This window comes from Centruroides vittatus, unplaced genomic scaffold (assembly GCF_030686945.1).
Source record: "Centruroides vittatus isolate TY-2023 unplaced genomic scaffold, ASM3068694v2 contig_549, whole genome shotgun sequence".
NCBI lineage: Eukaryota > Metazoa > Arthropoda > Arachnida > Scorpiones > Buthidae > Centruroides > Centruroides vittatus.
The window spans coordinates 7,428,725-7,545,151 of NW_027122325.1; the positions used below are offsets into that span (position 1 = coordinate 7,428,725).

Genomic DNA, 116,427 nt, shown 5'->3' on the forward strand with positions numbered 1-116,427 from the left:
ACCACAGTTTTCGCTCTAATGATTGTGCGTCGAAATTAATTCAATCATGTTTTGATCCCAAATTTACATGCGCGCGTACGAAATCAGAAGCTATTGTAGTAAACGTTTTGACGCCTACAGCAATGAAAGAATTAAAAGATGATCTTGATAAGTCCAATTGTATTACAATCAGTGGCGTAGCGTAGTGGGGGCGGCAGGGGCGGCCCGCCCCGGGCGGCACTTTTAGGGGGCGGCAAGATTTTACAATAAATAATAATAATATCTTGTAAAAATTTGAACCATTTCATTTCATACTTTTGTCGCACCTACGATTCGGACCGATTGAAATGAGCACGGAATTTTCTATTACTTATTCTGTCACGAAACTGGGGAATCCCCTTTCTTTAAATTAATCTATAATAATGACATCTTGCTCATTGTAGCGACTGGCAACACGTCTGTACCGACTTGTAGGGATTCATGTATTTTATTTTGTGCTTGGATTGTTTAAGACTAATATTCAGCGAGAATGACTTCTATCATATAAAGAATAGTGTTCAATATTGTATAGCCTAATAACACCTGCAAATTAGATTACAGTGTGGATAAGTGGCATACGTGTAAACATTTTTATAATAAATGTGATTATTATATTGTAAAACATATATACATGACTTTTTTATTTGTAACCTGTACAATACACAATAATGATGATTGTTCTTGCCGAAAAGTTCCTTAGAATTACTGAATATTTTAGTCTTTTAAATTGAGATACCTAAATAAGGGGGCGGCGAAATTTTCCTCCGCCCCGGGCGGCTGACACTGGCGCTACGCCACTGATTACAATACTAAACGACGCTTCAAACCACGGCAACAAGAAAATATACCCTATTCTACTGCGCTTTTTTCAACCTTACGTAGGTGTGCAAGTAAAAATTTTAGATCTCCAAGACCAACCAGGTGAGACTTCTGACATCATTGTCGATTATTTAAACCAAGTGTTGACAGATAATAATTTGACAGCAAAAGTCGTGGCATTTTGCGGAGACAATGCCAACGTCAATTTCGAAGGTGCGGCTAGCTAGGCGAGGAACTAACAATGTGTTAACGAAATTGCAATCATCACTGAAAAAGCCATTGATAGGTATTGGATGTGGAGCCCATGTAATTCACAATGCAATAAAATCTGCTGCAGACAGGCTACCCTTAGATTACGAAAGCATTATTGTGAAGATATATTCATTTTTTTATATTTACACGATTCGAGTTGAAGCTCTAAAGGAGTTTTGCGCCGAAACTGAAACGGAATATCAACAAATGCTCGACTATAGCAAAACTAGATGGCTTGCTCTTATGCCTGCCTTGGAAAGGGTTTTAAAAATGTATCAGCCATTAAAAAACTACTTTTTGAGTATTGAAAAATGTCCCCTGTTACTAAAAAACTTTTTTGAAGATCCCACATCCGAATTGTGGCTTTATTTTTTACACGCTCTGTCAGCAAGTTTTCATCAAGCTGTATTGAAACTGGAAGGTCAGACTGTATCGGCAATTGAAGCTGCAAAAGAAATCAATCAACTAAAAGACAATTTGACTCAGAAACAGACCAATCAGTTTCTTCCATTTATGGTCCGTCAATTAATAGTGAAATCGAAAGATAATGTTACTGACATAGATGAAGAGTTTGTGAAAAGGGCGGCTACAGAGTTTTATCAAACAAGCCGTGAATATCTGGAGCAGTGGACTTGCTTTCTTACCAAAGAAATAGAGATATTTTATTGGGCAGATTTAAAAAAGGTCCCCGCATGGGAAGACGTTCAAAAATCTCTGGATGTATTAATTAAAAAGGAATATATTGGCCGGATGGCCGAGCGGTAAAGGTGGCAGCCTACCGCTCTGGGGGACCCGGGATCGAGTCCGAACGGGTTGAATAATCCCCAGGAATTTTTCGGGGGGTGGTCCGTTCAGATATGTCGGGCCCCGTCCCTCACCACCCGGTCGCCCCATTGTGGGCCTGGCCGAACCCATAATGGGCCTACTAAAAGAGGCCCTCTTAGTGCCCACAGGGCGGAAAGAGTTAAAAAAAAAGAAAAAAAAAAAGGCCTGGTTTAAATACTAGCCTCCCTTTCGTGGTCGAGCCAGTGCTGCCAGCTAAAAAATGCAAAAATTTAACAAAAATAATATTAAAGTAGCCAAGACATAACCAAATATTGTAGCGCCATATCACTAGCGGACATTTGAATTTGCCGACTAGAACGCGATCGGTTAATCGGGGGTCGGATAATCGATGCTCTACTGTATTTCATAACGAAGCGTTTATCATGTTAGTTGCGAAATGGGTTCTCTTTTGAACATATTATAGTTACAAACATACAAATAACTAGAATTTTGTGTTGTCTTGATAATTGTAAAATTTATTGTGATTTTATATTGTTAAGTGCATATTTCAATTTATAATTAAACGTGTATTAATTTTTATAAATTTCGTTTAATTGAATGCATTTATTTGTTTTACATAACAAAAATCAATTGAAATGTGAATTTAATTTGTAAAATTTTCTTATCGTTCATTACTTAAGTTAACATTCTTGAATTGATTAAAATGAATGTGGAGCACTTTAATACTAATCAACTTTGCTTCTCACAAATTAACATTGTTCAAAACGGTTGCTAATTATTCTTTGTGAATCGCAACATTTTCCCTCGCCTGAGTCGCAAAGGTCTCTCAGAATCCTGTTCTTATTATAAAATTATTCAATTTTATCAATCGCATAAAAAAACTACAATTTCTACGTTAAATTCTGCGCTTTGTTTTCTATCTAGTAGTATAAAGTACTTATGTATTGACAAAATTCCCTTTATAATATTTATTTTTACGTAATTTGATGGAAAAAATGCAATTAATAAACGTAGCATATTTCAACTCGGCTGTAAATTATCTCACGTTTCACTGATCGTCATCTGGTTTGTTCGTAAATAGGGAAGAAACATGACTTATTCACGTGAAGTTAGTAGAAATTTAATGCTACTGCAAAAAGATTTGTTAATAGACCTCTCGTTACCCCTACTGCGAGAGACAATAAACGTTAATTGTTTTATGACTCTATTGATAAGTGCTTTTTTCTGGGTTATAACTCGACTAATTAACAAACGTTTCATTTCGTTTTACTTATAAGAATGTTGTCTTAAAGATTTAACAGTTGGCTTTGTTAGATTTTTAAACATAAATTTTATTTTTAATTTTTTTATGTGATTCAGTCGTGTGGTAGGCAGAATTCGATCACCTGATATTAAAAATTAACATCGCTCAAAATATTATAGAAACCATCAAAATTCTTTGTTGATAGTTTAGACATAAATATTTTCTTTGTATGAAATGAAGCAATAAAAAAAAATAATGGGTTGACCATAAAAATTTGGCAATTTACGAAGTGTTGTCGATTCTGTAATTTGTTTTCTTAACTTTTCCATATTTTTTATTTTTAGATATATAGTGCATTCATTATATACGATATTCAACATAATGCTGGAAATTCGAGAAATTTGGAGTGGATCAACGTCCACGTGAATTCAATTACACTTGTCAATACTACTGGTTACTGTTAAAACATGAATATCTACGTTACCCGAGCAGAATACATATTCACATAAATTCATACATAATCACATAAATTCATATATGAATACATATTCAACATAAATTATCACACGAGCAGAATACATATTCATGCGTCACTATTCATTTAATTTCATTAGATTAAGAAGTACTTCAACGCAACGTTTATTCGTATAAATTTCTGCTGTGAAGTTTGACATCAGCATTCCGAGCAGCCTTAGTTACTCACCACTTAATGGAAAATGTTTACTTAATCATACCACCATGATCTTTCTCAAATTAATACAATACATTTTATGTTTCTGTTTTTACCTAAATAAAGCAATAGATTCAACACATTCATTGCTTTGTGTTTTAGTGTAATTGACAAAAAAACTGTTTGAAAAAATTGTACTTAAAAACACTTCAAATTTCTGTCGGGTGTTCTTAGTCTGTGGTAAAAATTTTCTTTAGAACTTCGAGAAAATTTTCACACGTTAAGCCACAAAGCCACGTCAAGGCGACACCCATTTTGTGGTAGTTTTTTGATTTCCAGAAACTGACCCCGATTGCTCGACAGAATAACAATCGAGGAATAAAACTGGACATTCGTTGCTATTCAATTCATTCGGTAAACTAAAATACACTACGAAAATTTAATTTTTATGCCATTTTCCTCAAACTTTCCTATTGAAGGACATGAAGTTTAAATACAGATTTTTCATTTACAAATAAATATAGCAACGAATAAAAAATTATGTTCAAAATATAAATAACCACAAATTATAAAAATTGCATATAAAACATATACTAAAAACTTATTATATTGTAACAAAGACGCTGTTGCTTAAGCCTTTTGCAACCAATTTTTGTGTAGTGAAACTGTTTTTATACAGAAAAATAAATTAGAACGAAAAATATTACGATATTTATTAGGTATCGATTGAATAAAAAAAATATATTTTTAAAAGAGAAATAAGCTTGTGTATCGGTCAAATGTCTCATGTAATCATAGCGCCAAATATTTAAGATACATGTTATCTACCAATTATGAGAATATTTTAAAAAGAGAAATAAGCTTGTGTATCGGTCAAATGTCTCATGTAATCATAGCGCCAAATATTTAAGATACATGTTATCTACCAATTATGAGAATATTTTAAAAAGAGAAATAAGCTTGTGTATCGGTCAAATGTCTCATGTAATCATAGCGCCAAATATTTAAGATACATGTTATCTACCAATTATGAGAATATTTTAAAAAGAGAAATAAGCTTGTGTATCGGTCAAATGTCTCATGTAATCATAGCGCCAAATATTTAAGATACATGTTATCTACCAATTATGAGAATATTTTTAAAAGAGAAATAAGCTTGTGTATCGGTCAAATGTCTCATGTAATCATAGCGCCAAATATTTAAGATACATGTTATCTACCAATTATGAGAATATTTTTAAAAGAGAAATAAGCTTGTGTATCGGTCAAATGTCTCATGTAATCATAGCGCCAAATATTTAAGATACATGTTATCTACCAATTATGAGAATATTTTTAAAAGAGAAATAAGCTTGTGTATCGGTCAAATGTCTCATGTAATCATAGCGCCAAATATTTAAGATACATGTTATCTACCAATTATGAGAATATTTTTAAAAGAGAAATAAGCTTGTGTATCGGTCAAATGTCTCATGTAATCATAGCGCCAAATATTTAAGATACATGTTATCTACCAATTATGAGAATATTTTTAAAAGAGAAATAAGCTTGTGTATCGGTCAAATGTCTCATGTAATCATAGCGCCAAATATTTAAGATACATGTTATCTACCAATTATGAGAATATTTTTAAAAGAGAAATAAGCTTGTGTATCGGTCAAATGTCTCATGTAATCATAGCGCCAAATATTTAAGATACATGTTATCTACCAATTATGAGAATATTTTTAAAAGAGAAATAAGCTTGTGTATCGGTCAAATGTCTCATGTAATCATAGCGCCAAATATTTAAGATACATGTTATCTACCAATTATGAGAATATTTTAAAAAGAGAAATAAGCTTGTGTATCGGTCAAATGTCTCATGTAATCATAGCGCCAAATATTTAAGATACATGTTATCTACCAATTATGAGAATATTTTTAAAAGAGAAATAAGCTTGTGTATCGGTCAAATGTCTCATGTAATCATAGCGCCAAATATTTAAGATACATGTTATCTACCAATTATGAGAATATTTTTAAAAGAGAAATAAGCTTGTGTATCGGTCAAATGTCTCATGTAATCATAGCGCCAAATATTTAAGATACATGTTATCTACCAATTATGAGAATATTTTTAAAAGAGAAATAAGCTTGTGTATCGGTCAAATGTCTCATGTAATCATAGCGCCAAATATTTAAGATACATGTTATCTACCAATTATGAGAATATTTTAAAAAGAGAAATAAGCTTGTGTATCGGTCAAATGTCTCATGTAATCATAGCGCCAAATATTTAAGATACATGTTATCTACCAATTATGAGAATATTTTTAAAAGAGAAATAAGCTTGTGTATCGGTCAAATGTCTCATGTAATCATAGCGCCAAATATTTAAGATACATGTTATCTACCAATTATGAGAATATTTTAAAAAGAGAAATAAGCTTGTGTATCGGTCAAATGTCTCATGTAATCATAGCGCCAAATATTTAAGATACATGTTATCTACCAATTATGAGAATATTTTTAAAAGAGAAATAAGCTTGTGTATCGGTCAAATGTCTCATGTAATCATAGCGCCAAATATTTAAGATACATGTTATCTACCAATTATGAGAATATTTTAAAAAGAGAAATAAGCTTGTGTATCGGTCAAATGTCTCATGTAATCATAGCGCCAAATATTTAAGATACATGTTATCTACCAATTATGAGAATATTTTAAAAAGAGAAATAAGCTTGTGTATCGGTCAAATGTCTCATGTAATCATAGCGCCAAATATTTAAGATACATGTTATCTACCAATTATGAGAATATTTTTAAAAGAGAAATAAGCTTGTGTATCGGTCAAATGTCTCATGTAATCATAGCGCCAAATATTTAAGATACATGTTATCTACCAATTATGAGAATATTTTTAAAAAGAGAAATAAGCTTGTGTATCGGTCAAATGTCTCATGTAATCATAGCGCCAAATATTTAAGATACATGTTATCTACCAATTATGAGAATATTTTAAAAAGAGAAATAAGCTTGTGTATCGGTCAAATGTCTCATGTAATCATAGCGCCAAATATTTAAGATACATGTTATCTACCAATTATGAGAATATTTTAAAAAGAGAAATAAGCTTGTGTATCGGTCAAATGTCTCATGTAATCATAGCGCCAAATATTTAAGATACATGTTATCTACCAATTATGAGAATATTTTAAAAAGAGAAATAAGCTTGTGTATCGGTCAAATGTCTCATGTAATCATAGCGCCAAATATTTAAGATACATGTTATCTACCAATTATGAGAATATTTTAAAAAGAGAAATAAGCTTGTGTATCGGTCAAATGTCTCATGTAATCATAGCGCCAAATATTTAAGATACATGTTATCTACCAATTATGAGAATATTTTAAAAAGAGAAATAAGCTTGTGTATCGGTCAAATGTCTCATGTAATCATAGCGCCAAATATTTAAGATACATGTTATCTACCAATTATGAGAATATTTTAAAAAGAGAAATAAGCTTGTGTATCGGTCAAATGTCTCATGTAATCATAGCGCCAAATATTTAAGATACATGTTATCTACCAATTATGAGAATATTTTAAAAAGAGAAATAAGCTTGTGTATCGGTCAAATGTCTCATGTAATCATAGCGCCAAATATTTAAGATACATGTTATCTACCAATTATGAGAATATTTTAAAAAGAGAAATAAGCTTGTGTATCGGTCAAATGTCTCATGTAATCATAGCGCCAAATATTTAAGATACATGTTATCTACCAATTATGAGAATATTTTAAAAAGAGAAATAAGCTTGTGTATCGGTCAAATGTCTCATGTAATCATAGCGCCAAATATTTAAGATACATGTTATCTACCAATTATGAGAATATTTTTAAAAGAGAAATAAGCTTGTGTATCGGTCAAATGTCTCATGTAATCATAGCGCCAAATATTTAAGATACATGTTATCTACCAATTATGAGAATATTTTAAAAAGAGAAATAAGCTTGTGTATCGGTCAAATGTCTCATGTAATCATAGCGCCAAATATTTAAGATACATGTTATCTACCAATTATGAGAATATTTTTAAAAGAGAAATAAGCTTGTGTATCGGTCAAATGTCTCATGTAATCATAGCGCCAAATATTTAAGATACATGTTATCTACCAATTATGAGAATATTTTTAAAAGAGAAATAAGCTTGTGTATCGGTCAAATGTCTCATGTAATCATAGCGCCAAATATTTAAGATACATGTTATCTACCAATTATGAGAATATTTTAAAAAGAGAAATAAGCTTGTGTATCGGTCAAATGTCTCATGTAATCATAGCGCCAAATATTTAAGATACATGTTATCTACCAATTATGAGAATATTTTAAAAAGAGAAATAAGCTTGTGTATCGGTCAAATGTCTCATGTAATCATAGCGCCAAATATTTAAGATATATGTTATGTATTAATATAGTTGTTAAAAAGTATATCGAGTGAATGTTATATGAAATTAGAATATTAAAGATTACTAAAATTCCAGCTTATATATCAATTAGAATTAGAAAGAACCCGGTTATTACTTATTGAAATCATTAAATTAAATATTATGATATTAAATTAAAAGAAGGTGTAAAAATCATGCTACTTATCGTGATTTTACTGTCTGGTGTCGGGAAGAAAATTGTTCAAGTTAAATTTTAATTTGAAAGTCGATACCTGAAAGTAATATTTTTGTAAAAATTTGAAAAAAAGTTTAATAAGAGGAAAGATGAGAACTTACCTAATTGATTCTGCTTATATTATAAATCATTTGATGACACTGACCCTGGCGATAGTGTTGTTTAACTGTTTTATTCGATTTCGGCACTGAAATTAGATTTAACTGAATAAAACATTGCTTATTCATTGTTACAGAAGACGCTTTCTTTTGTTTTTTGTACTTCGTATTGTTAATCAAACACGAAATATAGCTTAGAAATCTTGGAATTAAAGTACTTTGCGTAGAAAATTATAATGTACATAAAATATATTAAAAGAACTAAGATTATTTATTGAACTGATTCCTGTTCAAACTATTGCACATTTACCGCATTTTCATTTTAATAATTTGAGAGTTATTATCAGAATTTGAACGAAAATAAGCTCGAATATAACAAAAATCTGTATATAAATCAATCTCGCTAATTCAGCAATAATTTGTATAATTATCTAAACTTGACAAACATCGAAATATGTTTCGGGTCGATGTTCTATTAGAATTTATACTCAATATTAATTATATAAACAAAAACAAAGGATTACTTACTTCCGTGAGACCTTCCGAAACGGAATTCAGCTGAAAAGTCTCTGAAAAGAAACAATAATAGAAATCATCTAAAAACAATATGAAAAAGAACAATTGTAAAGTATTGTTCGTTGAGTATTACGTCGCATCACGCGCGTCACTTATTACCTCGAAATTTCTACGATAAACCATTTAAGTCATTACCACAAATATTTAATAAGCTTTTAATTTCGTATAATTCAGATACCAGGGATTATCTGCGCGTGACATTTCAATCATGTTTACAGTTCGTAACGTCGTAAGGAATAGCGTAACGATAATTTTACGTCTTTTCTGTTAAAAATTTGTAGGAAATGCACCGGTCAAAGGCAAAAGCGTAATTTTGTTTCAGAATGTTACCGAAAACGAAAAAAAATTGTCGTCGTCGGACTGTTCGGAGTTCGAAAGTTTTCGGAAAATACGTCACACCGTGATTAAGGTTTGGAAATAGTAGTGTGATCGAATGTCGTTCTGCAACACACGTCGTGGTACACATATTGTCCGATAGAAAGCATAAAGAGATTGTAATTGGAAGATAGTAATAAATTTGCGAGAAAATGTCAGTGTGAGTGGTGAATTCGTGGAAAATCGTGTGCATTATAGAAAATTACAAAAATATCTATGAAATTTTGTTTCAAATATAAGTTACGTAGTTATATTATTGATCAAAATTGTAAAAAGCAAGGCCGTAACAATTTTTCCCCTCAATCCAGGGGCCAGGCAGTTTTTGAGACCCACAATCGGAAGACATTTTTATGTTCGTTGCACTTGAATAACTTATGTTTATTAGAAGAAATTGCGTAGGTTACATAAAAATTAACGAACCGACTTCACTACATTGATTCAGAGCAGCAGTTCCCATACTTTCTTTATATGCATGCCCCGTGGCAGCCATTCCCTTAAGTATTTTTCCATTTCGCATTTTTCTAGTTGTATTTCGTATTATCGACAAACGGGAGTGCCTTAGTCAATTATGTAGCAGTGTACAATTAAATGTAAAAAACATTTTTGTTAAAGCGAAAATTTTTGCAGGAAAAACATAGATAAATGTGATAAAATTATAATTACATTTTATTTAAGACTGAGCACCCAATGACATAGCGTGGTCAATGTAGCACCGGAATACAATACATTAGCTACTATTTATTTATTTTTTTTTTCGCGTACTCTTAAACCATTCAATGCGTACCCCTAACTCTCACTTCCCTTCTCAACAGACGATCAATTGGCAGAAAAATAGAAATATTTTCTGATAATTTCGAATTGCCAGTTAACAGGAAACCTATTTATTGAGTATGGATGTTTGAATTTTAATTGCGTTTTATTAACTTTTTTAAGTTTACTTGATCGGCAGTTTCATGCGCAATGGCCAAAATGCCCAAATTATTATGATGATTTTGCGTGGTAGTGGAACGTAAAAAGTTTTTAATTAAATTTTTATTTATAGAACTCTTTTCCCCCACTAGCTAGTTATTGGTATAATCGGCAATATTCTTAAGGTGACACTAAGGTTTGGGACAAAATTTAACATTGTTGCTTATCTTTCCTTTTTGCCCAAAAGCCCTCTTTTATGGTTGTTTTCTTCGGAATTAAGGAATGCAAATATTTTCTTAGCTTTCAGGCAAAAATAATAAATACGAAATGTAATTGTAGCCATAGAAAAAATGTAGCCATAGAAAATTGTATGGTAATTGTATCCATAGAAAAAAATCGACAAATATAAATTTCGATTAACTAAGTATTTAACTTATAAATATTTTGTCACATTCACGACCAAAATGTCGCCTTTAGATCTGCCGCCCAAAACAAATGTCGGGGTTGTCCGCGCCTAGAGCGGGCCCTGTATATATATTTTAAAATTATATTATTTTTTTGTAAGAATTAATTTTTAAAATTTTTTGCCAATAGATGATGCTACGTGTATAGCCAGCAATTAAATGTAGACAGAAATTAATTGATATATATGTCGCAGGGATATGATAAAAGTGGGGATTTGATCAAATCCTAAGGGATTTGTCAATTCACTGAAGATGTTAAAATGACAATTCTATAGTGTCATTTCCCTAAAAAAATAAGTGATTTGATCAAATCTCTTAACTGGTTTCGTGAAATGACAAAAAACGAATCAACAAATTAAGAAGTACTTATAAGAAAAGATAGAGATTTATTTACGCCAAGTTTATTTATTTTTATTGAAACACGTTGTAGATTTGTGGCACCTGGAGTTACAGAGGACGTTATTTTTTTACAGGCACATCTATTTGTTTTGCAGTGTATCTTGGATTTTTCACAGGAACATTTCTTAAACCCTTGATCTCCGAATAAAGATAATTTTCCAGCAATTTCTCGCAAACTTAGCTTTATCGGTGTGACGGTTTCGGTAAATGTGGTTGTAGCTATTTGAAGAGCGTTTCTAGGGAGCCAATTTTTTATAATGCCAGCTGAAGTATCAATTTGGTATAAACCATTTTTTATCTAATACTATCCCCGTAATATTATTTCCATCTAATGGACCTCTATCTACCTTAGGTACAGTACATAGACGTTTAGTACAGAATACAAAGTAATATAGTTAATTTAACCATATGTTCTACTTTTGGATTGATTATAACTTCAAACAATAAAGTTTACATATTTTTAGGTTGATATTTTTCGTAAAAAGATCAAATGAGGAGGTCCGGAACAAAACGCTACATTTCCATTTTGGGACAAACTTAATTTTTGATTGGATCGTATTAAATTTGGATATGGTACACGAAACAATGACGGCTGTCAAATTCTTGACTTAGCATAAGCTAAGTCAAGAATTTGACGGTTGTTTGCAACACTTGTTGTCTGCAACACTTTTTTCAAAAAACGGACGAGTCATTTGGTTACCTACACCAGTGGAAACAGCTGCAGCCAGATCGACTACATGCTGGCACGGAGACGTGACTTCAACGATAGTGTCACCGATGTAAAGGTTATTCCATCCGATTGTCTGGCCCCGCAGCATAAGTTGCTAATCATTGACATGAAGATCACCATACAACGTCAGGGCGGCCGCATGAGAGGGCCGATGACGATTAATTGGTGGAAATTGCAGAAACATGAAGCTGCCATGATCAACAGCATTATCTTCCCCGAAGCCAACGGATCGTCAATTGACGCCATGTGGAATGCGCTCCACGACTCCATCACCACAGCTGCAAAGACGACCCTTGGCGTCAAAAATTTAGGTAGTCGGCACATCGATAAGCAGACATAGCTCTGGACAGAGGAAGTACAACAAATGCTGCGGGAAAAAAATAGCCTTTAGAGCTTGGTTCGTCAACAAGATCTACGAAAACTGGCAGCGGTACATTGCAGGAAGCCAAGAGAGCGGTGGCTGCAGCGTGGGCCGAACCCATCGAGATCTTTACGAGCAACTTGACACACGAGAAGGTGAGAAGTACATCTATCGACTGGTGAAAGCGCGAACGAGGGCTGCGTGATACATCGAGTATACATGTGCATGAAGGATAAGAATGGACGGCGTCTGCGGGATAAGAAGAAAGTCTTGAGTCGTTGGAGCAAACATTTTGATGAGATCTCAAACATCGAATTCCCACATTCACCGATTCCTGAAGGTCTGCCTTGCTCTGGGCCGGTCCTTCAGATCACGGCTGGGGAGGTGTTTGTGGCGATTAGAAGTATGAAGAACTAGAAGGCACCAGGACCAGATGACCTGCCAGCCGACGTCTGGAAGCTTAAGGATCTGCACACCGAGGCTACAACTTGGCTAACTGCGTTTTTCAATGCTGTGGTCGCCACCGGCAGACCTCCGACGATCTGGTCCACAAGTACCACTGTACTGGTCTTCAAGAACAAGGGCGACCCAGCAGAATGCTCCAACTATCGGCCAACACGCCTACTCTCTCACACCATGAAAATCTTTGAGCGCATTATTGACCGACATCCGCGTGACATCGTTCGGATCAGTGTCGGCCAGTGTGCTTTGTGAGGGGCTGTGGAACTACTGACACAATATTCGCAGCCTGCAGGTTGATGGAGAAACACCGGGAGAAAAACCACTACACATTGCCTTCCTTGACTTGGAAAAGATCTTTGACGGTGTACCCTACCAGCTCATTTGGAATGCACTCCGCGACCACGGAGTGTCTGAGGACCTCGTCAACTGGGTCAGAATACTGTACACAAATACCAGCAGCCGAGTGAGGTGCCCGGTTGTACATCTGACAACTTCCCAGTGAACATAGGTGTTCATCAGGGCTCTGCACTGTCGCCACTGCTATTCATTCTCATCATAGACACTATGAAGGTCCTAGAATATCAAGGTTCTAGTATATTCTAGGACCTTGGACTAGAACGCGGTCGGTTAACCGATGTGAAGGTTAATCGGGGTCGGGTAATCGATACTCTACTGCAAGGTTGCCAGATTGGCGTTTTTGATGCGAAATTTGCGAAATTTGGCTTTTTTTTCAGTCTGATTGGCGTCAAAAATTTTTTGGTTTTGGCTTTTTTTGGCTTTTTTCGAATAACATCATGATAATTTTATTTTTTAACAAATCTGATTTTATTTTTTCCAGTAGGCATTCTAAGTTGTATATTATAAATTCTAAGTTGTATATTATTAAAAGAAATGATCTTGGATCAGACTAATTATCTCTATTTCCATTTTGCAACTCCAATAGTTCAAGAATTTGGAAGGTTAAATGGTCTTTTTCAACAAAATAAAGCAGAGCCTTATCAGTTGCATGAAAGTTTATTTTGCACTACAAAACTTTAAAAAGTAGACTTTATGATGGTAATTATAAGAAAAGTATTTCTAAAGTTGATTTTGGAATGAATTTTTTGAATGAATGAGATAAATACCTGCAAGTAAATAATAATGATGAAAAAGTCAAGCAACAATTTCTAACTATCAAAGAAAGGTGTTTTCACACGTTAGAAGAGGCTTTAAATCAAGTTCAACAACGGCTTCCATCGGCAATGAATTTATTTCAAGATCTAGCGCAATTAAGCCCAAATATAATTTTAAACCAAGCTTTACGACCAAAGTTTTCTGAATTGCCATTTTTGAATTTAGCACAAGACAATCTTAATATGATTGAAGAGCAATACAGGAAATTACCTTTTGTCAAGTGGATAGATGAAGATCAATTTACAGAAATGTGGAATACCCAATGAAAGTGAGCTTTTTTAGCAAAAAATATTACAAAATCCCCAATTCAAAGAACTTGCGACTTTTGCCCTCAATTGCCTAATACAGGTATACCTCGAGTTACGTCGTTCTCGATAATACGTCTTTTGTCAAAAAAGTATATGGAAAAATAAAAATCAACTTTAAGTCATTTTATTCGACTTTACATCCGTCCGCCACAAATATTGAAGTCGTAATATTACTAAAAAAGCGTTAAAAGCACATAAAATCATATTAAAATATGTACATTTACAGTAAATGTTAATATAATCATCATAAATCTTAGAGAACAAAACACGAAAACATCTGTGTTTCTGTGTTGTCGTGTTATTTAGAGGTCTTTAAGTGCTCATTATTGGCGTTTACCACTGTAGTTACGTAACTACACAAGTAAATTCGACTTACGTCGCCTCTCGTGGAACCAATTACCGACGTAAGTCGAGGTATACCTGTAACACCCATTAGCAATTCTACAGTAGAGAAGGTGTTTTCACTTTTAACTCATTTTAAGAACAAGGCAAGGAATAGAATGCAACTTTCTCTTCTAGATGCAATTATTAGGATTAGGTCACAACTTTTGTCCTCAAATATATGTTGCAAAGAATTTGTCCCTTCACATAAAATGTTAGAGTATTTTACTTCTGAGAAACTGTATTCCTCTGATTAAAGTTCTTCCCTTAATCATGAAGATATGCTTTTTGGAAAAGAAGCGTTAACGCAGTGGCGTAACGTAGTGGGGCGGCAGGGGTGGCCAGCCCCGGGCGGCACTTTTAGGGGGCGGCAAAATTTCACAATAAATAGTAATATCTTGTAAAAATTTGAACCATTTCATTTCATATTTTTGTCGGACATACGATTCGGACCGATTGAAATGAGCATGGAATTTTTCATTACTTATACCTAAATAAAGTGGTGGCGAAATTTTCCTCCGCCCCGGGCGGCTGATACCCACGCTACGCCACTGCGTTAACATAATAAAATAGCATTCAAGTATAATTAAAGTATAATGTATATAAAATATATAATAAATTTTGGCTTTTTTTAAATCTTAGTTGGCTCTTTATAAAAATTTAATCTGGCTACCCTGCTCTACTGCAGGGATGGCGAACCTTTTTGAGTCCGCGTGCCATATTGGGTGCGTTCTTTAATAGCAGTCGCTCTGAGTCTCCGCTACTACGGAAGTGCGCTGCTGTTTGTAGGCATTTAGGAACGACAGTGAAAGAAAGAAAGATGTCGGCGCCCGCACTATCGATAGTATGGTGATGGAGGAATCTATAATTCTAAAATATGAGCTTTTAAAGGCAAAAGAAGGGTCCCGATTGTAAAATTTAACCATAAAATGGATTATTTGTTGAAAGAGCATTCAAAATAGCCACGAAAAAAATTCGTAAAGACACTTACATCACCGCGTGCGCTAACTCGCACTTTCACAATTTCTCAATTTTCATTCATAAAATCACATAATGGACCCGGAAACGAAGCTATCTGAGCCATGGAGGGCGCCATGTTGCTTTCCACCGTAAACTACTGCTGCTACAAGCGGCCGTTTTTGCCGTTCGACGGCGCGCACTCCGACCGGAATTTAGGAACGCGTTCCGCAGGAATTTTTAAACGGATGTAGCTCGCGCGGAGTTACGCGGAGGAATAAAAGAACGCACCCATTCCAGGAAGAAATAGGATCAATGATAACACAGGTCTTAAAATGGATGAAAATTGGTTACCATGTTTTGTTAAATTTCTTTTTAAAAAAATTTAAAATGTCTTGAAATGTTATGGATTGATAATTAAAAACAAACTTGATTTTTATTAATTTCATAAGTATGTTATACTACCAGTTTTTAATGACTTATTTATTTCAACCTTTTCATAAAAATTATTCCACAATCTTAAATGTTTTGATTCTGAAAACTACAGAATAAAAATTTATAGATGAAATGACATTCAAATTCAATGTTTAAATTTTCAATTTTATGAAGTTACACATTACAATTTATAATTAGGTATGTAGTAGTTAAAAATTATCATTTTTATGAAAATTTTTTTATTGTATCTGTCCGACAAAGTATTTAATAAACTAAAATTTAAAAATATCATTAATAAGCTTTTATTTATTTAAATGAAATTCTAGCACAAAAGGATCAAAATACAGATTACACTACATTTTTAATCTATGGCTAAATTTATTAGAAAAACCTATTATTTACTGTAAAAGAAAATTTTCATATACAGTATCATGATTTCATAGTTTATCCAATATTTATAGCAAAAATTAAAATCAATAAAATAAAATACTAACTTAGGAAAACATTAAAGAATTAATACAGAAATGCTGATCTTTAACATTTTTAAAATAATTTAAAAAAAGTTAATGTTCTACTCATAACTTTTAGAGAAAATATTGATCTATTAGAGAACAGATATTACTAGAGCTAGGACATCTGGGAAATAAAAATCATACATGTTATCTTATGTTCTAGATGCCCTATTATTGTACACTTTTAACATTATAAACTATTTTTAAAACCATTTTAAATATCAAAATAGTAATTCCAATTTATTATTTTTAATAAACAGAAAATCAGCATAATTAAAATCATTGGGACATCCAAACACAATCTAAAAAACAAATTAATATAAATAACTGATAATGGTTGAAAAGATGTATAAAAAAAATCTAGTGAAGCCCAAACTATGTTCCCCGAGTCAGTGGCGTAGCGTAGTGGGGGCGGCAGGGACGGCCCGCCCCGGGCGGCACTTTTAGGGGGCGGCAAAATTTCTAAATAAATAATAATATCTTGTAAAAATTTGAACCTGTAGAATACACAATAATGATGATTGTTCTTGCTGAAAGGTTCTTTAGAATTACTGTATATTTTAGTCTTTTAAATTGAGATCCCTAAATAAGGGGGCGGCGAAATTTTCTTCCGCCCCGGGCGGCTGACAGCCACGCTACGCCACTGCCCCGAGTCTAATCTGGCCCAGGGAGTCATATGTCCATGGATCAGATTTGGCCCATGAACATATTTGACACATCACTTATAAATGATAGAAATAGGCCTACACTTTGTATACATGGAATATACAAACTGTGCCTTGACTAAATTTATGAGTAATTTGGTCTACTAATTGAAAAGTTTGGGCATCACTGATATACTTTGCTGAAATTTTTCATGAAAGAAAAATAATTTTTGTTTTTGTAATTACAATTATTTAAACAAAATCATTAAATAAAACTTTAACTTTCAACATTTCATAATTATATTATAAAATTAATGAATATAATAAATTAATTTTAAACCAGATTAAGAAAAACAATAAACAAAATAACTTATATTACATGTTGAAATAATATATTTGTAACCATAAAGTAATATTTATATAAAAAATTAACAAGCCCAGGATTTTATATAAAAAACTTTTTAGATTCATCAACTTTTATGATGAACTCAATTTTGATGAGAAGTCTATAATGTGACTAAGCAGTAAAATAACAAAATATAGTACATATGTAGATAAATAATCAAACTAATTTTTAATGATTGACAAGAAAAATTGCAACATTCAAATTTTTAAAATTATAAATATTAACATAGATTGAACACACTCCTATTGTATCTCATGCAACAACTTTGTTTTTCCTTTTCTTTAATCTGAAAGTAGAGAAAGAAAAATTCAGGTTTAAATACTTGATCTGAAACTAAATTAAAAAATACATTATATTTTTAAGTACTTGCATAAAGATATTTGAAATGTTTAATGTCATATAAGTATAAAATTTTCAATTGTCTCACCAAAAAAAAAAAAAATTAATTAGTGATATAACTTAAGAACACTAACAAAATTCTTGAATCATTATTCCCTATTTCAATATTAGTAAAATAAAATCAGCAAATTTTATTTTGTCATTAATATAGAAAGAATCAAATGAATGTTTTTTAGTAGTCAGTGGCATGGATTCATGAACATGTCCTTACTAAATTGAGCAATTATTTATTATGACATTAAAAATTGCAGTGAAGCATTGTGACAATCATATTTTTCTCATAACAGAGAGCATTCCAAGCTTAGCAGAAATGCTGAAATTGGTATTTCAATGCAGCAGGGTGCTATTTTGAAGGTGATGACTATCAAAGTTAAATAAAGTATGTTATTTTCTTTTTTATATACCCAGTATTGGAACTTTTTGATTGCACTTCAAAGATTATACTCAAAAAATTAAACTATTACTACATTATATAATCTCACAAAAATTTTAATTTAAAAATAAAAAAATTGATATATCAATATAATAAATTTGGCATGCTGCAATTCTTTAAAATATTTGAAAATAAGACAGTATAAAATTACAATTCTGATCTCAAAGTACAATATAAATAATAGCGAGGTTGAGGCCGAAGTTTTAAACGCGAAAACTTGTACATCGGACGTTCAGCGCCACTTTCCTGTAAGCCTAGAAGTTTGACAATGGCATTTGGAATGTCAAGCATGATTCCACTGACTTTCCAAACACCATTGTCAAACTTTTAGGCTTATAGGAAAGCAGCACTGAACGTCTGACGTACATGTTTTCGCATTTAAAACTTCAGTCTCAACCTCGCTATTAAATGACATTAAATACATTAAAGACAGACATTAGAAGATATTAAAATGTATTCTATTGCAATAAAATCTTTTTCCTGTAATACATTTATTATTAGTTACATTATAAACTATACAGCATGCATATCATTCACTCTGTGCAGATGTTTGTTCAGTACAGAATATCCAAATTACAGCAGTTCACTATTTATGACTTCTCATTCTCAGTCAAAATTCTAACATGAGATGCTACATAACACTCTTCAATAAAGTTTACATCTTAAACAATCAGTTAGGTCTTATTAGAAGTTTATTATTTTAAATAAATACATTTGAATCAAAAATAAGCTTTAAAATAAATTTATGTCTTAAAATTTGGATATAATAAACAAGAAGCTATGTTAATGAAAACATTACTAATAACATTACATTATTTTACATTACAATTACATTTACATTATTTTGTTAATTGTAAATTAGATATAAGCTCTACTTGTAAGCTGACATGAAAATCAAATTAAAAATTTACCTAATTATGCTCATCCAATAATTTCTCTTGAAACTCTAATATAGAATTAACAATTTTTTTTAGTTTGTTGATAGGTGATGCAAGTGATATCCTGAAAAATACCATAAGTATTAAAAACCTTTTAGTTTTTTCTTCTTATTCTAAAATCAGAATCATACCTGAAATGATATGTATTTGGTTTTTGTCCAAAAATGCAACCTGGCATTACACACACTCCTGTTGTTTCCAGAAGTTGTAATGCATAATAATAATCTGGTGACATTCCTTTAGCCTTTTGAAATACACAATTTTTTAATTATTACAATTTTTAAATAATTATAAACAGTAATAATTGTTTTTAACTATTTTATACCTGAGCTTTCTCTATAAATTTCTGGGGTAAAATTAACCTTGGAAAAGCATATATTGCACCTAACACTTTGGTGCATATAATATTAAATTTATTTAACTCATTGAATAAGTATTCTGCATTCTGTTTTAATGAAAATAACACTTCATTTTTTTCCTATAAAAAAAAAAACTAAAAATTAATTCTGTACCAGCTACAGTTGATCAATTTTATTATACAGCAAATACAGATTAATTACTTAAATTAAAAAATTAAAATGAGTCATAAGCTTCTAAAACTTTGTATAAAAAAAGACTATGATCATGTGAAACTGTAATTTCATATTAAGTGTTCAGTATGATTCAAAAACAGAGTCAAAGATAGAAAATATAAAACCAAAAGCCTAAAGAAAAACACAGTAAGTATAGTTTCTTTATCAACATTTTATTTAATTCTTATTTTAATAATAATAATATCATTTTATAATAAAAATGAAGAAAAAAATAAAATGCAGAAATTTAATAAAAATTACCAGCATTTTAATATAAATTGACATTTTACTCCAAAAATTAAAAACTTTATATATTATTATCTGCTTACAAGTTATTTATACAGTATATACAAAATAATCAAGATTAAACTGCATATGAATCACCAAATATCAGATTATCCAATGATGAACCAAATATCTAGAGATTTATTAATTTCTAAATTATCAAAAAACAACAGTAGAAAAAATTATTATTATTATTTCTATTTCTTATAGCACAGAAAAAATCAATCCTTTCATAATGAGAAAAAATTCAATGACATATTTATATAATAAATACAATCAACCCAATAATTCAAATATCAAACAAATAGCCAGATTCCTTTATTGAGCTGCTAAGGCTATATAATTACATAGTGTCTTGTAGTTTGAGGCACTACTACTCTTAAATCAAAGTAAATGTACTCAACCAGAACATGTAAGAATAACATATATGGGTAATTAAAATCAAGCATATGATGACACACTATACACTGAAATTGTAAGCACACTGAAAGGTTTAACATTAGCTTTCAGTTTATTACATTGTGAAATTAACACAATGTTATTTAACACTTTTACTTATCATTGTTTTTCATTGTATATATATTCCATACACTTCAAGATTTCAATAGTTCAAGGTTGTCTCTTTCCTGATCAATTCAAACTATCAAGACTTCTGTACTAAGAAATTTGGCAGGAGGAAGGTGGTTAGGCCATCATCTCTTGTTAAATTTAATAATTATAACTAAATAAATAAAGTTTATTTTAGAATAATCTGAAAGAAAAGACTGCCCCAGAGTGGGACTCAAACCCACAACTCCTATGCATTGCCAGTTACACTATCTGGGCCATGTTCAATAATGCAGAACACCTAAGTTAGAATTCTGAGTGGCTTAGTGGGTGGAGCTAAGAATGTTCTGAGCATCATTGAACAATTATTCTTAGTTAGACAACTGGGCAAAATGGTGGGCAAAGTTAAAATTATGATTGCAAACAAACTGGTCGAAAAGGATGAAGTAACCAATACGATTATTTAAATGGAAGCTACGTCAGATTGTGATGAAATTAATGAAGCAATTATTAATTGTAATCAATGAAATGGACCATTATCTTCCGTTAAAATGTATTCAGAATCTGTTATAACAACGTATGATAATTTTACATTTCAAAGTCATTTTAGAATGAGAAAATAACTTTGTGATTGTTTATAAAAAATATGTTTAGTCTAACATGAGCAGCCATCTTGCAAATCGTATGAAGAGACAAAAACGATGACGTCATTAGTAGAAGTTAGCATAGATAAAAGAAGCTGACTGAACTAGCCAGCAAGTGGGAGGGAGTCAAGCAGTAGTTAGAAATGAGTTCAGCATTGCAGCATAACTAGACTTAGCAAGAATTCTGTGTTACTGAACATGGCTCAGGACTAGGGTTTGGGTCCCTGGACGTCTTGTGTCTCAAAGTCCCGGGACTTTTTCTAAATTTAATTGTCTTGGGTCCTGGGACTTTCGGGTCAAGCCTTGAGACACGCTTGTCGAAATTGTATTGTAATAATTTTATTTTTAAAAGGTCATAATAAAGTTTATTAGCTTCCCACACTGTCATTGAGAGCGCCATCTGTTAGCTTAACGAGTAATTACTTGATACTCCTACGTAACTTACTGAATGAGTACACAATAAATATGTTCACCGCCATATTGTTATTTTGTGACAATTGTTTATGAGATCGTGACATTTGTGACTGTCTGTGTCAGCACTATCAGCTGTCAGTCAGTCAGTCGTCAAATTCACTTTACGAGGTGAAGTGCTGTGCGCGGTTGTGTTGTGTCAGTCGTGAAATATGGATTTTTTTACTTCAAATTTGAATAAAACTGCACTTATTGCTTTTGTGGAAGATCTGTATTGCAGACATTTTTGAAAATATCCCTTCCCTCGTATCCAAACGCCAGTTTTGGAAATAATGGACGCTGAACCCAATACCAGTAGCTCCACAGTACACAACAAACCCTATGAGTCGTTTCAAAGTCAAATGGAACAGGCAATCAAAAATTCAAAGAACATGTACCCGAAATTCTTGCAAAAAGATCAAGAGCAACATTAAAAAAGGAGTTTCAGTTATTTGAAGCAACCGGAAAACGTACTGAAAGTTTGGAACTAATTTATAAAGCTTTAAAAACAATAAAACTGACATCTGTTGAAAACGAGTGTGTTCTCCTTGTCTGGAAGCATTATTATGATACAAAAATCAGAAACAGATTGTCAGACAAAGCTGTAAATGGTCTGATTTTTTTAAATGCCTATTTTATTAAATCAGAAAAGAAGTCTAATTGATAGTTTATTATATTATTTATATGACTAATGAATAGAGACTAGGTGATGATTATTAATGATTAGTATGATTACTAAGTTGGTTTTATAATTATGAGATTTTACTGTCAAAAAATGAATCTATGATTATAAGAATTAAACATACGAATTGTTTAGACTTTAATTAACGTTACAGATGTTGGGATTTGCTTTTACGTTCGATAAATGTTGATTTTTACTAAAATTGCTTTTTTATTGATACATCTCACCAAAAATGAACTTGATTCTAATTTTATTCTGAGAAGTTTCGAAGTCCCGGGACGTCCCAGGATTTTGATCGTGGGTTGTCTCATGTCCCGGGACTTTGAGAATGTCGAGACTTCCCAAACCCTACTCAGGACTAATTAACTAATTAATTTTGATATAGCCATATCAGTCATTTATAATATGACTGACTGATATTGTTATATCTAAATTAGTTATAAACATCTTCCAAAATTTGATTCATTACTATAAAGCCATACCAACTGCCAGATAATGTTGGGCTATATTATTAACGCTGTAATATAGCCAAATATTTAAAATTTATTTCGTATACTAGTACTTTTTTATATATTAACAGGACTTATTATACTGGAAAATATGGATGCAGATATTTAGTCTTACAGATCAGAAATAATGTTTTTTATTTAGTTCACAGGTGAACTAAATAAAATGTGAAATGTGAATAAATGTGATCTGTAAGACTAAATATCTGCATCCATATTTTTCAGTATAATAAGTTCTGTTAATATATTAAAAAGTACTAGTATACAAAATAAATTTTAAATTACGATAGAAAGGACACAAAGGCCAATTAAATAGCCAAATATTATTTGGCAGTTGATATGTCTAAATTAGTTAATTAATTAGTCTGGAAGCAGAGATCAGATGGAGATCAGGGTAGTATAATTGACTAAATTTGTTTGTAAACATATGCAATTATTTTATCAGAAGAGTTATGTCACAGAAAAGCAAAATGTCTTTCTTAATTACATCCCTGATATTGTAAAGTTTCTTAATAATACCTTCCATATTCCCTGGATCTGCCCCTATTAAAATATATAGGTAAACCTTATCAAGCAATAAGTCTTCCAAAATTTTAGAACTGGAGTCATTTCCTAAAGTTAAAAAACTTTCTCTTGCAAACATATTAATTTTAATTTAAAAATTATTTGATCAGCATGTACGATTATTCTCAATTACTTCATCAATTTATTTAATAATAAAGAAGAAAAAATTTACACATTAGTCAAACATTTTCATTATAACACCACCACTATCATTTATATTTTAGTCAGAGCATGGCAATGAGAGATAATCTTAAATTAATACCTTTTAAATGTCTTAATTTTTGTTTTATTTATTTTCCTATTAATATATCTAAACTTGAAAAATTAATAATCTTATAAATCATAAAATATTTTTATATATAATTTTTCTAAAAATATCAAATGATATCTTACTTTATTAAATACATCAAAAGATGGTTCACCAGGTTGAGGTGCATTTACAACACAATCAATAGCAGCCTGAAATAAATGAGATTAAATAAATTCTTTTTACTGTTTCAGTTAAAGTATAATATAATAGTAATATTAATATGCACATTATTTATTAGAGATTTCCAATCTTTTTTAATTGTTTATCCTTCTCAAAATTAAATAATCTAATACAAAATAAGAATAAATTACAAATAAGATGAAAAAAATCAAATAAGTATTAATAATGATGTTTTATTAAACATACATACATCAGAATTCAAAATGATTTCTAATAAACAAGGTAATTTGAGAAAATACTGTTAAAACTTTTTTACTAAGAAAATTATGTGAGTTTTATGTTGTCATCAATCTAGACTTAATTTTATTATTTTAAGATAAATCTAATGAATATTTATTAAATGATTTGATAAAATGGCCAAGACAGTAAGTATAAACTTATAGAATTTATTAAAAAATTTTCAAATGAGACAACACATTAGAAATGACTTCACCTTATCCTTTCTACATACCTCAGTAAATAACAATCTCACAGCAGAGGTGACCTTCCTTTAGAGGCTTCTCATCCATTTTATAAAACATATTTTTTTTAATTACACTGTTGTCAAGGGAAGATTTTAATGTTTTACATATTGAGATGGATGAGAAGCCTGTTAAAAAAATTGACACTGCCATGAGACTTATTTCTGGAGGTGTGTAGACAGGACAAGATGAAGACATTTTTAATGTATTGTTTCATTTGAAAATTTTTAAATAAATTTTAAGTTTGTGATTATTCAAGGATTGAGAATTATTAAACGGTTTATTAAATGTAAAAATACTTATTGAGTTTCATCTAAATTATTAAAGCTTATTTTTTATTTTTCAAATAGAACTGACAAACAAAGAAGCAATGTATATAATCTTGTTGTATAATATTTTAACTAGGTATTTTCATACATAATTTTTGATTTAAATTTTCCAAAAATATTTTTTGCTTCTTGAAAACTGTACATTTTATAATTATAAAAACATTAATATTAAAGAAATAAATAAATTAATGTTCTCTTATACCAATCTTAAATTGCTTTAAAACACAAAATTAAAACTAGAAGATTGAACAAATGCAGTTTGCTTTTTCAATTATTATTATTCTTACACTATTAGTATAAATGTAACTACATTAGCAAAAATTCAGATAATTGTTCCAAATCATATATGATTCATAGAAAATAATTGTCTAAAAAATATAATTAATAAAATAACCTTTTACAAATTTTGCTGATAACTGAATATATAATATGCACTTCACAATTAACTTACTTAATCTGGCAGATAGCCAAGGCAGATAGAGAGAAAACTGGATAGCATGAAGATTGAAGACAAGGCCTTTCCTGTATAGTCAAGCATGACAATGCATCTCACATACAGTTTATTTTTTAGCTGTGATTTTACAGTATGTGATAATGTTTTAATTCATAATTATCAGCAAAACTAAGCTAGTAAGATGCCATGATGTATTATTCACAGAATAATAGTATGTTTTATGAAAATGTTTGCAATCACATTTTTTATCCATTATTATTTAATATTGTATGTAATAAAAAGTAAAAAATAATTATAAAAGTATAATAATTTTGTACTTTTTGTTTATATAAAATAAATTTTATGACATGGATGATCAAGTCAGATAATCTACTATACTAATAATAATAAATATTCCTTATACATTAAAGTCATAATAAATTTCAAAAGTAAAATATATTTTATTTTCTACAAGTATGTATAAAAATTTGAATATTAAGATAGTTTTTTCTCAAACATAATTTTAATATACATTTTATAAAAATAAAATTTTATGTAATATAAAAGAAATTTTTATTAAATAAATATAACATCAGAATAAAAAAATTTGAATTATTATTTGTTAATACAACTCATTATTTTTATTCAATTTATCTACATATATATGTATCAACAAAATAAAATAAAACTTACCTGACCCATAACACTTGGACAAAGTTTTGCTGATATTGATTTAACCAAAACTTCCATTACTGTAGGTAAAACATTGACAATTTCACAATAACCACCTCTTAAGCCACATCTAAAACATTTTAAATAATCATCAAACCAAGTTTAATTCACAAACATCATGACTTAAATCAGTGATTCTCAAAGTGGGGGTCATGAAATATATTTGGGGGGTCGCTGAAAAATTGATGCCAGATCAATTTTTTCAAATATTTTATAAATTTACTATAGATTCATGTTTAGAAATAATAGAAATAAAAAATATATAAAATAATTTTTACTTAAATAAATTGCACATATAAATAATAAAAACAATATAAATATTTAAATACGAGCCTAACCCCCTCCCTCTGGGATGTTTTTCGACACATACTCATTCTTCGGGGGTCCTTTGGAATTTTTAAGTGCAGAAGGGGGGGTTGCGATCCAAAAAGTTTGAGAAACACTGACTTAAATAAATAAGTTTACTTATAAATATTGATATATGTACTTACTCTCCCATATAACCTTTTGATGCAGACATAAATGACACCAATTCAATTTTATTGTAAGGATGGTTCATTTCTGATATTACTTTTTTAAAAGATAGAAATTTTGAATCTTCAAAATATGTGCTGTCTTGATATACCTACAATTTACATATAATATACTTCATTTTAACAATTTTCATATATTCATTATTTATCTGTTCAAATTTTTAGACAATATTTATTTAAAAATTAATTTAATTAAACACTTTTTTTTCGTTTCAGTGAGTATGGCATGACTATATCCAAGGTATATCCAAACAATTTGCTAGATTATCTATCAGGCTAATAACTAATTAAAAATGTATAAAGTATAATTATAATACACATCAAAATAATCTTAAAATATTACTACATTTCCAATTTGTACATATCTGTATTATACAGCATCCATATTACATAGATCATTTCCAATATAAATTTAATCACATATAATTTCATACAAAAAATCTATATTACTATAGTATTATATTCAATCTCAAAAAAAGTCTACATCTAACTTTAGTTTGAAATTTTAAGTTAGTAAAAGAAGAAATATGCATTGAATTAAAAATTTTTAAATCTAAATTATATGCAATTTAGTTTTTATGTTATTAAAAATATGATAAATTTACTTTTAATCTTACCTCATCAGCCATAATAAATAACTTTTCATCATATGCAAATTTAATAATTTCTTTCATAGTATTTTCTGAGAAAACAGATCCTGAAAGATATTATAAAATTAGTAAGCATGTTTGCATACAGTACAATTTAAAATAAACAAAGTACTGTTATTTTCTTGTCATACTTTTATGAATTAAAGCTATTACACAGTTATAAACTACAATTAAATATAATATATATTTTTATTATATTTAAAACAATTTATTGCTTTATGCTTTGGAAACAAAATATTTTAATCAAAACAAGAGTAAGTGGTTAGAAAAGGAACCCATTTAGTAGTATTTTACAATAATTTTTTTATATAAAAGTTAACCAGTTGTTTGCAGAGTACTGCTATTGGAGTAACTGGTTTTCGTTAAACTGTTGCGGAGTACTCCAGTTGGAGTAACTGTCAATTTTCTTTTGTAATTAACTAGTTGGTGGCGATTTAAGCACTGATTGGCTTTTATCTACATAGACTAAGTCTGTTTCAACAAATAAGATATTTGTTACCACCCCGTATTTTTAAATTTAGGCACAAAACTCCTCCATTCCATGTTAAGTCTATGGGAGACCTTTCTTTTGTTCATTTGACAATAAAATCCTAGTTAGCATGCCCGTTAAGTTCTAATTGGTATATTATAGCTAAATGACTATCCTTTGACCAATAAGCATTGACTTGGGTTTGTGGAGTGGGAACTTTCTTGGAAAAAGTTATACCAACTTCGAGCTACATTGTCAGCTACAAACATAAACAAACAATTATAAATCGTTATTCTTATCTATTTTTAGCATGAATTTAATAAATTTTTATGTATATTTATGCTATTTAACAAATAAGCTTGTTTTTTAAGCCATTCAGCCATAAATCTTTCAAAAAACAAAGTACTTCTGGTTATGGTGGTACTTCCGTAATACATAAGATATACATGTATAGTTGTTAATATAATAAAGTAATAATCGCTTATTATAGTTTACTATTAGTACAATAAATTAAATAACGTATAAATAGAATCAAATACACATCATCAGTAATAAAAGTGTATTGACCTAGATTTAGAAAGGCCACCCCCCCACGCCGATCGGCGTTATAATCTATAGGCCGTATTATTTCTCTACGTTGATTTAGAAAGCTGCAGTTTTTTTTATTTGACAGAAAATATACATGTCTAAGTAACGTATGTAACAAATTAATGGAAAATTTATAAAAAAAACGATTTTTTTAAATATTTTAAAATCTTAAATTTTATTAATTTTTTTAAACGTACATAATATTTTGAAGTTAACAATCGTAAAGTGTAATATGTACGTGATAGAAAACTGAAAACAGATTATATCTACTACAATTTTTAAGCGAGATATCGCAAATTGAAAAACCACTTTAAAAACCACAAAACCTGTACGCAACAGCGGTGTTGTTTCGGATTATCGAGTGCGCAGCTGACAGGTTAATGAAAATTTTAGATTTATAGAGCTATTCAAAGATGAGTATTTTTATGTAAAAAATATTACTATATTATGAATTTGTAGTTAATAGTTTTCATGAGGCTTTCCTACAAGTAAATGATCATCGTATAATTATAGTTTAAATTAAATATGTAGAGCCTGATCAGAAATGTCAAAATGTTTTAATTCAAAAACTGCAATAAACAAAAACATATGAAGAGTACAGATCAAACTCTACATCTTTCTTTAAAAATTGAATAAAATTTTCCACATAAACATTTGGTTATCTGAGACTGGTATTAGAAAACTGTGCATTTAATTGATTCATTGACAGCGTACAGGTAGTATTACTTACTTCTAATTAGTTAAAGAATATAATAGAGGCCAAATCAATCACAAAATAATTCTGGTATATAGAAATTATAGCTAAAAAACAATATGGTGGAATCTGAGCATGCTCTAAAATATACATACTGATACTGTACAGATCAATGATAAATATTTATTATGTGTCTGTTGTTTAACATATAAAGAAATCTTATTTATTTCATATAAAAGTTTTCAAAGTTCTCAGAATGTAAATTTGAAATTTTATTGATGGTTTATTATACATACATATTGATATTGTCAATAATTAAGGTTCAATGGTAACTATTATGCAAAAAGTATATCATACTGTATTAAGAAAGATGGTTGAAAAAAGAAATTCGACTGTCAATACAACATAAAACATTGTTTAAAGAATCACTGGGGTGCAAAAAAGTATCACTTCAGCAAAAAGAAATTATTATTATTACTCTACCAAGATTTTCATGGACTCGGACAATATTACAGACTTTTTCCAAACTATACTATGAATATCATCAATTTTTAGATTGTATTCAGTAATCCCTTAAATACATAATTTTATCCTTTTATGTGATGATAAAACATTGATTATCCAGTCTTGACTTCATCTGCAATGAATCACCTCTTTGGCCTGTGAAGTAGTTGTATATAGATGCTAATTCATTAATATTTCTAATATAATTATAATTACAATCAATAACATTTTATAATAGTGGAATTCAAAACTGGTGATGTTAGGATTATAGACTAAAATTTAATTGAGTGGAGCTCTGCATAAGTCAGAAAGTGTTTTGTCTGCAATTTAAATTTAAAGCAACTACACAATCATTAAATATGATATTTTGCAAATATGTAGCACTCATCAAGGTCAATGTTGGAATGAAATTGAAATTTTGAAATTCAATCTATTGACTGAGATGTTCAAGACCAAATTTCACCATGTAAAGTCTATGAGCTGATTGCAAGCTTGTCACATGCTACATCTCAATCAAGTTTCCAATTGCTGTCAATTTACATTGATCCCTAAAACACTTTTATTTTAATCTTTACAATGGGCATTTAATATGCACATTATCATGATAAAATTAATTTTTCTAGAACATGCATGTGTGTGCCTTGTGGCCACACATGTACTGTACATGTTTTAATCGGTTGCTGAAGTTGGTAGGCTGCTGGCTGAACATGTAGGTTTTTAAATGTTTCTTGATGTTTTGACAGTTATGACAATAGACATGTATATCCTCCCTAAACCTGCAGATTTTACAGGACCTTAGAAGCATGTCACTACTTCTATTTTCATGTCAAGCCAAAACAGAAAAACCTATATCACAAAGCCCAGTTTCATTTTCCTAGAAAATACCAAGTAGTTTTTGTTATGATAAGTACATTACTGTATTATAAAACAGATTCTGCATTATAAAGTATTTTTAAATTATCTATTTAATGATATATAATATATGCATTACCTGTTGGATTTCCTGGATTTATAATTACTATTGCTCTTGGATGACAACATTTTCGTGCTTCATCAAGTAAACTTTTTATTTCCATTATATTAATACCCCATCCATTTTCTTCATCTAAAAAATATTTGATCTATGTAAAAAAAAAAAGCATTTATAATTCTTTATAAATTTTAAATATCAGATTTACTATTGAAAGTTGTTTCAGTATGTGTTTAATTAAAATTTAATAATTAATAAAAATAATTGTTGAAAAGTTTTTAAACTAGCTCCTAATTAAATTTGATAAGATTCAAGTACAAAAAACAATCTTTTAAAGCTGTGGTTCTCAAAGTATGGTCACAGACCAGTATATCAAATAACTTGCAGACTGACCTAGTCATTTTTCTAAAATGCAATTCTATGCTTTTTAGCTAGAGGAAAAACTTTTTTATGCATCAATTATCTCTTAAGTAACTTAAATAGACAAAATATTTTGATTAAATAACTTAAATTTGTAACCTGGGTACTTCAGCATTTTAAGTGTTCCAATTCTTATATTCAAACAGGTGAAGACCCAAACACAGCAATTAAACGAGATGTTTTTATTTACAATTCAAGTTTCATGTTGAGTACAAAATGTTTAAGCATTTTGGGATCACTATTGTTATAACTACTTTATCAGAGTGTTCTATTAAACAGAAGACAATTTTAATAATTACCAAAAGCTTTTTATAAAATAAAAATAATATGATATATTTTTTAGACTTATTGTGAATTTTTGCATGTTTAAAGTAAGAGAGTAATAAAAAAATTACTAAGATAAAAATAAAATACTACATGACATCTGCTCTAGAACCAACTGAGAAACTGCAAACTCTGTTTAGTTAGGTCACTACATTTATCATAATCATGTCATTATCATGCCATCTTTTACAGAATGACATCATACCAACATTTTGAAATCTGCATTCCCTCATTCAAATTGATATTATCCTTACATTTTTTAATTTCATCATGTTCTTTAAATCTTCTTTTATATACATCTTTTTCTGTATGGAGAACCTAAACATTATTGGCAAGCGCCAAATCCGACAGAGAGCGCTCAAGATGGCTGCCAAAACAGGTAAGGAACCGACCATGTGTTTGTTCAATGCCTGAGCCTATTCAGTTTCCATTGGTGACGACTACTGCGATGACCAAATGGAGAACAAATCATTGAATTTATAAAGTAAATAATTAATAAAAAGTACATGGCCGGTGTTATTTACATTTAATAAATATATAAAAATATAAATACGACTATACAAAGATAAAACTTGCTTCTGAAAGACAGAAGCAAAGTTTTATCTTTGTATAGTCGTATTTATATTTTTATATATTTATTAAATACATTGAATTTATGTCAAATTCTAGACTGTATCGGCGACAGGAAACGTCTTGTAGAAGGTGAAGCCGCTTTGGACGCTGGACACATCGTATTTTGTGGATTAAACTCTAACAACAACACTGAAAGGTCATGTTGTTGCTTTAGTGTTGCAATCTCAGATATTGTCGTTTTAATACATCTCAATTACGGGGAGAATGCACATGGAAAGCGGGGCTGTCTGGTTTTCGTAAACATGTGATAGCTGAGCATAATACTAAAATGAAAACAAAAAATGTAAATTAACTTATATTTTCAATTAAGAATATTTTTAAAAATTTGACTGGAAAGTTATCTCAACATATGTATATGAAGATAGAAAATTTACCTATTTTCTTTCCAATCTGCGTACAAAAACAATTTTTCGACAGGCATGTCCATTTACAAAAAAAAATTAGACATGTTTTTCTTTTTATGTGGATGGCTTCAGATTTTCAAAAGAATAATTTTCAAACTTGAGTAGGAATATTACCGCTACGTCATGACTACATAAGAATTATTATTTAAAAATAAAATAAAAGACTATAGTGTGTAGAATTAAAACACTTCTCACCTGTTAACGTGTAACAGGTGAGAAGTGTTTAAATATTTTAAGCAGTATACACCATGTTCTAATATAAAAACATAACTATTATAATAAATAAAACTATGTTCAGCATTGTTGTTAGAGTTTAATCCACAAAATATGATGTGTCCAGCATCCAAAACAGTTTCACCTTCTACAAGACAACGTTTCCTGTCGGCTTCTTACCTGTTTCGGCAGCCATTTTGAGCGCCCTCTGTCGAATTTGGCGCTTGCCAATTGATGTCAATGTTACAATTTTTTTAGCAGCAATTCACTACAGTTTAAACAAGTCTCAGAAAAAACTGTTATTTCATTTTTGTTTTATAAAAAGGTTTTGGTAGTTTTTGTATAGACTGGAAGTTTGTATACAGCTAAGTTTTCTGTATCTGGGCTCAATTTCCATCTAGCTCTATTCTTAAGATTAACAAAGGACGGACAGACAGACAAAAACCACAGTGGAAATGTACAGGTCTGCAATTTGAAAACTGCAGCACAATAAACTCCTGTGGTTCTTAAAATCAAAATTAGATTGTGACTGTCCAGTTTTTCACAGATGATAATATTAATTTTTGATTGTTTTAATTAATCAAAGAATTTTACAAATTAAAAAAAAATTATTCTATAATGTAGTTTATTTGAGAATACTTTTATTTCATCAAACTTTTATTTAAAAACTTTTCATACTTTAATTATAACAATTAAAAACTTATAAAACATTTATATACTACAGTCAAACCTTGGTTTTTGAACATAATTTGTCCTTAAAAGTTGGTTGAAAACTAATTTGTTTCTTATGAAAACAAATTGTTTCTATAAGAAACAAAATAAAATGGATTAATCCATTCCTGACTCCCTGAAACAAAAGCTTTCTTTTTTTACCTTTTAGTTGTAATTCATACATAAAAATGTTTACAAATGCAATATAATATTATATTAATAAATTTTTGTTATTTAATTTAACTTAAACATATTTAAAGAAGAAATCTTGGATGTCATTTATATTACACAAATGTGAATTAATACAGTTTTTATTAATTAATTTGATTTAAATTCAGTTGCAATGCATACTGAAAAATGGAAACAGTATCTTACCCATATGCACATTGAAATCTAATTTGAATATCATCATCATTGATGATTCATGTCATGACATCTAATGATGCAAGGCAATCTCGGCACCACTAATTTCTGAATTTTTAGCCCTGTTGTTTCTTTAATGTAGAAAGTATAGAGAGTTGAGCATCTTTGTCTCTCTAATATGTGGTTGACTCTTGCCAATTAGCTTGTTTGGCAATCGAGTTATCTTACAACAATTGGTGCAACTGTGAGTTTGAAATTCTGTTCATGAACCGAATTGTTCAAAAAGTGAGGTGTTTGAAAACCGAGGTTTGACTGTATTAGCAACTAAAGATAAAACATTTTCTAACTTTTATTATGCTAATTACATTAATTTAACAATCTGTAAACTTATAAATCATAGATAGACATGCTTTATCTGCTAAAAACTTTAAAGTCTCTAATAAATGATTAAAATAAATTTACAACTTAATAATTAACATTTTAATTATATTATATATTAATAAATAATTATACAATTTACCAACCTCATACATTCCATATTCTTGTAAAGTAGATGAATATAATGGATATTGTGGGACAGGAATTAAAATACCAGATGGTTTGCCATTTTTTGGATAATTGAGAACATTTAGAACAGCCTTAAAAGTTAAACAAGTTTCTTTTATTCAATATTTTATAAGCAAAAATTATAAAATGAAAATTCAGTTAGCTGAAAGTTAGCAAATGATCTATAATCTGGTTTATAGAAATTTAATAAAATGTATTCTGTAAATTAAAAGAAAGAAAAAACTTCAAAAAAATTATAAATTGAAAATAGGAAAGATTTTTACAAGTTTGATACTTAATGCTTACTTTTTAAAAATATTTTATTTTTATAAATTTACTTATAATCATATGATGATATTGTATATTAAAATTTAGTAAAAAATATTTTGTTTTTTAATTTTAAAATTTGTAAAAGATTATTGTAATCAAATAGCTCTATATTAAATTTACTGTAATTTCTTACACGTATGGCTTCACTAGCACCAGAAAATAAAATAACATTTTCATAATCCGAGAAAACACCATCTCTCCTCTGAATATATTCTGCAACATGCTTTCGAATTACTTCTACACCTACACTGTAACTGTAAGATCCTTAAAAATATTTAAAAAATTATATATATATATATATATATATATATATATATATATATTTTTATTAGTTTTATTCATATGTTATTTTTTCTTATTAATTAAAAATAATAAATTTACCTATACTATAACCTCCACAGTCTTTAAGAATGGTATCAGCTCTTTGCTTTGTATCAGAAGGAAATTCATCACTTGACATCAATGATGGATATGCACAGAGAGTCAAAACCTGGATGGAGTCATTTGAAGATAGACTGTAACAAACAGATTTAAAGTCTATAGAATTAGTTTTGTAATCGTAATTAACTACTGTTAATTTTCTGAGATTAAATATTGTATGACATTTTAGTATTAAGTTAATTTAGATTAAAATATTAAGTCTGCTATATTAATGAAATTAGATACATGCAACAAACAGAATTAATGAAGCTGTGATTTATACAATATTATTTTGGACAAATTTGAAATAAAACACTTATAATTTAAGTATGTGTTTACTTAAATATTACATAAATATTACTTAAGATTTTTTAAATACATTAACTGCCGAGAGGTACTACTTGTGTGACTCATTAAAAATTTCCCTGTTGCTTTGGATGCCTCAATGACTGCTTACATAATATGCTCCATGAACTACCAGTAGTACCTCATAGAACATTTCTGAAAATGTAGTTTAATTAAAAAATAATGTAAAACAAACTTGCCCAAACTTGTGACTCACAGCATCTACTGTACATGTATTTGTCTAAGCCTTGAGGCATATATATATTGTACCTCAAACAAAACTTTCAAAATTAGCATAAACATTAAAAAAATTAATTCAAAGAACAAATTTGGATTTTCTGATATGAAAAGAACATAAATCTATTAAAAAATGAGAATAGTCCTATAGACATAAAAATTTTTTTCAATAGTGGCAGTTAACATGTTAAATTAAAATATTGTATTATATATTCATACAAATAAAAACAGTTTAAAAATTGACTGATAATTCAAACTCAAGAAGTCAAAAATTCCAATCAAAACACACTGAATTTATTTTCTGTTTTATACAATAGTATTTAGATTATTTTCAGCTAAATTTTATTTTAAAAAATTTCATATAATAAAAAATATAAATTTTTATTTAATTTATACGAAAAAACTGGTTTGATACAAATATAGGCTTCCTTTTTATTTTTATTTAATCTTAAATTTTTGATCTTGAAAAGATCAACATGCTAGACACTGATTAAAAGCAAATAGCATGTGAGACAGATTAAATTACATTTCAATTCAAAAATACCTCCATTCAATTTAGCAATAAATGCAAAAGAAACATTTATCATGAATGGAGGATTTGATGGAAAGAAAAGATTTTTACTCCAGAATAGTTTGTTGATCTTTTCAAAATCAAGAATTTTAATTCTTGATTTTGAAATTAATTGATTTTTAAAATCTTTAATTAATTAAAAATTTTAAAAACTGCTTAATTGAAATAACAGATGGCTACTATCTAATGAGCATTTATTCTGGACTGGGCTACAATTTTTAATCACATTTTTATCTAAATAATTGTTAAAATTTTTTATTCTTAATTTATTTTAGTTTCACTAGTTTTACATTATCACTTGATTCATTTTAAATCTACACCATTTATCCAGAAGTCACAAGTACATATTATTTCAGGTAGCCTTAATTTTTTCTCTATGTTTTGAACATGTGTAAAATAAATAAATGTTATATTATATGTAAATTTACTTGCCTTACTGTCCTTAACTCGTATTTTATTCTAAAATAGCCAACATGGACTTATCAGATTAATAGGACTATTACACTGGTGTATTGGTTATCAACACAAAGAGGAGTTATTAATCAGAAAATCAAAAAATCTTTATTTTTTCATCTGTAGTAGTTTTTCCTTGACTATTTTAGAATAAAAAACGTTAAGTTTAATGTAACTTATTACACAATATATGCATTGATTTTAATAGTGTCTTGCCCCTGTACATCATACTTGTCCTGTTAATATGTCATGCCAGTCCTTTATCCAACACTCTTCTCAAGATTAAGGAAGGACAGACAATAGACACAAGACAGTGGAAATTTACAGGTCTACAATTTTTTTAAATTGCAGCCCAATAACTTCATATACTGATATCAAGTATTCAACAAGCTAATCAAGTATTCAACAAAATTTAACTATATAGTGTCATCACAGATAACAGGAATAAAGTGAAAGTAACAACTTTATTTTAATTATAAAAACCTTTAATTTATCTGCATAAATAAGTAATAATCAACATAACATTTTTCAATTTACATATTGATAAAATACATCTTCTGAATTTTAATGTATATTTCTACAGAAAACTTCTTTTAATTTATGCAAATACTCTTGGAATACAATACACGTACTCCAAAACTACAAATGATATATACATATATAATTCAATGTATGTATTATACACATATGCATTATATTTTTTATAAAAATAATTTAAGCATTTTATATAGTATTAAAAATGAAAGATAATAGAATTTCACAGTAAAAAAAAAACAGTCACAAAAATCCAAAGAAATGATAAATATTTCTTATAATGGAATTTTAAATAACATTTAATATAAATTGAATTTCATTGCCAAAAAAACAAACTGCCAGATTATGACACTATTAATGTCAATTTAACTAATTAAAATAAAAATTTGGATGAAACTGATTATTTTGTACAAATACTAGTAATTAGTAATTAATTTTGAATTTAACTTAACAATTTATAAAATTCAGGAAAAAAACAAGATCAAATCCAGAATGCAATTTGAAACCACAATTTCTGTAAAGTAAATAAACAGACATGTTATCATTTATACTGTGAGGACCACCATTTCCCCCCTCCAAAAATACCTCGATGTTAACATTTTGTGAACTACTGTTTACAACATTTGTAATATAATAATATTTACTTAATCACATATTTTTACCTTTTTTTGATAATTATGTATTCGCGTGAACTTTAATTGTATTTTAAACAACAACTGAAGTCGTAAGAGGAAATTTGCTTATTTTACCAATCTAGGGACCCCCCTCTTATAAATTTTAATATTAATTTAAAACTAATAGAATAAAACAGTTTATTATCCAAATCTCACAACATGCCAAGGGAAAAATGACAAAGCAATCAATGAGTAATGATGAGAACTGCCCCAAAAACAAGATGAGTCACATCGACTCAATGATGACTCTACAAAAGCTAGAGGTCATTGCCAAATAAAAACAACAGAGAACAATCATCTCAGCTGTGATGACGACACCGCAAATAAATCGTCACCCGATGATGACACCCCAAATGGATCATCACCAGATGACGAACCTTTTCATGCTGGAAGTATTTAAAAGGAGAACTCCAGCTCGACAAAAATCAGTATAATTCCCATACTCAACACAGCAGTATCATTCTCATACTCAGAGAGACAGAGATTCTCACCAGTATAATTATCATACTCAAGACAGGCAGTAAGTGAGAGCAGACTCAGGACAACAAACAAGAGAGAATAGACCAGAGGCGGTCAAACAGATACAGGACTTAAGCAGCCAGAAGGTGCAGTCCAGTCCAGACAGTACCAGAGCAGTACAAGTAAGAAAGAGCGAGAGGAAACAGGATCAAGAGATTGACCAACTGTCAAAATAGACAAAAGGAGACATCTTGTTTAAATGGTATGTTGTGAGTCGCGTAGTTCGAATACCCCCCGTTAGGTACCCCCTCGTTGTATAGATAAAGATAGGCGAATTTCCAAAAATCGGATTTGATAACTCTGTTCTGAACTTTCAGTTTTTTTTTTTTGCTGATAAATTCTTCTTAATTGTTTATATCTGACTCTGTATTCTTCCTCCTGAGAGGCTCATTCCTGGACTTCAGAGTGACTCTTACCCTCGCGCCTTAGTCATTTACTTCATCCCAACCGGTGGTGTGTCCGGTAAAACACACCTGGTGGCAGGATCCTATCAAAAACGTACGTAAGAAAACATCTTGACGGCCCGAACTCCACAATACTATTTAAACCTCTAGCCTGATCTCTTCTAGTCATACATTAATATTTATGTATTATGTAATCATACCACCTCATTGAATTTAGGAATATTCAGCATCATCAGAAATAAATGGCAAAATGGTATTAAAATTAGATGATCAATGTAGATAAAATTATGGACAATTATGTTTTTCTGATAGAGAGTGCTCCATTTCTTTTATATTCAAAGTGTTTAATTTGTTAAAAAAGATTGTACAATTACTCCCATTCTAAGGGTTTTGTAATTTAAAAGATATTAATTCAATCAATCAATTTTATTATATGTTCATAATTATTAAAATAACCATAATTAACTGTACTAGTCAATTATGGTTATATAATTTGATGTATCAAGTCAAATTGATAATACACGACATCAAACTTAGACCTAAATACTTTTAAGATCATATTTAAATCTTAAACAGACCATTGCATTATCTGTTCAAAATTCAACAACAAACAAAATGCTTTGTCCAAAGAAATATAATAAAACAGATTTCATAACAAAGAATCACCTTTCAAGATTTGGAGAAAATATTTGTTTGCTCAAAGAAAAGTCAAATTTTCTTGATTATCAATATTATTGAGATATTTAGTTAATCAGATTTAATATACCATATTAGGGATTAAATTTTTTTTTACAAATTTGCTACAGATTTTTAAATTGATTAATTTGGCTAATCAGTCCTCAAAAGTTGTAGCCAAATATCAAAAAGTATATACAGGTATACGTCGAGTTATGTCATTCTCAATTATACGTCATTTATCAAAAAAGTATATGGAAAAATAAAAATCAACTTTAAGTCATTTTATTTGACTTTACATCCATCTGCCACAAATATTGAAGTCGTAATATCACTAGAAAAGTGTTAAAAGCACATAAAATCATATTAAAATATGTACATTTACAGTAAATGTTAATATAATCATCATAAATCCTAGAGAACGAAACATGAAAACATCTGTGTTTCTGTGTTGTCTTCTTATTTAGCGGTCTTTAAGTGCTCATTATTGGCATTTTCCACCGTAGTTTCGACTTACGTCGTAACTACACAAGTAAATTTGACTTATGTCACCTCTCCTGGAACCAATTACCGATGTAAGGCGAGGTATACTTGTAGTCTGTTTACTATTTAAATATTAAAAATCTATTTTCTTTTTAAATCTATTACTTTTTTACTTTTATGTTTACTTTTTTGGCAAATTAGGCAAAAATTTATAGCCAAAACTGAAAAATTGTTGCCATTTGACTAAAAAACTAGCCATAGCTTAAGCCCTATTCAAAAATGTCCAGTTTTCTGGTAATTTCAGAAAGCCAAATAATTGGTCCATTACTATATATAATAAAAATAATTAATATAAGATTTCTGCAATTGATCTTGGCAATTAAATTATTATATATTTTTAATTATTTCCTCCTTGATTTTGTTTATCATATAGACACAATAGACAAAAAGCATCAATACCAAAGATAGCAATTGAAAAATTACTTATAATTGAAAACTGATAATACATACATGTTTACACACACACATACATACATATATACATGTATAATATAATAGTCTTTAAATATTTAACAATTAACTAATAATTACATATTCAATTATGTCTCATTGTAGTAATGTTAGAACTGTGCTAAACAGAGTGAAGAATTTGCTGTACATATTTATTACTAATTTATTCCCACTTAGTAAACAGACATTTAATATTCAAATAACATATTAAAAATATAAATAATTCAACATATTAATGAAATAGTCTAATATATATTAAACTATTTCAACAACATTATATATACTAGTAGCCTGGGCCACCCCTAGTGGGCGTTCTAGCAGCAGTGGTGTCATTCCATGGTATAAATAATAAATTCATATCAATGGGGAATGTTTTCCCCTTTCTGTAGGGGGAGAGGGTTAAGGATTACCCTCTTCCCCACAGAGGGAATTCTCATGGCATACCCTACTAAAACGCAGTCAAAAATGCAAAAAACCACATTAGTAATAATATACTGAATTTATTGTTAATTTAAATAATAACTAGGGATGCCCCTAGTGGCTGTTCTAGGCATTCCTGTACAGATTACAGATATACAAACACATGATCAATGGCTTATATTATTAGATTCATTATATGGTTGTATTTTGCAGAATAATTTATTGTTTTAATAAAGAAATCGAATGATTACCCTTATTACCAATATTTTAATTAAATATAAAAAAGATAAATGACTAATATTAAATTCATAGAATATTTGTCGAAAAAAAAAAAAATGTAACCATTGATGCAACAAGTTTAAAAATATTTAAATTTACTGTTATTTAATCATCTGATGTTATTAAGTTAAATCTTGCAAGATTTTTTCAGTTCATTTTTCAAATTTGAAATATAAGTAGAATAGAATTAGGAAAACACTATAAATAGCTGTTTAGAACTTTTTACAAATGAAACTTTTGGCAACAAGAGTCACTTTAATGAATGTTTGTAGAAAACTAAATCATATTTGGTAAAAAGATATATAAATTTTCTATTGATATAACTATAATATTAAAAATAATTTTATTTTAAAAAACAAGCTACATCATTACCTGGCGTAAAAATGTGAGAGGTTCCTGACCTACAGACTGATGGTCATCTAAATCTGCTCTCATTACTTCTACAAAAGGTTTGGCTACACCCTAATAAAAAATGTTTATATATGAATTCAAATATGAAAACTTTCTTAGATATATTAAAACATGATTCTAAAAAATAGTAATAAGTAAATTTTTAAAAGTTAATGCTTTAAAAATAAATTATAAACTCAGCCTGTGCCATTTTTATAACCTTCAAGACTTTTATTTTATGAAAAATATTTTTATCTGCTAACAAATGTTAGTTTGAGCAATCTGCTGTTGCAGAACAGTATCTCTTCACACTTCTCTGCTCAAGCATCTGAGACTTTTTCACTTTAGTCTTGTTTCATACTACAGTAAGGTATAAAATCATTTCAAAGCCAAAATTCTATCACCACTATTTGATGAATGTTATTTAGAGTATTAATATAGAACTTCTATTTATATATTTAGTAACAAAATTTTTAAGTAAATTTAAAGATATTTCATGTTATGAAAGAAAATTTAAAAATAAAATAAATATATTTTCATTGTAAACAAAGTAAAGTGAATATTAAAAATAAACAATATTTAATTATTTTTATTTTGTAGATGAATTGTAAGTACTTATGAATATAAGAAGTAAATACAACATTAATTTCTATTCATTTACAGATGATTTAAGATTTGTATTCAAAAATTAATTGAAAAAAAATTATTTTTGAAATTACTAAAATTTTATAATTTTAAATCTGATATATAATTGATAAGTTAATCAAAATTAAGATTGATTTTATTTTAAATAAAAATTTTCTACTTTACATTTTACATTTATTTTTGCATTTTTTACATATTTTTATTATATTATATTTACTTTATATATACTTTATTATTATATTTACATTTTTACTTATTTGAAGCCATATGAAATTGGTCTTAGTGCATATTCTAAAGTCAATATTCAGTGATGGACTGATCCATCAGTAAGGGTACGACTATGCAGATGCGAGCGAACAAGAATATGTGGCGAAAAGAGGTGATGTTTCATGCTCTCTGTTTCTCGCTCTCATCTGTGTGGTCATAATAAACTAGAGTGAGAAATAGCGAGCATGAAACGTCTTGCCAGATATAGTTACACATTAAAACAGGAATTTCCTGACAGGCCATTTACATAGTGTCTAACATAACCATTAATAATATAGGCATATTTGGGCCTATATTTGGTATATATTCACAGGCCAAAATTTGTTGCCAGTCTGATGCCATCAATATTAAGTATTTCAACTCATTGATTTAGGATTCTATTGCTAAAATAGTCTTATTTTAATAATAAATGCTTTAAAAAGACTATCAACTTTCTTGAAAAATTCACTCATTGAAAAAAGTTGTTTTATGGTCCATCTGGGATTAGAAGCTCTAAAGCTTAAAGCCTCATTAGTTTCATAGTAGACCTATCACCGATTGAAATTTGAATAAGTAACTCGGATTGGAGTAAAAGTATAAGACAACACAACACACGGGCAATATGCCAAAAAGATAATGCTTTCCAGGATTTTTATAGAAAACCGACCCCTACAATAGGTGTCGGACAAACGAAGAAAGCCCTGAAAACTCCACGTGACCAGCCCATCGACGAGGTGCAAACCCACGACCGACGTTCGCCGGATAAAGCCACCAAACACTGGTGGGCAATCGGTGAACCAACCCAAGTATATTGGATTCCATACAGTTGCCTTCATTATAGAATTGGCTGAACTCACGAAGAGTATGAGAAAAAAATGGCCATTTTAATGTCCACGGGGCAGAGTTAATTTTTTAAATTTTAATTTACTTTAAGAAGTATATACTTATTAACGTAAAACGTGGATTAACAGTTAACAGAGAATATATAACAGTAAAATTATTTTTCCTAATATCAATATATTTAATATTTACTTACGTTTTTAAGTTCTTTTTGGATTTCCATAACTCTAGTTAAGAGTGGACCGCTTATTGCGTAACCCATGTGCTTAACATTCTGATTCATATTATCTAAGGTAATTGTTTTACGTGCCATCTTTACGGAATTCCGGCTTCACAATTATTTACAAGTGAAAGTAACAGATCTTACTTCTGTCCCAAGGGCATGAAAACAGGAAGATTCCAGTTACTACGATTTTATTAGTAACTGGCCGCACGGGGGCGCTTTATATTTAACGATGTTATATGTTTATTTATATCTGTAGCCATATTAGGTGTTTTGATTGTTGGGAGGTATTCTGTTTTTTGATAATTTCAACGTTATTTTTAATTCGTTTACATCTTTAACTATTTTATTCTTAATATACTTAACGCTAAATGCTATTAAATGCTTATTGGATGAGTGTAACAGGAAAAATCAGTAGAAGTTACTTTTAGCTTTATGCGTATATATGTTTATATATACAATTTAACTAAAAGTAACTTCTACCGAAATAGTATAAATCAATCATTCTCTTGAAAGTACAGTTTCAAATCGAATTAATTACATGTAAAAATTGCTAAAATTGTCAATAATAACAAAAATTAAACGTAATCTATATCAATATTATTCTTCTATCCGGAGCTTTAAATTTGAAAGTGAGGAGGAAAAAGTTGACATATTTTCCTACATAATTTTAGTAATGCAATGATTAGGCGACTAAAAATGGCTGTAAAATCTTGTTGCCAAGAATGTCGATTTTTATCGAAAATATCTTTGGTTTAATAAATTCACAATTATTATATTTTATAATGGCTTGTGGTTAATATTTTGATGGTAACAAATATTGAGTTTACATTGGCAACTAAAGCTAAAAAATATATATAGTATTTCATTTGTGATGTAGAATGTGAATAAAAAAGAATTTAAACAAAACAGAGTAATATTATAAGATTACATATAAATGTTAAAAAACTTGAAATTCAAAATAGATGCTTTCAAAACAATAAAGATATCTGTGTTACATGTTATTGTGTGTTTGTCTGTCTGTGTTTATTTGTGTTTTTATATGTTTGTTTGTATTTGTGTATATATATATATGTATATAAAAATTTCATAATTATTTTACCTACGATTTAGAAGTTATATTCAAATTTTTAGTAGAAATTAATCTTTGAATAAGACTGAATTTGATGTATTTGACTAAATCTGATAAAACTGAATTTGTATTTATTCTCAATTCCATTTTTTACTTATTGAATATTTTTACAAACTGTACCAAAATTGATAATACAATTAGTTAATATTTATATACAGTAATTAAAATGCATATATACAGTATATTTCAAACATGTTAAATCTTTAAATTGTAAGGTAATAAAATTTTTGCGAATTACATTTATACATATTTAGATTTATTCTTTTCAATAAGTGTAAATGATTTAATTGCACTTCATTCTAAATTATAGTTAACAATAAGCTAAAATATTTCTAAAGTAATAAAATTTAGACTTCTATATTTAATGTGCTTCTATTTATTTGTTTTTAATGATTCTTGTTAAATCTTTAGTGAACAAACATTTTTAATGTAATCTACTGTATATTTATATATATACAATATATGCGATGATAGAGCATTCAGATTGTTGAAATAAAATCATTGTTTATGAGTAAAATAAATGAAAGTTTTATTGACAGTTTTTTTTTTTTAAATTTGAGATGAAGAGATGTTGGGGCAAATTTATATTTGCCGGTTACTGTTAGTCATAAAGCTGCCTAATCATCAAGGTCAATAGACTACTGGCAATGTTACGTTGAGCTTGCTGAAGAGTATGATTGGTATGTGAAAGTATTATGTGTTCTCATGACTTGCATTACAATAAGGACAAAGACAGACTTAAATTAATTCTTACTGAAAAATCCTTACATGTAATTAAACAAAAAAATTCAGAAAAAGTTTACACAGCTTTTATATGAAAACTCTCACTAATAAAGGAATTTCCTTTCTTTTTTAAAATTTCAAAAAGAAAAAGAATAATGTTTTGAGAAAATCAATAATATTTAAATAAGATCAGATTTTATAAACAAGATAACTAAAATTCATAAAGAATGCAGAAATATTTATAATTGAACCAAAGTTTGCTTTCTTCTACTAAATATTAAGAGACTTAACACTACAAAATGAATCAAGATTTTAATAAAAATTCAAAAGTTTATTTGAGGAGAATAAATATAAAAATATTTTCTGACAATGCTATTTAAATTATCAAAATTATACCTTTTTTTTAGCTATAAACCAGTAGTACGTAGAATAAATATTTCATACAGTTTTTTATATACAATGAGATTTTATAAAACTGAATAACAAAAGTTACAATGATTAAAATAATAAAATATAAGAAATAATGAAAACCATATTCCAGAAACTGGGATAATAAATAAAATCATCTTTGTAATTAAGATTGAAATTTTAAAATTTTGAAAACCATCCAGGTTTAAAATTTCAATAGCTGCAAATGAATAATAAATTTATATTGTAAATAATTAATATTTTTATTGAAAATATCAGTATTAATAACAAATCAAATTTTATTTAGAGTACGGATTTATTACTCATTTGGCAAATCATGAGAACAGAAAATGTATAATTAAAAATTTTTATTTAGAAAATAATGAAAGTTCTAAATCAAACTAGAAGTTTGTCATCATCTAAATCTGGTTTTTTGTTATTTTATTATGTTTTGGTTAAATTCCAAATCCTTGGCAGGAACACAATACAGCTACTATGAAGTTACGTAATACAATAAAATAAACAGTAATGAAATCACAAAGTTTCGGTTAAACAATATATTTAAAAAAATGCCAACTTTTTAAATTAGCATTTTTAATAAGTTTTTAATAATTTTAGGATTAATATTATTTGTTTTTTTATCTATTTGAATAATTAAAAATTCTTTCAATTTTGCTAGTTATACCAATTTTTAGAATGTCATGTTGAGATCTTCGGTTCCATCAGGTAAAATCAGCAAAGTAATTGTATGTGGTTATCAGTCTACTGGCAAAACATCCATTTTAGAACAACTAATATATGGAAGAATAAATCAGGTCAAGTATATATTATTTTATTAAAGTTGTTTTATTATATCAATAATTTATAAATCATTATTTTTATAGAATATTCACTCAACAATTGAAGATGTATATTGTGCGCATATTGACAATGATAGAGGAGGTAAAGAAAAAGTTCGTTTTTATGACACAGCTGGAATGGTAAATATACATATATATATATATGATAATTTAATTTTGATAAAGTATGTTAATGATTAATGAAAATATATAAATCTTTTATTGTTTAGAATTCTACATTCCATGAAGTACCTAGGGCATATTTGCCTTATGCTGATGTAAGTAATTTTATATTTAATTATTATAATGTAATTCTGTTTGCACGTAAATAAATAATTTTAATAAATGTATTTTACTAATGGTTTGTTCAGCTTATTTTTTAGAATTTGAAGAAAATTTTTTATTGTTTCTTTAAATTAGGGTTTTATTTTAGTTTATGCTATTAATAGCATGGAATCTTTCACTCTTCTGGAACAAATAAAACGAGACATTGATAAAAACAGAGAAAAGAAAGAAGTAAATATAATTAATGAGTAATATAATAATTAGTTTATGAGAAGTTAATTTTTCTGATGTATTTACTGTTTAAATTTTAATAGATTAGTATTGTTGTCTTGGGAAATAAAATTGATTTACAAAGTGAAAGACAAGTAGACCAAAATATTGCTGTTACTTGGGCACAAAAAGAAAAAGGTTTTTATTTTATATTTCTTCACAATATTTTAAAATGATATTTTTCATTAACAATATTTTTTAATTTTCTGTAGTGAAATTATTTGAAGTTACAGCAAAAGATAGAAAAACTTTAATTGAACCATTCATTTATATTACGTCAAAGATGAATCCTCCTCCAAGTACGTATTATGACTTTAAAATTTTAGTTTTTGTTTATTCTAATGGATAGAAACAACTGGATTAAAACATATTTTATCTTTTTTCCTAAATTTAGACATAATTCTTTATAACTATATATAAATTGAAATTTTAAAAGTTTTGTTATGATAAAAATTATTTAAATTAATTAATTATTGATAAAATAGAAGTCAGATAAAAAGTTTAGTGTTAATAAATACTAATCAACACCTAGAACCTTTATTTTTTATCCCAGTAAGAATAAATTTTAGTTAAAACTCCCAGTGATTTTGTGAAGTTGTTTTATTATTGATTTAATTAGAATTTGTCTATATATCCTGGATTATTTACAGTTTAAAACAATAAAACAAATCAGTGTTAGTTTTTCATGAAATCAAGTAGTTCCTAGAAAAGATAAGGTCCAATTAACATTTCAGTTTTAGAATTCAGTTCTAAAATCATGCACATAGTATTTAAGTCTATATATATGTTATGGACTGAATGCAATGGCTGGGCATTATTTGTAATGCCCTGATTTAATGACTAAAATGGCTGTGCATCCTGATAAATATTGATTAATTTATTAAATTGACCAGACATTATGAATACAGCTATGTTCCCTTTGAGCAATTTGATTTAAAAAAAACTCCAATTTTTTCATTAAAGAATTATTTATTTATTTTTTTTTGTGGATTATTTCAAAGTATTTTAAACATAACATGCAATCTTTTAAAAGCAAGTATTATTAATTGTATTAATTAAACTAATCTTAATGAAAAGTATTATTAACAAATTTATACTTCAACCAAAAAATTAACTTAAAGGAAACTTCTGGAATGTCATTTTTGGTATAAATTATATAAAAAATTAAATGTTTTTTTTAGTTTATTTATTTGATTTTGATGACATTTGGAATTATACAATTTTTTTCTTTGTAGCATTTGCATCAATTAGATTTACAACCAATTTTGCAGCAGCATTGATTATAGCCTTGGCCTCCAGAAATTGATGACTTTCTTGCACATTCTCTAAGCAAAATTTCTGCACCTGGTATATCAACCGAAATGATGTTTTCTTCACAAACAGTAAATTGGTTTTTGGAATATAATAGATTTAATATGACATGTGTGGTACCCAGTTTGTAAAGGTTTTTAATCTTCAACCACAACACCTAAAATATTTTTCCATCACTGTGGGCTCAATCTACATCTGGTACATGAATCCTTACTATGTCACCAACAGTAGCTGCTGGGTATTTGAAATTCAATGTATCAATAATTTTTTCCACTTGCTTTTTAAGATTACACAAAGCCTTGTTTTAGACACTTATTTTTTCTTCTCTTCTTGGATCAACTGTTAGGATTTTCTCTTTGTCATTCCCTGACTCTGTAGTACTAATAACATTCTGATTTCTGGAAATTAGCATGGCTAGATCTTCATGTGAAGACGATGCAGATCTTTGAATTTCATCAATTATATTGCTATATGAGGGTGACATTATCAAATAATCTTTTATAATGTTATCTGATCCTCCAGAGTTTGTACAACTTTGACTTACTTCTTCATTGTTAGTTTTAAAAAGTCTCTCTAAATCTTCTTCCGTATTAATGTTGGTCAATGATTCATGAAGTATAAAATTCTTTAGTCCAACTTTTAACTTTGCTCCAAACATGGCCTCATAGGAACTGCAGTTTATACCAGTATGATGTGCTTGATTTTTCATCAATTGTACAAAATGTAATCCTTCTGACCATTTGTTAGTGTTAGTCTCCAACCACAAACTAAGCATATTTTCTGTCTCGATTACATCTTTCTACTGAACCCTGACTTTGTGAGTGACTTTTGAGCTTACTATACACCAGTTTTAACTCAAGCTACATAGTACAGTTCTTTGATGGCATTATTGGCAAATTCTCTGCTGTTATCGCTGTGTAGAATACTGTCATTGGATTGTAAAAATGTGTAAAGCAGTGGTTCTCAACTGGGGTTCACAGAAAAAATACTGAATTGAGGTTCACGGTGATATTTTAGTGGTCTATAGGGTAATTCTACTTCAGAACAATTGTTCTATTGAGAACTAAATTTCTACAGTATATATATTGTCAATTTCTTTATTACTCATTTCTTGCATAAGGGTTAAAATATAAATTATTTAAAATATTGAATACGTATACAACATATATATCTCATTGACAAAAGTCAGAGAGATTATAAAGCCGGGGGTTTGTTAGGCAAATCTTATATCATCAGCGTCATGTCACTTGACAGTGACATTTCTGAACATTTTCCTTATTAGAAAAAAGAAAGGTTTTTTTTCTGTGCACTGTCTATGGGGGTCCACAAAGAGGAAAGGGGTCCATGGGTAAAAAAAGGTTGAGAACCACTGGTCTAAAGGAACATAGGCTACATCTTCAGCTCTTTTGGTTTTTAATGGTTATAGTTGAATGAATATGGTCAGGTGGTCTTGGTATATGAGTATAAATTTTAATTGGTCATTGGCTTGTGACTGCATATCTATAGGGTCAACCTGACATCTCGAGTTCATTTCATTACACAAAATTGGTTTAACTATCAAGCCTTTCTTAGAAACATTGTTTTTTCTAATAGATTTCACATAAGTTCAAGTAAATTATGACCATATCTTGTATCTCTTGTCATTTTTTTATATTTCGTACTTAATTCTTTTCCCATATGGTTTCTGACACCATGGTCAATAGCAATATGGTTGTCATGCAATATCTAAATATTCCTTCAGTGTGAACATAATATTCAATCACATTTAATCACATTACCTTCTTTTACAGGCACAATTAATTTTTCTATTTCTCCAATAGATATGATGTAAGAACTTACTGGTAACTTAAAAGCCATTTTGATTTTTGACTCTCACTTTTTGTATCATTGTCAAATATGCTGATTTTGTAAAAGTTTGACTGTTCTAACTTTTTGCTGCTTTTAACTTGTTTAATTGGTTGTTGAAGTGATTATTCATATCACTTAATGATTGCTCCATGATCACTACTTTTTTCAAAGAAGAAAACACTATTTTAAGAGACAAAAATAAAATTAAAATGTCACACAAGACTACTACTGGTCATGTGAATTTAAAATTCAATACTAAATGACTTGCACAACTCAGATGTGAGTGCTGATTGGATAGTGTATGTTGGATGATCACTGATCAACATATTATCACTTTGCCCAACCAACTGTTAGTAGTATTCATAATGACCAGTCAATCTGATAAATTATGATAAAACACCTGAAATTTATTATAGTGTCTGATTTTGTTTGTCATTAATCATAACATATATACATACAGTAGAGCATCAATTATCTGAAACAATTTGGGACTGGGGTTGTTTGGATAACTGATCATTTACAAAAATATATATTAAACACTGTATATAATTTGTATCATGTCTTACAAATACATACCTTACATAATATTGTACATTAAACTGAGCCTACAGTTTAAGTTGGCAGGAAGGGGAGAGTGCTGCAATGCCCCAGCACTAGCGGAAATTTGAATTTGCTGACTTGAATGATTTTGGTTGATCAATATTCGGATAATTGATGCTCTACTGCACACACATCTGTTACAATAAATTATGTTACAAGTGGTAAAACTATATTCATCTTATAAAACAATATACTTTCTCTTTTTATGGTAATTACACTCATGAATCATATTGTTATTAATAAATAATGAAGTTTATTAACACTAAAGCCTTGGCTATAGGCTGCAACCTATACAAGATTATACAATGAAGCATCAGAAAGTCAGATTAATTTGGCAGGACCTCATCTTCATTTTCAAATATGAGTAAATTAGCATTTTTAATAATGTAAATTCCAAATATACTGTAATTCAAGTTTAAATGTTCTAAGTTCAAGCCAGTATTTTGTGAGTATTGTAGGAATACTTACAAAAATTCTATATATAATTTACAGAATTGCACTATTTAAACAAAAAAATACACTAATCATAATTTCAAAACTGAAATACAGTATTATGAATTCTGAATGAATGTTAGAACATCAACAATAAAGTTACCATTGAAAGGGTTAAATTAATATTTATTTTAAATGGCCAAATCTGGATTTTTGATGCTTTACTGTATTTGTAAGATTCATTGCATGTGGCCTAAGCACAGGGGCAACTAATTAATGGCATACAATTAATTCTAATACATTGCTTATGTAAATCTCACTGTGCTGTGTTGTTATTTCTGGTGCTGTTCCTTATTGGTTTTTATTCTGGAGTTGCACCAACAACCATGGCTATAGGCCACAGCCTATCCATTAAGGAAAAAAAAACCAACATTACAAGTTTTCCTTTTAAGGTTTATACAAATGGATGGCCCCATAGCTGAGGTTTTAGGATATTTATTAACCAAATTCTCAACATATTAAAATTATAAGAAAGCATGTACAAAATTTTTTATATGTTGTATGTACTATATAATATGACAACTTATAAGACTACTCCAGCTTATGCTCATTATCAAATATAAATTTCAAAAAATTAATTAATTAATTTTAAAAAAATTACAATTATGTTCCTATGATCTTCCAATATAGAATGCAAACTGATTGTAGAAATATTTTACAAAGTCTATCATTTGTAATATTGATAATGTACAATTGATGTTAATTTAATAAAAAAATTATCTTTTTCAGGCAAATCAACATTCCCTCAATTAAGCAGGAAAAATAAACCAGGAAATATCACACTAGAATTATAGATTACACAATGAGTTATATTGAAGAAAAGTATTTTGTATAAAAAAATTTTACTTTGATTAATGTATATCATATACCCATATAAACTTTTTAAATATAAAAAAATATACTTGTTTGTTTTTCTTTTGTTTATACAAAAACAATAAACCGAAATCTTAAAAATTATTTTAAACTGTTTCTTGATATATGTAATTTATATCATAATATGGTTCAAATTTTGCTGAACAACTTAGTTCAATCAGTGGAATCAGACAATATATAATTTGGGGCTAGATGATGATACTGCTACTATCTCAAATTAATTATTATTACAAAACAAAAAGACTTTTAATTTGAACATGAACATGATTCTAACTGTTTTTGAACAATTTGTTGAAAAATTAATGATTAATTACTTAATTTAATTCATTTAAATTCAATAAAATAAATTACCTTTGATACTAAGGTCCAGCTTGTATATTCATAAAATGATATATTTATAAAATCAGTTTTGTAAAAATATTTAATTTTACAAAATTAAAACCATAAGAAAAATGTAAAATATATTTGTTAAATAAAGCACATCAACTGATAACTGAAAATGTTATCATCTCATGAAAACAGTTTTGTAAATTAAAAGTTTTAAGGTTCTACTTTATTTTTTCTTTTTATAAAATTACCTATCAGTCTTGAAAAATGTCTGTGGATTATAAATTTTTTGGAAAATTTAAATACTTAAATTATTAAATCCTAATGAAAAGGTACAATTAAACTCTTCTTTATGAATAGGAAGAAATGCTATTTGTATTAAGGGTGTAGTTCATAGGCTGATTTTTCAGAGTACGGTAAAGCAAGCTACTTTATTTCTGACTGAAATTCACTCTATTATACACCATCTTAAGGAGAATATGCAAGAGGGCTTACATAAATAAGAGGATGTTCATATTCTCTGATAATCAGGCAGTCATTAAGACAATTAATTTTGCTAGTCTGGTGTAATTGTAAAATTCTTAACAAACTGGCCTATGACAACAAATTAATTTAGTATGGATGCCAGGACATGCTGGGATAGAAGGAAATGAGAATGAGGATAGACTCTTCATTCTCATTTCCTTCTATCCTGAAGTACAGTACATCTTCACTTATGACCAGATCAGTCTTTCTGCAGGATTGCGGGAAGTACCATTAAAAGTGTATTTAAAGATACAAAGTTTAAGGAAACTGCTATGGAGTGGAATGAGACCAAAAAACAATCAATGTTGGTGATTAAAGAAACCTCTATATGAAATAACATCTGACTTACTTTAGTTAGGAATCAGATGATAGTGGTAGTTCGTTTCATAACTAGATGCTATAACCTGTGAAAACAACTGTACAGAATGGATATTTAAAAAAAAAAAAAAAAGCCATTATCAGAGATGTGGTATGATGGATAAAACTATCCACTATATCCTCTTTGAATGCATGGCATTACTTTGCAAGAGATATTCAATCTTGGGGCTGAGAACTGAACTTGAGACTTTACAATGAGAATCACTGAAAAATCTTTTATACTTTGTTAAGGTAGGTGGCTTTTTAAAATTCAAATACTGATATTAATGATTAAGTTAGCCTTTTACAGTCAATGAATAATCCTGCAGTTTGTTTAGCATTAGTAATTGACTTGAGCTGATGTATACATCATCAATTACTAATAAATCTTGTAGCAGAAATCCAATTTCTAAAAATTATCTACCAGTTATAAAATGAAGGAAACAAATTTTGAAATACAGTCAAATCTGTTTTTATGCGGTGGATAGGGACAGCATAAAAAAAAAAAAAAAAAATCACATGAAACTTCACCAGTGGCTATAAAAAATATTTTTTTAATTGTGTTGCGAAAACTAGTTTTTTTTATGCGGTGAATAGGGATCGCATAAAAAAAGTCTCACATAGAAAATAACTCATTTTAAAATCGTAGTCTTAGTTTCTAAGGAAATTACCTTCCTCTTCACTTTGTTTTTGCCCTTATTCATTTTCAGGGATTATGTCTAAACATAAAATAAAAATCCTAAAATTCTATATCTAAATATAAAAAATAATACAGTACATTTACCTTCAATTTACGCTTTGACATGAATCTTATCTTAATGGTCCAGGAATGTGAAAGCACTTTGAAGGTTTAATTAACGTAATTAAAACACACACAGAATTTATTGACAACAGATGTCAACACTTGACTGCATCATCTTGCCTATCATCTGTTTTACATATTTTTGTCCAGGTGGTGTTTTGTTGACTTAAAAAATAAATTATTTCATTTTTTGCATATTCATGCAATAATATTACTATAATAAGTTCATTTATGCTAGAATAAGTTTATTTAGCTATAATAACTCAACGTGAGACATGACAAAACGCATGAGACTAGTCGCCAACTATACCGCACAAATAAAAAATCGCACAAAAAACGACTGCATAAAAACAGGTTTGACTGTATTTCAATTCCTGGAAGCAAGCATATTTTCAAGAGAACTGTTTGATCAGAGTGAAAATATGATTATCAAATCTGTTCAAAGAGAAATGTTGAGTTATAGTATTAAAAATCATGGTCATAAGAGATGATTTTTAAATAAGGCATAATTATAAATTTGAATTACTGAACACCAAATATATTAATTTTATAATTCTTATTATAAATTTAGGTGAAAACTTCATAATATATAATATGAACATTGATAAATAAATAGAAGACAATTGTAAACTCAACAGATATAATAAAATTATTCATTTATTTATTTTGTGATGAAAGATACAAAAAATTGGTAATTTATATTTTCTTTAATTTTATATTTCTTGAATTTATTATGTATACTTTTCCTTATTTCATTAGAAATTATTATTTTTTGTTTTACAGAGTACATAATTTTAAAATATATTTATTTGTATAATCCAAAACTGAATTTTAGATAATAAAAATAAATAATCTTAAAAAAATCCTTAGAACATATGAGAATAATAATACAAAAGAGAATTACAATTTATGAGTTTATCTTTTTTCCGGTGACTTAAATCTATCAAAATTTTGTTGTAAAGAAAATATTTCTAAAATTTCTTGTGTAGCTCGACAAAGTTTATAAAATGGAATTGCAGGTTTAATAATTTTTTTTAATAACCTTCATTTCTTACTTTTGAAACATATGTATATATAAATTAGAGGTAACATTCTACATATGCTATGCTTATAAAGCATATGACATATATAATTGTTATATCTAATATAAATCTTATTAAAAATATATTTCAAATGTGTTTATAAATTATATTTATCTGGGCTGCTCATCTAGGTACATATGCAATTCAATTCATTAATATATTTGTTAATATAAGCATGTTAACAAATTGAATTTTATATGTTTATTCAAGACTCCAAACCTAAAATTAACTAAAATAAGATTCTTTTCAAAACATTTCATTTTCTTTAATTTAAAATCTCCAACTTTTTCAAAAAATTCTTTATTAAAATTTATATAAAAGAGCATATTTTATAATGAATATTTTCGTCAGCTGCATAAATTTGTTATATTTGAACTGCATAATTTATATCTTTTAACCATTTGTAATAAATATAATTTAACTACTTTTCAGAGAAAAATTAACATTTCCTTTTCTTTAAGTAAGAAAAATAAAATCTGGAACAATTACATTAAAATTATAAATTATACAATAAAATATACTGACACCTTGTACAATAAAAAGTTTACTTCAGTGAATGTATACTGTACAAAAATGAAATATAAATTTTTCTTTTTATATAGAATTATCTGTATCTTTTGCTTTTTCTATATTTTTTTGGTCCTCCTCTTCAGTAAATTCACTTGTTTTGGTAATATAAATTTTAAATTTTTTGTCTTTTTTTTCTGTAAAAAACAAAAATTCGTTGTTTAATTAATGTTATAAATTTAACAGTATTTTAAAAAATTTTAACTTTAAATATATTTTTTTCATTTATGTATAGAAAAAGGCAATATATATATATAAATGGAAACAACTCATTGCATATTTCATTTTCCAACTATTTCCCACTTATCAATTTTAACGATTAAGCGTTTAAACAATATAAGTTAAATAAACTTTTAATTTAAAGTCTTAATTTATAGATTTAGAAACTGTACATTTTAGAAACTTATTTTCATATCAAATATGAATTATTGAAAATAATTCAAAATAACAAAATTCAAATACTTGATAATGACATTAATCTAATGATTGTTATGTGAGTATCTTTTAAGCTCCAGTAATGTAGTAAGCAATGCTTTGTTTATGCAAAAACTGAATCATCACAAAAATCACAACGTTAATAGAACTGTAAATATTACTTTTAAATACAAAATTGATAGTAAAAGTTATTCAAGTAGTTTTTACTTTAATATTAAGTGCTTAATTAAAGATATAAAATTGTAATTCAATGTATATGTTGAAGTGTTAAGTACTAAAAAAAAGTATAGGTTGAATACTGATTTTCTAGCATATTTGATTCTACATGTTTGGTTACAGACGTGTTAGAAAGATTACATGACTAAACAGTTATTCAAATAAATGCTACAACAAAATTAGTTAAGAGAATTTTGGAATGTAATATATGATATACAACTTAAAATTTCAATAACTATGAAAAGTTAGTGTTGAAATGTTTTTGGCCATTAAAATTAAATTTATTTAATGTTAAAAATAAAAAAATAGAGTAAATGAAAACTAAAAAGTAAATGTAGGAATTTATTTTTTTAATTAATTAATAAGTTATACCAGTGTTTCCCAACCTTATTGGATTTAATATCATTCCTGTGACACCATAATTTTTAATTAAAAATGTTTAAAATTTAAAGTAAATTACAATTGATTTAAAAAAAAATTTTGAAAATATGGAAGTTAACACTAACACACAATTTTACAAATGTACTATAAAAATTAAAAGACTATTTGAATTAATGTGTAAAAAATCTAGTATTGGTCTTTAAGCTGATAAGCCTCAGTGTTTATAGAAGCTCCAAAGAGTGAGTACACCAGAATATGATAGACACACAACTTTAGTTAGGGTTATGCTGATGTGGCAAATTTTGCAATATTTGGTATTTTAGTGAATACCTGATTCTCCCTTCAGTAAAAAGATGAAAGATAAAGAAATTTTTATAAAAGAGCTTATTTGAAATTCTGAAAAATATTTAATATTTCTGCAACACACCTGAGGCACTGTGTGCCATGGCACGAGTTGGGAAACACTGAATTACATAATAAACTTAAAAATAAATTTTTACCAAATTCAGACACGTCTACTCCACATATCCTCAGATAATGTATCCTTTCAATTTTTGTTACATAACATCGTACTGATGCTTTTCCTTTCCAACCACATAATTCTATTTTAAATTCTTCTTTAGTTCTAAATTTAAACAATGCCATTTTTGTCATTTAAAATATACTTATAAAATATTATTTAATATAAAGAAAATGAAGTAAAATATTGATTTCATCTTAATTTAATTATTTTAAATATAAATTAATTGAACAAAAAATTTTGCAATTTACCCTTTGTTGGCTGTATAAATCATAACAGCACATCCAGAGTCTATTTAATAAATATCAAAAAGTTATCAATATTAATTTTAAACATTTTCACATTATTTATAAACATTTATTTACCAAGTAATGCTGCTTGTTTCTGTAATTCATCAGAAAATTTTTGTAATAATGGCACTTCTTCTGTTAGTAACAATATTAAATCTTCTAGAGAAATATGTAAAATTCGACCCTCCATAAAAGGAAGTATAATGGGAACTCCCTATAAATAATTTTTAATTAACACTTAAATCTATCAATTACTGTAATCATCATACTGTTAAATTTGTTATCGTTAAAAATTGATTAGTAATGAAAGAAACTTATAATTTTAAAAGTAATACTGACTACTTACCTCTTGTGAGAGACGAAAATTACATTTAGCATCTTTGTTATCACTTCGACAAAATACACGAACACCAGTATTTATTATCTGAAAAAAAAGTACTTTAGCAATTATTTTAAATCTAAACTCTGTTTTTCACTTGCAATATTATAGTTTAGCTTAAATTTAGTTGATAAATATAAAACATAATTTAAAAAAAACTAAATTAATTTTAAGTATTTTAAAATATTTTTAAAATTATTTTCTAAAGTGAAGGTAAAAATTTATTAATGAATAATTTTTGCTAGCAAAATAATTATATAATAAATATTTTTATATTACTCTCTTCTCCAATAGTAACAAAAAAAATTATTTTCAAAAACTAAGTAGATAAATATAAGATGAAAGATAAAAAGCATAACTTATTTTTATTAGAAAATATGTGACTGATTTGTTTATAAAGAATTTCAAATGTGTGTTTGAATACTCAAAATCTTTATTATAATTATTGTATTTTATAATTTAACGTAAACTCAATGGTTATTTATTAGTATAGATCAGTAACAATACTTTCTGTCTTCTGATGTCAATAAGCATCATGTTCCTCAATTAGTATACTAATAATGTTAATGTGAGAAATCTGGTAATTTAGGTAATTAAATTACCTTTCACTTATCGTAAAAGGTCGGAGAGGTCAGAAATGACATACGTCTCTTTCGATGACTACATCGATGAGTCAATTGAAGTCGGATTAACTATAAACAATCGTTACACAAGTTGTAAAACAAAACTTAACTTTCTGACCCCTCAATCGTTGGTTATGAGTAATAACCCTCCTAACAGTCCTAAAAAGGTAATAACACATTTGACTAAATGTTCAATTCTTGATCAACAACCATTAGTCACAAATCGAACTTATAACTGCTTTCATCAGGCTCATTCAGGGGGCTGAAGGCAGACCTCGGGGCGGACATCGACAGAAGACACAGGACCCATCCCGCCATATTCCTCAACAATCACCCCTGGCCCGACTCCGCCGTACCCTCCAACAGTCCACCTCCAACTCAGCTCAATCAGTAGGTGTCTACTGATTCACCGCATAATCTAGGAACTATGAATATCAAGAGGTATTCATTTAGATTGAAACGGTTATTATAGACCCTCTCTCTCCCTCTCTGCCGAATAGTTTATAAGTTAGACTAGTTCATCCAAACTGTGATGCTCCAATGCTCACCATATTTATTGTTTTCGTTGTATTCTGTGTATAGTTTAGAACTGTATGAATTTTATCCATTATTAAAAGGTGTTATAATGTTGATGATAAGCCTGTCTTCTTTGAGTATGGACACCTTGTCAACTTACTCGCGGTTTCCCCACTCCACAATATGCCCTCATACAGCCATTCTCTGACCAGAGCCGCCAGTGAGGTCTTAGCCCCCAGCTAACCCCTTGGTTCTCATATTAACATGCATAATCACATATATTTTTCTGTATGTATGTATGTATGTATGTATGTATGTATGTATGTATGTAAGTTAAAATAATATAATGGTTTAGATCAGATTTATATTATAAAAAATTAGATCATAATATATAACCTACAATTATTTGCAAAGTTATCGCATGCAAAGAAAAACAACATAAAATATAATAACAAGAATATTGTTTTAATTTGCAAACTAATTAAATGTACTTTTTTATTGCATGTACAAAGTAAAAAACTGCATTCTAGATAAGTTAAAATTAGTTATAATATATAAATGTGCAAAAATGTAGTGGATATTTGAGAATATAGTAAATGAAGTCTACTCTGATCTCTCCTAATAATCATATATAAATTTTCTTGATACGTATTCTTGTTTTCAACTTAAGTTCAGGGGATAATTCTAAAAATAATTCTGTTAAGAAAGGTTATGCTTGCAATATTTTATTTTAAAAAGATATAATTTAATTAGCTTCAATTATAAATACTTAAATATAATTGATTTAAATTTTTACATACCTTTACAAAATCAATATTATTTTGAACAATGTTTTTGGCAGCTTCAGACACAAAATATAAGTTTTTCTTCCTTTCTCCTGCACAACGACTTAAAAGCTGTTTATATGGAAATGAATCCAATTTATAGAAATCCCTGAGAAAAAACAAAATCTTTTGTACAATTTATATATTAAAACATATATACAAATAAACAAAAAATGTTTTAATTGATTTATTATCTGAAGACTAGATCAGATACATCAACATAGTAAATTTATAATTGAAGAATTTTAAATCTTTTGTGATTTAAAATTCTTCAATTAAATTCAATTAAATGTATATTAATTTTACCTTAAAATAATAATTTATATACACTAGACTCTTGCTGATCTAGCCATTCCTTGCAGAAAGAAGTGCCAGATTACTAAATATGTATAGGCTTAAAGATAATGAACGATGTTACCTGTCAACCTTCAGTATTAATTCCTTTTTGAAGCAGTACTGTTTTTCTTATTTTGAAATTATATACAGTAATACTGTAATTATAAGTTTAAATTTTTTTATTAAATTTGATTTTACAAGTTTACTGTACATGTTTAAAAAAACATGAATGGAGGCAAACATATTGTAATAGGAGATATGACAAATAACTGAGAGGCTAGATCAGTGGTTCCCAAAGAGGATATTATCACTCCATGGGTGGTGAGTAAATCTAGGGGACAAAAAGAAGCAAGGAGGTTGCAGGACTGAATGGTGACTGTAGGCAAGGGTTTGGGTCACTGACAACCTTTCCTTACCTCCGATAAAACAGGCAAGAAGAAACATAGAATTTAATGGTTTCTGGATAATTACAACAATGTATAGTAAGGACAAAGTGTGAGGTTCTTAGAAAAGCTTTTCTAAGAATTATTTGAAGCCTTTCTCACATAAGAGAAAATTGGTTGGGAGTGTTAAGTATAAATTTATAGAACAAAGGGAGCAATGGCTCTAAAAAGAAGTTTGGGAATCACTGGACTAGATTATATTAAAGGCCAGAAAAACAAGAATGTACTGCAATACTATTATAAAATCAATTAATTTCTTTTTGCTAATAAGTCAACAACTTTATTAAAACTGAATTAAAAAATTGAGCAACACAAAATGGTCTTTTATATCCAAGACACTAAGTTTCTTGAAATATAAACTATATCTAATTTAATTTCTATTACAAACCTAATATTTGGCCAAATAATTCCTTCGTCTTTAAAAAATATATAAGGATCTTCTTTATAGCCCCAAATTTTCTTTTTCTTTCTGGGAGGGCTTCTTTAAGAAAAATAATGAAATATTGTATATTGCAATTTATTCATAAAAATAATTAAATTAAATAAAAAAGTTTTTCATGCTGTTTCTGTATTTTTTACATATTCACTTCATAATGTCCATTATTTGAATTATTTTTATAATTAAATAGAAATATATTTTTTTGTATTCAAAATAAATATTTTTTAAATATAATATTGGTTCCTTTTAATTGTCAAAGAAGATTTATTTTCAATGGATTTTTAAATATAGAATACATTAAATTAATAGAACAAAAATTCAGTTTATAAAAATTCATAAATGACTGCATTATTTGTATTAAAAATAAGAAAATTTAAAGTTCTTTGCATTTGATATAAACATATTTTAAAAGTAAGAGTATGTCCAATTTAAATTTTGTAAATAAAATAATTTATATGGTATAGAAGATAAGATTAATTATTGACAAGACTATGTGGCCGGTGAAGTTTGAATGATCACACTCAAAACCAGCAATATCAAAGATGATTGGAGAATGAGAACGAGACCCACTGTGAGCGTTGAAGTGTTCCCGCTTAGTAGTGAGTCTTCAAGACATAGTCTTGTTCCAAATATGGTCTTGCCGTTTTACTAGTTTTCACTTTAACATTATTTTAGAAGTTAAATTTTGTTTCTAAAATTTTTTGTTGCATTTTTTGCACTTACTGCTAATGAAAAATTTTCCATATATTTGGATAGTTTTCTGATCTAAACGAAAAAACCCATTTTTTTATTGAATTAGAATTACAATAGGAGTTAAGTAATCTCAAGTTTTCAATTATACAACATATTAACAGTAAATGTTAATTTAATACTAATTCTAAATATTGCTCATGTTTTAAATTTTTTTATTTTTCTCTCATTCAATTTATAGTAAAATGTTATGATTAATTAATACAAGGAACAAATTGTTGAAGTTAAGACCAGTTACAAAAATATAATTTTTGAGTCTTTTCTTTATCCATTAACACAACCACAGAAGTAACAGTTAAATTGGCTTGAAAAAAAACTTCATTAAAAAGACAAATAATAATAGATAAAAATGATATCAAATGTCAGCCTTTTATTGGAGGATCTGACATTAAATTGACCTTTTTCAAATCTCTATTCGATTTTAATTCTATGAAAAAGTATCCATACTTTGTTTTTATAGAAAACTGCTCTTTTCTTAAAAGAAATTCTTATAATTTGCATTTAATGCTACTATACATGCTCAAGTAAATTTTAAGATTTGGCTGGTTTTTATGGCTTATTTGAAAATGTGAAGCAACAATCAATCTTTCATTCTAACTTTATCTCATGACTGAAGGAATAAAAAAAAAAAAAAAAAATTTAATTCAAGGTTTGATGATTTGTTTGCATTTTATTTAATTTCTTCTAATTTCTTTCAATATGAAATAATCTTTGCATACCATTTGATATCAAGCTAAAGGAATTTTTCTGTTTAATTGAACAAGCCAAATAAATATAAAATTTGTGCAAATATAAATTTATTAAATTTTGCTAATAAATTACAATCATCTCATCTCTGATTTATTAACTAAATTGAAATTTTTTGTTTAAACATATCCTGTTATATTAATTGCTTTATTATATTATCCTTATTGGTTTTTAAGGTCTAGAACCAATCTTCCATTTCTCCATACAGATGATATCCTTCTTTACAGATTTTTTGAAAATGCATCTACTGTATAAAAACAGAATTTGGTGTATATGAAAAATATAATTTAAATAATAAAATAAAATATAAATACATCTGGAAATTGTACTCCATATAATGTTAATTACAATAAATAAGACAAAGAATTTTATTTTAAATCAATTTTAATACTTTTGTATAATTAATTATACTATTACATTCACTTACTTGTCAGATTCGTCTTTTGTTTCAATTACATCTGTAATAAAAGTGTTTGGTTTTTAGAAATCCATAATTTTTTCAAATTAATTACAATAAAAAATAAAAAATAATCAACATAAAACAATATGCAAAACTAAAATTTTACATGTTAATGAGATAATGTTACTCAGCATTAGAAAATAAATTTTGAAAGCCAATAATAATGTATATATGTAATAATAATATTATTTTAGCTTAAAAAAGATTATTTGAGTAAGAGTTTTCTGTTTTAATGTTTTACTTAGATAATATTTAGATAAGGTTTAAATAATCAATTTTAAGCACAAATATCTTTTAAAATAAATTTTTATATAATAATTACAAAAAATAAAAATTTTATTGAAAAAAAAAATAAATTAATTTGAAAAAATTTTTCTAGGACAGTTTTTGTTTGAATTTTTACAATAATAAAAAAGTTATTACACTAGAATCTTGCTAATCTGGCCATTCTTTGTACAGTGGTGTCATATTAACAAAAATGCTGGATTACTGTGTGTGTGTAAGGACAGCATGCTGTCATGCAATATTATATGTAGACATGAAAATTCCAAGTAAACAGGAAAATAGATTGTGTAACATGACTAACATTTGTGAAGTCTCAAAAATCAAGTCAAAAGTATGACTAATTATAAAATTCCTAAGTCAGAGAGTTTCAGAGGTCAAATTGGGTCAAGAGGGTATGTGGGTGATGAAACCCAGACAGGAAAAAAACTTTCTTACTTATTTTAAAACAAATGCAATGCGATGATAAATGACAGAGGGGAATGTCAACCGAGAGAGAGGGAGCTTTGTCAAGGTGCTCGTGAACAAGTGTTGGGTCTAAACAATTGAGAAAAGGGCAGTTAATAACCAAAAGGATATCTGTTAAGTCATGTAAGCCCAAAGCCGTTAGGTGGTAAATGGTCGCAAGAACATCTGGCAGATTGTTTAGATTCAAAAACATCAGAGAAAAGAGCCATAATGGAGTAAAATACGAGCGCAGACTTGAAAAGCTCTGTCAACACCTTTCCTGACCCGGATCGGTCTCAGGTTTCACCCAGAGACAAAAGAGTGACCAATCAGGATAAGGGAGAGAAAAAAGGGGAACCAATCAAGATGATGCGATTCGAAGAAAATCCTATAAAACCCCAGGTCTCAAGGTCAAGCGCCGGTTCTCCTCAAGATTGTGCTGCATCCTCTCTGAACTGTTCCGACATGCCGACACATCTCAGCTGACCTTCTGGACTTAAAGTCTTGTGACTCCGAAAATCATCTCACCATTGCCATCTGCCCCGGGGCTGCAAAACCAGCATTGACCATAGGATCACCTGCCTCAAGAATGACGATCGTCGAATTCAATGCCGGCTCCCTAAAGCAGTCTGTTTTTGTTCCTAGTGTAAATTAACTTTATGACAATATAAATGGTTTTTGTTTAAACACTTGTCATCTTTGCCTCGACCATCACCACCCACGTATAATTTGCCCCAAGGTTTTCCTGACACGCAATTAACTTATTGCCCCCAAAAGTCAGCAACTTACACATTTTCATGGGAATGGAAGTCTATAGGCAATCACATAGCAGTATGCCAGATAATTGAGAGTGGATTAGCAAGACTACTGTATTCTAAGTATCAAAGTGTGTTTAATAGACAATTTTAATTTCTTATCCTCTTCCTATTCTTGTCTTACAAACTAAACATATAAAACAGTTGCATATGCAAATTAATTGTAGCCAAGTACATTTTTAAAAAATACAATTCCTTAATTGTTTCTAATGTATTTCTTGCATTAATATGGTTTATAAGTTGACAGTTCCAAAGTTCCAGATAAGATTACAAGTTCCAAATAACATGAGAAAAATTCAATTAATGTTGCATTATTTTTGAGGATCATTTCATGTTTTCAAGTAACTAGCATTTGGCAAATAGCTTGAATGACAATGCACAAACCGCAATAGAATTGTTATCTGTGCAATCAACATAAAAAGTTGATACCACAGCCAAATCAATCCAAATTTTTTGAAATTGCCATCTTTTGACAATTTAATATTTCATAATAAACATCCCTAATATTCTTATAATAAATAAATTGATATTTTTAATTCTTTAGATTAGAACAAAATTAGACTCAGGGCTCTAATTTCAGAATTATTTTTATTATGCAAAGAGGTACCATGATTTTAAAAAAATCAAAATTTTAAATTTACTAATTTAGATGATAATTTAATTACTAGTATTACAAAAAAAAGGTGTTAGCCATAAAGCTATTCAGCAATGGATAACACTTTATTATTATTTAGTTACTTTTTGTTATTCTAGAAACCTGTATTATGAAATTAAATAATTAATTTCAGGCTGCTACTTATCTGTTATCACACATTGATAAAAAAGTTAGTAATTGTTATGAGTCTCAGAATTTAATTCAATTAATTCAGATTGATTCTCTTATTCAACTGCACAGATTATTGCAAATTGAACCTAGAGAAATTAATGAGAGCAGAAAAATATTTACAGAATTATATTAATATACCTATCTAGAATTTCAACTAAGATTAAAATTACTGCACTTATTGCTTTTGATGTAGTTAATAGTATTATTACTTTTGAAAAAACAATATGTATAACTTCAAAAAACGCTGAATCAAATCAAATCAAATAAATAGTGAAAAACAAATCAATGTTTATAACTGATAAATTTTAGTTGACATATATTTTCAATAAAACTGATTCCAACCACCAAAGACTTTTAGATTTCAAAATAAAAATAATTGTGAAAAAATTCACTTTTTTTAACCTAAATATTTTCAAATCTCTCCAATTGTAATGAAAAGCTTTGAACAATCAATTAACATATTTTTTGAATATTACATTTTAAAACTAAAAGTTCAGACAAATGTAAAACTGATATTTTGTAAAGAAATGTTATTGTGCCCATATGAATCATTCACAAGTATATAAAAAAAAATATATAAAATGCAGAAAATGAGTTTTTATTTGGAAAATCCCAAAAATAAATATATATTGAACAATCTGTTTCATAATATTTCTCAATATATAATTTTTCATGCTATGAAGTTCAAAGAAAAGTGATCAATTTTAAACTGAAGAACACACATGCTTTCAAAATGAACCATTCAATGTAGAAAATGTCAAAGCTGCAAAATCATTTTAAGAACTCTACAGATTTTTTATATTTAACACATCAAAAGTTTTTATTATGGCTGTAAATTAATTAATGAAAATACCACTTAGATTGACATTAAAAGTAAATCATAAAGTTTTTAAGAATATATTGTGAAAAGACATTAAGTAAATTGAAGGTGATGCCTCTAGTGGAAAGAAAGAGAAGTAAACTATCATTTTTAGTAAAAAAAATTTTTTTTGAGAAGAAATAAATAAAAAGTAAGGATCAAGACTAGAATTCTAAATCATGTGCTTTGTAGAAATGTGTAAACTGTAAAGATCTGTGCAGTTTATCAGATAGAAAAAAACATTACAGACATTACAATATATAATATAATTGCATTTGTCACTAGAGGTAGGCATTAGGCACCAAATCTTAACTAAATTAATAATTATAATTATTAATTTAGTTAAACTGGACAGAAGCATTTGATAACATTTAATTCTTTTTGTCATTAGAAAACTATTAAGTAATATTCTTGGATACAATGTAAAAGAATTTCATCATAAACCTTAACTTATTAAAATATAATTTTTATATCAGATATTAAAATTTACTTACCTGATAATTTTTCTTCAATGTCATTATTTTTATGAGAAACTATTTCTTTTATTTGAGATTCCCATGGTAAAAATTCTTTGACTTTTTTAAATACAGCTATAAAAAATCCACCTGTGTTCTGATGATGTGGTAATATGCGAAGACTGTTAGAAAAATATTAATATTTTAAAATATTAAACAAACTTGTAAAATTGATAAATATTTAGAAAAATTTTACCATCTATGCAAATTTAACTTCGACACAATTTCAGGAGCAGGTGGAAACATTTGTGGACGTATTTGAGTTCGATATTTATCTGGGACATCATCAAAGGAATCAAAAGATTCTAATTCTCTATTCATCACTTTCCAATAACTGAGACCAGGAGATGTCTTTAAGCCAGGTAATGATTCTGATGTATCTACTAACTCAACAGAATCTAAATACAAAAAATTTAATTAAAATTAAGTTTAAAAAAATATAAATAAATAAATATATATATAATTTCAAGCAATATTTATACCTTAATTGCAATCAATCAATCTATATTTCAATATTGTTAAGTTAAATAATGTTTTAATTGAAATTAAGAATTTAGCTCTTAAAATTAATCTTTTGTCTAGAGGGATCTAGAAAGTAAATTGAATAATTCTATAATTAAATCCTATTTTTAAGCCAACTAAACTTTTTCAGTGAACTATAATCAACTCCATTATTCCACACTGATCAAAGACAAAGCAATTTTTTTCAGCATTTTGTCTTGTGATAAAATGCTAAAAAGTGTTAGGAGCAAAAGACTTTACTTTGATAAATATTTTTGGGATAAGATAATCCCATCTTCAGATTAATAACAAATGTAAATGAAACAACAGCATAAGTCAAGCATTTTGGTTCAAATTCAAACTAAATTGCAGTTATAACAAAATTAAATTATTCAAAAAAAAAAAAAATAATTAAAGCTGGTTTGTCCCAAAGAATGATGGTGTTAACATTCAAGGCTTATTATGAAAAACAAGATACATTCACAAAGTTAATCATTAGACATTTGGTAAAAATGCTCCTGAATTTTCTTGTTTAATATCTAAAAGTGGAGCTAATATATATAAAAAAAAATTATTTTAATTTTAATTAGCTTAAATAAATAAATGCCAGTTTTTTTATGAGTATCTTTGATATTATTCTTATTTGAACATAAAATTTGATTGATGAAAATCTGGCAGACAAGCTGATTTCAGCATCTTTGGAAAAAGTTTTAAAACAGCTTGTAATATTCCCCTGTGATACAATATGATATGGAGAGAGTTATCCTAAACTATTTAATATATTTTTCTGGACAGAAGTATTTAAATACAAAACAATTACGCCATTAATGGCCTTTCTAAGAAAACAATGCTTTAAAACAATGAAAATTATATTACCCAACTAAATATTTCTTTCTCTAGATAAGGTGGAACAAGTAATGGCACATTTTATTAAGGTTTGAAAAGCAGTGAACTTATGAGATTTGACTTTATATTAACACAGTAAATATAATGTCAAATCTCATAAGTAATATGTAAATAGTAAATATATGAGCAAACATATGGCTTTATGGAAAGCCTTAGTGCAATAGATATCAGTATGCCTGATTTAGGAAGCCAAATATTTTCAATTTCCTAAGAAAAAGAGTTTTGTTTTTATTTTATTTTTCTATTCATTACTATTTTGATTCCAAACTTTATGTAATTCCTATGCAGATAATAATTGCTAAACAATTCAGTTTTTTTCTTTTTCTCTTGGATTAAAATTTTCATTTATACAATCAATGTTTGTATTAAACCTGATTTACTGGAATAAACAAACACAACACAAATTTATAGAAAAAATAAAACAATATCCTTTCCAAGGATGCTATTATTAATTTGTTGAATTATTTTTAAATACATTAGTTATTACTTTATCATTGCAGATTTTAGTTTTAAATATCATCAAACATTATATATATATTAAGATGAAATTGCAGGCTGACAATTTCATCTTAACTTCTAATATAGCTCTATGGCTTAAAAATTTATATAGACTTGATATAAATTTGTTATAATCACCAGTCACTACAGTGCCGACTGGGGATGCATTCAGTGCCCTCATCCTGTAAACCAAAGTGCTTGAAAATTGTATGAATTCAATAAGACTTTATTGCAAGTTTTTAAATTGCTTTTATTATTATTTTTATCATGTATATTAAATAGTATTAATATAATACAATACTATATACTAAATTTTATATTATATTATAAAATAGTATATAACTAAAACTTTTACTTAGACATTAAATTTAATATTCTAATTAGATTTAATAGTTGAATTTATACCATTGCTTTGTTGAAGAAGAGATGCAATAACAGCTTCATCTTCTATAGGATTAAGAGAACAAGTTGAATAAACCATTATTCCATTAAGTGCAAGTAATTCTAATCCTCTCTTTGCAATTCTAAACTGTAAGCTGAAATATTTTAAATTAATTTTTACATTAATGTTTATATTACATTACTTTTCTTACTAGAAGCAATTTTCAAAAAATTAGTATAAATCAAATGTTTAAACCAGTATATTGTAGGTTAATTCATTAAAATCAAGCTATTATCATTTATGTCTTTTTTAAATTGATTTTGTAAATCCTTGATATAATCGTTATTATTTTTACATTTTTCGCTTAACTAATTATATATGTCATTACATTAAAGCCATGCTTTAATATAACAGTATATATATAATTCTCCTGTCACAATTTTTGTTACCGTACTCCTCCGAAACGGCTTTACCGATTTTTACCAAATTTTGTATGCATACTCAGTAGGTCTGAGAATCGGCTACTATCTATTTTTCATACCCCTACACCATTTCCCCCCTTTCAAAAATATATTTATATATGGATTAAGGCTTTTATGTCCAACAGATGGCGCTACCTTCCGATGACCTAAGTTTGCTTTTCTGTGAGGCATTATGCTTTTCTGTGAGAATGGACTGAAGCAGATCATTTTCTATCTATCTATATAAATAAAATATAACGTTCGTTTGTTCCTACCGATTCCTTTGAAATTTTGACACAACGTTGCATTCGAATACGCACGTGTTTCTATATAATATACATGTCGAAATTCCCCCTACTGGGGGGAGATGGACAGGATTAAGGCTTACCGTGAAGAACTCTGCTTCTATTATACTATTTTACATGCGGTTTTTTTGCGTTTTTAATTGCGTCAACAGAATATACACTAAAAAGGGATTTTTCGATATTCCCCAGCGGGAAAAGTGACGGGATTAAGGCTTACTGTGAAGAACTCTGCTTTTATTATACTATTTTAGATGCGTTTTTGATTGCGTTTTAATAGGGTACGTCAAGAGAATGTACACTAAGAAGGGATTTTTTGAAATTCCCCCCACGGGGGAAGTGTTATACATTTATAATAGATACATTTTGAGCCACAACAACGCGTGGCCTGGTCAGCTAGTAACAGTATATAAAGATACATTCTACGATGTTTATTTAAATTTAAAGTTTAAAAGAAATTTTTAAAAATAATTTATATTATCAATTTTTATACTTTTTGTTATATGGAGTTAATTGATTTGGCAAGTAAGCGAGCAGCTCAATTATCCCTGAACATCAGTATGTGGATTATCATGCATACTTACATCTCAATAATAATTACATTTTATCAGCCAATATATATCAGTTAATATTTATATTCCTACATGAGGTATATAAATATTAGCATTAAAATAAAAATTCTGCTTTGTTAACTCTTGCTATTTAAAATGGTATATTGAGTATCAGAACTAGTTCCAGAATGTCAAAACAAATTAAATGGCTTAAGAAGTATAAGTGCAGTTGATTCTTGAACAATATAGCTTTACTTATGTGTATACTGTATTTTATTAAATATCTTGTAAAATTGTTAGAAAAAATATTTTGAATCATTTCTTTATCAATAAATCATTAATATCACAAAATTATTGATACTTTACAATGATATCTAGCTGGCAACTTTTGTTCTTGGTTAATAATACAAGAAATTCACAGTGAACTGCAAGGTACTAGTTCAATAAATTTTTCTGAATTTTCTGTTTATGTCAAAAGTTTTGTTCAATTCTGATCACATTCAAAGCTTATTAATTAATTAATTATCATTCTCAAAAAGTATTTTCATAATATATAAATTATTATGTTAAATTTAACATGAAATTAAAAACTAAATAAAATAAAAATTGATTAGCTTTCATTAAAGCAAACTTGCAGATTATCTGTATTTCTGCATTTTCTGTCTCTCCATTATCAGTGATTAGCCCAGATAATTGACAGTATAGTGTGCATTATCTCCATTGTGCAATATCTATTTCTACTACAATAAAATTATACTACTCCAACTGAAATTTTTCTCAAAAACATAACACAATACTATTGGCTAATACATAGATTCACAATGTAGCTACTCTTTCACCTGTATACAGTGTGTTTTCCGAAAAAACATGCCATACGAGATTGTGCAGAAAAGCTTACAGGCAAAGCATCAAGGGCAAGTGTATAGTGTATTGGTTATATGATGTATCATTTTGGAGTCTACAGTACTGACAAATGTAAATTAATTGCACAAAATTCATATGAATGGTTGAATCACTTTCAACTAATGTAGACCCAACTGCATAATTTTCTAACTAACCAGTATGTTGTGAAGATTTCTTTTTAATACTTGATATGCATATGATAGCAAAAATGCAAAACATTACTGGTTTTTTTACTGTTAATCTAAATTATTTAATTAAAAATTATAATTATTAAATTTAATACAAGATGGTGCCTAATGCCTTCCTCTAGAGTCAAATTCATTTGTAATTTATAATTATTATTGCCAAAATATAGCCTGACGGTTTATGGCAGTTGTTGGTGTGTTATCATTAATATTGTGCAAAATAAAAGATAAATCTTTTATTTTGTACAATATTAACAATAACAGTTTGAGACAGAGGTTCGAGACTAATAACGATCTTCAAAACAATGTTAAGGCCTCTCAAGTCACTGGCGGCAACATTCTACAAAGAGGAAATTGCAAAACTCATCCACAAATATGAAAAATGCCTCAATCTTCACAGTAATTGTGTCAAAAAGTATCCATGCCTTAATTAGAATAAATGCCTTAATTATGCCTTATATTATGCCCAATATGCCTTAATTAGAATAAATGTAAAAAAGCTGACTGAAAAAAGACAAATGATACACCGAAATTGTATAACGTGTGCCATTGGTTTGTCACCTCTGCTCTAGGCCTTCTAAGGTTATAGACTAGTTAAATTCTAAGGCCCTCTTGATCATATTTTGCAGAGTACATCAACTTACATAAATAAACAAACCTATAATTTGTGTTTGTTTACCTCTTGACTTCTACAGCACTTCACAGCTGCTGTCAATGTTTCAGGAGCTATGTATTGTTGTGTTGCTAAGTAATTGGAATACTAGAATCTTACATCATGTGTTGTTATTAATTAGATAAAGTGTTTTTACTTTAACTTAATTTTAACCAAGCAATGGCAAAGGACCAACAGGCAGAGAAAAAATATAAATATTAAGGACTTTGTCTTCTATTTGCCTTATATAAATACACAGTATTATAACACTTAAAAATTAAATTAAATTTGACTGTATCTTTTTTTAAAAAAATACAAATAAATACTATAAATAAGTAATTTAAATTATTTTAAATCTAAAAAAAAAATTGGATATTAACAACTCACAAAATTTCTCTGAAAGAAAAGTTTTCTTACCCATGAAGATTATTTCCATTACCAACATTCCATTTTCTCCATACATCAATATTTTTTCTTATTGTGCCATCACCACTGAAAAATCATCAGATGATATTTTAACTGGATTTAAACATAATCCAAATAAAATATATAAAATATAACATTTATAAAATTCTTAATTACACTGAATAGTTTTTATCTATCAACAAATTTTTTATTAGATAAGATTAAAAAAGCTTTAAAATTTACCGTTTCTCGTCTTTTTTATGTATAGCAAATTCTAAAATACAACATTGTAAAAATACATCAAATTAGAAAAAGAAAAGCATTAAAATTTGAATCCATCCTCTGAAATTTTGAACACTGTTTTTAATTTATAAGAAACAAGTAAAATAATAATAAAGATCATGATATACTACTGCACTTATAATATTCTTATTAAAATGTCTGAGTTCCTAAATTGATTAAGAACGAGAAGTATAAAATCTCAAAAATATTTTGATAAATGCTCTCTGGAATTTAATTATTTCTCTTCATTTGAATTTTATTAAAGAGTAGATAAGAAAAATATGCATATTATTGCTCATTATTATATTAGATATAAGAAATATCAGTTTCAAAACTATTTTTCACATCTCAAAAATATTGAAAATAGCAAAGTTAAAAGATAATTCTACTAAATTTTATAAATTCTTGAAAAATAAAAATTCAAGTACTTTTATGCGAGACATTGCATAAATTCATTGGTAATAAGTGTTATACACTAATTTTACATATATAACACAGTACTAATTTTCTATGTATACTTATGTTCTGTGAGAAACAACCAATTAGATACTGAAAATCAATAGCAATTTTTATTTTACAGTAAATTATAGATATTGTTGCATGGAACAAAAATTGCTGCCAATTTAACAATTAAATAGTAGTATTAAGACAGCAATGAGGTATAAATAGAAATGGACTGTCAAGTATAAAAAAAAGAAAATTCTAAAGTTAATGTAGTGGAGCAAGAACTGACTGTTGATAAAATTATGCATTAAAGTTGGTCAAAATAATTAATGCATATGAATAAATTAAGAGATCCTAAGGGGCAACAAGCAATGTCTGGAAAGTTTATGGAGGGTAATTGGACCATTTTGTTCAGATGTATGTAAACTTGGGAAATAGTGTCATTGAGGATTTTCAGGTCAGAAGGCACAGCAGATATCCAGAGTTTCAGTATAGTCTGTGAGAGACTGATAATTTACAAGAAATAAGGCATGAAGAGTATTCTTGTTATGCATGAACTGAAGATTTCTTTATGGCATTCCATGATGAAAAGCAATTTTTTAACTAGATCAGCGCTGTTCAACTTATCATAGCCCGCGGGCCATATTTTCTTCACCAAACATTTCAGGGGCCAAGAAGGTTGATAAATGAAAAGTCAGTTTATGTTAATTAAAGAAATATTTTATTTATACTAAAAAGAAAACTTTAAAATATTCGTAATATATTAATGAGAACATTGTGGCCGTAATTTTCACATAGTAAAATAATTTTAATATTAATAATAATAATTTAGTAACAAATTTATTCATAGTAAAATGTACTCGCGGGCCGTAAAAATAATTTGGTGGGCCGTATACGTCCCGCGGGCCGCCAGTTGGACAGCCCTGAACTAGATCATTAATAAGTTTGCTAAAGTTACTCTTAGAGTCAAAGGTAATGCCTAACTCATGAACAAATGAAACAAAATGCATAGGTTAATTATCAATTTGAATGTGGATGTTATCAGATATTTCACCAAGCTAAAAGGTATAATTTTAGATTTATTTTTTTATTAATCAGTAGGTTAAGAGTTTTAGATAGTTATTTAAACTATTAATATCAGATTAAAGTATGGTAGAATTAGAATTGACTATCTTTATATCATCAATATAGATATTTATAAAGAAAGAGAATTGTTTATGTATGTTATAAATAAAAAGGTTAAGTATGAATCCCTGTGGAATCATACTTAGCAACTTTATATACCAAGTAATAGAGAGAGTTCCTGAAAATAAAAATCAGACATTTTTAATTTGATAGGTATGTGTTTTAGCCAGGAAGTTAGGTTATTATGAATTACCAAACTCAGAGGATAAAATGTCTATCTTACTAATTAGTAGATTTCAAATGTAGCTATGTTACAATAAAAAATAAACATTCTTTCAATCAACAAATCATCATTATTTTTAGGGAAAAAATGTTTAATTCATAAGTACATAAATATATATTCAGTTTTTATTCTGCCAATGCTTAAAATTCCTAGACAATGCTAAAGTAAAATTCAATAGCATTCATTTGTAAATTAAAACACTTGAATTTTTGTTAATTTTGACTTTAATTCAGTTTAATACTTCTTCTACAATCATCATATGTTTTAGTTAAGATACTTATTAGAATATGTCAATAACAAGTATACAGATAACTTATTTTTGAAACAGAGTTAAAGATGTAATATCAAATTTATGAATTCAACATAACTAAACCACTTTCTTTGAAAAGATTTTATTCAAGAAACAAAAATAAATAAATAAATAACAATAATAATAGTAATAATAATTAATAATAATAATGACTAGAAAATCTATATATGAAAAAAATTATAATAATAATATTACTTTTACCATCAAGTATTTTAATGATAAAAGTAGTTTTGACTTTGTCAATTACTCTGCATATATTTAATCTCTAGTTATTCAAACTATTGATTCTATTAGAAATTCACCCCTACCTTTTTCTATTCTTTTGGTTAAAATTGAACTTTACAATATATGTAATAGCAAAAAAAAAAAAAAAAAACGAACCAAAACATAGAAGAAATACAGTATAATTTAAGAAATTATCACGTGTAATAGATTACCACAATTTTCCAAAACTTAATTGATTTCATATTTGACACTGTTGTTATTTCAGCTTTAAAAATTATTTCCACTTTTTAATTTTATACTACTTATCTAAATTTCAACCTTACTTCGAAGTACCCATTAATTGCTTTTCATAATTTTTTCGATCCAAATAATTTTTGTTTTTTAACCGAACAAAATTAATTTAATACTTAGTCTTTCTAGCATTTCTTCATTTATAATAAAAGCATTATAATATAAAATGAAATATAAAAAAATATTTTACTATTTATTAGGAAGTTTTGACAGGTATCAATAACTTGTAGGTAACATTGGAATCAATGCTATTTTTAAGAAAATTGAATAGAATATAGGTAAAAAAAAACAAACAAACTGAATTACAAGTAGTGATTAAATTTTTGTACATTTGCCTTTAGTTAACCTGCATTTCAAGATATTCCAGAAATAAAAGAATTTTACATACTATATTGTATTCTCTCTAATAGAAACTCGCTTCACTTAAACATTTTTCTAAAACATGAGTGTCTATTAAAACAATTGTTTACTGTGTATTAGTTTTACAGTTTTAAGGTAACTTACTGTAGGAAAACATTAATCTTAATTCTTTTTTTTTTTTGAAAAAATTACTGCAAATTTGGTGGTCACAGTTGTTTTGGCTAAAAACAGCCGTACAATAATTTTGAAGCCTACTACAAAAATTATGTAAGTAGTTGGGTAAAAGGGGGTTACCAGTATTTAAGTTTTATTAGTACCAGTAAAAAATTTTATTAGAATATGCTGTATATTATATTAAAATACCAATTTCTCAAAAGAAAAACGTAATAGTATAACAAGAAAGAGACCTCTATTACAACAATTTTAACCAAAGGAATAGAAAAAGATAGGGATAAACATCTAATAAAATCAATAGTTTGAATAACTAGAGATTAAATACATACAGAGTAATTGACAAATTTAAAAATCTGAATGATCTTTAAATAAAATAAATTGCATTACATCATGAAAAAAAATATCAAAAGAAGGTTTCTGTTTTAAGTAATTTAAAAAAATTATTTATCAATTCTTATGATGTTGACATTTAAATTTATAATACAATTATTTAAAATTTATTTAACAAATTTTATACTTTATTTTAATTAGTATATTTTTCTATTTAATGTATTTAGGTTTGAATATTATCTACAAATATCGATTGAAATTTGTTTTTTATTTAGGTATAAAATTTAAGTTTCCTTTAATATTATTCAATTTAACAAAATTAATTTAATAAAAGCCCATATTTAAAATTAACATTAAACTTGAATGAAAAATTTTTAAATTATCATTAAATATATTAACAAATAATAGATAGTGTAGAAGTTTACCTGCAAGGTACATCACATAAAATTCTATCATACTTTAAGAATGTTTCTATACCGTTCTGAAACATATAAAATTAAAAAATCAGTTATAAAAAATTTTATATAATTAAAATTTTTCAATTTGTTAAAATAATCATATAATGATATTAACTGTCTGTCCCTGACCATTTTCAGGGTCAAACTCTGACATTTTATGTTGCTTCGTAACATACTCAGATGTGTTGCAATTTATAATAATTAAAAAATTATTATTAGTTATATTTATATTAAATAATTGTAAATAATATTTTAAAAATCTAATAAAGAAAAATTTATAGTAATACAAAGTGAAAATAATGCTGAGCAAATGAATAATAAAATATTAAAAATAGGTAAGTAATGCTTAAGTTAATTGTTGAAAGACACATCATGACAATCTGTAGTCTTATAAGTCTAAAATATCTGACTTTTTGAAATTTCAGATTTTCTTGTTTAATGTTAATCAGTGTCCTCTTTTGAATGCACTATTTCATTTTTGTATGAGAAGTCTGCTTCTACTCAAGTACTTCATGTCAGTGAGTGAATCAATCAGGTCAATGTAGTTTTATTCTAAAAATAGTAAAATTTTGAATTTAGAAACTGGATATAAAATTCATAAAGTATCTGAAATACAGATGTTCCATTTACAATCCAAACTGTCAAAAAATATAAAGACAACTATCAAATGATGAATTAACATTCCTAAGTCAGTCAAACTCAATGTTTCCCAAAGTGGTTCCTATGAACACCTGAGGGTCCTTAGAATCGCTGATGGGGTCCGTGGCAAATTAAAATTAATTTAGGGTGTGTGGACAATGTCAGGTGGTCTGAAAAAGCTTTAATAAAAAGTAAAATAATTATGACCCATTTTCATTATTATGAAAGTTAAAAGTAAATAAATTGGTAGTCATTTTTACGTCCTAAGTGAAATATAAGTATAGATAAGTACATAAAATACAAGTAATAAAAAGCATTGCATAGTGGGAATACTAACTAAAGCTTGCCTATTTGAAAATGGGCTAAAAGTAGGGTTTACAGTATATATGTTGGTCCAGATCTCCCCTTGACTTGCATGTGATGGAAATGTCCAGGAAGTTAACATTGGTATCTGCTTTCAGCCCATTATCATCCCATGCCAATCTGTCGATCCCAAGCACATCTTTCTGGGCATGGATTAAACATGCTTATACACATTGCACAAGCTTGTACGACATGATACGAGAGCTGGAGTACATTCTTAAGATAGCCCAATAACACAAAAACCACAGGGAGGAGATAGAGGGTCTTATTACATCCTTCCAATCCACAGCACAGCATTCTCCCATGGTGGACAGTACAAAAAGAATAGTGCTTACTTACATCCCATTTTTAAACAAGATACATAGATGTACTGCCAGGTCTAATAATTTTCACATTGTATACCGACGTAATCCCACTGTTTTCAAACTTTTAAGAAATGATAAAAGAAAGAGGATCGAAATTCAACAACAGGTATATATTCGGAGCTTTTACATGACCAATGTTTCAATTCCAAGCTTGCTTATGTGGGTGCAACGATGCACAGTTTAAAACAAAGGCTCAAGGAGCACAAATATACAATCAGTAATAACCTTGACAACACTGCGCTGGCATCATACACAAGACAGCAGGATGTTGATGTCCAATGGGATCAAGCAGCAATTATAAAAATGACGACGAAAGGCAAACAGTCAAACATCTTGAGAGACTGAAAATCTACAAGACGCACATGGCAACTGGTTGTATAAATCATAGAGATGCAAACGCATTGTCTATTGCGTGGAGATCCTTTTACATTAATTAATTTTATTAACGGACAATGCTGGTTTTGTTGTTATATCTTATATTTTTTCCTTCGCTATTTATTTTGTTTATTTATATATATTTTGTCTGCTTGGGCATTTTCCATTAATTTTTATATTTATTCCGAACACATTTTATGTTCTATATTTAATGTTCTATTTTTTTGTAACTGAGGAAGATCGTTAAAAACGATTGAAAAAGTTATTATTTTATTAAATTTTGCTGGATTGATAAAGGTGTAATTTATTTAAATTAAGATATCAAGGATCTAATTGTTACCCTAATAGCACCTAAAAATATTTTATTTTTTAAAAAAATTTAAAAGGATTATCCTTAGCTTTAAAACAAGTAAAACTACTTTCTTAATCCAACTTCGAGGAAAACACTACAAGTTCAGACGAACGAACTAACAATGAAATGTGAAGCTTCGGAAGTGGGCCTACTATTTGTGCAAATAAGAAAATTTTTTTTTGTAATTTTTGTATAGAAGCAAATAATAATAATTGTTGTTATTATAAATTAACATTGTAAAAAGAAACCGTCAGACAAGAAAAAAAAATAGTTAAACGAAAAGTGAATATTACATGTCCATAAAAGGACATGTCTGTAGAAATTTCTGAGAAAGTTATTCTTCTCAGGTTGAAACAATAGATGAATTTGAGTACTTAGATCGAACATCTTCGGTAGGAATCGAATTGTCAGTCGATGTTGACTCATCCGACGACCGGGGTTCCGATCTCGTTACAATGCGTAACGAGGGGGGGACCAATTAGAGAGCGGAGGCAAATCGACATCGACCTATCGGAATGTTCGATCTGGGACTCAAAAGAAAGTTATAAAAACCCTGAGAAAAAGGGATGTGACGTTCTCGGTTATTAGTTCTCTCGGTTCTTGGCTCTTAGAGCTTTGTCTCGCGATTGTACGACGGGATTTTTTTCCCGTGATCTTCGGCAGTTGGATTACATCTCTTTTGGAAGGTCACCCACTCCCTTGGATTTGTCACCAGTAATTTGAATCGTCCCTGCGTCCGGAACTTTCCCTCGAGAAGCTGAACAGTGCGCCCTGAGACCATCATACTCCTGCGAAACATCGGAGGACTTTTCTTGTGGACTTTCGATTCCGAGAGAAGGCCCAGAAGACTCGAACGCCGCCGCTGATAAAAGTGTATCGTAGTTGTAAGCACCTTTTGTTATATAAACGGGTTACGAATGAAAACCTGTCTCTTGAGAGTTTCTTTCACTCCCACACGTGGATCGTGACCGCGCGACATTCTGACTAACGCAGTCGTTCGGCAAACCTCACAGAAAGAAAGACCTCAGTATTTCGTTATTACCAGTTTTATTTCATCAATATCACAATTCGCATATTCCAAATGCATTTCACTCGATGACGGAGCCTCATCAGTGGAACAATCAAATTGTCAATCTTTACATTCCTTTTATGTCAAGCAAATCCATCCCAGCATGCATCAACGGCTATGCCGGTATTCAAATTCATCGTATTTGCATGTTTGATAATACAAAAATGTTCTATTATTTTTCTTTCAGTACAACTTTCTTTTCTATATAATATTTTAACATTATTAATATTTATGTTACAATTAAATTCGCTACAATGCAAAAATACTGCTGACTCTTTTCTCTTTAGTCAAATTGCCGCTTTGTGTTCTTTCATTCTTAGGCCAAGTCTTCATCCTGTTTCTCCAATGTAAAAATTTGGTACTGGACAGGTACAAACTAACTTATAAACCACTCCTGCGATTCCCAGTTGGTCCTTTGGTGCCGTTTTTTCTCCATTATTCACAAAATTAATCATACCGTGCATCTTGTTTTTTTGACATGCCACTATACATACAGAAAATTCTTTAAAAATTGGTTTATATTTTTCATATAATTTAAACATATAAGGAAATTTTATATAAAAAGTATTTTTTACCTCGTTTTTTACATTAAATCTATGGTTTAAATGTGAGTTATACCACTTACGAAGGATATTCCTGGGGTAGTCATTTAACATAAATTTTTTAAAAAGTTGTTTTATCTCTAAGTCCATATCTTCTTGTAGGGTTGTTCTATTTAGGATCTTTCTTAATTCCATAACAAATACATTCCTTTTGGTGTCTATGGGGCAATAAGATTTATAATTAATAGTCTTTTTTATATTACATGGTTTTTCGTACTGTTGTTCCACTGAGGAGGCTCCGTCATCGAGCGAAATGCATTTGGAATACTCAAATTGTGATATTGATGAAATAAAACTGGTAATAACGAAATACTGAGGTCTTTCTTTCATTGTTAGTTCGTCTGTCTGAACTTGTAGTGTTTTCCTTGAAGTCGGATTAAGAAAGTAGTTTTACTTGTTTTAAAGCTAAGGATAATCCTTTTAAAATTTTTTATGAAGTATACCAATCCCATTGGTTTTATTATTGAATTTATATATTTTATTTTTTATAATTTTGAATTTTTCTGATAACATACTCAATATCTCTTTTAGTTGTGAGCAATTAAAAGAAGTTCAATATAGTTTTACATACATTAGCTCCTGACATGCAATCATATATTTGTAACAGGTTTATTTTTGTAAGAATAAATTTTGTTAAAATTTGTGAAATAAAATTTAAATAAATAAATTCAAATGAATCCAGTTTCATCTGTGACAGAATTACAATATGTTACATTAATTTAATGATTCTTCTACTATTGAAGATTGAATGATAGTTCTCTCTAATTTTCCATACTGTAGGTACTAAATCTATGAACTTGATTTATTTGAAGTCACTTTTAGTTTGGATACTGTCAAAAGGAAACTAATCTTAACTTTCCATGCATTACTCATTAGAAGAAATGAATATTATTCACTTCTCATTTGGGTTGTACAAGACCTTCAAGTTCTTATTCAGTATCAGTTGGCCAATTGACCATATGGTATTGCATACAACTTACAGGTCTTGTATACAATACCGTACAGCACATATAACTTTAATGTCATTATAAATTTCTCACTGAACAGTAAGTTTTTGGACACCTTGCATTCGAATCTAGATTACTTTATAAATTATTTTATTTTTGGACAATTTTAATAAATTTTTTAGTTTAATTATCAAACAGAATACTATATAACTAAAATTATAAATATGACAACTACACAATATATATATATTTTACAGACAAAATATTGCTTATTATATGAAATCTATTATATAATAATTGTATTGAAATATAATTTACCTTATTTATTTTTATATTAGGCATCTGTGAAGCATCATGATTTGTTATAATAAAACAAGGACTATGGAGACGTTTGGCTTGATGAACTAACATATAACAACGTTTATTGTCAACATCATTTGCAACAACAACACCATCTAAAATAGAAATGAAAGTAACAGGAATTAAATTATAAACAGTTTTTAATGCTTAATTTAATAAATCAATTTTTTATATTTAAAGAAATGAATGCCTAGAGACAGATGAATAATATATATACTGATGATAAGATTAATTAAATATCCTTAATTTCTAACTAATATGAATATAAAATAAACAACAATAGAAAAACAAAATATGATCTTAATTACTGTATGAACAATCATTTGAATCATAATTTACTACTGATTTATAATATAGCTAGATTACTCTGTGAAGTTGTTACTTATAGTTTCATATATAACAGCATGAAACAAAGAAAACTGAAAAAACTCCTTTCACTAAATTCAATCATCATACAGATTCTAACTTTAAAATAAAATTCTTTGTAAAAAATGTACATCTAGTATTTAAGGAACTATGGTATTTTATTTATTTCAACAAGGAATAAAAATCAAAACAACAAAACAAAGATATAGGAACCTATAACAGATTATAAATTTTCAATTCACTAGCCTAATTGCAGCTATTTGCCTGGAAAACAAATTACTATTGAAACTGAAATATTGAACAAGGATATCTAAAAACATATCTAATATAATAAATTATGAATTTCTGTTTATCTTATAGAATTATTGTTTCATCTTTAAAAGCAGAAAACGTAGAACAGCACTTTTTACACATAAGTCTGAAAATTAGCACTACACACTAACTAAAGAGTAACTTTTTCTTTATTTTAGCTCAATGCAATAGGGAAAAAATTATAAAATCACTATAATATGCACTAATTATTAATAAATACTTTGTATTACAAAGTTTTTCATTAGGCGCCATTTACTATTATAATAAATTTAAATTTTGAATATTTATTTATAAATTAAAATTTCCATAAATACATTTCTATACTCAAAAAAGCAAACATTTTCATTTTTTGTATAAGTAAAAAGTAATAAAAATTTATTTATTGTTTCAAAAACTTCATGGAAAATACTGTACTTAGTAAAAAATATTACCTGGAATCATTCCCTCTTCTTTATGCAGCATCTCAATAACTTGAGCTGTTTTTGAACCAGGAGCAGCACACATATCTAAAATCTAAAATAATTGAAACAATAGTTAATTTTTCAAATAGATTAAATTTATACACACGCATATATATTACTAATGAATAATAATAATTACCTTATGATATGGTTTAATGTCAAGAAGTAAAGGAGGAATCATACTAACTGTTTCTTGCCTACTAATATTACCCTAAAAATATATAATTTTAAACAAAATTTTAAATAAACATATTTTTTTTTTATACTGTTTATGAGAAATAAAATTGTATAAATCTATTGAGAATATATAAAAATATTTAGTAAATATGATTCTAGCAAGCAAATTTTACACACACACACACACACACAAATACACACACGCACACATATATACATACAAATGTTTATAATTATTAATACCATATAACTGTGCTAGGATATTTAAGAAAGTAAAGTTTTAACTTAAAAAAAAATTATATTCTGATATTTTTACAGCTGTATATGCAGTAAATAAAATTTAGTAATTTCATATCAGTAACTTATTCTTGTAAATACATAAAATTATTATTTTTAGACTTTATATCCTTTAAGACATGAAAGATTAGTATACTAGTCTTAAAATTTTTATTTAATAAAAGAAATGCAAATTTAATTATTCACAAGTTCATGTATTAAACATGATTAATAACACTATCACTACACTCAAACCTGTTTTTGTGCAGTCTTTTTTTGTGTGCTTTTTTATTTGTGCGATTTGTTTTGTGCAAATTTTTGTGCGGTATACCAATTTGATTGAAATTCATATACCGCACAAAAAAAGACCGCACATAAACAGGTTTGAGTGTATTACATTAATCACTGTTTAGTTATAAAGCCTTTATTTTAATAGAGCTTATATTTTTGGTATATTATTTGATATTTAAGAATTTTAAAATAAATTCTTAAATTAATTTCAAATAATTATATTTATTAGAAAAATAAATATTTATAAGATTCATTATAAATTTTTCTTAATTATATAAGACACTACAAAAAATATATTTTCCATAATTTTCTAAATATTTTCAATTTAAAAAAAAAATTATATTTGGATGAAATTTCTTTATTGAACAGATCAAGTAAACAGTTGTTTTGCTGAGTCAAGTAAAAACAATTATTTGACTACTATTGCAAATGTCATTCAGATGCTGTCAACAAAATGACATTATATTATTAGTTGTGTATAAAGTGTATTATCAAAACAACTTTGTGAATTCAAATTCTGAAGCATAAAAGAAATACAGGCTAATAGCTGATTTTAATAAATTACTGTAAAAACAAAAAGAACTGAAGAAACAAACAAATAAATACAGTAGAGCGTCGATAAGTGGAACGTCGGTAAGTGGAATGGCCGGAAATTGGAACGATTTTCAGTCGGACTGTGTCGTGCTGAATCAAATGTTTTTGATACTAAATTTACTTCTAAAGTATAATTTTCATGTTTTTTTATATTCTTTAATATATTTATTTTGTTTGTACAAAATGCAGAAATAATTTTTAACGATACAATAGCCTCGATGATTATTATAAAAATTTTCGTTAGGCTTAAAATCGACAAAAATTCAACACGAAGCGACACGCAACGGAGAAAAATTCAACAGGAAGCGATACGCAACGGAGAAAAATTTGAACATTGGACAGGTTAATGTATTTTTTCGTACAAAGTCGGAAACTGGAACAAATCATTAACTGGAAGGACCCCAGTCCCCAATTGGTTCCACTTATCGACGCTCTACTGTAAAACCATCTCCAGCACTAAAGATCTATTAAGCTGAATTGAAAACATTATTGGTTCATGTCAATTTTATAATTTTATGAAATTATGAACATAAAAAAATTTCACAGAAATGAGAAAAAATAATATTGTCATATTTTACATTTAATTCTGGATATCAATTACAATTTTAAAAATATTTTAAAATGATTTGAGTAGGCGATCTTGCATGGGAGATTTGAATTGTAACTGGAGTACCCTAGGAATTATCCTACAGTCTTCCAGTTACAAGTCAAACTTTCCATGCAAAATTTGTTATCATAACTACTCAGATGCCACAGTCCGGACAACATCCACCAATTTTTACAAATAATTTGTAATTAAGAAAATTGTTAATTTCATAAAATTCATAAAAGAAAAAATATTGTCTTACAAAACAAATCTCCTTCATTTCTCTTTAAGTAGTATATATTTAAACTTCAGTGCAGATCTGCATTTACAGTTAAGAGTTCATGGAATCATGAAGTTCCATTCTATTTACTATGCTATGGTTCCACTATGATCATATGTAACATTATAATGTTCTCAACATTCTCAAATTTTCTTCAAATTTCTTAATTTTATATATATACTTTATTCTTCTTTATATAATCATTTAACAAAACTCCAAAATTTCATTTATACATTATTCATTTCAACACTTGATTCATAAATTCAGTGAGTATTTATTGATTTTGAAACTGTATGATAAAATTTCAGTGCGCCGGTAATTAATTTTTATTGTAGAAACATATCTTTGTAAAGAAAATATGAAAATAGTAATAATAAATATATCAGAATTGATACATACATAAAGAATAAACCACATTTCAATGTTAAGTAATAAGAAACAGATAAAATATGAAATAAAATACTTAATAACTTGACTATTTTGATAATTAACAGAAGCATTACAGTTAATAAAGTAGAGTCCTGTTTTCATGACATTGATAATGCTATATATATTTATTTATAGGAAATAATAAAATTTATACATACGCTTTCAGTTTCAGACACCAGAAAGTTGTGAAGACGTGAAAATTCCTCCGATTTTCTAATAATAACTCTAGAAAGTTTTAACTGCCAAGCCAAATTATCTGGATACCTGAAACAATGTTAAGACCAAATAAGTATATCATAAAAATTATTAAATGTAAAATGTATAATATATAAATAAATAACATATATTTTTACTTATATAATTATTTACTCCAATAGCTAATACTGGAGATGCAATTGTTATCAATTGCAAAGCAAATTAATTTCAGCAAACAATAACATTTTCAATTAGTATATATAATAATCCTCAGATTTCTAACAACAGAAAACATAAGATTAGTATAAATTATCAGTGTGAATTTATTTTTCATTTAAGTTATAGTATATATTATAACTTGAATTGAATGATATATACAGTAATACCTCAACTTATGCGAACCCGGAGTTACATGATTTTCAAATCTTGTCAATTCACTTTTTGTTTGAGCGCCACACAACTCTTGATTACTCACTCCCCTCACATTATTGTTCAGATTACATGTTTGGATGTGTCGCGCAGAATCGATGCATATCTACAATTTATTTTATGTTTGTCGGGGTAGAATCATGCATAAACATGATTCCCGCGTTTTTTAAAAATGATAATGGTTGCTGTTACAAAAAGACAGTTGAGGAAGCGACCGTTGGAGTTTGAATGTGTATCCGCTGATTGGTCATCAGACCGTCACATCACCTGAGGACCTCCGATAAAGCTAGTTCAATTGAAAACGGGTTATAAATTTTAGAAAATATAGACTCCAATGAAGAGCACACTTCTTCCACAAAACGAGAAATAAAAAAATTATTAGCATGCTACGAGGAAATTTTGCAAAAGAAAACAAAATCTTTGAGCCGTCAGATGAATTTGTTAGATTTTATAAAGCCTTCTATATCAAAATAACTTCAGTTTACGATTTTAATAATATAATTTGTTATACATATGTATTATCTAAGATTTTATTAAACATTTTTTTCTAAATTATTGTTTTCTTTAGTCTCCGACCCCAATTAAAAATAATTTGTATGTATTTATATGAGAAATTATACCCCAACTTACACGAATTCGACTTACGCGGTTATCGCTCGGTCCCACCTATCGCGTAAGTTCAGGGTATTACTGTATATATAAACATCCCGAAGCCCAATATATTAATACTAAACCAATCATTGTAATTAATCAGGCTATTTTTTTGCTATTTAGATATTAAGTAATTTGGTATTAGAGGTAGACATTAGGTGCCATCTCTTATCAAAATTAATAATTACAATAATTTAATATTAAATTATTATAATTATTAATTTCAAAGGTTGGATCTCAGGACTAGAACAACAGAATCAGACCTTATATAGACAAAACAAGGATACAATAATAATAATTTTGAGGTTTGAAATATCAGAATTTTACACTCTTCCTTCAGAGCTCAAAACAAATAAAACTAGTTTCTTTGGATAAAATTTAAATTTCTCTGTTGTAAAGTGACTCCACATTCATATCATCCATAAGACAAAATGCTATCAAGTTTTAAAAAGTCAGTTTATTATTTAATAAAATGGTTTTTAAACTATTACATATCATCAGACCCAAACTTAACATCATCATTAAAATTAAACAATAGAATAACTGTTATTTTGTTCTATGTTTTTATGTTCAATATTTAATGTCATTATCATAAAGATGTAAGCTGACAATGAGATGTAATAATCTCAAATTGTTGTGTCTTATGTCTTATGGATGAAATGTAAAGTATCATAATTCTAGTATTTTCCAGCTCTAGAACTTAAATTCTAAAAGTTAAACTGCAAAGCTAAAACAAAATTGAAAAATACACTTTTATACATTTTATAACATACTAGCTGACCCGGCCAGCATTGTTGTGGCTCAAAATGTATCTATTATAAATGTATAACACTTCTCCCGTGGGGGAATTTCAAAAAATCCCTTCTTAGTGTACATTCTCTTGACGTACCCTATTAAAACGCAATCAAAAATGAATCTAAAATAGTATAATAAAAGCCAAGTTCGTCACAGTAAGCCTTAATCCTGTCCCTCTCCTCGCTGGGGAATATCGAAAAATCCCTTTTTAGTATATACTCTGTTGACGTAACGTATTAAAACACAATTAAAAATGCAAAAAACTGCATGTAAAATAGTGTAATAGAAGCAGAGTTCTTCACGGTAAGCCTTAATCCTGTCCATCTCCCCCAGTAGGGGGAATTTCGACATGTATATTATATAAAAACACATGCATATTCAAATGCAACGTTGTGTCCAAATTTCAAAGGAATCGGTAGGAACAAACAAATGTTATATTTTATTTATATAGATAGATAGAAAATGATCTGCTTTAGTCCATTCTCACAGCATCCACAGAAAAGCAAACTTAGGTCGTCGGAAGTTAGCGCCATCTGTTGGACATAAAAGCCTTAATCCATATATAAATATATTTTTGAAAGGGGGAAAATGGTGGTCTTCACATATGCCAGAAACCTTTGCGGGAGTGTATTAAACAACTTCCCGAAGTTTCATGGCAATTGGATAAATGGTGTGGTAATGCATGGACAAACACACAGACAACAGACAGACAGGCATACATTCGTTTTTATATATATAGATTTAAAATCAAAATTTCTAAACTTGCATTTTCAAACAATTAAGACAGACAACCTCAAAATGTGCACTGGAAATTTCTTTAAAATTCTAGTAATTAGAAACTTTAAATTATACCCTTTTCAAAACTTGAAAATCTCCAGTATAATCACAAAATACAAAATGCAAGCATACTTAAATAAACTTTCTTCTAACTACAACTGACCTCCATTACTAAAAGTTAGGATAACAAAAATTCTTTTAACTAAACGAATCTTTGTTTTTCAATCAGTCATTTCCATGCCATTGGCAAAATCTCATTATCTTTTTTGGGACGGGGGATGTGAGTTGCTCGTCTGGTGTGAGAGTGAACTTTTGAAAGTAGCTGATACTTAGTATACTAAAATACAATTGTGTCAAAGAAAGAGGAATATGTTCGACGGTAAAATAGAGAAATTGGCGAATGGTTTATCCCTGAATTTGATTATAATGTTGTTAATAATTGCTGGAGTTGAGCCCAATCCAGGTCCACTCCCCCGTTCCCCACAGCAAATAAGTCATCAGGATATGCAAAAGAAGGGGCGTGGGAGACCTCGGAAGAAAAGCTCCAAGGACGAGAAGAAAGAAAACCAACAAGTAGAAATTTTAAGTATAGATTACCACCAAATAGAAGAAGAGAGTAAACAACCGTCTGTATTAACGAAAGAACCAACAATTCATGATTATTTTGAACCAGTAAATGAACCGGAATTACAAACTGCAGTTAAATCTCCATATACATTGCAATCTATTTACGAGCTAATCCAGGATAATTTTTGTCGGTTAAATATCGAGATTCAATCGATTAAATCTGAGGTAAATATATTGAAAGAAGAAAATAAGTGTTATAAAGAGGAATTGACGGAAATTAGATATAAGTTACAAGAATTGGATAAAAAATCGAAAATTAATGACCATCTTAAAGGTATGTTTGAATTTGAGTTTGACAAATTAGCAAATGAAAAGACTAAAAAGAACATAATTATTATAAATTATCCATTCGCAACACTAGATTATTTACAAGAAATAAATTCTTTTATTAATAATGAACTAGAATTAAAAAATGTTGAAATAGAAGGATTAATTAAATTAAATAGTAGTGATAATAAACCTATTGTTAAAGTAATCCTAGAGTCTGTAAATATAAGGAATTTAATTCTTAAAGAATTTTGGAGAACGAAACCGAATTTAGTTGGTGAGAATGTGAAAAAAATAATTTTTACTGCCGATTTATGTAGGAGATCGAGGATAAGGAAAAAACATTTACAGGCCAGAATTAAACTAGAAAAGTTAAACGGGAAAAAAATAATAGTACGAGATGATTATTACATAAAAGATAACTTAGTATATACGTACGATATTGCCTCAAATAAGATCATCCAATTAAATCATTTTTTAAGAGATGTTTGACTGCAGAGTTAGAAAAGGAAGGGGAAATATGGTGTAATACATCTAATTCTGATTCAATTGGAAACAATTTACAGTTGGTTCAAAACTCTATCATAAGTCTGGATGATAGAGTCAATGATGTTAGCAATAATAATTTTGCATTTATAAGATATACTAATAACGTTAGAGACAACTTATTTATTAGTTTTTGGAATATACAAGGTCTCCGGGGGAAAATGCATAGAAAGTCAGTAAAAGAGTATATAAAATCTCAAACGATATGTGGCTTCACGGAAACCTGGATTGTTAATCTAAATAAAGAAGACGAGGAGGTGTTTAAACGTGAAAACACGGTGTTGTTCAGCAGAGCTCAGAGGAAGTGTGGAAAGGGTCGTCCAGTGGGTGGTTTATTGCTGTTAATTAAGACGAATTTTGGGTAAAGATAAAGAACATCCAGGTTCATTTCCGGCTGTTTAACTCTATAATAATGAATTCCATTGGCTTTGCGGCCCCAATTTGGAGCCTTACGAACTTTCAAAAATTAGAAGTTATCCAAAATAGGTTTATACGCAAGTTTTTTTGTTGGATTACAACACACCAGGTAGCGTGTTAAGACTGGAATTAAGCAGGTTTAAATTGAGTGCTACTTTGATAAGGAGATACATGAAATTTTTATTTAAAATAAAAGACGCTCGAAATCTTTCAACTGTATTATTATACCAATTGTATCGAAAATCTTTGATTAAAGTACAAAGCAAAAACTGGGTGTCACAAATTGCACAAATTTTAAAGCGCTTTGGATATTCTATTAAAATATTCCTAGATTTACCTGAAATAAGTGAACAACATTTCCAAATGTTGATACAAAATGTGCTCGAAATCTCTTTATCACAAGACATAGAAGACATATTCGCAAGAGAGAAAACTGATTAGTATAACATAATTCTTGAGTATCCATTTATTAATAACTACATGTTAACTAACCTGGCTTTTAATGTTAAAAGATTTTTCATACAACTCAGAATAAACAAAGAATTAATATTAATTAATAACAAATTTATTGAGTTTTCAAAGAGTATTTGCCCAAGGTGCCAAAAAATAATTTCAAAATTTCACATGTTTTGTGGCTGTAAAGATGCAAAGGAACTAGCACACAATTTTGACTTGCATATGTTAACAAGGTGCACTAATGAAAGAGCAATGTATGAAATATTCCATACAGCCAAGATAGACATAATTTATAGACTATATAAATATGCCCACAAATTTTTAATGTAACAAATTCATTGAATACACAAGTAATATAAATTAATGGTATTGTATGTTATAGAACCATGTGTATGAAGAAAGTTACCAGTTGCAGTATAGGTTGAAATGACTTTAAATTAATGTTATTAAAATAATTATAATTGGTAACTAAATGTGGAATATAATGCTTGGTTTGACTTGTGTTGCTGGTGTATTTTTTAACATTAATAACAAGCGATTGTTGTTAAAAACATCCTTTGTAACAAGCTATCGCCTTATTACGAATAAATTTTGAATTGAATTATCTTTTTTGTTCATTGAAATCCAGGATCTTTTCACATATTTAAATTTTTTCAGTACACTCTTTATAAAAAATTTTCATCTCCTTCCAACTTTTCTAATAATGTAACTTAGCTTCTTCCAATCCACTTCCCTGGCATTTTAAGCAGTGAGATATTTAATCACAAATGAAGGGACACAAAATAGATGAATTGCTAATAAAAATTTTAAACACATATATTTAATGAATTATTTCTCACCATGGTAAACAATATGGTTTGGTATATTCTTCTTCTTCTACATTCACATTGAGAAGGTCTTGAAAATATTGGCCTTGAATAACTTTTAAAAGTGCATTGGCTTGACTATAAAAAATAAATACACAATTTATTGTTTTAGCATATAAATAATATACTGTTTTCAACTATTACAAAACATCAATTTAATCAAGTGATCAAATCAAATGAAATCATTGAAAATTTTTTTTATTTATAATGAATTAATTTGACTGATATATATTATCATATAACTTAAAATATAAAATAACACATATCACATCAGATGCAGTAGCTAATAACTTTTTATAAATTGATTTCAAATGATTTCAATGGTTTAATCACTTATTTTTGGATCTACCCTCGATATCCTGTAATTCTAAAAGCAGTTGGCAGATTGTCCCTAAGTGCAGCCATAAACATTTCCCATTCCTCTTCAGGTACAATATGTTGTTCCTAAAATTTAATAAAAATTTTCAAATTCATTATTTAAATTCTTTTAAAAAAATTAAATGTTTGATACTTTTATATATTTCTTAAAATAAGTTGAATCGTCTTGAATTAAGTGATCCACAATTACTTTACCTTATAATAACGTTCAAATGACGCATTTTCTTTAATAATGTCACTATAACCCACTGGTCTTTTTCCTGCTACATGTCCCTACATTAATTGTATATAAATTTTAAACTGTTCAATATAGTTTATCATTTATAAAAATAAACTACATAAATTAATGAACAAAATAAATAATAGTTAATATCATCCTCCATAATAAATTTAAAATTAATACTATAATAACTAAAGTTGTAATGAACACAGATCAATTACAACATTACTGAATTCCAAATACAAGTATCCCTGGTATAATACAGTAGTTACGTTTCACAGAAGTGCTGTATCATGCAAATCCATGCTATACGAAACAAAGGACTAATGCAAAACATGGGGTTACTTTCCAGAAGTTAGCAAAAGTATACTATTCTTTTTCATTGCTAAGAGAAATACATTTATTAAAGCAATCAATAATTTATTTTCAATCAATAATTAATTGACATCACAATTAAAAGTACTGTATTATGCATTAATATTAATTTTTGTTAATCAAGGGCATTTTCTTTTTACAAAGTATTGTCATCATCTCAGCTTTTTTGTTGATCTTGATCAGAAGTATCAGCAGCATTTTCACATTTTTTATTTTTATCATAGAAAATTTTTATAGATGATGAAATAAAAATATGTTATTAATCGAAAATTTGTTCTAGTGGGTCGCATTTGTTCAGTTGAGTATCAAGCGACTTTTTTCCAGAATTTGTGTTCGAATACTGAATTGTTAGAGTACCAAGATATTGCTGTATTTCATTTGCCATTTTACAAATGATTGCTTACTTACAGATTTAAAAAAAGTTTAATTAATATCACTTATCTAAAAATGTTTAAACAAACTTTACTAAATACAAAGATTAATCTATAAAAAGAAAACACAGTGTCAGTCTTAAGGGCTAAAGTCTGAAAGCAACGACACCTTGTTGATAGGAAAGTTAGAACAAGGAAGAAAAAAATTGCACCATCAATTTTCATTAAAGAAAACCTGATGAAAAACAAAATAATTTGAAAATTTTAATATTCTAAAATCCATGGGCGCCATGGGCAAATTTGAGACAACATACATGCTAACTTAAATTTTAAAAAAAATATATCAAATAATGAAGTTTACACTTGAAAATTGTGAAATTTTGTACAGAAGATTTCCAAAATTGTATTAGAGTGAAACTGGAAGCTGGTTGTATGGGGGACAGCCCCTCTAACAAATGATGTTAGAGCAAAACAGTATTGTACAAAAGATACCTGTACTAAAATTATTTACTGTATGATGGATATACAAACTTGAAATTTGTATGTTTCTTAATTATATATTGTAACACTTATTTGAAAAGGGACACAATAAAAATGTTTTAAATGTTTGTCTTTATTAATAATATTTTGACACATTTTTATGTGATATTAATAACAGACTTTATAATTATTATTCCTATTAAAATGTTTGACAATTTTAAAAAATAAGTTAAAAACTTCAGCTAATAAAAAGAATTTAATATATTTCCATAAATGTCTCAAAATCAGTATCCATATTTCATTTTTCAAAATTTAGTTAGATTTTACAACTGAAACATAACAAACGTGGATGTATTGTGTCCTTGCTATGCTTCCACTTTATTACACTAGAGACAAGAATCCAGGCTTTCAGTTTCTACCGTCAGTTTTACTTTCCTGGTTGCTTATTAATGAACAGGATACTCTTTATAATTACTTTCTGGGCTCTGTTATATATAACTGAGGGAAATTATTGCAATTGGTCAAAAAATGCCCCAAAATTTTTACTTTTTTGGACTCAGGGCACCTTAAAACTTCAAGAAATGCAAACAAAAATTTGGGATTTTTTTTTATATGTATGGATGTTAGTGTGTTTGGGGGGAGGCAAGATTTTATTCACCCTCTTTATAGCTTAATAACTTCCGTGCTTTTTGTCAAAGATGTCTCAAATTTTGCAGTGAGGTTTGTGTATGGGAGATTGATGCTATTAAAAAATGGTGGTTAAAGATCAAGGGGATAGAGAGACAAAGGAGGGTGTCGTATCTTGAATGGAGACAGACTTAATGAAGATTTTAATTATTAGTAGCATTTACAATTTTTTTTTTATAAAGTTCATCTCTACCCTCTCCATTAAGCTTTTTGCCATTTTATACTAATTAATAATATAAAAAGTTTTTAAATATTGTAACAGATGGCACCCCACACACAATTTAAATTCATTTGCTGGGAAAGCTGCACAACTCACTGCTGCATTTTTTTGTTTTAACACAATATGTAGCATAGGTCTTACAGGGACACAAATCTCATCATGTTCTATGAAATGATAAGCTTTTAATTGATGTGTCATTTTTATTCCATTTTTGAAATTCTTCAAAAGACAATTCATTCAGATACAATGGTTGTCAAATTAGTTAAAATTTGGCAAAGCAGGATTAAAGTAATCATAGAAATGCTTGAAAATCAAAAAATCAGTTTAAGTGAAAATATTTTTTTAGTTAAGTTGGTTGAAAAAAACAATAGTTTGTGTATCAAATGTAAGCAAGCATAAATGTTGAACAATCATATCATATTTAGCTTCCTGCATACATTAATTAGACTTACATTACATTAATAGATGACAGCAGTTTTGTTCTGCTTATGAAATATTTTTACACTGCCTTGGTAAAGAATCCATCATTGGGAAGTCCATTTTGTTCAGAGGATTACAGTTATCTTCCTCCTCTCGTCCTTCAAGAAAGTTTCAGGGTGATGCTTCAGGAGGAGCATCCTTGATGAGTAAGAGAGAGCTTATGGATCATGGAGACAGAGCTGGTGAGGGATGCTTTAACAGCATTCTTTACCAGCTCTGTCTCTCAGATCATGTTAGATCTTCTGTTATCACCAAAATGACAAGAAAGGAAAAGACAGAATAGAATAGTGATTATGCAACTTTTGCCACTTCAACTGTCCCTTCTGCTTCTGAGGGGCATAATACAAAGCTGTAGGTGAATCAAAATAATTCTCAACATGAGAATGCTCTCTCTTCTTTCATGTCACAGCTGCATGAGTATCTAAAAATGTCCACCAATACTGTAAACATTATAGATGCTGGGTTGAGAATTACTATTATTCTTGATGGCTATCCTAACATGTCTTCCCCATTTATTGGATTAAACCCAAGATTTTCTCCTGGATGAGATCAATAAATCATCTGGCTAGAATACTTCTGCATTGTATACTTCTTGTGAGAGTTACTCAGATTGGTTTATTTCTATCCTGGGAATATATCTTAGCTTCAACACCTTTGTTCCTGAGTGAAGCATTTCCTTGACTGTTATCAGAGCTGAAAATATAGTAGTATATTCTTGAGTCCTATACTATTCCATTTTCTTATTCAGGAAAAATTCATGTTTTGTTTAGTTCTCTAGTAAAACAAGAAGTTTGGTTGTTTTTGATTTCACTCAGAAACTTTAACTTTCAATTATGATGGTAAATTGGCTCTCTTCCATAACAAAATCATTGTCCAATAATATACAAGGGCTATTCCAAAATCAACTGCCACTTTTGACTAGTAAAAATAAACTGGTTAGCCCCATTAATAATAAAGGTTTATATCACTGAATGTTAATTCATCATCCAGTTTTTCATTTGTACACAAATAACTACTGAATAAACATGGACCCTATCATCACCAGCTGTAAGGTCTATGTGATGTTTTGACAAATGAATAACCCAATTGGCCAAATGACTCCTAAAACAGGGGAGTAATGGCAAAGAAAATAAGAGCCAATGTTTTGGTGGTGTTCAGAAATAGACAATCATCATCTTTGCAATGCATTTTAAACTGCTGTTCAGCCAGCCAATGTCTAGATGCTATTCGGCTGTTAAATGTCGTTTAACGTAAACTCTGTCTCTGCAAAAATTCAGCTATTCGGCTGTAAAAAATATTGGAGGTCGACCCAAAACAAAAGGCAAGGAATGCTCACCAAGGACATATTTTCCTCCATGACATGTGCCTTACACTTCAGGTTAAACAAAGGCTTTACTCAAATAGTTCAAACTGGGAGATTTTTGACCACCACCTTATAGCCCAAGTGATTATCATCTCTTCAGCGAGATAAGTCTGACTGATTGGACTACCCAGCAGTTTGAGACCAACAAGTAGTAGTTGAAGGATGGAATCAACAGGACTAGGAAATCTGGCAGCACATTCTTTGATGAGGACTTGCAAAAGCTGCTGTCATAATACAAGTGCCTTATTTTGGATGGCAACTATGTAGAAAAGTGATGTAAACATGTATATAAAAATTTTTTTATTTCTTTATGACATTTTTCTAGCAATTCAGCAGAAATAATTTTAGACCCAAAGATTTCATCCAAAGATCTCTGATCAAACAAGGGAATGACAATATGTTAAGATTTACTGATTCTGATCAAACATGGTGAGAATATAGTGCACTCCCAATGGATGACATGTGCTAAGCAGTAAAGCACATTACTCAAAATTAAATGAGAAAATTAAAGTTGAATATTGCAAATAACTTAAAACCTTTTGAATTTCCATCATTTATAGTGACTGGTGTTTTGGTGGAGGCATACCAGTTTCATAATCATGAGGTTAATGTTTAGAATTTCAATGTCATGTGAATTTTCCTCCCTAAAACTATTTTCCATTTTATTCTTGGGAATTTTAAATTTATTATATTGTCAGAGAGAAAAACCAATTTATTTTTAAAAAATTACAAATCTATATATATAATCGAGACGCGTTGATGATGATGATAATAATAATAATAATAATAATAACTCTCCCATGGTCACCACCTGGTCGTGGTGGGAGAGCCCAGTAATTTTACTGATCCATAGGGCAATGCAGGCTGGAGCACAAGCTCCTGGTAAGGACACCCATGCCAGTAAGGTCTATGGAGAGAAATGAAGCTAAGAGTAACCACACACCCACATTCTGTGGAGATACGTATTATGGTAGTAACCAGATCAAAGTGTGATACCGGCTCGGACGTCGCCCGGGTTAACAAGGTCCGCGTTCGTGAGTTAGGCAGAGGCTCACGTTCGAAAAATAGGCCACAGTCTCCCTTGGTTACCGGTGGCGAAAGCAGCACCGGACCCAAGCATGGCTACTGCAATGCCCTCAACAGATGTGAGGAACCAACCCAGCCTTGGTGTTTCTGTGGCAATGCATCCACAGACCACAAAGGCTGGAAAACCACGCCAACGGATGAAATGGACAGTAGAAATGAACGAGTTTATCATCCGTACTTACTACACCATCACAAAACTCGAAACAAACATGACAGCATACAGACAACAACTACACCTTAGATTCACACAACAGTATCCTCATCTCACTGTCACCGAACAAAGGGTTGTTGATCAAAAAAGAACAATTATACACAACAACCTTATTCCACAAACAACACTTGAACTTATCAAACAACAGGTTGCTGATCAAATACATCAACAGACAGAAACATCTAACATTAATGAAGATCATGTAACCTGTCAGGATAATCCAGGAACAAGCATTGATAATAACACACACACAACAATTACCACTAATGATACTACAGACACTTCCTCATCCATCACTGATAACATAGACATGGATTTAGTTAATACGCTCTCACTTATATTTCAGGAAACACTCACTAAATATACAGGCACAGATCCCACACAAAGACCACGAATACCAAAAATCAACACGTCGAAGGAAGTAGGAAAAACACTAAATTATGTAAACACTCACTTACTACCACACTACATTCATTCAATTTCTACACTCTCAGACATTCATACATTAGTTTATGCTGGGGCAGTCACAGTAGTGACACAACATGGACTGAAAGTACAATCACAGACAAATACACAGAAAACACAATTCTATCACAAGCCTGCCTGGCAGAGAAGAATAGAAACACAAATAAATGACATTAGACAGCAATTAGGCAGGCTGACACAATACACTAAAAACAACATAACACCCAAATTAAGGAAACAGCTCAAAAACATTTTCAAGAAAATAAAAACACACACAAAACATGAACATCACAACACACACATCACAGAATACATTGATACACTAAAACAAAAACTTGCTGCCAAAGCACGTAGACTCAAACGATACAAAACATGTACACTACGAAAACAACAAAATAAATTATTTACAAACAATGAAAAACTCTTTTACAGACAAATTAATAACAAAGCAAACACTGATACACAGCACAGTGGCACACCAACAGAAGAAGAACTCACAACATATTGGTCTTCTCTTTGGTCCAATGCTGTCACGCACAATGCTGAAGCAGGCTGGATCGAGGAGGAGAACAAAAACTTACACAACATACCAACTATGCCCTGTGTTGAAATAAGCATACGTGATTTCCAATACACTGTTAACAGAACACACAACTGGAAGACACCTGGTGTAGACAACATTCACAATTTCTGGTACAAAAAGTTTACATCACTGCACCAGGAACTAGCTAAACACCTAACACACATCATCATCAATCCACAAGACATGCCAAATTTTCTTACTCAGGGCATCACCTACATGAAACCTAAAAACAACAATACCACAGACCCCACACAATACAGACCAATTACATGTCTTCCAACACTCTACAAATTATTGACATCCTGTATTGCAAACAAAATATACAAACATGTTGAAGAACACGACATTCTAACAGAACAACAAAAAGGTTGCCGTAGAAATCACAAGGGATGCAAAGAACAGTTACTCATAGATTCAGTCATTCTACGGCAAGCACACAAACAACACAGAAACATACACATGGCATATATAGACTACAGAAAAGCATTCGACAGTGTTCCACACAGTTGGCTGCTACATATTCTACACATGTACAAAATACATCCATCACTCATTGCATTCTTTCAAAACACTATGCAGCAGTGGAGAACAACACTACATCTCAGGGTTAGTAACACTTCCATACAAACAAACCAAATTTTTATTAGGCGAGGAATTTTTCAAGGAGATTCCTTGAGTCCTCTCTGGTTCTGCCTAGCCTTGAATCCATTATCCAACATGTTAAACAACACACAATATGGCTACAATATCAGGCATGAAAAAACAACACAGTATACACTGTCACATCTCATGTACATGGATGACATAAAACTTTATGCATCCACACAAAAACAACTTCATCAACTCCTACAAATCACACATTCATACACCAAGGACATACAAATGGAATTTGGCCTAGATAAATGCAAAACACTTCACATAGAAAAAGGAATCCTGAAGAAAGAAGATTTTGCACTTGGAAATGGAGACATTATTGAATCCATGGAAGAGGGCGAGTTCTACAAGTATTTAGGATTCCAACAGGCCAAACTAACAGAACATACACAAATAAAGCAAAGATTAATTAAAGAATACCAAAGTAGGTTAAATGCTATTCTCAGAACACAGTTAAATGCAAAACACACAGTTAAAGCAATAAACACATATGTCATCCCAGTACTCACATATTCTTTTGGAGTTATACATTGGACTCACACAGATCTTGAGCAACTCCAAAGGAAAACAAGAACAACACTTACTAAGCATAAACAACATCATCCTAAATCCGCCACAGAAAGATTAATCCTTCCACGTAAAGATTGGCGGGCGTGGCCTGATTGACATAGTTAACCTTCACTACAAACAAATACAGTCACTGCGAGAGTTTTTTTATGAAAAACAAGAAATATCACAATTACATAAAGCAGTAACTCTAGCAGACTCGAATAACACACCATTAAACTTACACTCACATCATATGGACACAACACAACATATAAAAAGCATAGACACCATTAAGCAATCGTGGGCTCGAAAGGCACTCCATGGCAGGCATCCTTATGATCTGGCCCATGATTTTGTTGACAAAACTGCGTCAAACAGCTGGTTAGCTCGGGGATGCCTCTTTGGGGAGACGGAAGGATTCATGATTGCCATACAGGATCAGGTCATAAATACTAAAAACTACAGAAAACACATACTCAAAGATGCAACACTCACAAATGACACATGCAGAAAATGTCACATCATGCCAGAAACTATACAACACATCACCTCTGGTTGCAAGCTCTTGGCACAAACAGATTATTTACACAGACATAATCAAGTAGCAAATATAATACACCATGAGCTTGCAAGGAAACACAAATTAGTAGACATCCACGAACCATATTACAAATACATTCTGCAGACAGTATTGGAAAACAACACGCACAAAATGTACTACGACAGAGCCATAATCACAGATAAAACAATTTACCACAACAGACCAGACATCACACTCATTGACAAACACAATAAAATCACATACATTATAGACATATCCATTCCAAACACTCACAATATACAAAACGCATGCACTGAAAAAATTAGCAAGTACACAGAACTCGCCCAGGAAATAAGGCATCTGTGGAGGATGGATAGGGTGCTTATTGTACCTGTTGTTCTCTCTTCTACAGGCGTCATACCACACACACTACACAAAAGCCTGGGCACATTACAATTGAATAGAAACACATACATCACACTACAGAAGGCCACTATATTGAATACATGTCATATTGTGAGAAAATTCCTGAATACAGACACACACACTGATACACTTCTTTAATTTCTGTTTTGGTTACTTGCCTTGACTTTGGTCCGGCATAGTACACAGCCACCGGTGTTAACCGAGTATCTCTCACTTAACCCAACATAATAATAATAATAATTAATAATAATAATAATAATAATAATCAGTGCAGAGCCTAAACGGTAACGGTAAGGGGTTGAAAGTTGAAATTTGGTACGCAGTTAGGGTCACGAGAACGCACACTAAGAAGGGATTTTTCGAAATTCCTCCCCACGGGGGAGAGGGACAGGATTAAGTCTTAAAACTTCCATCAACAATGGAAGTGTTAAGTAACAATGGAAATGTTAAGAGCCCAAACGGTTAAGAGTAGAAAGTTGAAATTTGGTACATAGTTACGGTACGTCACAAAAACGCACACTAAGAAGGGATTTTTCGAAATTTCTACCCACGGGGAGAGGGACAAGATTAAGGCTTAACACTTCCATCAACAATGGAAGTGTTAAGTATCAATAGAAGTGTAACAATGGAGAACAAGAGAAGGTGACGTGCAAGATTTACGGGCGCTGGAGGAAAAAAAAAAAAAGTAATATGTTAGAACATATTCGATTTTCAAATTTAAACAGATTAATTCGGTTTTTCTCGACTTTTCTTCTTTAGAACATTCGATGAAAATCGAACGATATAATCAGAACACGTCGTGAAAATCGAACAATATTACAATATTCAATTTTCAAATTCGACCTTTTATTAAAAATATTTAGTTTGTTGATGAAATTACTCTTTTTCTTCTGTGACTATAACGTAATAATCTTAAATCTTCGCTATCATTACTTTTGCCCGAGCAACGCAGGGCCTATCTGCTAGTATACAATAAACAGGATAATAAAACAATAAAGTCCAATAAATTTGGTAACTCGCGCCAAGTTTTAACTGGGTTCTGGTAGAGAAACTTCACTGACTTTGGCGTTAAACTATTTCTCTCTCTTTTTTTTTTTTTTTAATATAAATAACACATAAATAACACAACATTCTTTTTTTTTATAAATAACATTTAAAAAAAAAAAAGAAATAGTTTAACGCCGAAGTTAGTGAAGTTTCTCTACCAGAACCCAATAAAGTCCACCTGTTTCAAGTAACAAGTTGATGTCAAAAGCAATCAAGAAATGTTACCTAACAATATTTATTTAAAAACAAACATTTTCTGTATATTCACACACAGTACTGTACATATCTGGCAACAAAGCCATTGTTTAACCTAAACATGTTTGTAATTGCATGTTTGTTTGCTAAAGAATGAAAAGATGACTTCAATATCTTGTGCTAATATCAATAGCATGAAAATGTGTTCTGCAGAAGAATCACTGCACAACAATATTACAAAATTACAATTACAGGAAGTTTTTACATATTGTGAAAGCATCCTTCAAAATCAAGACCTAATTGTAGTCAAGGGTTCTTCATCAATTTCAGATGTTGCAAAGGCAACAGAAGAAAACATTAAGTGCTCTGATATTTTCAAATATGACACAGTATGATTCTCCTCCAAATTAGTTGACAGAGAAGTGTTTTTAAATGTTAATCAAGTTTGCTTTTGTGGTGACATATATAAATCATCTGAATTTATTCAATGTGCACACTGAAGAAATGTTTATTTTTTCACATGTTTCTACGACAATTATCATACACAAAATTGTGCTCCCAGAAAGCAAATAGATTGAATAATATTAATATCATCTTTTTATTAACAAAATTTGCCTTGAATAATAACAATTTTGTTTATATCTTATCTTCACAAATAAATTATAAATAAATGTTAGTACAAATCTCATATATACAGTATATCAGTAAATATTCTAATATGCAACTGGACGAAATATGTAATGAGAATTTTAAATTGTGTAGTAATTAACTGTCTGATTCCAGATTTTATAAGTATTCTTTTCTTCCAGTTATCCTAAAGTTAAAATATTTACCTAAAATCATAGCATACAGTAAAACCTGTCCAATACAGAAACCAAATAAAATGGAAACCAGCCTAAATAGAAAAAAAATTCTTTAAAATGGAAGGATTTTTAATGTTAGAAAAGGACTTGTTCAGAACAGAAACCTGCCAAACCAAAAAAAAATATTCAGTACTGGTTATTCTGGTTTACACAGGTTTTACTGTATATAAATATAAATTCGATTATTAAAACCAATGGGATCGGTGGTAATATTAACACACTAAAAATAAAAAATTTTTAGTTAAAAAACAAGTAAAAATTATACTCTTTCCATTTCCGACTTCGAGGATTCTATGAGCCAAAACAAGACAAACAAATGGCAAGGAACAATCATTACTTTATTAATTTATCCATATGCATTTCGCCATCTAGGCCTCCTCAGTGGATACATCAGGATGTTATTCGTTGATTACGTTTTATACTCAACAACCGTTCCCAGCATGCATCAACAACCACTCCAGCATTCAAATTAAGTAAATTTACATGTTCGGCGATACAGAAATGTTCTACAATTTTTCTTTCTAAGTTATTTTCTATTCTATACAAAATTTTAGTATTTTTTATATTTATATTACAATTAAATTTATTGCAATGTAAAAACCATGCTGATTCCGTTCTTCTCAGTCTAATGGCTGCCTCATGTTCCTTTACTCTCAACTCCAATCTTCTTCCGGTTTCTCCAATGTAATAATTTGGGCTTCCACATGTACATGACATCCTATATACGACGCCGGCGATTTTAAATTGGTCTCCGGGCGAATTTTCACTGTTCATTATACTGATAATGTTAGACATCTTATTCTTTTGGTTCGCAACTATGCATACAGAAAATCTTTTAAAAATTGGTTTATATTTTTCAAAAACTTTAGCAACATAAGGAAACTTTGCATAAGAAATATCTTCTATGTTATTTTTAACATTAAATCTACGTTTTAAATATAAATTGTACCACTTACAGAGAATATGTTTCGGATAGTCATTTAACTGAAATTTTTTGAACAATTGTTTTACTTCGATATCTATGTTTTCTTGCTGAGTTGTTCTATTTAGTATCTTTCTCAATTCCATATTAAAGACATTCTTTTTATTTTCTAAAGGACAGTAAGATTTAAAGTTAATAGTTTTACCATTATTACATAGTTTTTCATACTTACTAAATGATACACTTCTCTCTTCTCTTTTTATAGTGACATCTAAAAAATTCATTCTATTTTGTTGTTCATCTTCACTTGTAAACTTTAAGTTTTTATGTAATCTATTTGCATATTCCTCAATATGTTTAGATGTCACTATAAAAAGAGAAGAGAGAAGTGTATCATTTAGTAAGTATGAAAAACTATGTAATAATGGTAAAACTATTAACTTTAAATCTTACTGTCCTTTAGAAAATAAAAAGAATGTCTTTAATATGGAATTGAGAAAGATACTAAATAGAACAACTCAGCAAGAAAACATAGATATCGAAGTAAAACAATTGTTCAAAAAATTTCAGTTAAATGACTATCCGAAACATATTCTCTGTAAGTGGTACAATTTATATTTAAAACGTAGATTTAATGTTAAAAATAACATAGAAGATATTTCTTATGCAAAGTTTCCTTATGTTGCTAAAGTTTTTGAAAAATATAAACCAATTTTTAAAAGATTTTCTGTATGCATAGTTGCGAACCAAAAGAATAAGATGTCTAACATTATCAGTATAATGAACAGTGAAAATTCGCCCGGAGACCAATTTAAAATCGCCGGCGTCGTATATAGGATGTCATGTACATGTGGAAGCCCAAATTATTACATTGGAGAAACCGGAAGAAGATTGGAGTTGAGAGTGAAGGAACATGAGGCAGCCATTAGACTGAGAAGAACGGAATCAGCATGGTTTTTACATTGCAATAAATTTAATTGTAATATAAATATAAAAAATACTAAAATTTTGTATAGAATAGAAAATAACTTAGAAAGAAAAATTGTAGAACATTTCTGTATCGCCGAACATGTAAATTTACTTAATTTGAATGCTGGAGTGGTTGTTGATGCATGCTGGGAACGGTTGTTGAGTATAAAACGTAATCAACGAATAACATCCTGATGTATCCACTGAGGAGGCCTAGATGGCGAAATGCATATGGATAAATTAATGAAGTAATGATTGTTCCTTGCCATTTGTTTGTCTTGTTTTGGCTCATAGAATCCTCGAAATCGGAAATGGAAAGAGTATAATTTTTACTTGTTTTTTAACTAAAAATTTTTTATTTTTAGTGTGTTTACTGTATATTTTGTTTGTCCCATGAAAAAAGAGCCACAGAAGGAATGATGGTAGTATTTACCATTTGTATCGAATATATACAATAGATATTTTTCATGCAGCCACAACATCAATGTTATCATTTAAACTATAATATCCAACCACAGCACACTTATCATTTAGTAAATTACATCATGTGTAGGCACACATTGCACACTAAGCATGTGTAACAATTATTAAGATAACAATAATTAAAAAAATATGAATTTAGAAAATTATTTTCTAATAAAGATGAAAAATATATAAATAAATGTTTAATTATCAAATCCTTTCTGATTTCAGGGCCAAGATTTGTATTTAATCAACTCTCTTTAAGAAATGGAAGCAATAAATTTGAAAACAAATTCACATTTTAAAAATAAATTTATGCAGACCACGTCCTGTATGAGCAGTGAGATTTCTTATTAAGCATTTTTTTCATATTTTGCAATTTCCTAATTTAAGAAAATTTAGTGAAAAATATATATGTTAGTCTGGAATAACCTATAATTGCAAAGTTTTTTCAAACAATGAATTTAATAAATAACAGAAAAACACAAATAAATTGCATAACCAGCATAAATATACAAATTCTGTTGAAGATCTTTTAATTACTTTTATACTATCTGTTTTACAGCTGATCATCACTAAATGCTAAACCACTGTTTTCATATTTATATTACTCTCACAGACTATGAGAGCATTATTATAAATTTTTTTTGTTTTTGATATTAAATTTTGTATTGTTTTAAAAATGTGCATTTACTGTAAATTAGGATTATTATAACACATGTAATATATTTTTATTGTGGTCCATCTAAAATCTCCTTAATTTCTTAATTTGACATATACAGTATATGAGAAAGTTTAGCTATCACTGATCTAAATGATTCCTGGATTTTCACTAGATCAATAGTTTTCTATTGCTAAGAACAGTTTCACATGATCTGCATGTTTGCATGGACAGATGAAACTGCGGTACTGAATGTAAGCCAAATGAGTGACAGAGCATTGAGAGGCACAAGACTTTTCACACCACATAGAACTTTTCATACAACTGTCTATGGTGTGTAAAGTCTCATGCTTCACAATAAGGCAATTTGCTTTAGTTGTGAAGCATCAGACTTTTGAGACTTACATGTATTCATACTATCCAATGAGTCCATGCAAATATCCAGATCATGTGGAACTGGCCTAAGATTGAATGTACTAGTCTTCAAACCACTAAACCTCTTCAGATTCCAGCAAAACATGTAAACTGTAGCAATTCACAAATGTTTTCAGAATCCACCTGATTCCAGCTTCAGGTTCAAAGAGTTTTGTTTTGAATTGGAATGCATTGAATAGAACATACATGTAGAATTCAAACTTGAATAGGACTGTATAAGACATGCACTGAGCTATACTACACCACCCCAGCTATAATAATGTTTCATACCATGCCCGCATGCTTTGCTGTATCTCATCCCTATTGTTGATACAATTGGAGTTACACTGGTTTTAAATATTGTATTTCAAAGGACTCTTAAGAGTCTGATGTGATCCCAATCTGTAGAGGATCTGATAAGCTGGAACTGATTTAATTTAGCCTATATATGGTCTTCAAAGGCAAACATTTCCAGTGATAGACAAGTATATTTTGTGAATGTACTAGTAACTCATTTTCTATTGCTCTTCTATTTTCTATTCCATCATCAAAATCAAGCTCAGCTTGATTGTATTTTTCAAGTTCATTCACAATTTGGAACTGAAGTGGTGTCTCCTATTTTATTATAAGAGTAGACCACATTTATCTTGATTAAGTTATTTTTGGTAGTGTCCTTGGCTTAAAGATTGATAAATGTGACTTTCATTCCCAAGCCTTACAAGAAATTTTTTTAATGGAACTGAAATTGTCTTTTTATCCAATCAGTCCATTGTCCTTCATATTAAAGGCATTACAAAAGTACTATATACATATCTGACACTTCCGAGGAATTTTCCAATTCATTCTTTGTAGTTTACTTATGAATTGAGCAACTGTTAAGTAATTGTTTTACACAATTTGATTTCCCACAATTATGAGTTTTGTCATTTTAAAATCATCATAAACATTGAAGGAATCTCTTTATTAATGTGACAAAACATTTTTTGACATGATCCATATCTCATTTTTAGATCCACACAGAAAACAATTTTGAACAACAAAAAGATACAACTGAATACTTATTTTAAAAACAAATCCAACAATAGATGACACAAAACAGTTGATTTTGAATATTTTAGTGGCCCCACTAACAGGCAAACAAGTTGACGATATGCTATTAAGGATATACAAGCTGCAAAAGTGTGATGCTATCATGCAATGCAGATATTTAATGATACCTGCATAAAGCTGTGCTGGATTGCATTAAGTACCAAAATGTTTGGATTGTCCTAATAGACCAAATATCTTACATTCTCTCAGCTTTCAGGAATTTAAAATTAACATTTGTCAACTTGAATCATATTTCATGCATAGCAAATGTCCTTCATTTCATGTATGAATCAATACATTCTAAATGTCCCAAAGCAGACAAGTTTATTTCAGAGATAAAGAAAGCTTCTGTAAGCACTGATTTCCATATCTCATAGCATGCAATTGTCTGTTCAGGAGCAATCTATGCTTGCTCCTGAACAGACATGTAGTCAGCCATCTTTTTTGCCACTGTCTCTTTCTGCCACTTACCACTGATGCAAGAATTACAAAATTCCATTGATTGACATACATGCACACACAAATTTTATCATGATTGCATTATATTACAAAAATTATAGCAATTCTCATTGCGTAATTACTTTCCAATAATCCTGTATATTATTCAATCTGTTATGATTGAAATATATATAATCATCATTAATAAAATTTTTTTAATACATTATTGCTCCTTTTAAATGTAATTTTATAAGTGAAGAATCACAAACTTGTCCAACTTCACTATTTTCATTCAGAGTGCAAATAAACTCTGAAATATTTATTTCAGTAACATCTATTAATATTAACAACTTGAATAATGATACAGCAAGTTGGTTTTACTTACCAGACAATACATGACAATGATGTCATTTGGGTAATGCCCCATTTCTCATGAGTAATTTATTTGTTACTGATGTTAATTTTCATGCCTGCCCATTTTTTCTTTTTATTTTATCATCATCAACAATCTTCAGTATCTATTATTGCACAGTTATTTTCTTTGAAAGTGCATTTTGACTTCTTTTTTTCATTTTGATATTAGCATAAAGTTAATGGATTTAGAATAAGATGACTAAGGTCTATAAATTGAATCCCAAGTAACCCAAAGTTTTTGAAATATTTTATACTTTATGTAGTTATGACATTATTACCATATATATTGGATATAATGAAATAATTATAAAGGAGTATTAAACCTGCATCATGTTTTGTAATAGAGACATTTTCAAATCTCTTGATTGGTTAAGGAAACCGATTTCATTCTTTTTATACACACCACTGTTTCATGCTGTACCTTAAAATACATGTATTATGAACACAATTTCAACTGAAGTTTTTGAAGTTTTACTACAGTAAATATTTCTATTAATATGTATAGTAACTAAATCAAAATTTCATTGTTAGAAACATTTAATTGTCACAGCTATCAACCAATCCACATAATTGATTTTTGATTAATGTAATTGAATAATATTAAACTGAAGCTTAAATACGTATTATCATTTTGTAAAGCAAAATTATGCAAGTTTTATAAAAAAAATAAATAAATAACAAAATTATAAAATTACTTTGTTTGGATCGCCACAAGTTTTTACTCCAATCTTTTGACGCTTCTTCTTTCGATTTCTGGGCATTTTGCATTTACTATTTATTAAAAATTATAATACTGCCTTAAAAAAATGTAATAATTTCTGATATTCTCGTTTAAAATTGACATGTACCACGTGCTTCTTCCGTGAAAACGACTCGCATCACGCCCTCTTTGAAAACTAAACTAAACTGTTAGAAATTAATGAATACTGTATTTTGAAGTGAACTTATTTTTATAAAAATCAATAAAATAATAATTTTTAAATTTTACAAGAAATTTTGTAAATAGTTTCTTAATTCATAGTTTTTTTACATTTTACTAGTTTAACAAAAAATTTATATAACAAATATTTTATCGGAATATTAAATGTTAACTGTTACATTGTACAGATAGAGAGATATAAACTTAAAAAAAAAATCCCTTAAAGTTACAAAAATCAAGTTATTGATACTCTAAATAATCGATAAGAATCTAGTAATTTTCTTTTTTCGTAGTTGCATAATATAAAATACATTATTTTGCTCATTTAATTTTCGTTACGAATTTAAATTATTTTTCTATAGTGAATATTCTGTTTCTAACAATAAATTTATGGAAGTACGAGTTATCGCAGTTAAAATACCCTATTCAGGGTCTTTTTATCTAACGGTCTGTCAACTGACGACGTTTTCTATTCATACATTCCACAGAGGAATATTTTGGCCGAGAGAGACTATCAGTTCAGTAATATCAGTATACAATGGTAGCTTTGCTACGACTTACTTTTAGTTTGATTTTCGAGTAAAACAAAAGCAATGCCATCGTGTTTTGTTCTGGGATGTAATAGAGATTACTTTCACGATGTTACATCAATCGAAAAACGACATTTTTTTTTTTTTAAATCAAGATTGTTACTTAGAATCGTGGGCAAAGGCAATACTTCGTAGGTCAAAATTGACGACAAAATGCTATGTATGCGATTTGCACTAAGATCACCGAAGTGCAAATCGCTTTACAGTTTAAAAAGACACGTTCACTGTGAAAGGAGAAACTGTAGAAATTATAAGAGAAAGACGGACGCTGACACCTGACGTAGTGCCTACTATTTTTCCGAATCTGAGCAAAAAAATTCCCAGGAAACGGTCATCTTCATGCAAGAGGCGAAGACAGCCAGAAAGGACTGCCAAATTATTAAGAATAGGTTAGTTTAAACACAATCACTTAACATGTCTCGTTTGTTCTTATTTGGGGTTACTTGTTAACGTCAAGAATATAATTAGCTCCTGTTGTCAGTTTTGTAACGGACTGTTTCATTATTGTCACTATAACTATTATAACTACTAACAGCAGGGTCTTTTTATCTTATGGTCTCTCAACTCCACCCTTTTACCTTCAGTTTGTTCTTAAGCTCTAGCGGTAGCGTAGCGAGGGGGGTGCAAGGGGGTGTATCATGCATCGGGCGCCACTCGCAGAGGGGCGCCCAAATGGTCTCCAAGACAAACTATATGTGTTTCTGGAGGGGGAGAGGGGTGCCAATAAAGTGTCGGGCGCCAGTTATGTTCGCTACGCCACTGAGCTCCAGATGGCACTAGAAACAGCAGTTCAGGCACACAAACCACCTACAACATGTATGTACGCATGCTTGTTAACTTATTGGGATTTTACTTCCAATTATAATTTATTTATAAGATAATTGAGATTGCTTAAATCAACCAGTAATGAAACAAAGAGAAGTTACACTAAGCAATAAAGTAACAGTGTTAAGTTTTAAGTTTTATAATTTAAAGTTAAGACTGTTAAGTTTTATAATTTGCATAAAATTAGGTAACAATTTATTGAACATGTGATAACTATCGAACATTTCTAGTAGTAACTTTCGATCTTAAAACATAATTTTTTTTTCCTCTTGTAAAAAATGAAGCTTGCAAGCGATGTAAAAGTTAATAATTTTAGCCGTTAGCGAAGTTCTGTGTGAAGTTAGTTCAAAACCTATCTGCAAGCTGTTCAAGCAACCAACATTCAAAGCCTCATTGGTTATCATAAAGTACACGTTTGTCTGTTGTAAATTATACAAAGATTTTGAAATAATGGATTATTAAAACATAAGCAATTTATATAGTGCCTCTATTGGATGGCATAAAAATTTCTTTGACTTTCTGTTAATACACTTCTGGCACTGTGAAGAGGGTATTTTGTCGTTGATTATAGCATATAAAATTAAGCAGACAACATGCAGGAAATTGTTTCCCGTAAGTTGTTCGTGTGCTATCTTTTGTATTATATAATAGTGCAAAACTGTGGATTATAACAAGGACTGAGTAGAAACACAAATATTAAAGTGACAAAACGGAAACTACGCTAGGAAGAAATTTTCAAGACATTATTTTTAAATGTCAACATTAACTGTATAATACAGTATTAAGGCAGTTTTATAATCTTTATAATACTTATTAATAACTACTAATGTACACTTGTGTGTTATTTATTGTATAATTTGATTGTAAATTTTAATTGTAAAATTGCCTTATACAGTCCTTAGCATTGTATAAATGATATACTAATATAAAAGAAAATAACTAATGGAAAAGCAGGCAAATTTATAAAACAAAAATTAATAAAATTACTAAATAAATTAAAATAAATTTAAATTTGATATCTTTTCTGCAAAACATCACTAAAACAATTTCTATAGTTATGTCGCTAAAGGAAAGAATACAATTAATTAAAACAATTGTAATTAATAATTAAAAAATGCGAGCATAATTAATGCAAAATTAAATAAATAATACTAAATAAATTAAACCAAATATTAATTAAAACTAATAATTAAAACACATGCATTTACATCAAAACAAATTAAAACTAAAATTAAAATAACGTTTGTAAAACCGTTTAAAAGTTATTTTGAAATTTTCAAATTGTAAATCAAGTTAATTGGGTTGCAATTTGAAAAAAATTGTAGACCTATAAATTCCCATTGTCGTCCGTCCGTCTGTCTTTTCTTAATCTCGAGAACGGAATTAGATAAATGAAATCCGAAATTAGATATGGAAACTTTAGGAGCAGGAGGCCCCCATTTACTATATAAGAACTTCTGAAGCAAGCCAGAAGTCACGTTATTTTAATTCAAAATTTTTCCTCTGGAAGGTGTTAGATAGATGACCGGTACGACTCTATTGCTAAAGGAAAAGTATGATGTATACAGGCAAGTCACTACAGTCTAATTTGAAGTGGAGAGTATATCTTTTAAATTAAATAAATTAAAAATATGATCAACGAGCTATTATTTAGTGTGACACTGTCACAATGCCGGAATGCAATTTTAATCATATTTTTAATTTATTTCAGTCGTGCCGATTATCTATTAACTGCTTTCAGAGAAAACCTTTGAATTGAAATAACGTGACTTTCGGTGCAAACTGAAAGTTCACATATAGTTAGGGCCTCCCACCCCTAAGGTTTCCTTATCTGGTCTCGGATTTCATCTATCTAAGTCCGTTCTCCAGATTAAGGAAAGACAGAAGAACGGACGACAGTGGGAATTTATAGGGCTACAATTTTTTTTCCAGATTTCAGCCCGGCATTGTGATGACGTCACAATAAATAATTGCTCGTTTTTAAATTTACGTTATTTGTGTTCGGCAGTGAAGAAACATTTTGCCTTTAATATACAGTTTATAATAAAATAATAATAAATGTAGACAGGCAGATTTGTAAAATTGTGAGGTTTTGTCTTGTTAAGTTTAACTTCTGTATAATCAAAATTTTTTTAAATTACCATAATTTATTTTAAATTTTAAGCAGATAATAAACAAATTTAAAAAAATAATTTAAACATTTTTTTAAAAATTATGATGTGTCGCAGGAATCTAATTAAATTCAAGGCGTATCTCTAATCTAGAAAGGTTGGAAGACACCGGTCTATAATATGAACGTAATCTAAATAAACGTAAGTAAAACGCTCTCTCGTAGCAAAGCTACCTTTGTTTATCGAACTGCTAGTCTTTACGCACTCTGTCGGCCAAAATATTTCCCTTTGGAATGTATGAATAGAAAACGTTATCAGTTGACAGACCATTAGATAAAAAAGTCCTGCTAACAGCACGTAAACTGTTTAAAATTAAAACGAAACAATGTATACGCTAACAACTAGTAATTTTGTTTGTTCAGTGTCCAGCAGATTTGCATGAAGAAAATACAACACTCGGCCATGAAATAGAATAAATCAGTGCAATAGCCGTGGTACCTAAAGCAGAAGATGTAAACAATTTACCAGTGGCGTGCCGTCATTGGAAGCGGTGGAAGCGGCGCTTCCACCTTCCAATGACCTTCCCTTGTTTCTAAAATATAAATTTTCATATTTTAACGTACTTTGAATTAATTAAAATTAATATTTTATTATAACTGCATTATGTATCTTATTTTTATACTACCATCAATCATTATTTTTATACTACAGGTACTATCAAATTTCTATACTACATGTGAAAAAAAAAACCAATAAGATTTCTATTGTATATTCGAATATCAGGGGCGGAATGGAAACTCTTACGAGACAGCTTCCACGGCGAGAATAACTGAATGGTGTAAAACAGCCAGAGAGCATTGGTGCATGCGCTTTACAGAGCACCAACCTCACCCGGTTGACGGCCGGATGGCCGAGCGGTAAAGGTGGCAGCCTACCGCTCTGGGGGACCCGGGATCAAATCCGAACGGGTCGATTAATCCCCAGGAATTTTTCGGGGGGTGGTCCGTTCGGATATGTCGGGCCCCGTCCCTCACCACCCGGTCGCCCCATTGTGGGCCTGGCCGAACCCATAATGGGCCTACTAAAAGAGGCCCTCTTAGTGCCCACAGGGCGGAAAGAGTTAAAAAAAAAAAAAAAAAAAAAAAAAAACCTCACCCGGTTTAGCTGGTGGAAGTTACACACATGTAACGCTTCCAACGATTCTATCCCTTAGCCACTGGGTAGGGAGCTATCTGACTAACTTGTAAGTGAATTGTTTAAGATTTAAAAAGTAAAGAGTATTCAATGCTATTTTTATGTACGTTTTTTTGCAAAGTTATATTTGATTATAATTTTCTTTTAATTATACTGTAATTATATTGACATATTTTCAGACATAAGATTTTTAGAATTTTTATCACTTTTAGATGTTAATAATTTTAATATTATGAAAAACAATTTTTCCAAGCGTGTTTTCATTCTATAAATTAAGTAAATTTTGTGGGAAATTTTTTGATTTATCTAAATTACGTAGTGAATCGCAATATTTATATTCGTGTCCGGACTATAGACCTATTGACAAGTAACTCTTAAACATAAAACATATTATAATTAATGTCGATCCGAACAAAGACATACTAAAAGAATTATATGATTTAATATCATTAATATTTATGGTACCCTCTACTGGTGGGTCTGCTGAGTGCAGTTTTTCGACCACGAAGCAAATTCATACATTGGCCAGGAACACTCGGTCGGAGGAAAAATTGTTGTCGCTAGCGTTGCTTTCGATAAAAAAAGAGCTTTCAAATACGTTGATGGAGTCGACGACCAGCGACTTTTATGATAAAGTAATTAACGACTTTGCGGAACAAATTGCCGAATAGAGTTAGTTTATAAAAAATTAAAAAACAAGTTTTTCTATTATTGTTTGTATCATATCAATTTGTATTATGTATGTATTATTTGTATTTTAGAACTAAAATACATAAATTGTTTATTTTTGTCGTTTCCAGTATTTGTTTAAAACTTTTATGGAAATGTGATGTATCGGACAGGTCTGACCCGTCACAAAACACGCGAAAAAACGGTTAATTCAGAGAAAAATTTATTAGTTTAAAAACATAAATCGTTTGTAGTCGGACACCCATTGTTTATATCAAACTGTCAGGGAGAAACTATAAATCGCGGAAGGAAGTCGTCCTATGATCGGTGGAAAATCGAATTCATCTTCGATTTCCAGGTAAGAGTCTCGTTACGTTTAGCAACCAGGGACCAACCACTCGGGAAGCGTGATTGAGGGAGAATGACCAATCAAATGGACGAAAGAAAGAACGGGGATTCATATAATCCCCGACAATACGCAAAAAAAAAAAAAAAAAAAAAAAAACATACAATTTCTCGTCTATTGTGCCAACCCGTAACCCGTGCCACTTCGAACTTAGACCGAACATTGTTAACACGTCTTTTAACGTTTGTTCGAAAAACGTCACACTTGACGATTCGCAGTTCGATTGTGTTTCTGGTTGTGGTCGGACGTGCTTTTCTTGTGCTCTTGGATTGCGTTGGTTTTTTTGCGGTTTGCGGACTTTTGCAGAGAAGACTGAAGATTTTTCAGGTAAGTCTTAGTCCATATTGACACTAGACGTAAGAATTTATTTAATATTACTTGGAGAATCGGTCTCAGAAGACATCTCGGCACATCGTCGATGGTCGTCCGCTTGCGCTTCGGATTCGAACCTCTAAAAACGCAGCTGCGGTGAGCATTTTGCTTTTCTCGGAAGAATTTAAGGATTCATTCAAGCTCGAATTAGTTTATTGGAAGATTTATGATATTTTTTATTTTTAAGTTTATTTCGTGTTAATTTTATATGTTCTTTCCTATGTGCTTTTAAAATGGCATTGGACAAACGAAATATTACGAAATTTAGTAACAATAGCACTGTCGGTCAATCGGAGAACACTGGACGAACGAGAGGAATGATTTGTTCTAGTTTTGGGGGTGGCGAGGTGAAGATGACGTTCGATTATAGAAAATCTTGCTTCTAACCCCTTGTGGAGAATGGAAACAGAAGGCAGGGAGTCTCTAGATCCCAATCCGTCGTCATTCGGGGGATAGAAACGTAAAAAATGCAGATATTTAGCCTTAAAATTCAAAAAGAATTCATTACGTCAATCGCATTCGAATTCGTTAGGCGCTTTCTAATATCCATAGAAACGGCAACAATTGCCGTTTCTATTGTTGCAACACGATTTTGCGTCACTTTGCACGTTTTTCGCTTGCCGAACGGACGTGTGCGCTTTGTGCTCTTGTTTTCGCTGTGTTTTTTGCCTTTTGTCAGTGCTCTTTGCTACCGGAACGTGGTTTTAAGAAGACTTTTGGACGCTTACATTATACCAAGTAAGATTTTAATTAGAATTTAGCTAGCTGTAAGATTTTATTTTCGTTTCGTTTAGTCCAACTTTCAAAGACGACATCGGCCGGCGTATTTGCGTTTAAATGTGCCGTCGCTTGTGAATTCTTCTTCTTCTTCCTGGTTTATATGGAGATGTTAGCCTTTCTCCGAACAGACGTCGCTTGTGAATCAGGATCCGAAATGACTTTTAAACGAGCCGCCACATTGGAAAGAAACCGAAGCGCCGAAAACGGATTAAGTATTTGCTCATTG

At 29.0% G+C, this 116,427-nt stretch overlaps 3 protein-coding genes and 1 long non-coding RNA gene across 5 annotated transcripts; 1 reads left to right on the top strand and 3 right to left on the bottom strand.

Moving 5' to 3' along the window:
- Nucleotides 1-17,795: 17,795 nt before the first annotated feature.
- Nucleotides 17,796-43,582, bottom strand: LOC136978765 (alanine aminotransferase 2-like). 2 transcript variants are annotated; one of them, XM_067274588.1, is made up of 14 exons: nucleotides 43,304-43,582; nucleotides 41,359-41,448; nucleotides 34,844-34,952; nucleotides 34,596-34,726; nucleotides 34,111-34,224; nucleotides 30,540-30,669; nucleotides 27,261-27,340; nucleotides 26,602-26,735; nucleotides 26,072-26,180; nucleotides 24,059-24,124; nucleotides 19,742-19,894; nucleotides 19,548-19,660; nucleotides 19,390-19,480; nucleotides 17,796-17,932 (listed from the first exon to the last, which is right to left on the bottom strand). In XM_067274588.1, exons 1-13 carry the CDS (start codon nucleotides 43,418-43,420, stop codon nucleotides 19,390-19,392), a joined length of 1,437 nt encoding a protein of 478 aa, XP_067130689.1. In that variant the 5' UTR covers nucleotides 43,421-43,582; the 3' UTR covers nucleotides 17,796-17,932. The 2 variants fall into 2 exon arrangements, with proteins under 2 accessions (XP_067130689.1, XP_067130690.1); XM_067274589.1 differs by having other exon boundaries at nucleotides 34,844-34,977; nucleotides 43,304-43,355.
- kappaB-Ras (NFKB inhibitor interacting Ras like 1) lies at nucleotides 43,530-52,192 on the top strand. Its single transcript, XM_067274606.1, has 8 exons — nucleotides 43,530-43,617; nucleotides 46,273-46,408; nucleotides 46,478-46,573; nucleotides 46,663-46,710; nucleotides 46,853-46,948; nucleotides 47,032-47,125; nucleotides 47,200-47,286; nucleotides 51,968-52,192. The coding sequence occupies exons 2-8, from the start codon at nucleotides 46,295-46,297 to the stop codon at nucleotides 52,030-52,032; spliced, it is 600 nt and encodes a 199-aa protein (XP_067130707.1). The 5' UTR covers nucleotides 43,530-43,617; nucleotides 46,273-46,294; the 3' UTR covers nucleotides 52,033-52,192.
- Nucleotides 52,193-55,488: 3,296 nt separating this feature from the next.
- On the bottom strand, nucleotides 55,489-109,229 carry Nsun2 (tRNA (cytosine(34)-C(5))-methyltransferase Nsun2). Its single transcript, XM_067274570.1, has 22 exons — nucleotides 109,184-109,229; nucleotides 109,031-109,106; nucleotides 92,346-92,423; nucleotides 92,122-92,216; nucleotides 91,746-91,850; nucleotides 85,905-86,010; nucleotides 83,253-83,324; nucleotides 83,084-83,165; nucleotides 81,933-82,069; nucleotides 76,870-76,925; nucleotides 72,633-72,707; nucleotides 69,185-69,315; nucleotides 67,071-67,272; nucleotides 66,854-66,996; nucleotides 63,098-63,128; nucleotides 61,123-61,215; nucleotides 59,932-60,064; nucleotides 57,960-58,037; nucleotides 57,689-57,827; nucleotides 57,575-57,614; nucleotides 57,304-57,428; nucleotides 55,489-55,908 (listed from the first exon to the last, which is right to left on the bottom strand). The coding sequence occupies exons 2-22, from the start codon at nucleotides 109,094-109,096 to the stop codon at nucleotides 55,799-55,801; spliced, it is 2,097 nt and encodes a 698-aa protein (XP_067130671.1). The 5' UTR covers nucleotides 109,097-109,106; nucleotides 109,184-109,229; the 3' UTR covers nucleotides 55,489-55,798.
- LOC136978668 (uncharacterized) lies at nucleotides 103,176-103,967 on the bottom strand. Its single transcript, XR_010881267.1, has 2 exons — nucleotides 103,923-103,967; nucleotides 103,176-103,781 (listed from the first exon to the last, which is right to left on the bottom strand). It is a non-coding gene; the product is annotated as an uncharacterized lncRNA (long non-coding RNA).
- Nucleotides 109,230-116,427: the final 7,198 nt, after the last annotated feature.

Bases quoted from the DNA above. Each gene is read 5' to 3' on its own strand.
- LOC136978765 (XM_067274588.1), bottom strand. From the start codon at position 43,420: ATGGCACGTAAAACAATTACCTTAGATAATATGAATCAGAATGTTAAG. The intron at 34,953-41,358 runs GTAATGATGTAG...GACTCCATCCAG, and splicing joins CTCTCACATTTTTACGCCAG to GTTTTGACTCTCTGTGCATA. The intron at 19,895-24,058 runs GTAAGATATCAT...TTTTTTTTATAG, and splicing joins CTTTTGATGTATTTAATAAA to GAAAAAAATGAAGTGTTATT.
- kappaB-Ras (XM_067274606.1), top strand. From the start codon at position 46,295: ATGTTGAGATCTTCGGTTCCATCAGGTAAAATCAGCAAAGTAATTGTA. The intron at 46,574-46,662 runs GTAAATATACAT...TTTATTGTTTAG, and splicing joins TTTATGACACAGCTGGAATG to AATTCTACATTCCATGAAGT. The intron at 47,126-47,199 runs GTTTTTATTTTA...AATTTTCTGTAG, and splicing joins TTGGGCACAAAAAGAAAAAG to TGAAATTATTTGAAGTTACA.
- Nsun2 (XM_067274570.1), bottom strand. From the start codon at position 109,096: ATGCCCAGAAATCGAAAGAAGAAGCGTCAAAAGATTGGAGTAAAAACT. The intron at 66,997-67,070 runs GTAAAATTTTTC...TTTTTCTAACAG, and splicing joins AAGTTAAATTTGCATAGATG to TCTTCGCATATTACCACATC. The intron at 57,429-57,574 runs GTAAATTGCAAA...GTTTAAATTTAG, and splicing joins ATTTATACAGCCAACAAAGG to AACTAAAGAAGAATTTAAAA.